This window comes from Megalops cyprinoides, chromosome 19 (genome assembly GCF_013368585.1).
Source record: "Megalops cyprinoides isolate fMegCyp1 chromosome 19, fMegCyp1.pri, whole genome shotgun sequence".
Taxonomy (NCBI): Eukaryota; Metazoa; Chordata; class Actinopteri; order Elopiformes; family Megalopidae; genus Megalops; species Megalops cyprinoides.
Genome location: NC_050601.1, coordinates 15624144 through 15734043, shown reverse-complemented (window position 1 = coordinate 15734043; position 109900 = coordinate 15624144). Strand labels below are relative to the sequence as shown.

General features: G+C 43.5%; 3 protein-coding genes across 6 annotated transcripts; 1 reads left to right on the top strand and 2 right to left on the bottom strand.

Annotated features, from left to right (window-relative positions):
• Positions 1 to 2029: 2029 nt before the first annotated feature.
• Positions 2030 to 23550, bottom strand: LOC118794760 (caveolae-associated protein 1-like). The gene is made up of 2 exons (XM_036553023.1): positions 22747 to 23550; positions 2030 to 3534 (listed from the first exon to the last, which is right to left on the bottom strand). Exons 1-2 carry the CDS (start codon positions 23245 to 23247, stop codon positions 2800 to 2802), a joined length of 1236 nt encoding a protein of 411 aa, XP_036408916.1. The 5' UTR covers positions 23248 to 23550; the 3' UTR covers positions 2030 to 2799.
• Positions 23551 to 28379: 4829 nt separating this feature from the next.
• On the top strand, positions 28380 to 55103 carry LOC118794087 (V-type proton ATPase 116 kDa subunit a1). Of its 4 annotated transcripts, none has more exons than XM_036552236.1 (22): positions 28380 to 28422; positions 30302 to 30479; positions 30876 to 30954; positions 31426 to 31523; positions 32229 to 32357; positions 34224 to 34306; positions 35337 to 35463; positions 36068 to 36150; positions 36410 to 36503; positions 38894 to 39106; positions 41444 to 41594; positions 41914 to 42053; positions 42752 to 42915; positions 43045 to 43135; positions 43448 to 43566; positions 43656 to 43872; positions 43989 to 44096; positions 44579 to 44686; positions 46805 to 46822; positions 48217 to 48334; positions 48803 to 48974; positions 54396 to 55103. In XM_036552236.1, the coding sequence occupies exons 2-22, from the start codon at positions 30363 to 30365 to the stop codon at positions 54487 to 54489; spliced, it is 2523 nt and encodes an 840-aa protein (XP_036408129.1). In that variant the 5' UTR covers positions 28380 to 28422; positions 30302 to 30362; the 3' UTR covers positions 54490 to 55103. The 4 variants fall into 4 exon arrangements, with proteins under 4 accessions (XP_036408129.1, XP_036408130.1, XP_036408128.1 ...); XM_036552234.1 differs by lacking the exon at positions 28380 to 28422 and adding an exon at positions 28830 to 28888 and having other exon boundaries at positions 34200 to 34306; XM_036552237.1 differs by lacking the exon at positions 46805 to 46822.
• A 12591-nt stretch (positions 55104 to 67694) lies between these two features.
• stk17al (serine/threonine kinase 17a like) lies at positions 67695 to 87272 on the bottom strand. Its single transcript, XM_036553036.1, has 7 exons — positions 86781 to 87272; positions 81180 to 81392; positions 73073 to 73217; positions 71747 to 71873; positions 71579 to 71627; positions 71049 to 71228; positions 67695 to 69520 (listed from the first exon to the last, which is right to left on the bottom strand). The coding sequence occupies exons 1-7, from the start codon at positions 86891 to 86893 to the stop codon at positions 69250 to 69252; spliced, it is 1098 nt and encodes a 365-aa protein (XP_036408929.1). The 5' UTR covers positions 86894 to 87272; the 3' UTR covers positions 67695 to 69249.
• Positions 87273 to 109900: the final 22628 nt, after the last annotated feature.

Sequence of the window (109900 nt, the reverse complement as noted above, 5' to 3'; positions counted from 1 at the left end):
TGTGACATATAATTGGAACACATAAATTAAAAAATGCCTGTTTTCTATACCTGATTTTCCCTACTAGATTTTGAAAACTCAAAGACGACAAAGCAGGGATATATTTATTTTTCATGGGTTTTCCCACTGATTGTTTTACAGCATTCTTTAAGAGGAGTATTGGGAGGAAAAGTCCAGTGGTAGTTAACCAACAGCTTTCAACAGGCAGCACAAAGGTAGCCCTCTTTTGAAAATACAGTTTTTCTTTTGTCTTTTTACAGAAGACATGACCAAGAACTAAACCAACAGAACTGAAAGTCAAGGCCAACATGAATTTCATGAAAGAACAAGATTTTTTAAAGTGTATAATTCTCTGAGGACATTCAGCCAATTAAAACAAAACAAAAACAATGGATGTACTGTACCCAGTAACATTTTTGTAAGGATTGGGAGACCGCTAGTCAGACACAGTGAGGGTTCAGACTTTGCACGGGTCACCTCAGACGTTGCATGTTTTCTAGTCATGCTTGAGGGTTTGGAAGTTAAAACCATCTCCAGAAGGAGCTACAGCACGAGGTAGCCAGGGGCGCTGATCTATTAAGTGTTTCAGTATAATATCTAAAAGCAGTACACTCCCTTATTTTGGTGAATGGAGGCTACCTCTGTATTTGTAATGTGTCAAATGCCAGTTGTTTACAAATATGTGCACTTCGTGTAAAACATGAAAAGAAAATTATAATTTAGGCAGTGACAGTAGTGTGCATGTTATTAACAATTTTACGGCTTCACTGACACACTAGACAATCTCTGATTCTCTTTTGAGGAGCCATCAATACTGTTTGCTTCCCTTGCCGAGTCCTTATGGTGTGCACTGCATTAGCAGTGACGCCTGCTACCCATCTGTTTCCCTGGAAAAGCACTCTCTTTAATTAGATTCAATTCCATCGATTAACTTCATGACAATCCATACAATTCCCATCAAGGACATGGACCAACACAAAGAATAGCCTGAGCAGAACTTTCCAAAGGCCCCTTTGCTTTGTAGTATATATTTACATGCATACTTTGCACATATTTACTGCAAGAAATGCATTTGCTGTGCAAAGAGGCCATGGCGTTAGTGGATGTCCACATGCTGAATTCACCTGTCAGCCTCCAAATTATATTAAAGCTGGGGATAGCAATTCTTGTCGTACATATGCTCTGATTGATGTCACTCTCTACAACTTCATCGGAAAAATGGTCCAGCCACAATAGTCTGCCCGATACAATGCTCAGAAAAAACAGAACTGCGAACTGTGTCATAAAATTTTGGTTTGTCATGCTAAATTTCTGTGAAGTTATTGCCATATTCCTGGCAGACTTAAAATACGTCAGTGTTCTTTCAATCTGAATAACTGAAAAAATGTTGTCTTGACTGATATCCTCAAAAATTAATTTAGATCATATTGCTATGAGTGGCAATTATCCTTGTGTCTATTTCAGCTCATGCACGAGAACAGAAATCAAATGGTATGTAGTCCTTTAACATTGTATGCATGTAAGCATATACATTTAAGCGCATATGAGATGCTACTGTAGTCATGCTGGCATACATTTACAATCAAGCCTGAGAAGTTTCAGCTTTTAAGCCTTCAAAATATCTTATAATTTAAAGGTAATTTTCCATCCGTTGATAAAACCTACCAGCAAATACATATTCACAGCTCAGAGGCTGACTTTGCTTGGTATACAGTATGCCCAAAGGTGTAACTAAAACACACACCTTCTGAAAATGCTGCAAAATAACACAATCTGTTCAGGGTTCTTTCAAATTGTCATTGATTCTTCATTCTGTTGTTGCTTTGCCTAGTGACTCTACACATACTTTTGTTGTAGCCTTTATAGTATGCACAAAAATTCTGTTCAAGTGCTTGATATCACTAGACATACTGAAAGCTGATCCATCATCATTATGTTTGACATTAAAAAAGTATTTTTTAGATATTGAAGGTTTTCAAAGGCACAAATTTCAGACTGTTGGATATTATTCTCAGTCTCTGACCCTCTCCCAACAATGGCAAAACAATTTTCACAATGACACAAACTTCCGAAATAAAATAGCTCAACATTTTGTAAAACACTTAGATCAGCTTGTAAACACTTTGAAATCAAGAAAAAGTCACTGTCATAGCAAATGTCTGTTTATTCACAACTTACACCGCTCTTACACTGTACATGCCAATAACCCTTATTAGTCAGTTATACAACTAACATCTGTCCATTTCCCCCTGTTTGTTCCTCCTGGCATCATTCAACTGAAACATACCACATGACATCACACCTCCAACCAGAGCCACCACATAAGGCATATTTATTAATAGCAGTTAACTGTTTGATTCCTTGCAGTATTTAAATGTGAGGCTGGTCAGAAAATACGTACAGAATTGCCTTCATAACAGGAGTAATTCCATTCCCCATACTGAAATACAAACGCAATGAAACGGTCAATATAAGCAAAGTAGTCCATAAGATGAAAGTATTTTCAAACAAAACAGATAAAAAATAAACAATAAGGTAGACAACCCTCCTTTCTCTTTCACTGGACTAGGGGAAGTGAAAGTTAGACTTTGGATTTTGAAACAGTTACAATGGTTATGGTATTAAAGATGGCGCAAAAAAAAAGAAACAACTAAAGACAGACTACAAAATAAAAACTAAACTTTAGAGATACTGAGGCCAAATGCATCCCCCATAGCCTGTGCATGTCCGTTATTCACGCAGTGTCATCTCAGTTCTGTTCTCTCTGCTCTGTTTGCACTGGTCTTCCCCGGGCCCACATTATTTACTATCCTTCTCGTGATCCAGATCCACCAGCACCAGCTCTGAGTCCTCGGACAGCTTCAGCAGGGCCTGCACCTCCGGGCCATCCTCACTCAGCTGCTCCGCCCTCTCCACAGCTTCCTCCATGGCCTCTTCCATAGCCTCTTCCACGGGCTTCTCCCCAGCCACCTCCACGGGCTCCGCGGGCTGCACCTCCTCCTCGCCCTCCCGGACCTTCTTCACGTGGAAAGTGAAGGGCGGCACCTTGTAGACGGACGTCTTGGAGCGGGCGTAGACGGTGTGGTCGGGCGTGAAGGACTTCTTCACCTTCTCCCGCGAGGACTTCATCTTCTCCTTCTGCTCGGGTTTGACGGCCATGCGGTTACCCAGCTTGCCCATCTTCTTCTCCAGGTTGTGCCTGGTCTTCTCCAGGTTCTCGCGCGTCCTCAGGCGGGTTTTCTCCAGGTTCTCCTTGGTCTTCTGCTTGGTCTTCTCCATCTTCTCCTTGGAGAAGGCCTTTTTGATGCTGTCCATCTGCTGCCGGCCGCTACGCTTGATGCGCTCAGCCCGTGACTCCTCAATGATCTCCTCGATCTCCACCTCCTCGTCGGAGGAGACGCCAGGGTGAGCCTCGTCACCCTCCCCTGCCTCCTCCTTCACCTCTGGCCCCCCCTCGCCCTCCTCACCCTCTGCCACTTTCCCTGAGCCTTTTGTCGACTTGGACACAGTTGCTTTGGGTGGCTTCCCTTCCTCCTATAAACACAGAAAGGGAGAAAGGGAAATAGCATCAGAGAAAAATACTGAAAAGGATCCATCCATGAGTCAAAAATATTTTTATGTTACATTTGTGTGTTTGTTTTTTGATTGAGCAGCACTGAAGAGGTTTTTAGCCATTAGATCTTGGTAACTCTGTATAGCAGGTCAGTCCTGCTTTTGGCAAGTGCAGTGGGAAGCCTGCTCTGAAAAAGAGTCTCAGTATCTGACCTTTCAGCAACACTGTTCACCTCTCCACCATGCCATGCCACAGAAATGATTTCATATACTCATAAAAAGTAATGCAAGTATAACACATTTGGGGAGTGTTTCTCAGACGATATATCATAGAAAGCATTGCAGTATGGTACTAAACACGCTCTGTCATAACAAGGGCTCCAGGACCTGTATATGCAAAACAACCAAAAAAACAAAGTAACCCCCCTACAGTGGCTTATTCCCTAACCTAAGTGCCACTTTTCTGTGGTGCACATGAAGCTGATTAACACTTCCAAAATGCAAAGTTTACTTATCATCTAACCATAAGATATACATCAACTCCTTATTCAAATATAGTTTGATAAATTCAAGTTTTGTCTTTGTACTTTGCTTTCAAATAAGGCTTCCTCACTGAAAGCACAAACAACAAACCCATGTCCACTGTGAAATACGGTGGGGGCTGCATCTATGGGTCCTACAGTTCTTATAGAGCAATGAGACACAATGCCTGCTTCGAAACGTTGGCAAAATAGCCGCTTTTCTCTGCCAATATGCATCAACTTGGCTGAAAATGGACATTCCAGGGATGATCCAAAGTTATTTATCAAGAGCCATCTTGTGAGTGTCATCCATGCCAGAAGAGGATTCACAGAATGCTTACTAGTGGTATGTAAATCAATTGGACCCTCACGTTTTATGGAATAAAATGTACTTTTATGGGAACAACATAATTTTGCTTATATAGCATTTTTTAAATTTCTAATTAGCTACAGGTCATATATTAGGTACTACATGTTAACATTTCGTAACATGTTGTTTTGGGCAAATGTCATGGTCAATGTAAACATGTGCAGAGGAGGATTTCTAATTTCCTGAATTTTTTGACTTCCTGACATGAAATCACCAAAACCATTCTAGTAATAGCCTAAGTGATGGTAATTTTTTTGTATTTAATAAAAATGAAAAAAAAAAAATGCAGTGGCGATCATTATAGTAATTCAGTTAATAGAATGAGGCTGGGGAAATTGAGTTTTTTTTTACAAATATAATATCTGTATTTTTTACAAATACAAATATTTGAAATATGCATGTGAGATGTATTGTATGTCAAATACCCATGTCATACTCTTGTGTTGCGCATGAGAAAAACCAAAGTAGCTGTAACAACTTCTCTTGTAGATAGTTCCCTCTAGTGGACATATCTACACATTACAGTTCATCCAAAAGCAAAATATTATAGAACTCTTTAACGTTGAGCATCAGTCTAAGCAAGACAGCACTCTGATACAATACTGTGTATGATACAAAAACTGCAAGAACAATATTTTCTAGGAAATCTGATAATGGTCTGAGAACAAACAGCGCTAATGAATCATCTAATCAGATCAGTATGAGTCAACATAAGTGTGGAGTATTTTCATGTTACGACACCCTTTCAGAACTCTTTAGTGTATCATTGTGCCAAACACTGATGATTTATGAAGTTGACAGCTAGTACCAAGAAATGTACCAAGAAATGCTAGTACCATGTAAATGTTTGTTTTATGCCTGCTTTATGCATTTGGTAGACAACTGTATCCAAGGCAACTTACAAATCTGATTGTCCAAAGCAGCATTCCCAGGTACTATACTGACTACCATACTGGTATAAAAAGACAAATTTAAACATTGTAATATTACTGCAAGTGCAGTCACTGTAATATTGCTGCATTTGTGTAAATGTGTGCATATGTCCTGCCTTTACAGTTGGATTAGAAATGTGTAGACCCTAGTACAGTTCAGAAGTGCAAAGATACCTCTATACATACCAGATATACTGTACTACTGATCTCCAACCACAGCTTGCTCTACCCCGAGAATGCAACCAAAACGTAAACCAAGAACTAAAACTCACAGTGTGATCATTACATTCAGTGAAGGTGGTTGAATCTAGACAGACAACCTTAGAAAAATATCTTTAAGAGCATCCTTGTTAGTCATATATCACCAGGCAAAGGAGGCTGTCAGTATATCAAAGTAGATTAATATGTTTTCAGATGTACTTTCAATTGGCTGTAAAACCATATACATACAAAACTGAGCCATTCACTAAAAATAATTCAATAATCTTAGCTGAACCCTCCCTCCATGGGTGAGAGAGGTAAGGCACTCTGTAAATGGATTTTACATTCATTCTGAATTCATTCATTGCTCGTATATTCATTGTATGAATTTAGTTCTCAAGACTCAGCAACTCATACGCCCGTGTTGGCAGCTATATTGAAAGGACAGAATAAGCATCAGACTGGTAAAGAGGTAAAGAGAATAGTTGTGACTTTGCTTCAGATACACTGGTCACCATGCTTCCTAGAGCTCATCGCATCACTCGAAGCATTTCCCCCCTGATGTGGAAACAGGCCAGCAAATATCTGATTCCCCCATGACCTGTGCGCTTGGCAAGAGTCAGTCTTTATATGATGGGAAAAAGTGAGCAGCCATGACAGCCATGAGAGGATTCCCGAGGTCTGTAGAACCAGACTCCTCAACCTATCGGCTGCCAGCCAACATCATACCTCCTCTTCTTTTCCCCACTCTGTAAGATTTTTTCACTTGCCATTGTAAAAGCACTCTGAAATAACATTGAATTTTCCCCCAGCCTATAGACAAATGTCCATGTGAAGGTAGGGGGAGCAGGGAAACAAGATTCTCAAGACGGTAGATCAACAACACACTGCAATGTAACAAGCAGATGGACATTATACTAAAATACCAAAAATAGAAGAAAACAAAACAAAGAAAAAATTCTACAGACATTATATTATTGGCATTTAGCAGATGCTCTCATCCAGAGTAGCTTACATTGGTTACAGTTTTTTTAAACAGTGTTATCCATCTGTACAGCTGGATATTTACTGAGGCAATTGTGGGTTAAGTACCTTGTCCGATGGTACAGCAGCAGTGTCCCAGTGGGAAATTGAATCAGCAACCTTTCCACTCCTTAGCCACTATGCTACATTATGCATACAGCTTCCATCACCATTCCCCATTTAACTTAATAAGAATACAAGCCAGATACTAGTCAGACCCTCAAGCCTGTAAGTTTTTTTACCATCCAGGCTCCTAAACAAATTTACATGAGTATGCTTAGCCTAATAACATCCATCATCCTAACTACCCCTCAACACCGTGTTTGTAGGTTAAAAGACCTCCACAGGTAGATACCAGGACCTTGTGAGAGGGCTTTAAGAGCACCTGATTGTTATTTGCACATTTGTGTCTCAGATGGTGTTTTGTTGGGGCCTGTTGGGCGTGGACATCGTAGTTAGCAGCAGACAGAATGTAAAGTCAAATCTGATGCCTTTGATGCTATAATTTTTTTTTTCTCACATTTTCTTGGAATTTTCTTGCCATTGGCATAGTTTTTGAATATGCATTATTGCATTACATTACTGGCATTTAGCAGACACTCTTATCCAGAGTGACGTACATCAGTTACAGTTTTGTTTAAAACAATGTCATCCATTTATACAGCTGGATATTTACTTGCCCAAGGGTATAGCAGCAGTGCCTTTCAGATATAAGACCTGCTCCTTAACCACTATGCTTTACTGCCGCCCCTTGGGAGTCCTCTCCCAAGTGCTGAAATACAACAGAGGAATTGTGATTTACCGTTTCTGGGTAAAAAGCTGTTTGGTGCTGATTCTGAAGAAAAGCCACTTTGGGCGTATATGGTGAGTCATTGCAGCGTTATTGTACCTGCAAGGCAAAAATAAAGGTAACTCACATGTCCTTCTCTCTTATTATCCTGTGCCTTGTCACATCACAAGTTGCAGTCTGACTAAATAGCTGCCGCGTTCTACATGCAATTGCACTCTTATTACGCCCGTGGATTCCACTTACATTCATCTCATTAGCCTGCTGTGTGAAGTCCTCTCCCTCAATTACTTAATTATGTCCAAGTGGAAGTCTGTTGAGTAAACGTCACTTGCTCGTTCTGCCTTGAACATCTCGCAGGACATCACTGCTAATGAAGCCATCGTCAGTGGTGAGGATTCATTAGGCCTCAAGGATCTGATTGGGTCTTGGTGATGAGGGAAATTTGATTACAGCAAGGAACTAGCATCACACTTACTATGGTAGTAAATGAACTTGAGCTGATGATAAAGAGGGAAAGCAAACTTATTGCACTTTAAAAGTGAGCACTGCCCTCAGACTTTCAGATATACAATAAACAAAGTTTAAAAAAATTATGCAACATTCTAGACATGGCCGCATAAGTTTAGTTACATCAATTACATGCATATGGACATTAGAAGCAAAATAGTCAAATTTGCTGATGACACTAAACTCGGAGAATATGATAACTGTTAAGAAGGTGCACAGGTGGGCAATAGCAATGTTTGATTCATGTGTAAAACATGAATAAGAGTAAGTTGAAAGACAGTTGACGCAAGTTTATCTGGAGCTAGACTTTACACTGAAGCAGTCAAAAAGGGAAATGGGATGCTAGCATACATAAAATATTTATTACAAATCAAAGGAAGATATGTTAAGGTTACATAATGTTTTGCCAGGCTACATTTGGTGTACTGTGCTCAGTTCTGAGCACCACATAATAAGAAGGACATAAAAAGTGCAGAGAATGGCAGCATACTAGATGAAACTCTCTCAGAGAGTTATAATTGCATGGAATAGTGTGCCAGGATATGCAGTGGAAGCAGAGATATGGCTTGACATAGTTCTAGATACCCTATACTATAGACAAAATGATGAACCTAGGTGGGCCGAATGGTTTAATGGTCATTAAATGTCTTCTTACAGTATGTTTTATGTATGTATTTATCTGAATCTCATCTCAAACCAGTTTTGTTCTGAACAAATGTAAAGTGATACCTCCAGCTGGCCTCATAAGCAAGCTGTATGCATTATGAAATGTTACCAAACAGAATAAGAGAGAGGGGCTGACCTATTGATGATTCTACAAAACCAAAAGCTTTATATTAGATCACAAGAGCTTTAGCTCTCTTAAGTCCTCTTATTTACAGAACAGGCAGATGATAGCAAGAGAGAGAGAGAAACAGTCTGAGCTCAAGTGATGGAAAAATAGCATTACAAAGAGTGAGAGACAGAAAGGGGGGGGGTAGAGAGAGAGAGCACTTGTCAGATTCAGAATGACACCACTGTTGCAGCAAACAACCCACCTGACAGCTTGCCACCTACATCCTAAGTGCAGGCAGATGCCATCAGCTACGATCACACACGATACTGAGAGAGACTCTTTTTCTCCATGCACAGCACTTAGCACCCAAACCTCCACCCACCACCCCTCTGTGGTCTGGCCTGGTGGTCAGACAGACATCCGTCACGTCAACCTATACACTAGTGAGATAAGAAGGGGCCAGGCCACACTCAGCACAATAACATCCTCTCTCTGGTGGGTTGCCATAGCATCCAGTCCCACTGCAGCACAGGTAATGACACAAGATGTCTCAGCATTTCAGCTGAGCTGCAGGTTGATTTGGGGGTTGTTCTGTGAAGAAATAATGCATGGTGTAAGGCTATGGACCATCAGAAAACTGGTGGGGAGCAGACTGACCCAGTATCTCTGGGAGCGAAAATAAGAAAAAAAAACATACTTTTCCTTAAACTGCTGCATTGGACACAGACCCCAGCAAACCAGGGGAGAGAAGCTTTCCTGTCTGGAATACGAAAAGTGAGGGTGGGGAACAGCAGCAGCAAAAAGACACTTCACCACATCCACAAGAAATCCCTTCTCACCATGTTACTCTGAAATTGTGGCAATGTTAGCACATATATAGCATCATCAAGGAAATGCCATGCTAGGCCCCTTGTCAGCATTTAACACGGTCGTTCTGAGGAGCTGTGGGATGAAGTGCTTAGAACACTGAAGTCTGGACCTCAGCTTGTGGTTTCAAATCTTGGATTAAACACTATTCTGTCACTGATCACCATACTATACCACAACCACTTCAGTAAAAACTGCCTGCTTTGAATGACTGTATATTATAAAATGGCTGCAGCTGTAACTTTCCTGCAACAAATCTGTCTCCTTAGAATACAGTTTACTGTTACTGACACTACACACATGATAATACACACAGACAAACTGTTTGAAAGGTCCCCGCAGAAACTGCTTGCCAAATTTGACAAGCCATGTCCTGAATTAGCCGCATAAGAATAATTATGACTGGAATCTCTGGTTTGGACAGTGCCAGTGTTAGGGTTTGTCTGACCATCACCTGTCACAGAATGTAAGAAGTCCCATGTTTGGAGTTTTCGGAGATCCTCCACCTCAGTAATTGCGGCGCCCTTTTCGCCCACACCGCGCCCATCCCAGTGCTGCCCAGTGGAACTCATCGTAAAACAGGCTGCTTTTCCTTATGTGGTGCTGCTGTGTGTCGCTGCCCAGGTTTATTTCAGGCTCACCTCCCTTTCTCAACTCCGAATTCCAGTGGGGCTCCCTGGCAACGCGCCACTGCTGCATTCTCCTCCACGGCAACAGATACACACAACGCCCCCATCGCCCAGGCAACAGCCATCGCAAAATAAGGTGCCGGTGCCGCGGTATTTGGGCCCAGCAGGGCGGGGCAACGGCCTCAAAATGAACGTGGCTCCACGTCTTGCAGCCATTTGAATGGCCGCACAACCCACCTGGCCTGGCTGCTCTCTCACAGGGTCTTCAAATACAAGAGCAGAGCAAACTGGGAAAGAGCGAGGTGGGGAGGCTGTGATTTACATGTGCTTCTTCATAAGCTATTCTTGTGCTGTCAGCCCAGTCTGTCTGTTTATTGGAACAGGTCTCAAATCAGTCGCCTCCCTCCATAGCCAAGCAACTGCACCAGCTGCTACATTATTTGCACAATATGCACAAAAATCATTGTTGCATTGTTGCAACACAACAAAACATAGTTATTCTTAAATAATCTGTCCTCTTAAAGAAAAAAATGTCATGAAATAACGTGTAAGAGCCACTAAAAGACAGTTTCCTTTGGAAAAAATGATCTTGTATGTTGTTTTTCTATTGTCAGATTTTTTTTTTATGTAAGGAAACAGGAAAATGTGTTTTGAAATAGGTGATTGCAGTCTATGATTGTCTGATTATGCATTGTTTGCACTGCACTATTCCAAAATAGTCATACAGCTACCCCATCACAACACACATTTTCCTGTGGGTATAAAACTTCTCTGTGCAGGTGGGTCACCTGACAGAGATCAGGATTCCCAGATTGCCACTCATTCCCAATTCACAATTGACACACTGTGTATCAGTGGACAAGGGAATGCTCTACAGTTGGTTTCCCGTGGGGCCACAGCATCTACATTCTGACATAACAAGGTAAAAATAGCCCCCACTGTGCCACAGCCTCGGCCTCCATAAATACCACTAAAACTGCACATGGTTCAAAAGTGACATGACAGTGGGCCAAAGATAGCTGCTCCAGAGGGTAGCTCAGTAGCCAAAGGGAAATGTAGAATGCTTCTGATTTTTAGCTAGAGCCACAGTGGTCAGTATTGGCCATAGCATTCTGTTACTACCTTCCTCTTGTTTCTCAGCGTCTGCGCTTGAGGTGTGAAAGGCTAATGGAAACACTGCACACTAGGTGAGACTGAAGTCGATCAGAGCCTAGCGGGTGTTCAAATGTGAGCCTGGAACTAGAAAAAAAAGTAGTTACTTTCCCCCTTACAAATTCTGTGACGCTTGTGAACATCAGTCTAAGATTCAACAAGGAAGGCAGTTTTGATCAAAAAAGGTTGTTTTCAGTTGAATTTTGGGCTCTGCATACAGTGCTGGAGGTGCTTCACCCTTTCCGTGTGAATCATAGAGTGAGTACTTTTTTATTTCTGCTTGTTCATTTGTATTTAAAGTACACTGTGCTCAAACCTACAGGTGTTTACGCTAAAATATGGGGAAAAGTAAACTCCATTAAGGCAGGTCCGTCTGCCAGTGGAGAGCTCCCTTGGCCGTGGAAAATGCTGCATAAGGCTCATGCAGACACAGTATCAGTGCTCCTACCTCCCTCTCTCTCTCTGTCAGGCAGAGTGTGAGTTACTGCTAATGGAACAGCTGGCAGTGGGAGACGAGTTTACAGTACAGTGCACACGAGTGCTCCAGACCACTCAACATCTGTCAGAGTCCGAGACATATGCACACTAAATAAGGGAGTGAGGAAATGCTGCGTCGAGGGGGAAACCAAGGAAAGAAAGCATCCATTATGTCTGCTGAGCTGCGTGTTCAATGTCAAATTGTTGATGGGCTTCATGAGAGAGGTTTGTAAATATGCATTAATTAACACTAAGCAAATGTAGCCTGTCGTTACTGTCAGCCCAGCCATAATAGTCCATTCTCAGTGTGCAGTAAATCTCAATCTGGTCAGAACGAAGTTGTAGTAAGGTGTGCTTTTTATGCTGTGCCTCTGACTGCATCTGTGCATCAGTGGCTTTACAAACCGCACAACACTCTCAACAGACATACACTCACATAAAATGCAACTACTGCACAACTGCTACCTCACAATACATTGTTATCGTGGAAAAATGGAGAGCTCTTAGTAAACAGTATACAGAGACGCCATGCACCTCAGCCCTTCTTATTGGTTAATCCAACGCTAGAGCTTGACTCTTTTCAAGGAGCTTAAATGCAATGTTTGATTGTAAGATAACGCTTTGGTTTCATTAACGGATTCTTGAGAAAGCTTGAATGTTCTTGCTCTGACTCACCCTTGGTGGGTTATTTTAAACAAGAGATCCGTTGCTACAACAAACTAAACATCCATCCCCCTCTCCGAGGACAGACCATGAAGACAGTGACTGTGAAGACACTCTCTTTCACCCACAAAGCCATCTGCCAGACAATGCCCCCCATCCTCTTAGGCTTCTCCTTCCTCTCTTTCTTTCTCTCTTTCACAGTTTCAAGTTATTACATTTAACAAACATGCACAGCTTTCACATTATCACTTCCTTTGTTTAAAAAAAAATCTGTGATACAGAAAGTTACATTTTCATAGTTGAAAAAATTTAGTAAATTGTCGTACCAATTGCAAATAGTAAAACTTCCAAAAAATTACATAGCTTAAACGTATGCTGAATTTAATTTGTAATAATAATATAATATACATTTAATTAAGTTTATACACTTTGACACCACTTTTAAGAGTGTGCCTCATTATGAAGGAGGGCCTTCACTTCCTCTGGAAACTGAACGTTGTCCATTGTTAGGTTGTGTTAATTATTAAATTGTTAAATGTTTGAGAGCCCTTTTGTTTTCAGTCCAGTTAAAACGTGCGCATAGCAGATTGTATATTGCAAAACCTATAAATCAATTGCATCAAAACATATAAATTCTTAATTGTTTCACGTTAATGTAATTGTCCAATGTGCATGTGAAGCCAGCCATTGGTTAATTGGCCGCACCTTCCTAATAAAAAGTGCATTTAATACAGGTGTGTGTATGTCTGCTGCAGGCACACATTTGTGAGCGGCTTGTGGTTGCTTGTGTCCAAAGCTGAGTTTCTTTGCTTGTATTCTAAAATAAATTGTTTGATTTTTTTTGTAAGTTTGTTCCTCTTGTTACGTTGTTTTGTAAGAAGCATTGGCCAGCTTCCTCACACTCCCACTTACTGTTACTGTTCATCTCCTAGCAGTTTCCGCAGTATAGTTCACAGTTGTTGAAGCTCAGATATGGAGCCACTGTGCCCCCCATCCAGCCCTGTGGGCTTCAGTGATGAAAGGAACAGTTGTGAAGAGTCACCCTAGCGGCTTGTCCAGTCAGGACGGCTTTGTTTTCACAATGGCCCTCTGCTGCCCCGGGCACTGTGCCCCAGAAGGAGGGACGCAGGACTGCCACAGACCTAGAGGCAGCTGCTGATACCAGCTGGCTTTTGCTCTCTTCAGTCATTCTTCAATGGGCTCATGGATGACCGCAGTCAGTATGTACAAAGACCACCACAATATCTGTTCATTCATGCTTTATGGAAGGGAATGTTAGCTGCCAAAACACGTCACTGGAAATATGTCAGATGTCATAAATGGAATATTTGTAACTAGCTATTCACAAGAAAACGCTGACATCCATTATTTACTATTGCAGCTCATACCTTAATGTACTAAATCATGCTTTAGCATGGAAAGGACTTTGCATATTCCATAAATCCGTCAAGTGATATCCTCATCACTCCCTGACTATAAAAATATACCAAGTTAATACTGTTTATGTTTAGCAAATATAGTAAATGTGTGCTGTAATAAATGTATTATAGCATTTGTACAATTTCCCTGCAATATATATAACATTGTATATTCTGATATCATGGGATTGACTCTAGTACACTCTTGTGGCTCATATTTCAAGATGCTTTTCCGCTTTAATCCAAGATTGAGTCTGCCCGGGAGGGAGTGGCGGGTAGAGTTACGCTATGCCAGGCCTTCCCTGGGGAGTGGCCGCCCATGAATCACGGGCTTACTGTTTTGGCCGCAGGGTGCAGACCGCAATGAACAGAGTAAGTGACTCTCATCTAAGATTAAAGAAGGTTGAAGGGATACCTTTTCCTGTGCCAAGGTGCCATATTGGAGAGCAGAGAAATTAAGACATTAAGAGGCTGCATCCAAAAAGTGCCAGATACTGTCCTACACCTGCTCAACCTCCATAATCCAGAAATTGATAACTTCTTCCCTCCTTAAGGATGGTTCCACTTACATTGACAATATATGAGGGAAGGACTGTTCCCTTGACTGTCTCCTCTAACTGAGGATGTATCCATGTATCCTCATGCAGAAGAGTTTTTCCAGGATTCATGTATACAACATACAAGCAGAGTACAAAGACGAATCACAATACAAATAAATTTAGACCACAACTGCATGCACAAAATGAATTTTTCTCTCTGAATGTTTTGTGGGGAGGTGATGTAGTATTTGAAAGCTTCCTTAAAAGCTCCATGAATTGGCTTTTAATACAAAAATTCCATTTTGTGGATGAAACATTCTGCCAGCAACATAGACAAATGAACCCATTCAAAATATTTCATGCTAAAATATACACTTGAATTGAAGAGGAAAAGGACTCCTAGTAAATGCCATCTACAGTCAATACAAGACATTACATTCCCCTCACAATGTTAAATACCTTTATTTTCTTCTCACATCTCTTCCTCCTCTCCTTGATGGGCCTCACTGAGGAAGTGAGGAAGAGATGAGAGGACACATCTCTAAAGTATTGAGATGTGCTTAGATCCTAGGCCAGCACTAGCTCCCTAGCTGTGCTGCATAGCAATGGCAGCTTTCTTTTGAATCCACTTAGCAGAGAAATCACCCCAAATGCAATATAATCTCCACCCAGTGTAGTCTTCCATTTATAACTCAGATGACTCCATTCATCAGAAGCAATGGCTGAATGTAAATGAGAGTTGGATGGCCATAGTGGGTTGCATCAAATTGTTCATATACAGATATGCCCAAATTCAACTAAATTTGTTTATCAGCAATAAAAGCTGTTATGATATCAGCCAAATGTTGTATGTGTATGTCTATTTGGGATACATCCTGAATAAAATTTACATAAATCACACAGAAATGAACCAAGCTTGGATCACACTCTGTGTTGCTATGGTGCCGCCGTGTTAGACTTTCTAAAAGGAAAGGAGGTAATATTTGCAGCCCCATGGGTGTCTGGGTTGTCTGATTTGACTTTTCAGACTCTCAAGAGCCTACTCGTGTGCAGTCATGGGTCATCTGGTATCTGCATTAAATGTCTTTTTTAACATGCACCTGTGATTAATACAGATATACATATATGTACCCTGGAGTGTATCCCCACAGGAGATTCTCGTGATCGTGGTTTGTGAAGTTCTAATGGAATTCCACCTCTTTCCTGTGTGAAGCAAGTGTATTCTTTTGCATGGGTATTAGTTAAGTAATGCATAAGTCTTTTTAACACCAATTAATTGTGCAACTGGTTCCTGTCTGACTTTGGGATTTAATCACTTGTGACAATCGATACGTTAAGTCTTATCGAAGTCTTATCAAAACAACTCAACACCCATCTTCAATAACATATTTTACATCAAAACCGTTCTGATAATCTTTTCAGTGGTACGAACCTCTTTCCCCCCTTTTTCACCTGATTTTGCCATTCCAAATGCAAATGCATCCAAATGCAAATGCATCCAAATTACGCATTAAGCCCAACTCACTGCAGCCCCCTCTACACTCGCATAGGTGAATATGGTTCCCTGATAAGCTTGCTGGCAGCATACAGATATTTACCTCACTACAAGTCCCAGAATGCACTACGGGAGAGTGAAAGTCAGTTGGACATCAGTCACCTCTCACTGAGTACCTCATAGGAGCTTGATGAGTCACTAGAGGGTGCCGAAGAGTGGTGTGGTGAGGAACCCTGACAGACATAAACTCACCCACAGCCAATTATGTCTTGCTGCTGAGGTTTCCTGGTCATTGCTGGCTAACAGCGCAGCCCAGATGTAAATGTATGCGTGATGTCTAACTCTGTAGGGCTTAGCCTGTGCGGGGAACAGGGGCCTTGAATGAATACCCAGCATTCAGTACACATTAAAGGATGTTATCATCGATGGCAACTGATCACCCACAGTGTGATCATGGACCATTGCACCGCATCAGCACCTTCACACATGAATCTAGAATGAGCCACTGCCTGTTTATATTCTATTTCACAAAAATGCTATTACAGGTGATGCATTTTCCTCTTGGATTAAAATGACCTTGGAGAGGAGGGCTTGACAAACGCAGCTGCAAAGTGTACCGTCAGCCTACGCAGACGACCACATCCTCTGAGTGCAGAGGCTCACTGCTGTCAGCCCCCTGTCTGAGTGAAGCTCACGCAGCACCTACGGTTGCCCCGTTGCACCTGGAACTGCAAGGCAGACACTTTATAAATACAAAGATATGTGCAGGCGCGCTGACTCTCGATGCACACTCAATCAATCCCTGCCACAGACGGCTAAATTCAGCCCACCTCAATGAAACACGATACGACCACCATTCCTGACCCTGTTCCAGATGTATTTATAATGAACGCGCAATTCCACTTTTTTATGCCACTAAAAGGCTTTGTGGGCTTTGCCACCCTCACTGGGTCTGCCTGCGCAGCGAGTCAGAGTCACTGAGCATAAACGTGGACGGGAGCAATTCACAATGGTATCCCCCGGCTTCCGGAGAGGACACTGTCACTGGGCATAAGGGTACATATCCATTTCACTTCAACTGAATTCTAGGATGGAAGCCTGGTTTCCACTGGTGGTTGATGGGGATTGGGTTAGCTACACCAATAGGCAAAATGGCACAAGGCAGGGCTCCCCACCGTATGCATTTCTCAAAGCAGCGTCTGCACACCACGCAGTGGAAATTTACACCAGGAGGAGCTGGAGCGTGCCATTAGTAATACAAACGGGGGGGGGGGGGGGGGGGGGTGCTATTTTAATGCCCTCTGACAGTGGAGTAAACAAGCTGCGCTGGATGCTGAAATAGCTGCACGATCCTGCTGTACGGCCACAGGACCTGACCAACCTGCCATCCACACTCCCACGCAGGGACTGGACACGGACTCTGAGCTGCGCTATCCACTGGGGATAGCCAGGTATCCGCTTTCAGCCCCGCTGGAGCAGCGACTGGCATGGCAGCGAGGGCGGAGGGTTATTTTTAGCGGCACAGCGACACGCACACACACGTGGGCGAGCGGGGAACACACTTGTGTTGACTGGCTGGTGCAAGGTCTGACGGGAACATCCACCTAATCCCACCCCAAAAATAAACAGTTAGCATGCATCAAATGCTCTAACCTGATCGGAGCCTACCCACCCCCTCACAGTATATAAGACATTCTTGTACAGTTTTCAAGTATGCAAAAATATAACTGGAGTTAAAAAGTAGTGCTGTGACCATATACAGCTTTCCTAACACACCCTGCCATCAATGTGCATGTATCAATTCTGAGTTAAACTGAGATATTTTAATCTGTATTTGCCATGTAAGACAGCTCTGGCAGCACCTTTTCAATCAGAGTTGTTGAGGAACATTATAAAAACAGACAACATCCATTTACACAGCTGGATATTTCCTGAGGCACTTCAGATTAAGAATCTGAATAGAGGGTACAACAGCAGCATTTCGCCCATATCTGCTGTTTACCCAGCAACCTTTGGGTCACAAGGTCTGGTCCTTACCACTCCACCACTACACTACCACACCATAGCGCTGCCTATATTGGTTAAAGGAATGGAACCCAAATAATACAACATGCATTCCTGACATGTGCCATGTTTTATCTATCTTGCTATGGCTGAGAATTGATTTTTTTTAATGGTATCAAAATGATTAATTGGTGCTCACAGAACCACCAGCATTCATTTCTTCAATAAAAGCCCATGAAGCAAAACTAGATGGAATTGATTGATTGCTTCAAAAAGGCAGGGTGCTGCATCACAAAGTAGTTGTGGTCTGGCCTGTGGTCTGTAAAATCAGCACGTTACAGCTCACTCCAGAACAAATATCTTGTGGTTGAAGCCGCAGGAGTGGGCCTCATTAATACGGACTATCCTAGACGTTTTCTCTTAGGCAATTTGACGATTGCCTGACGATTGACTGTCCTGCTTTATTTTCCATTTTTCCCTCCATGCCTTGGATGAACACTTTCTCACAACACAGTGTTCTGTGTCAGAGCAGAGTCTTGCATGTTTGCCATGAGAGGGACTCCGGCACACGCCCTTGATTAAGCTGGCTCTGAAAAGAATTCTTACTCTTGAGGTATTTTTGTGATTCTTCTATTTATGGTTCACAGAGAGATGACATACAGCAGAGCAAGTGACTGTACCAAGAGTTATGGAGTTTCCCATTATGTTCTGTGATCTGTAATAATTCAGGCTACTTGTGGGCATGGAAGACGGACAGTGAATAGAATAGCAAATACAACAGAAAATACAATACCTTCAACCCTACTTTTTTGCAGAAGGTGCCTGAACCTTCACACATGCATTTTAACATGTTTGCTGAATATGCTCCCTAACACACACTTTTGAAATGTTACACCGCTGAATGTAAAGCTTGTCCTAGGGTTGGTTCTGCTATTTGTATCGCATAAGTAAGTTATTTACTGATAACTCGATACCCACAGGAGAGCAACTATCATCTATGAGTGAGAGGAACAGGAGCTGAATTCCTTGGCCAGTGTGCTACAAAGATGCTGACATGCTGACATGCAACAGTGATATGTTTAATCTGTCACACAGTGGGCCTTGATCCAAGTGAGGGAAGGGGTGTGCTGGGGGGTGGGGGGGGGGCTAGCAGAGTGTGAGTGATGGGGGGTGGTGGTAGGAGGATCTAGTAGAGGAAGGGGACTGAGGTGAAGGTGGTAGGGGAGGTACTGTAGGAGAGTGCAAGAAAGAGAAGTGATAGTAAAAGTTTGTGGTAGGATGGTGGAAGTGGGGATTGTGGTGGGACAGTGGGAGTGAGGGGCTGGTGTTACACGGGTGTAGTAGGGCAGTGGGAGTTAGGGAGTGGTGTTAGGGGGGTGTAGTGGGGCAGTAAGAGTGGGGGGGTTGACAGTGGGTTGGTGTAGTGAGGCAGTGAGAGTGTGTGGGTGGGGGGGGGGGAGAGTTGACAGTGGGTGGGTGTAGTGGGGCAGTGGGAGTTAGGGGGTGGTATTAGGGGGTGTAGTGGGGCAGTGGGAGTTAGGGGGTGGTGTTAGGGGGTGTAGTGGGACAGTGGGAGTTTGGGGCCGGTGGTGAGACAGTGAAGGTGAGGGGGTGGTGAGGGGTAGTATAGCAGGACAGTGGGAGTGAGGGGGTGGTGGTAATGCCAAAGTGTTAATAAGGAGGGGAGATATGGGGAGCGATGGTAGTCGGGTGGGAGTGAGGAGAGGGGAGATGCCAAGGGTATGAATCAGAGAGCTAACTCTGTGCTGCTGTCCCTCGAAAAGCCCACACCCCTCTGCCCACAGGCCAGGGAGCCTCTGTTCCCATCAGCGAGCTGCCAAATTCCTGCCCAGGGATGGAGGCTAACGCCCTCTTAGCACTCCCTCGCAAGCAGGTCCCATGCTTCTCGCTACCACACCCCACCTGATCTTTCAGCAGATGGAGTCTGGCCAGAGAAGTACGTGGTTGAAACGACACATTTGCCCCCAGCTGGACAGCTCCCTCCCTGGCACACTCCACACAGGTACAGTAAATAGGTCAGACGCCCAGCCCTCTCTGACCAGACTGAATGCTGTAACTGAGACAGAGGTCCCAGCTGATTGAGTCAGAGGCTGTCACCGCCCCTGACACCTCGCCAGCGCGTGGCGGTGCAGTGGTCAGCAACCTCGTGGCGTGGTGGCAGACTCTGCTCGAAGTGAGGGGGGGAGGGGGAAGGGGGCTGGTGTGCCGCGCTCTTCTCAGCCCCATTGAGCAACTCGAAAACTCATTCACGCTCGCGGGTCAGGGGAAGACAGGCTGAAGCAGGCGGAAAATGGGAAAAGACCCATCTATTCCCAAAACTTTCGGGGTGACGGTCTCACACTGACAGAACACCTCGCAGAGCGCGCTGAGGCTGACTGATGGAATTCCACGCCACAATCTCATGTTTTCACTCCCGTGAGAAGCCAGCGTTTCAGCTGTCTGCAGAGGGGGCAAGGCCCCCTCCCTCAAAGCGCCTGGGCTGCCGTTTTTTTTTCGCAGAGTCGTGGCGGGATCGTGTGTTCTTAAAGTCATCCGAGCTTAATTATAAAACACCACTGTCAAAGCCTCTCCCCGCCGCACGTGATCTGAAAGCACGCGACAATTCTTAGGGCGCCTATCGTAAAACATAATGCGAAAGCACCTGTGGTAAAAGCAGGAGTCCGCACTGCCATCCTCTGCATGCGCTGTGACCCACTTCTGAGTTGAAAACCTGACGATCGCCCCGGTTTCAAAGCCAGCCCGTCCCCGTGTTTGCTGAAACGGGGCCTGTCGACGGGCCCTCCAGCACCAGCCGTGAGAACAGGGCGCCGACATGACAAAACCTGACTCAGAGCCAGCGCTGATCTGAACAGTGGCAGTCACTGGCTGGTCCTCCACCAGTGTCATTTAACCCGACACCATAGCAGTCTTTGGCAAAAAATAGAGCACCTGAACAGGCTTGACGCACCATGGCAGTCGCAGCCAGACACTCACACAGACTCTCTGGGCCTCTGTGTCATTGGAGTATTCATTCAGTCACCAAAATTCTGCTGTGGTTTCGCCCCCCTCCTCCACCCACCCTTCACTGTCACTAATACAAGACACTCAAAATGTGTCATACATCTTTTGAAAAGCTTCCAGAAAGAATCAGCTTTCAGCAGAATCATTATGTCCAACAGTACAGAGGGAATGATTACAAATTGAAGTCACTGATGGGAAAAGTCATACAGTTTAATGTCAGAGAACTAAGTGGCTCATTGACAGCAGTTTTAGCATTTTTTGAGCTTGGATTACAAGAGACAAAAAGACATATAAGTGACATTGTCCTTCGAATGAATCTTGCGACCTTGCTTCCTGAGACAATTTAACAGTTAAATCCAGATATACACAGTGAGTTCGATTCCTGCTTGAAGCCTTTAGCATAATCCATGACTTTCTTTTCCTCTGAACATGAGCTTCATAAGTGGCCACCCTTCTATAATACAAGCCAAGAATGACACCGGACTCTATTCACTTGTTTCCCATGAAGACCTCTGTAGACAGCAAATACAGACACAAAATTGCCATTGTGTTTCACATTTGAAATAAACAGTGGAAAAAGCAACCTACAAGAATGCTCAGCCAAAAAAGTGTTGGTAGCATGTTACGTAATCTGTCTTTAAACAGAGAGAGAAAGTGCGTGGTCAGTGGGGGTTGCAGAGCAACACTGGCTATGCAGCCAATCCCCACACTGTAGGGAGCGTGGCTCAGAAAGCCAGGTTGGAAATTCTGAGTATCTCGCACCATCACACAAGCCACAAGCTGTTAGACATTTCAGCATGCTGCGCTAAAAATGCTAGTGAGCTGCAACTACAAAGCTTCTTCGCAAACTTTCCACTCTGTTAGCTCCCTCTTTGATAGTTTAGGATTGTTTTCCATCTGTATCTCCCAACGGTACAATGTTAAAGATCCAAAACATTTTGGATATAGGTCTCCATGGAGATCAAAGTAATCAGAACATGGCTCCCTCATGAAGCCTTCACCATGCTTAATATGTGATCAATGCGTTTAAGATCCTTAGACTGACACATAGTCACCCAAGAGCAAGGACAGACACACACATACACACACGCAAATATTATGTGTGTAATCTGCTTTGACATTATGCATGGGTACAAGCAATGATACAGGCTGGTCCTTTCGTAATATAAACAATAATGCACAAAATCAGCAATACTATTTTCAGTTTGAGGAATTATGTTCATATCTAGTGTTTGATGGATTGGACTTGGATCAGAGATAAAAGGATGTCTCTGCTTTTTGCCTACATCCTGCGAGCCAGTTTACTGTCATTAAAATATCACTTTCAAGTTGCTGGCTTAATTACATGAGATCCGATATTATGCACCTCTCAGTAAATCAAGCGTTTTTTTTACTACTCTGTATATGCTGTATTCAAAATCATTAGCAGACATGCAAGACTGTGCTTATATAATATTTTTCACACTGCATCTGAAGAACCCATCTCTCTGGCAAAATCTGTCAACACCCCATTGAACCCTTGCCCAAAGGAGATGAACACCTAGTAGACATGATTACCACAAAGAGGACCAGCATCAGCCTAGCATTTCAGCCAGTGATTAATGGCATCCTAGGTAAAATGATTATTATTAGGTAAAGTGACAGTGCATTATTGGTCCTCACAGGAGCTGCAGTGAAAAGCCAACCACTGGAGCCCCCAGTATAAGAAACATTTTTATGATCTTGCTTAGGAACTTCATAAACATTGTGAGATTATTGGAAGGCTCAGCACCCTGATGCAGGCCCAATCCCCCATGCAGGTGTAGCTCACCTGGTAGATCATGACCCTGAAGTTGCGCCTCTTGAGTAGCTCCTGCTCGTTGCTCTCCAGCCGCTTGATCTGGCCGGCCTGCTTCTCCAGGCTGGTGCGCACCGTCTTGACGTTGACGCTGACCTTGCGCACCTTCTCCAGCATCTTGTTGACGGTGTTGGCGGTGGTGGTGTGGTTCTTGGAGAGCTTGTTGAGCTCGCCCCGGATGCCGACCACCGAGTGCTCCATGCCCTCCTGCCGCTCCTCCAGCCCGTTCTGCGTCTGCTGGATTTGGTCCACCACGCCGATGATCTTGTCCAGCAGGGCCAGCACCATCACCCCGTGCATCTGCGCCTCGCTCTTCTTCGCCGTCCCTGCCACCGCCACCTCCGCTGCCGCCTCTTCCTCCTCCTCGTCGTCCTCTGCCACTGCTGCCACCGCCGACACCAGCGCCATCTCGTCGTCGTCGTCGGACGCCTCCGTTAGGGGCACGCGATCCAGCTTCACGCTCGAATCCGCCATGGTTGTCAACACTTCAGCGAGTTCAAAATCACGCTCCGCTTGCGAGCAAAACCGAGCACTGAGGTCACCCGAATTCCACACCCAGCACTGTTCCCCTCTCAGAAGGGCTCGTCTTCTTTCTTCACCGTTCCTTCCCTCCTGTCCTTATTCCAACTCTAGTCTACTTTGCTTTTTCCTCCCCTCCTCTCTCTCTCACACCAATTCTTTCTCTGTCTTTCTGCCCTGGGACGCTGGCCAGCCGTCGGGAGCAGACACTGCTCACAGCTACAGCATGCACGCACACACTCAAATGCCACGGCTCCCTGTCAAACTACCCAGTCAATCTCGCCTGCAACTTTCCCTTTCCTACCCCCTGCTGCTCAGGACCTCCCCTTCCCCTCCCCTTCCTCCCTCCCCAGCTGTTTGGTGACCTCACCTCATGGCAGGGAGCCCTCACCCCCAGTCTCCACTGTCCCTGGGTGCAGAAACCAAGCCCCTTTGAGGAAAGGCTAGATTAGCTAATGAGAACCAGCTAAGAGCTCTTCACTTGAAGGCACAGGTGCAGTGAATAGAGGAATCTGACATCTAGAAATACTTAGATTTGTTCTATCCTTACAGGCCCTTTTCAATTAAACATTAATAATTATGGGAACTTCTCACCTGTTTCTATCGCATTGCATCTGTTTACAATATAATATTTTGGGTGAATATGTAGAAAGGATAAGTAGGCAACATGATTCAAGGGTTAGAATAACAACAGTTGTCTGGTGCTGTCTCTGTGCATAAAGAAAGCAAAAGAGCAACAGGTGGCTAAATCGGGTGGCTTTGATCTGATCAGAGCACAATGCTGGACGCTGCTCCTTCCATTGTTATTCAATTACAAGGGAAAGGATCATACACAGAAGCGTGAGGTCAATAAGGACAGATTAATAAAGGCTTATCTTGCACAGTGGAACCTGGGTGTGCCACAGTGTAACCCTGCCCACAGTCAAGCATTCAGACCAGGCAATAAATAACTGAAATAACACCCACACACATACATTACACACATATACATACATATATAAATATATAATACACATACACACGCCTACACACACACACATATATATATATATGCACATATATGCCACAAGCCACAGGCAGCTGGTAAAATAACCACCCTTTTAAAGTTGTGCTTTTTAAATTTTAATATAGTATCACCAAATATGAAGGTGTTCCAGCTAAAGTGCCAGTTAAGGTGCCACGGTAGCTTATTAATTGAGTGCTGGATGTTTTTGCGCTGGACATGCCAAACAAACCCCACCCTTGCATATGCTCTGAATGGAAATGTATGTAGCAGTGGCATGCCTGGCGTCTTTTTTGATCTTGCTGTTATTTTAACAGGCAACAGAGGCTCTTCTCTGTTGTTCCTTTCATGTCCATTAGATGGCGGACTTTCTAGTGCTGTCCTCTGTCTAGGAAGAACGCAAATCCCGGGCCTGGTAGTCACAAGTCACCACGCCTTTGTCAGTTCAATAGATTTTTGTGATAGCCACAAAAAGAGTCACTCAACCAGTGCTTTTTGCTAAAAATACATACATTTCACGACAGTATCAGTGTCGGATTCTTTACAGTTACCTCCCTGCAAATGATCTCACACCAGACAAGTTCAAGGAAGAAGCGCAGGACAAGAACATGGCCGTCAAAATTGCTGGCTGCCTCATAGATCACAGGGAAGGAGGGAGGTCTGATTCCTGCCCTACCCTTCTGCGCTGTGTTCTCACAGTATTTAGTTGGATTTCGGAGGTATCCGAAACGCCGTATCACTTGATTAATTTGGCACAGCAGACACCCTTATTTACATTTACATTTATTCATTTGGCAGACGCTTTTATCCAAAGCCACTTACATAGGTTACAGTTCTTTACAATGTTATCCATTTATACAGCTGGATATTTACTGAGGCAACTGTGGGTTAAGCACCTTGCCCAAGGGTACAGCAGCAGTGTCCCAGCGGGGATTGAACCGGCAACCTTTCGGTTACGAGTCCTGCTCCTTAACCACTATGCTACACTGCCTTATCCACGGCACTTCACAACTTAAGAACAATGAACAACGCACAATGCCCATACCCTGGAATCACAATCAGGAGTCTACTGCTACACCGCTACACGTATGACATAGCATTGAAACCCAAGCAACATGTGTGCAAATGAAAAATGCACTGACCTCTTCAGCTGCAATGGACTACGATTTTCAAATACAACACACAACATAATCAATACAACTGCAAGAGGATTATTATTGCATTGTTAATGGACAGCAATACATTTCTTGATTTTAAAACAAGGGAAGGAAAATGATTATAATATATACATATGTATAATAGACATACATACAATACATACATGTACATATAAAATATCTAGGTACCTAGCAGTGAAATCTCAGATTGAGAGCTGAGGGTGTGTAAACAGCAATGCATTGATGTACACAGGTTTGCCATTTGCAAGAGTGGCATTCCATCATCACAGCAAATCAAAGCTGTACAGAGTTTATTCAACCCCATTTACATTTTTTCTATATCTATATACCTGCACCTGTCTATAAAACATTGCGACATATTGAAGAAGCATTATTGCCTGTAAATATCATAAAGAAGCACAGCACTGTCAAATGTACACTCAGCAGAAACATTGACCAACAGCATTACAATGGCTTATGCAATTGAATTGGACTAATTTGTTGTGGGTTCAGGATGTGAAATGAATATGCTACCAATGAGTCACTTAGGATTGCTCAGTCAAATCAAGGAATGTGCCATTTGGGGAAGAATCCAGGATATGAGTCAGGAACAGAGGAACTTGTTCTGATTCACATATGCATCGAAATTTTCAGGCCCGTTTCTGCTGACAAGAAGAATACAATGTCTGAATACAATGTATGTGGCATTTTAATGTGGGCATTGGGGAAGTGGTTAAGCAATGTGGTGACTTCACTTTCAGATCTAGACTGAGAAAAAAAAAACACAAGGTGAAAAGAAACCAAGAAAACAAACAATGCTACAATGTCCATTACAGGGAGTGCAAACATACAATAGCACAGGAAGTGCACACATGTACAAGACATGTGATGCAACATCATCAATTTTTTTGGGAATGTTTATGGGGAAAAAATATGAAGCGAATATTGTTTACTCTGAAGGACAGTGTAGCGTAAAAAATCATTAAGAAGTTCTGCCAATAACTTTGGGATGTTGAGTAAAGATGTTCTGCTTTATATATCTTTGCCCACTGTTTAAAAAAACTGAATTAGCAATTGCAAAAAAAATATATATTGGTGGAAACTGGGGGCCTGTATTAGGATAATATCACACGTATTAAATTAGCATTGCATGGTGTTATCATTAGCATTATGGTGTTAAGCACTGATACAAAGCCACACTGCACAATGGTGGCTGAGGACGTATGCTGACAGAAGACTGCCAACCGGAGTTTGGCAACACTGTATGAACAACACTGTATGAAAACCATGTTATTCGCGGGGAAGCCACAAGCAGATCATTCAAGACAAAATATTCGGTAATATCCAGAGTCAATTTCAAAAAGGTTGACTTAGAAATAAAACTTCGGAGTAACTTTGTCATGTGGAACTACATGTGATTCCATTGCAATGCATGCAAACATGAATAGTTCTGAGGAAAAACCACATATGTCACAATGGTGGTCCCTCCCTCCATATTCTCATTAACTAAAAGGTACTGAGTAAATTCTCTGTATGGCATTGGAAAGTCTACAACTGCCATTTCTATGTGGGCTGCACTCCCTCAGGCTGTGGAAGTAGCCTGTGATGATATCAGCGCTGAGGTCTGCCAGGTGTGGATCCAGCGGACAAAGTGGTATTTTCCACACTGCCTGGCCAGGGAAAATATTTGTCATATAGATGAAGTTTGTGGCCAGACAAATAATGAAACACTGCCAAGCAGCCCTTTTGTTAGCTTTATTTCCGTTTTTCATGCACACACATTTAATGAAATGTTTGTCAGTTTAACCACCCTCAGAATTCAACTACGTTTTGTCAAAAATAACATTTTGAATGAAAAATGCTTGACTCTCAAAGCAAAATAATGAGACATCCAGTGAGATTCTCTTTGAGAACAAATACATAAAGGAGAGCAGATCTTTTGTTCATTTGTTTGTTTGTCAGGCCACATACTTTCATCGTAGCACCTTATATTTTCTCATGTAATTTAGCGTGGGAGGAATCTTCCCGCATGACAGAGTCAACCTCGACAATACTCCACTGTGACTGCCAGACAGATTGCGTTCATAGCATCCAGCAAAGACATGTGACCATGTGGATGGTGGTCACAGACCTTCCATGGCCAGGCGGAGAAGAATTCCTCAATGGGATTCAAGAATGGGGAGTATGGTAAAAAACCGTCTGCATATGAGGGTCATATGATGTGATGATGTCACAAACAACGCAATGAGAGCAGAGAGATGGAAACTTACATTGTCTTATATGCTGATGATCTTTGGGACCTCAGGCCTCGCCAGCTCTCCATTCCTGCAGTATTATTAGAAATGACAATACTAATAGTGTGAAGAAGCCCCACCTGCACATGCTGATACTTCATCTTTAGTCAGAATTGTTAAAAAAAATACCGTGTGCAGCTGTGTAAACCAGCTGGTTTCTCTTCAAGACCTGGCACATGGAGGGAAAAACTGACTGTATTTCTACAACGAAGTGTCATTGTTTTGAGAACATGACTCGTGTTTCAAGACATGTGCAATACATTTAGAAAACCTGCAATTTCATCATTGTACTTAAATGACCTTATTTTTATATCATAACTTGAAAGATACCATAACTTAAAAATTTATCTTAATCCAACAGATTGTTGCATGTAGCTACTTTTTCGAAAGCGCTAAACAGTTCTGCCTTTAACGCATTAAAATTTGCGAATACCGTTCCTGTTTTACAAAAACGACACTTTATGCTTTGTGCTAACCGCCTTCAAAAGCAAAAGCATTGATTTAAAAATTACTTTAAGCTAAAAAAAACATGATACGAGGCGCCGAGAGGCTATCATCACGTGACCCGAGTCCCCGTTTCATGACGTTACGTTCTTGCTGGCTGAGCCCGATCAGCTGATATTTCCTGGGGGACAGGAGAACGCGGAGGTGCGGCGGCCGGAAAGCTTCGGTAACGGTAGGATACTGACTTATTAATGTGTTTATTCTGATCGCAAAAGGTGAAAACAAATGGAAGTAGATACCTGCATAGTGCGATCTCTGATTACGCAATGTATTTTTTTTTTGCATATTTAGTTCGTCGCAAAAATGGTTTTAGTAAATTAGCTGTAGCTTCTCAGGTAACGTTAGTTTTAGTTAGTTTAGCCCAAAAAATAGCTCATTGCCGAGCTAGCTATCTTGTTGTAAACTTATGAAATGTTTCGTTGATGTAGTCAGTAACTAATTACCTAGACTCTGGCTTGCTAAGGTATCCGGTATCCAACAGTTTTCATTCTTGTGTAGCTTGCCTGATAACGATTTGCAACGATAGCATACATAGCTAACGTTAGGTGTTTATGGATAGCTAAGTGAGCTAGTGAAGAGAATTTACGTTACTTCACTTAAAAGTTACTTTAGTCTTGTGTTTGAATGCAGTCATGCAGGTACGTAGCGAACTAACAAAAGACAGCCAACTGGTTAGCTAAGCTTTGGTACGATTTATCATCTGACAAGCTTAAGATGCTAGTTAGCAACTCTTGTAGCTAGGTCAGCTAGCTTGCTACCTTTTTTCCACAGTTGGTTAGATCGGTTAGTCATCGAGTATGCGTGTGTTTTGTTTTTACATGTTGATATTTGTTGCTGGTGTAACAGGTATGTCTAGTGAATATTATTCGTACAAACGTAGCTTAACAGTGTTAACTACGTAACCCTTTAGTCTTTAAAATTTGTACAAGTGTCCTGCTCTGCGTCGCTTAGCGAGCAGGTACACGGTTTAGTTAACTAGCTAGCCATCGGACCTGTCAAAGACACATCACCTGTAACGTCGCTTTCAACTAACATGTGTCATCGCGGTTGGTTTGTATAATGAGCGCTGGATATACCTATGCTAATTAGTTTGCTATTGCTAATCATTGTAAGGCAAATGGAAAATATGGATGTACCGGAGATCGGTGATGATTAAATTTGAGAACAATCAGTGTTGGTTCAGATCTTTTTGTTCGTTAACTGGCTATGTGGATAAATAATCTGTTTCGAAAATCAGGGTATTGTTTTGTTATTGGCAGCTATTAGTTAGTGAGGGGGAGGGGGAAGGGTGGATGGATCTGATCCTTTAGTACGGTGATACGTGGAGTCACGCGATGCAGCAGTTTAATCCTTTACCCTTGGAGTTAATTACTTTGTTACTCACATCTCACATACAGAAATCTTGAATCTTAATCCACTGATTGATACCTGGATTTTGCTTGAAAGGGTTCCTGTGATATTTGTATTCAGAGTTTGTAGATTCCATTATGAAGTTATTCAAGGCAACAAAGAGGAAGAGAAGGTGCTTTTTAACCTTGAACATAATGTATAGGGGTGAACTATGATGATGAAATGAAGCGATTCACTGCAAAAAAATGTGTAAACTGAAAAAATGTGACTGTGTTGCATTTATTTCAGCCTTTAAATTTCATCTTGGATTGGCTGCTAATGTATTTGTTCCAGTTCAGTCATGTGCTCCTGCAGAGTTGTGTGACATTTCACACTTAAGTTATAGAGACTGCTTTAATAATTACTGAGTAATTAACATCAGTCTTCCACATTTGTTTGCTGAGGAGAATGTGGAATCTCCAGGAACATTAAAATGCCTCCAGTTTTATTTGACAATGTAAAGTCACTCATAAAGCTCAAAATAGCTGACAGGTGAAAATATCCCAGCAAGTAACATCAGTGTCACTCGCCTAAAGCACCATGATCCTTATAAAAGTCAGCACAATACCCCAGTAGTGATGTACCAAAAATCATGCATGCTAATACAGTAACAATGTGTTTTAGACCTGTAAGTATAGCAGTGTGGTTTCTCTTCTCCACAGGATTAGAGGACTAAGAGACAGGACTTTACTGCACAGCTGAGCGGGCATACCCATTGCGACCATGGGGGAGCTCTTCAGAAGTGAGGAGATGACCCTGGCTCAGCTCTTCCTCCAGTCAGAGGCTGCGTACTGTTGTGTCAGCGAGCTGGGAGAGCTAGGAATGGTCCAGTTTCGTGATGTGAGTTCTGGGGTTGCAAGGATGTGTGTGTGTGTGTGTGTCATCAAGTAATCCTTCTTTAAATCCTTCCTTTTATATCTGTGCTATAGCCATTTCTAATATAGCTACTGTAGATGGACTGATTTTGTAACCATAAAGAATTTAATTTACTTTTCTGCCAGACTGAATATTCAGTCATGTTTTTAGGGTCACATTGTCACTGATCATGTTTAAATAGCTGAAATTTAGGTGAGCAACAGAAAACTTTCTCATGAATCTATGAGTCTCAAAGGATGCAGAAAGCAAGGGACTCCTTGGCCATATGACCTCCTCTCACTGCTAATGCTTTAATGTCATCTGTATCTTTATCCAAGACAATTGTAATTAATGTAATGGAAATGTACTGTTTGCACACAGCTGAACCCAGACGTGAATGTATTCCAGCGAAAGTTTGTCAATGAAGTGCGCCGTTGTGAGGAGATGGACCGCAAGCTGAGTGAGTGTCTGTAACGTGCTCTGAAATCACGGGTACTGAAACGGATGCTTTCAGTCAAAATATTTTTTTGATGAGAGTGCAAAATGAAATTATTTTGATTTAGTCAAACGTGTGGTACTGAGGGGAATATTGTGATACTGTTCCAAATATGGATGCATGATCAGTTGCTGTAAAAATACCTGTACAAGGACATAAACACTAATGGCCAATTTGTTTGCAAAAAATTAGTTCTTGCATTATAAATAAACTATATGGTACAATATCAGCAAGGAGTCTTGTGTGCTCTGTGCAATCTCTTCAACACAGAATAGTAACATATGAATAAATACACTACATTTAGCAGAAACAGCGGGTCGTATTTGTGATGTTGATGTGAGCATGTGGTTTGACACAATCATCAAAGCAATGGCTTACACCCAGTGTGCTGCTTCCTGTATATGAAGCTGTGCTGCTCTTCACACACTGTCACAGGGTTTGTGGAGAAGGAGATCAAGAAAGCCAACATTCCGATCGTGGACACAGGAGAGAACCCTGAAGTCCCCTTTCCAAGGGACATGATTGATCTGGAGGTAATGCTGTCTCTTTCATCTGTAACGTTTGAGAATCCATTAGACCAGGTCAAAGCGAGCTCCTCTGATCTCCTGGAACATTTCAAAAAGGCCTCACGCCCATCAAAGCAGGGGCGGAAATAGACAGTGTCACATCACAGTTCACCAGTCAAATCACAATGCAGATGATGCAATTACAAATTTGCCTCACTGCGCATGCAAGGTGGTGCGTTTCTGTTGCAAACATTTCCACAAGTATTTGTAGCAGAAGCAGCCAGACTGAATGCATGTTGTCACTGCTGTGGCTAAAGAGTCTGCACTCTGCTGTTTCTGTAAATTAAGAAATCATAAACTGATCGTGGCTGTGGTTTCAAATTTAAAATGAGTGAAAATGGTGAAAATGAGTTAAATGTTATACTTCAGACAGGAAACAGTGAACACAGTGCTCAGCTGAAGTGTCCGTACATTAAGATGAATTGGTTAACTGTAAAAAGTTGATATTGAGAGTTTAACCTGAAATGGAGTAGATAAAAACTGTATATATGTCAGTAACCAGAATAAATTGTGCTTTGTAGTAAGTAAGTTTAAGCGTTATGCAAACACATGAATCCAGGAGATTGTGACACGTCCCAAAAACTGCTATTCAAATGACAATTTGTGTTGCTTATTTGCTATGCAAAAAAAAAAAAAAAGTCGATTGTGAAGCAATGACTTCCTGCTCCACAGGCTACCTTTGAGAAGCTGGAAAATGAGCTGAAGGAGATCAACACCAATCAGGAGGCCCTGAAGAAGAACTTCCTGGAGCTGACCGAGCTCAAACACATTCTGCGCCGCACCCAGCAGTTCTTTGACGAGGTCGGGTCCAACGTACCATCAGCTGCGCCCCTTTCCTCCTTCTCATTGGCTACCAACTAACTGCCTCACCATGGCTGCCTGATTAGCTTTGCATTCCTTCAGTATACTTTAAATGACGACCATGACGATGGTCACCACCATGTTAGCGCGAAGATGACGATTTATGTGCATGGCGTAATATGGACAGAAGTCACGCATCTCGGTGGCCCTGAAGGCCTATACATCCCCCAGTCTGATAAAAAGTTTATCTCTTGTATTTATGTGGTCCTGGATCATTTTCTCCAACTTGTGCACTGTAATTACATTGGTGAATATGCCCTTGAGACAGATTATGGATGGGGCTTTAAAATGTTTATCAGGCGCTCTCATTGCTGGCAACCTTACTCTAATGCTGTCGAGTGGCTCGCCTCCTACCTTTGACCCGAATCCGATCTGCTTCACTGCATTCTCAGGCACGGCTGTGTGAACTTTCAGTGTTAACGTCCCCTTTACCAGTCCTTACCAGGTCAAATTGAGGTAAATCATTCAGCCAAATGTGTTGCTTTTCTTACAAATCATTGACCTTTGGACTGAAGCATGAGTTTTGTTTACCACGTAATTATAAAAGAGTTGCTAGGGTTTGGCTGAGCCCTATGGCACAGTCATCTGTTGTTCATGCTTTTATGGGAGGGTATTTTGTCATTAAGGCTCTGCAGACAACAAAGCACAGGGACTGTCGACTTTGGGGGTGGGGAGCTTCTTCCTGAACTGAATTACTGTGGGGCTCTTTGCATGTCCTAAATGGAACAGATTAATTTCTGCAGTTTGTGATGTCAAATCATGTTTCCAGCATTTAAACTGGATCATAATGATTGGGTGGGTGGATTGTGGGTGGGGGTGTCTGGGCTGTCAGAAATCGAAATGGCTGCAAACTTCTAATGATGTCCTTTTCCCTCGTCCTCTATTATAAAGGTCAGGGGCCACTGAGCGCTTATGGGGTTGGTACGCGTCCTGCTGGCAGGAAATGGGCAAAGTAGCTGTTAATGGCATGCGGCTCACCCCTCCTCCTCCTCCTCCTCCTCCTCCTCCTCCTCCTCCTCGTCCTCCTTTACACAGGCCTGTTCTCCATCCCTGCATTCCCTGCCTTGCCTCTGTAGTCTTCTTTCTGGGCAAATCCCCCCAGTGTGTTTTTTTCCCTCTCCACGTAATACCGTTCCTACTCTTTCATTTGCTAAGCTTCTGTGATGTCTTAATGACGTGCTGTGTTTGCGCTCCCATTTCAGTGCAATTATTCAGATTGGTTTACCATTCATAGATAATCTGTAGAGTGTACCAAGCATTTTTATAGCTCTCTAAATCAAAATGAAAATTGGTGGTAATGCTGCCAAAGAGATGGGAACAGAGTGTTTAGAAATAATACTGTGCAGAAAAGTGCAAATTATTATATAAGGCATCATAATAGACATTGCAATTAATTGAAACGTTTCTGCAAAAAGTCATCCAGATATGCTTGGTTCAACGTACAAGGCTGTGTTATAAAAGCTTGGTGCGTGCTTTCAAACATATGAGCTGGTATTTCCTTTTTCATAGAACAAGGACAACCCTGTGTGCTGTATAAGTCTGATCTTACCTCTGAAATGGTGCCCCCTCTCCCAATTCAGTGTTGGTGTTTGTTTGAGGCAATGTACGTTGGTGTTCTTCCACCTTTGTAAACTTTGTGTCCTGTGCTGTAGTCTGTGTACAAATCCTGTTCTTTGTCATGCCACTGTCTCCCCCCATTGCCCCCTCTCTCTCCCCACACTCCCGTCCTGCCGCATGCCACTAACTGGGGTGATTAGTTGTGTGGTCGCTTTGTGAATCCAGGCTCAATTCCATCGTCATCAGCAGATGGAGGACCCACACCTGCTGGAGGAGTCGTCCACCCTGCTGGACCCCAGTGAAGTTGGACGGGCGGCACCGTTGAGACTGGGGTGAGTCCTGACCTTTACCTGTTGGCCAGAACACACCCTCGATATTCCCTTTGACCTAAGGGAGGATGACACTCCTGTGGCATGTATTAGTTTCAGTTCCTCTGACCTAGGTTACATTTTGACTTATTATCCACCTGTACAGCTAGATATTCACAAATGCAGTTTATGTAAATTTTCAGCTTTGCTCAGTGGTATAATGGCATCTATTTTCTAACCTCCTCAACCTCAACCTTTAGGAAACAAGCCCAAGCCATTAACAACTAGTTTTGCTTCAGAGAAATGCTTTGGTCTGAAGTTGGAATGGAGTTGCACATGTGGGCCTTCAGAGCAATCAGTATTCTCATGGCTGCACTGGCCACAGATAAGGGTGTTTACTGGGTAAGATTAGGTCACATTACTGTACTGTAATGGAGTGTGATATGCAGAAGCATTGGGCTGACTGTCACATGATTGTTGCACACAGTTCACTGCAATAACTGTTGCTGCGTCTATGGGAGGGACTAACGCCCAGGAAGACAACTGCATGTCGATGTGCCAGGCCTTCTATGTCACTTGATCCGTGGTCACAGGCTGTCTGTTTACTATGTGAGAGAGAGGCCTGTAATTTGAGTCTTAGAACCACAAAGGCTCCATAGCTTATTACTTATTACTTAGTTTAATTATTAGCTTATTGTTTATTACACCGGGGAGGGGAAAGGCTGAGAATCGGTGCATGGTGACGGTGCGCATTGAGTCGGCTGGAATGTGCAGGCTGTGTAGGGGCCCAACAGCTTGGCCTCTGTGGCCTTATGACAACATGACCTCAGGTTGCTTCCGGCTCTGAGCTACCGCTGTTCAAGAGAGACGGTGCCGAGTCAACTACCAACTAACTTACAGAAAAGAAGTGCTGCATGCTGTAGACGTGCTAGCGGACTCATAGCATTGTGGTTGATTTTTTTCCGTCAGAAATGCATTCATGTCAGATTATGTAGCCTGTTGCAGAGACCTTGAATGTGTAGAACCACGTTGCTTAGTGTGGTTGTCTGTGCAGGTTCGTCGCTGGGGTGATCGGCAGGGAGAGGATACCCACGTTTGAGCGGATGTTGTGGAGAGTGTGTCGCGGAAACGTCTTCCTGCGACAGGCTGACATCGAGGACCCCCTGGAGGACCCCACCACAGTCAGTGCTAGCAAGCTTTCAGACTGCTCCACATCAGTCATTTCATTACATTGTTGGCGTTTAGCAGATGCTCTTATCCAGTGACTTACATAGGTTATAAGTAGGTAATATAGGTGTTGGCCATTTATACAGCTGGATATTTACTGAAGCAATTGTGGGTTAAGTACCATGCCCAAGGGTACAACAGCATTGCCCCAGTGGGGAATCGAACTGGCAACCTTTCGGTTACAAGTGCTGCTCCTTACCACTATGCTACACTGCCTCCCAGTTATTGTCATGACTGCTGTAGTGTACCTTTTTATCCTGACACTACTTTTTTGCCAACAAAAGCAACATTCAGGCAAAAGACTTTCAGAGGGATGAGGTTGCCTGCTAAACGAGGAAGTATGTCCACAACAGGAAAAAACTAGGTAGTTAAGCTGGTGTAGCCTCACTGTGAATTATAATATCTGAATAGCAATAATAGCAACATTTCAGTTCCTCTGTCACTCTGTTTTCTCTGTGCCATGGAACTGAATGTACAGCAGAGGCTGGAGTCAGGCAACGACACTTGTGCCTCCCTCACATGATGTGATGTCATGTCCTGTTTTTTTTCCCTTTGCAGGGAGACCATGTGTACAAGTCGGTGTTCATCATCTTCTTCCAAGGTGACCAGTTGAAAAACAGGGTCAAGAAGATTTGTGAGGGGTAAGGGTCAGCCACGTGGCAAAGGGGTTGCTTGTTCATGTTAGTTGAGAAGTGGGTCTAGCGATCGGGATTTTTAAGTTGCTTTTACTGATGGACACCCAAATGTTGCAGCTTTGGAAGTTGCTTGCTAGACTGAAGCTTGGAGCCAGCAAATGCAAGGCCTGGCACTGTGCAGCTATTGTATGTGGACGGCCTTTATCCTGTATGTCCTGCAGTGTTTTCCTCACTCATTTCCCCGTCTGCTCTCTGTGTCTTTCAGGTTCCGGGCGTCGCTGTACCCCTGTCCAGAGACCCCCCAGGAGAGAAAGGAGATGGCGGCGGGGGTCAACACCCGGATTGACGATCTTCAGATGGTATGGGCTGCCGTGCATTGGAACATGGCCTCTCGCTCCTGTCTGCGTTCTCTCACTTAATGTGTCTGAGTCAGAGCGTCATGCTGCTTGGTTTATATTCATGTACTGACCCTGCCTGCTCCTCCATGAACCCTAAACCAGGACAGTGGGGAAGGTGCAAAACTCAGTGGACCGTTTGCGAGCCTAGCCCATGCCCTCAGCTTCGTTGAAGCGTCTGTTTTCTGTCATTGCATGATGTGTCTAACTTTGAAGTGATGCACTGAAGGAAGCTGTGGTGTCTAGCAGCAGATCTGTGCAGACACAAGGGCTGAACTTTGGGTTAATGTAGAAATCTGTGGCTGGGAGTGTCTAGCCAGCTGGACAGCTAATACTTTTTCACAATACCATGAAGCAGTACGCTTGTAACCTTGTACAGTGGGCTCTAAGCAGTCCATGGTAATGCTGAGTTGTATGTTCCAGTTAATATAAGTAAGCCTCTGTGGCAGGTGAGGTTATTATTATTTTCACCCCCAGTTACTTTGGCGCTCCATTGCATTACAGTCTGTCTAGCTGAAATGCAGCTGGATGATTACCCCATAAAATATGAGTTGCAGCTAAAGCACAATGGGACTGCAGATCAAATCGAGTTAGAGGGGAACATTATCATAATTAGCAGATCTATTGACTTAATCTACTTAATCAGAACAAGGAGGCCACTTGTAGATCAGTTTAGAAATGATTGAAATTAGATTATTGCTGTTTACATAGCAGTACAGTAGTCTGGAATCAGACTGGCAGTGCTGCGCCCTAAAGCATGGGCCTGGTCGGGAGATAAAAGCCTGCGAGGCATAAAGTTTGCAGTCAGCACCTGCCACTGGCCGTCAACACTGGAAGACGCATGCCTTTGCTAGCCCCTGTCAGCCGCTCAATGAAGAGCCGTGTGGAACCGCCGATAACTCTTATCTGCCACCTGCAGATGGGCCTAGTGTGGCCAGGGAGGGCGGTGTTCCTGGTCCGTGACCCATTGCAAAAGCGCCTCGGCCACAGGGATCAAGGCTGCTCCCATCACCCCCCTCCCCCTCTCGTTGTTTTCCATCTAATCTGACATTTAGTTCCCGGGCTCCTTGCACCAGTGTTGTCTGGCAGCTCTGTGTGTTTTAGAATTGGCAATGCCTGTGGGTGCTGTGTACAGCAATGCCAAGCATGGACTTCCCTTGCATGGAGCAGCCCTGAAGGAAGTGAACAGAACGCGTGAGGGAGCGAAGAAATACCCGAATGAATGATGACCGTGTGCAGCGTGCTAAGAGGATTCGGGGCTGCGGTCATTTCCTAATCTGCAGGTTTAAGCTGTGGATCACACGGTTTGCTGTGGGAGGCGAAAATATATCCCCGGCCTTATTTGGCTAGGAAACACAGAGCTCTGTTCACCCCCCTCTCCCCTCAATAAGGGGGTTGGGCATCAACCACCCACCCCCCGCATGCCCACTCCCACACTCCCACATAGTGACCATGCTCACCCACTCCTGGCCTGGCTGGTATGGCCTCTATTCCGGTGGCCCTGTAATACTCCACAGTGAGTCATTGACCCAGCAAGCCCACGCTCCAGTGGTATGTCTGCCAGGCTCCTGTCTCCCGGATCAGTTCCAGCCACCGTCGGGGGGGGGGGGGGCGGGGGGGGGGGGGGGGGCAGGGGATGCCGAATGCCAGCCTGCTTTACACTTCAGAGGGCCCCCATGCGGCGTGTGGGAGGGCTTTAATTCCGTCTCCACCATGTTTATTCGGTGCAAACAGTTGTGCATGTGTGGACACTGGGTATGACTGCGTGGGTTGGGAGAGGGTTCACTCATGACTCATCTCACGACATAGACCCCTGGTGAGTCACCCCAGGCGGGTACCCCTCCTTCCAGAGGTCACAGCTGAGTCTCAATGTCCACAACACAGTACAGTACCAGTCAAACGTTTGGACACACCTAATAACAATATTGCAAACATGCATTCAAAGGCATTTTGATCTAAAGACTTATGCCTAAATGCTAGAAATTTGTTTCTCAGACAAATATAAATAGTGAAGTTGAAGCCTACGTATGAATTTCTTTACAAAAAAATTTCAAACTTTTTTTTTGGCTACTTCAAGGAATCTAAAATATAAGATATTTTTGGTTGTTTAACACTTTTTTGGTGACTGCATAATTCTGTTTGTGTTACTTCATTGTTTTGATACCTTTATTATTATTTTAAAATGTGGGAAATGATAAAAATAAAGAAAAACACTTCTGTGAGTAGGTGTATCCAAGCTTTTGACTGGTACTCTACATTAAATCTCTCTGTTAACCTAAAAGACGCTGAGTGCATAATGTGTACTTGGCACTCCCCGTTGGTGTGGCCTGATCCCGACCTGTTGGTGTATCCAGGTGCTGAACCAGACGGAGGACCACCGCCAGCGGGTCCTGCAGGCTGCCGCCAAGACCGTCAGGGTGTGGTTCATCAAGGTGAGGAAGATGAAGGCCATCTACCACACGCTCAACTTCTGCAACATCGACGTCACCCAGAAGTGTCTGATTGCCGAGGTGTGGTGCCCCGTCTCGGACCTGGACTCCATCCAGTTTGCCCTGCGCAGAGGCACGGTAAGTGAAACGTCAACGAAATGACATTGGTTACTCCAAACAAACACTGTGTGTTCACACACTGTGGGACTTGCAGATGGGGAATATGAACCTCTTGCTTTGTCCTTTTTCCTTGACTGGCTTCATTGCAAGTGCTTCTGGAACAGACTGTTTGGACCAGTGGTTATTGTCAGTCTTGTTCACAGTTAATCTTGTTGTGGTTCCCAGAAATTATTTTCTTCAGCCTCACATTTTATTTAGCATTTTTGCTCAAGGTAATTTTACATAACAGTACCATTGCATGTAGAATTCATGGACAGAGGTGCGGTTGAGAATCATGGTAGTGCAGTGTAATCTAAGCCAGGTCTTATGACCGCTAGTGACTAATGGGGAACTCTGGATCTGACTTATCAAATGCCAGAATAACACAAACATGATCCTCACGTCCTGGGGTCTCACAGTAAACATCAGTGGTACACCTAATAGTAATGAGCATTCCTGTCCTGACCCAGGGCTTGCGTGGGTGGTGCAGGGGCAGGAACTGCAGCCTGCGTGAGTCACGCTAGGCCATGTTCCCTTGAGCTATGCCAGGTGGACAGAATTTAACTCGCTTGGGTGGAATGGCGGGGCTTGTTTGTTGACACCAGTTAGGGTCCTATCAAGTGTCAGACTTCCCCTGATACAGCTATTTTGCTTTTAGTTGTATTATATTATTATATTTTATAATTTGTATTTACTTTATAAATTGTTGGTTTAATGTTGACGGGTCACTTTCTTTACTGGGGGCTGTTGTTTTAGATGTAAAATACACAACTGTATAACTGGCCAGGCACTGCTACAGTAGATTTCATTTTGATCTGTTTACCAGTTCTGTGATGTAGCGACCTGTGGCTCTCCTGAGACAAAAAAAAAAACTCCTTTCTTCTGGTGTAGTTTTAACAAGTTCTTGTTTTGGCTGGTGCTAACACAGTTTGTGTTTGTAGTAGATATATTTGCATTCACACCCACAAGGGGTCCAGATTCCATAGTTTTATGGGAGAGTAAAGCAGGGCCGACCCTGTTGGGTCCACTGTGGAATTTCTCAAGGTCAAGGGTCAGTGTGGCCAGAGGTCACCAGAACTGTAACCCTAACCATTAACTATCTTGTGAGGAGTTTTCTGTCACCGCCCCCATCCATCCATCTGTACCCTGACGGGCACAGCCTAAAGCACGGCATGGAGAAGGTTCACATTTTTCTCAGACATGCTCAGTGCGTAGCAGTGAGAGGCAGTGCAGCAGTAGCACACTAAGAGAGGCTCTACAGCAGGGACAAGACATGGGCAGCGCATGCCAAAAGGTTTAGTGCTGTCACGCATGGCATTCACTCTCCGTTTTAATTTATCTCTCCGCTATTTTTATTGCTGTGTCCAGATTAAGATGTACCCTCCCCTCGCTGCAGCTTTCTACAGTTTTAGCAGAATTTTCCATTAGCTCTGCATCTTCATGTGAGCGGTGATGTGTAGGCTCATGGTTAGTCTAATCGTTCTTCACCATCTGGTACTGTGCATGTGGTGTTTCCTTTTTCTTTGTAATTTACATGAACTATTGCAGTCGCTTCTTAAGGAGACAGTAGATGGTTCTGGTGGTAAAAGTGGTTCTTGAGTTTGAATGCTTTACATTTTGATTCTTTTGAGGCACTCTAGCTAATCAAAAGAGCAGTGGTATTTGAGACAATGTGCTTGGCAAGGTACCATGAAGAAAATCTTGACAATGTACAATGAAGGGAACAATAACATATGGGTATGGTCAGCACAAGGAAAGTCCTTTGGTTCACATCACACATTGATATTCTGTACTGTACTTTTCTCATTTTCTCATTTAAGCTTAGACAGCATTAGAAACAGCAAAACCAGGTTTGAGTTAGGCCAAATGATTGAATTGATTCTCATAAAAATTATATCAAATGTGATTCTATCCTCTGTCAGTTCTTCCTAGTCCAGGATGGTTCTCTTCTGCTTACACTATTGCAACTTCCTGCATGCTGCCCTCACTGCATGTGCAATCACATCCCTGCAGCTCATTCAGAATGTTGCTGTTTCCTTGGTCCTCAGTGTCCCTGAATTCTCCCATATCTCACCCTTGCTGATCTCCCTTCCCTGGCTACCAGTAACAGCTGTCAACTGTTTGGAAATGCTGGTGTTAGCCTGATTTTTCAGTCTGTTTGCCCTGAATTTATGACTTGTCCTGTTGAGCAGAAACCATGGTTGAAGACTTAGGAGTCCTTCAGGTGCGTTGCTTTGTTTGAGCATGAGCATGTGTTTGTTTGAGACTGTAGTGTAGAAGACTGTGATGTGACTGTGCTTGTCTCTGTGTCCTTAGGAGCGAAGCGGCTCGACCGTGCCCTCCATCCTCAACAGGATGCAAACCAAGCAAACCCCGCCCACCTACAACAAGACCAACAAGTTCACCTCTGGCTTCCAGAACATTGTCGATGCATACGGGATCGGGACATACCGGGAAATCAATCCAGGTAATGAGGCGGCAGTGTAGCATAGTGGTAAGGAACAGGACTCGTAACCTGGTTCGAATCCCCATTGGGGCACTGCTGCTGTACCCTTGGGCACGGTATTTAACCCAGAATTGCCTCAGTAAAATATTCAGCTGTATAAATGGGTAACGTAAAAAATTGTACCCCTCTGTGAATAAGAGTATCTGCTGAATGCCAACAGTGTAATATAATGTAATGCCTTCTGAGCCTCACTCTCTCAGCTCAACGACTCAGTGAATTTCTCTGTAACGTTAGGCTTGTTCTGTTTCCGTGATCAGTGCTTGTGTGGTTTCTTTTGCAGCCCCTTACACCATCATCACTTTCCCTTTCCTGTTTGCGGTCATGTTCGGCGACCTGGGTCACGGGGTACTGATGACATGCGCTGCCCTCTACTTGGTCCTGAGGGAAAGTCGGCTTCTCTCTCAGAAGAATGACAACGAGGTACAGAAGGCCCAGATAAACCGCCTTAGTGTGAGATGGAGATGAAAGTGCTTTGAAGTTTGTTCTGGCTTGAAGCTTCAGCATTGATGAAAAAATGTGGTGGGGTGGACTCAGGTTCCATTAAAGAATTGCCAAGCACAGGGGATATGGAAGCAGAATGATAGGATCAGTTTCAAAGAAGCACTGTGGATGCCTGGAACGGTTTTGTGAGTTAAACCAGGACGTGATACAGCATGGAAGCGTGGAACACAGTTGACATTAGAGGAAAACCAACCAGTGGAAACCATAAATCTACAATCTGTCATCCACTGCCAAAATAATTAGGATTTTTCCAGCTACTCTGTTGCGATGTGCTTGGTCAGCAACTCTAGATCCTATCAATTAAATCTGAAAGTGTTAAAAAGATCAACAAATAAAGATCAGTACTTTACTGCACAATTAGTACAGAACTAACATATTTGGTTAAAGTTATAAATATAAAGAAATAAATGATACATGTATTGGAAAATGTCAACTAGGCCTACCTGTCTGAATATCCACTCGAGTCAGAGATTACTTGGACATACCAAACCTGTAACAAGTCAGTGGCTGTTAAAAGGCTGATTTATAAATGCTGGGTATGACCATCTCAGACTTTCCCAAGAGTTTATCTTGTCATAGAGAGTTCTTTAAATGCTAATTCCCCTTTCACTGTTCAGATGTTCAGCATGGTCTTCGCTGGACGTTACATCATCCTACTGATGGGGATCTTCTCTGTCTACACTGGGATCATTTACAATGACTGCTTCTCCAAGTCCCTCAACGCATTTGGCTCTGGCTGGAGTGTGAGGCCCATGTTTGGAACCAAAGGGGCAAACTGGTCGTGAGTTATCAGTGATAATACATTTCTGCTTCGGCAGCTGCTTTTTCTTATATGAACCTTCACAAACAGCACAGCAAAAAGCACATTACATTCCGCTGCTACGGGGGATAACTTGAATTCTGTCTGTAGGGAAGAACTGCTGCAGAATGCCAATGTGTTACAGTTGGATCCAGCAATAAAAGGAGTCTTCAACGGACCTTACCCTTTGGGTATCGATCCGGTAAGTTCTCAATTCTAATAAATTACATATTGAAGCCTCAGAAGGCCTTACAGGACAGAATTTATATGTATGCTTACGGAATAAAATGGCTTTCAAATTTGGAGGTAAAACCTGTGGAGCTTTAGTTAGGCACCATTAATCACTAGTCATCTGCCATCTTTTGTCATCAAGATTGTTGTCCCTTTTGCTGCAATCAGATGATGAATGTTGATCATACCCAATCCATACTGATTTGCGTTAGCTAAAAGCCTTACTTTGGAAACACTGGAACTGACATTTTTTTCACTGGACATATCTTTGTTTGTATTGTAGATCTGGAACATTGCCACCAACAAGCTGACCTTCCTGAACTCCTTCAAGATGAAGATGTCTGTCATCCTGGGGGTCATCCACATGCTGTTTGGTGTCACCCTCAGCTTGTTCAACCACATGTAGGTTCCAGGCCAGCCATGCTATCTGACCATTCTCCATCTTGCTTGTCTTCTGTGGGGCTGATCCAAAACCTCCTTGGTTTCTCCAGGTACTTCAAGAAGCCTCTCAACATCTTCCTGGGCTTTATCCCAGAGATTGTCTTCATGTCTAGTCTCTTTGGGTATCTGGTCCTCCTCATCTTCTACAAGTGGGGCGCTTACGATGCTGCCACTTCCAAGGATGCCCCCAGCCTTCTCATCGCCTTCATCAACATGTTTCTCTTCAACTACAGTGATCCTACAAATAAGCCTCTCTATAGAGGACAGGTGATGTCCCACTCCCCAAAAAAGCCAACTCCAATCCATCTGTCCAGCCAGCAGTGTTTGGTACAAAACATTCCAGATTAAAGCATAACAAAAGCTCTCCATGTTTTAATCTTTAGATGGTGATCCAGTCTTTTTTGGTGGTGATAGCCTTAGCATGCGTTCCCTGTATGCTGGTAGTGAAAACGCTGGTTCTTCGGCGGCAGTACTTATGGAAGAAGCATCTGGTATGTCCAACTGCACCATACACATGACATGATTTTTATAAAAACCACTGGGACCTTGGAAAGTTTCTTTACTGTAATGCCAAAACCTATACCTTGAGGTGTTCTACACCGATAGAAATGCATTTTTTACACATTCTTTGCATGGGGTTGTTCAGTGAAAATGACTTTTCTGAAAAATAAAATCGTAGATCTTAATTGTAAGCTATTTTAATAAATTTCATTTTTAATTCTTATTTATATACAGAATTTTAAAATCAAGCCAGAGGTTGTCTAAAGCAATCATCTACCAAGTATGAATGGCTTATGACTGAAAGGTTGGCAATAACATGGCTGAAGTTACCCTAATGCTTCAAGCGCAAGAAAGGCTTTACGGAACACAGTATTTAGTTGCAGAGGAGGGAAGGTAGCCTGACAATCTGACAGTATAGAATCTTCAGAGCTGGACTGGCATGACCTCATTATGCAATGGGCTCGCTTAACAGGGCACTCAGAACTTTGGTGGGATTCGGGTCGGTAATGGGCCCACGGAGGATGAAGCCGAGATCATCCAGCACGATCAGCTCTCTCAGCACTCTGAAGATGAGAACGAGGTAAGAGTTTGGTCGTGAGGAACCATGGCCTTTCCGCCCTAGTCACAACCTGGGCCCCCTGCTGCCCGCTTTTAGAACCACAGCCACACTGCCCCACACATGCCTGAGAAATGCCTTTACTTTGTCCGCTTAATTAATTCCCCTGCACTCTAAAGAGCTTTGTTATGTGTGACAGCAGTATTTTTTTATGGAAAGTCTTTTTCATTGTATGAGAATAGGGTCACAGAACAGTGGAGTCCAAAAATGACAAACTCCTCAACACAGCATGTTTGGGCTGCTGTCAAGCAGCTGATTTTTCCGTGCTGGACTGGATCAAAGAAACGCAACACCCCATGATCCTGGCCTGGATGGAATTACCTTGAATTATTCATTCATCACTAATTCCACTGCTTTGGAAACCCTCTGTACAAAAGAGTTCTGATTTCCACAGCATTACAAACAAAGGGATGTAACAGAACTGTGGGAGGTGCACCAGAGATGTAATTAATTTCCCATTTTACTGAGAGAAAAGTAGATCAGGGCAGATACAAGGCTCTGACGCACAGTAGTGCCTTTGCTGGGGGAAAATAAATACACAGCCTGAGTTGGGACTGCTGTTTACAACTTCTGTGGAACTGTTCTGTATTTTTTTTCCCTACCTTTGCCTAGTTTCTGAAAAATTATATGAAACAATACATCAGGTCCCCCCTCCGGCAGCCTTCAAATTGGGGGCTCTGTTTATTTTGTGCTCATTTCCCTTGACAGACAGGAAACATGCAGCTAAATTTGGGTTCCTTGTTTTGTGGTGCTGCAGGAGAGGACCCTCGTGTTGTTTTATATAGTAGCTTTCAAAGCGCCTCAGGTTATTGGTTTTAGCCATTACGTTAATTATGGCGTAGTCTTCTTGTTCATTGTACTCCCTTGCCATTATAAACTCTGGTGTCCTGCTGGCAAGGACGAGTTCTCAGGAATGGCAAGTTCCCAACTTGTTTGTTATGGCCAATGTTTTATGAACAGTTCTGCAATTAAGATTCATTGACTATTACCTCCAAAGGCTTTTAAGAAAAGAAGGGCAATTACATATTAAAATCTCAGTGAAAGTTGAGCTTCCTTGGCGCTTTAGAGCATTCTGTTCTTTTATTTAAAATATGAATAATGCGAGGGGTTGGCTAGGGAAAACCCATGCAATAAACCGAGAGAATGTCTACGCTAGGAAACTACTGCACATCCTCGGGGCTTGACTCGTACATAGCGGTTTATTGAATGGTGGAAACTTCTCCCTTCCCCTCACCTGACTGGAGTGGGTCACGGTGTGGTTGGTGTGCCGGGCTACAGGTACAGTACGTCTTGGACTGGCAGTGCAGGCATTACTCCTCCCTGAATGGCGGGTTGCCAGTGTTCCAGTCAGCAAGGGTCTGATCTCAGGAGTTGCAAATCAGACAGACTCCTTCTGATCAACCCACAGCCTACATGGTGTCCATACTACAATTCCTGCCTGGTTTTATGCAAGACTGTTGAATTGGCTTTGATTTTGTTATGTGGATTATGTACCTCCTTTTAATGTAAAAGCTGAAAAGTCTCCTCAGACTCAGTAAGTGGACCAAAGCAGTGAGTTGCAGGGAATCAAGAATGACCAACCAAGCACCATTATTGAGAACAGACAAGTCTTTATCTCCAGTGTCGACAAAATCTGCCTTTCTCAAGTCTAATTTGTGCCTGAGGCCTGAGCTGAAGGGAGCCTCACCAGCACCCTGTGAACAGCTTATCACAAACTGGGCTACAGCTTTGCTGAACACATAGCCTAGCACATGGTAACAGATTGTCAGGACTATCAAAGAACTGTCAAAAAGGAGGTGTAACTATGGACAGTTTGGACGTAAGAGGTACAAATGGAGTTGTTCGGTTTTTGAGGAAATACCAGGCACTACATTGAAAAGGGCCCATGGCTGTATGTTGTCGTTCTGCTGGCCTTCTGTGAATTGCCTGTGGTGCACACAGAATTGTACAGTTTTTACACCAACGCACACGTTGCATGTTGTCTTACATCCGTGTTGATTTCCACCATTGTAGTTGTTCTCTTGACTAATGCGTTGCTCTCTGGACTTTTCAACTAACCGAACCTCAACCTGTAATTTCAAGCCCGCTGAGGAGGAAGTGGTAAGAGACAACCGCATGTTCTCAGTGCATGTCTGGTGTGTGTGTCTGTCCCTGTCTCTGTGTTTCTACCTCCCCCCCCCTTGGTGCTTTGAACTTTGCCACCGAACAAGTGCAGCCTGTGGTGTTAACTCTCTTGGGTGGCATGTGGGTGAGATCTTCCTTCAGCAGTGGTGACTCAGACTTGTGTAAGCACTGAAGTGTCAATCAGTGGCAGTGCTGTACTGGACTTAATTATTTCATTGGGCTGTCACTGTCAAGGCTACCAAAATCAGTACCATTAGCTGTCAGTGATCTGTAGTTAGGATGGGAGGACAGACTGTGTTGAATGAACTACCAGTGTATGTAGGCTCTTTGTAATTTTGCATCTGTCTTTCACTGAAATTGGGACAAGATTAATTACTGTCTTTTTTGGTGTTTCAAGGACCTTTCTTTGCAGGTTCTTTTCAGACCAGCTCACAGCAGGCTGGCATCTCTTCCCATCACTTTACATTCCCATCAAACCCCAGCCACACCAGAGTAGTAGAACTCTCCTATATTCAAGCCTTCAGGTTGAAGCATAACAAGGATGCTGATAATGTCTTGAGACTTCTCAGATGGGTTTACAGGAATTTATACTACTCCTGTGCATGAAATACACATTACATATCTACTTAGTGTACAAACAGAGCTCCACAGCACTCTAGTCAGGGTCCTGTTCTGGCAATAAAAAATGGTTGTCAGGGAGCAAGAATTAATGGTTTTTCTTAGAACTCTTGTAGCTTGCACAGGGTGTAGAACAAAAGCACTAGATTTAAAATGGAAACTTTACCAGTGCCAGAGAACACCGTGTGAACCCGACACCAAGGGATCAGTTGCCGGGTTTGTCATTTGCACTAGCTGCTTTTAAGAAACCAGCACAGCGTCTAGCCAGCTGATGATTAGAGCCTCTTCCTGTCTCTGAGTCACTTGTGCATAGAAAGCTCATTAATAAAGGCATTACAGAAATGGGCCTCTGGCAGTTTGTATTACAGGTGTTTTTTTGTTTGTTTTGAGTTCTGTTCTAAATTACAAGAAGGCCCTCTTTTTGAAATGCCTCATATAGATGTTGTAGAGATGGAACATAAGTTAATGCTATTAAAGAAATGACATGATTAATGATTTTGAACTTAATTTCTTAAGTTAAATATTCTTAGGAGGTGCAGCTTAGAAAGAAAATGTATCAAAGAAATGGTGTTGTAGCCTGAGCTTGAGGCAGGTGCACAACAGAACCAGTGATAATCATTCTGTTTCCTTTGACCGGCCCCCTCCTTCATAGTGGAAGCTTAAGAACCTACATTTTAGACCCTGGAAGCCCCCTAGAGTAGCAGCACCTCTGCAGTATCCCAGCACTGAGTCGTTTTCTCCTCCTCCTGCAGTTCAACTTTGGAGACGTGGCGGTGCACCAGGCCATCCACACAATTGAGTACTGCTTGGGCTGCATCTCCAACACCGCCTCATACCTGCGGCTCTGGGCGCTAAGTCTGGCCCACGCCCGTGAGTGTCATCCTCCCGCAGCAACAGACTGACCCCACGCCAGTCCTATTCCTTCTGATAACTGAAGCACCTATCAGTAAACCTTGCCAACCTGGGAACCTAAACAAGGCCCCTGTCAAAATGTAGCATCTGTCCCATTAATTGTCATTTCATATGGGTGGCATTGCAGTGATTCCAGGTTTTCTTTCCGCTCTGGTCTTTTGAGGTCTACACAAGGACAGAGTTGGTGTGTCTTGTTACTCTAAAGTTACTCTTGTGCTGTCTCTGTTGTAAGCTTTCATAATCAAGAACACCAGTTGGCTGTGTGTCAGTATTTTGCCTTTCATGACAGTGGACTAGACACTAGGTCAAGGATAACAGTTAATTATGTTAGCTGTAGTTTAAATCAGTGAGATTTAGAAGAAAATCCACTGTGAGAAACCGTGATGATGTGAACTCGCGCTCTCTCTCCTCCCTCCCGGGACACAGAGCTGTCGGAGGTGCTGTGGACTATGGTGATGCACCTTGGCCTGTCGTCCCGGAGCTACGTGGGCTTCTTCGGCTTGTCCATCATCTTCTCGGTCTTTGCCACGCTTACCGTCTGCATCCTGCTGATCATGGAGGGCCTCTCGGCCTTTCTGCACGCACTCCGTTTGCACTGGTAAGTTTCACGATAGAGGGAAGACTCCCATAATTACCCTAATCCACTAGCCGCTTCTCCCAGAGCATTTTGAGCCATTTAAATCCTTTCCAGCTGCAGGTTATTGTATACGCACATGTATATATATGTTATTTGGCAGCAGTGTAGCATATTGGTAAGGAGCCGGACTCATAACGGTTGCAAGTTCAAGCACTGCTATTGTACCCTCGGGTAAGGTACTTTATCCACAACTGCCTCAGTAAATATCCACCTGTGTAGATTGGTAACATGTAAAAAATTGTAACCTATGTAAGTTGCTCTGGATAAGAGCGTGTGCTAAATGACAATAATATAATGTAGTATATATAACTACTCAGCATGTTCTGACATGTATGAAATGTATCCCATATACACTATGATTATAATGGTCAAGGGTTCAGCTTGAGAATTCTGTGTGCCTGAAATTGATACTAATCCAATTTTGGTACGTACTTAAATCTGTATTGTCAGGACCCTTACAATATTGAAGCATTACTTGGGTCTTTCATATATAAGAGTGATGCTATGATGTGGGAAAAGCTGTTTGTCTTTTGTTCTCAAATGCTCCGCTCCAAATTGCTGGATTTATTTTGCTCAAGCTTTCCTTTATCCTGAACACTCTGTTAAGGACTAATGACGTCTTGACAGCCTAGTTTGACATGCCCTTCAGAGAGCATGTTTATGTTGGACCAGGCTGAGCGGCACTTCTCTCTTGCTTGCTTGCTTGTTTCTATTAGCTCATGGGGTGTATCATTGTTTTAAATGGAACCCATTTCCGAGGGCAGTTCTTCATATCAGTCTTCTTTTAAAAAAAACTGCTAAAGTTCTTGAAGGAACTAAACTATTTACGGGAACGTATGACTGATCTCTGAAAAATGTATCAGTATTTCACCTTATGATCATCATTTTCAGTGTATGTACAGTATAACTGGAGCACGTGCTAAATCAATGGCCCTGTCAAGGCTGATGTGGGAGTATTTATATTGTCCAATCAGACACTTTCCCTGGGTTTTAATTCCTCATTTAACTGCACTTGGTGCTTAACAAAAAGCATTTGCAGTGATTAATTGCGGTTTTAAAGATATTTATAGACCTTTATAGATTGGTTATTTTACTGCTTGGTCAGTATTGGACAAATATGCTACTCCAACTTTTCAAACTGGAAGTGCTGAAATTCACGGCATTTCTGTGGTGCACCATATACCATTGAAACAGCACCATGTGTGACATTAATACGGAATGCCCTCTGTAAAGTTTACTGAATCATAAATACAGTCAAAAATACACCCCACAAAGTAGCCTTCAAAACATTAACATTAACACCGCATTAAAACATTAATACCGCATAAAGCAGTAGAACATAGTCATGCTATGGTATACAGATTCAGTGCTGGAGACACTCTGATAGGATTAATATGGAGGAATGCACACATGTTCTTAGGTTTAAGGTTTATCATGCAACTAGTATCCAATCTCCCTACCTCATACACTGGTCCCTCCTCTGCCTTTAACTCTGTTCTCTGAGACATGTTTATTTTGTATTGCTGGACAGGAGCCTTCCTCTGCCTGATTGAGATTTTACTCCTCTGTTGTCGTGTTATGAGCTGTAAGGACCCCTGCTTAGAACCACACCATCAATCATCATTGCAGCATTTGGTATAGATTGAGTTGGAAATTAGGATTTTTTTTTTTATACACTGACCTTTGTAATGTGTTGGAGCCACATTACATTTACATTGCATTCATTTAGCAAACACTCTTATCCTGAGTGACATAAGTATATGTCTCCATCCAGCAGTTTTTTGTTTCTGTGTGTTGCAGTGTGAGTGTGTGTAGCGGAAATACTACATGATAAAATTTTACTGAAATGGGTAAAAAGTACAGCCCACTGGCTCCTCCTATGGGTGACATGGTGGACTGTAAACTGACAGAGGTGCTGTACTGCAGTTTGGAGCAGGGCCTAGTCTGACCTAAAGCTGTGTCTGGGAAACCAGGGTGTGTCACTGCATGGAGCTGTTTAGCAGACTAATGCTACTGTAACTGGAATTCACCACTTTTCCTGGCAGTATGACTGAAATATTCTCAAAGTGGGTTAATAGGAAATTGGCTGTGTGTTGGGTGTAGTTCTTTTTTGTCATAAACATCTAACCAGTTGCTTTACATGAACCATTGGTAATCAATAGCTCAGTTTCAATAGCACCCATTGAAACTGAGTTGAATATTCACTCGTGTAGTTCCAATGAGTGTTGGTGACACTGCCATTTACCTGATGTACTGCCAACTTCAAAGACCCTACATTAACTAAATGCTCTTTAAAGGCCTACTGCAGCTGTCCACAGACAGATTTACCACACCGTATATATTACCTCATAATTATCATTTAACATGTATATTGGAACATGATACTAGTTTTAGAAATTCTGTTAAGGGTGATAAATATTTGAAAATGAACCTCTAGAAAGGTGTTCAAGTGCATCAAGAGCACATAAATTCAGTGTACCACAGTGTGTACAACCAGACACTTTTCCCAAGTTCACTTTTTTCAGAGTAGCCTACAGGATAAGAGGTATTTTTCTTGCTGTTTTATGATAATATTCTGTCACTGGCAAACTACAGCTAATAATGCTTTCCACTGGTTAATATCAGTAATACTGTCTTGTTGTACTTATCTTCTAAGTTGATAAGCTAAAACTTCTGCTAAAACTAAGAATTCTGAGTGTTTTGAATCTGACTTATATCCCCTTTTATTTAAACCTTTCCCAGATTGTATTAAAACAGGACAAAAAAGGGAGCTGGTAAAACTACAGCACACAACTCCAAGTCCAGTTGCCTAAACTAACCATACTGAATATACAGTTAGTGAAGTCCTAACTACAGCAGAAGCAGTACTTCTTTAAAAAGAAACAATGAGCCTGTTTCATGTTCCTTTATTTTAAGCTCTTAAATATAACATTTCAGTTTCATAACATAAAAACTCTGGCCAGTTTCTTTAACAGCAACCAAAAAAGAAGAAATGATTCATTCTTCTAAGCAAAAAGGCCAACAAACAACCAAAGTGCAAACCCTGCATCCCACGTCTCCGTGTCTGCATTCAGAAAATCATACTTTCTTTTCTTCCATACTTCACTCTTTTATTTATAAAAACACACACACACACACATATATATATCTATAAATATATTATATATATATATATATATATATTGTGTATGTGTGTGTGTGTGTGTGTGTGTGTTTCTCTGAAAGACTGAGACAGAGTTCATTTCCCAGCCTTCCAGTTTGTTGAGGATGGTAGTGACAGTTCACTGAAGTGCTTTTGCTGATCTGTTTTTGAAATACTCTGAAATAATGAAATGGATGCACTGCTGCTGGTCAACACCCTTGTGAGGATGACCCAGAAGATTTTTATCCATGTGTGCAGAAAAAGCTAAGAGCTGCTAAAAGTTCATGTTTCAGGAGAGTTAGCGCACTTAATTTCTAAATGAGCTTTTTTTGTGCTTTGTAACCATAAGCAGGGTCACAGGTTTTGAGAAGCTTTTCCCAGCTCTCGGCAGCAGGCATTATTCAGCCTGAGGCTCAGAAATGTTCCTTGTTTTTGTGTATGGAGGTGCCAGATTCCTGGCCCGGCCCAAACACAGTCTGGTGATAAATGAATATACGCCCTGTTCCCGGTACTGCTGCTGGAACCTGGCAGAGTTCACTGTCCCCCGTGTCCCTTTGGCCCCTTGTGTGTGCTGAAGCTGTGAGCCGCTCTCCTGCCTCTCTGTCCCCTGACTGAGGGTCGCCTCCATCCTGAATGCAGATGTGAAAAACAGTATCAGTGAAATTACTTTCACTGTCCTTTTAGCACAAGAAATCTTCTGCTGCCCTGACGACCGGCTTCCCGACATTTTTAACCTTCAATAAAGCCCTAAGTCATGAAACAGAGGGGTTGTCCCTTTTCCGGAAGTTTCAAAGTTTCAAAGTTTCAAAGGAACTGTGCCGTAAGGCACCGTCTTGTTCCCGAGAGCCAGACCTGTCCTGGCAGACTGTCTGTGTATCTGACACGTGCTGCCTGTGCTACTGAGCACAGTGCTGGGTGGGGTAAGATCTCAGCTGCAGACAGAGAACACAGGGGCACGTGACTCCCAGGCGATCTGTCACTTGACTCGTCACCCCTGCTGGTGGCAGACCCTGCTGTACGCGTGCTGCGCAGGTCATATTTTTCAGTTCGCGGGCTATGAATAGAAAAGACGTAGCGGAGAAGCTAAGCATGGGGGGGGGATACATTGTTGCACGTGAGCTGTATCACGAGAGCTGCCATCTTCCTTTGACAGTCGCGCGCTTTTAGCAAGGGCTTAAGGACCCTCCCGTGTCAGATCTACACGGTGCTGCAGGACCGCACGGGGCCGTGTGCATCCCCGCATGCCGTTTGTACTCCCAGACAGGCTGCAGAATGCCACCTATTTCTATTTCCTTAGCGAAAGGTCATCCAGCAGTTGGTCTGCGGCAGGGTTTAAAAATAGGGAGCGATCATCTTCCCTCCAAGCCTCGGGAACGTGACACCAGATCTGAGGAGACCCGAGGAAAGAGCGGGGGAGCGGGGTGGCGTTCGCTGAGGGAACGGGCGGCTTGTGGAAGGGAGGAATCTGGGGGTGTTTTTCAGCTCCGTCTGAACAGAATTCGCGGACAAGGTTCCAGCCGCTCTTTAAAAACCCATTAAATCCCATTAAAGGAGAGAAATTTTTGTTTAAACTGCCCAAAAAAGTGAATTCATTTTAAAGGCTTCAACCTCTTGCCTTTAAGGTTGTAAAAAATACCAATTTTTTGATCCTACTGTCCCAAACTTCATTAATTATATATTTGGTGTTACCAAAATAGTAGAAGTATTGGAGTTGTCTGTACTTGTGGGATAAAAATTGTTTGTGTTCATGTACACACTCGGTTACAGAAAAACTTCCCCTTATGTCCTGTTGTTGTTATGCCATAGTTTTGAATGGGCATCAAATATCATGAACCTGAACTGACATGTAGAAGTTAAAAATTCTGGTATCCTGACAGCTGTAATTTGCATGCTGTGGGTCTCTCACAGGAATTGAAAATGTTGTCCCATACAGCTGAAAGCAGAAATGGTCATTCTCGCTGGGGAAGGTTACCATATTCACTCCACATCAGGCAGTTTCTACAAGCCCGTTTTTGTAGCTCATAGGATATGGGGTAGTACAGTCCCTAAAGAGGAGAGCAGTAGCTTTGTAAACTGTTCCACTTGGCTGCTTACTTGTACAATTCTACACTAGTTGTCCCTTGTGGGAGATGTTGAAATAACACTTATTGTAAAACCAGTTGCTGGTAATTTGAAGCTGTGCCACTTAATGTTGAGTGAAACTTGTAGTGTAATTGTTTCTCCCCTCTTTTTTCCTCTAGGGTGGAGTTTCAGAACAAATTCTACACAGGCCAAGGATTCAAATTTGTCCCGTTCTCCTTCGACAGCATCCTGGAGGGGAAATTTGAAGACTGAAAAGTTTGTCTCCGCGTCTCCACCCACATGTTTGTTTGGCGGTGCCACAGGAACCGTGTGTCTGCCACCGTTTTTTTTTTTTTTCCTTTATTCATTTTGAGAGGGTCTTTCCCTCATTCAGCTGAGTTTCTTCTTTTTTAAAGCGTTTTAGTTTTTAGAAATTAGTGGTTCACAGAGATGCCATGAGGTGATCTGAATTAACTGTTAACGCTAATTTAAAAAAACCCACAGCTAAACAGAGAAGACAAATATGTGATATCTTCATTTCCTGAAACACTGAGCATTTTAATTGTAGGGAAAGTGGTACAAGTTGAAACTCGGGGGTTGAAAAGCAAGAAAAACTGTCATAGGTCCTCATGAAGCCAGTCTGTCACTTTCTGTTGCCACTTGAATATTTTCAGAACTTGTTTTTCTCATTTGAGCTGTCCTGCTATATAGTGGAAGAAAAGGGTATGCAGTAACCGGGGGAAACCTGCTCCTCCACATTTAATCTGATTTGCACTAATGAACATGTCAGTGAAAACCAGCTAGCCAGCTTTTAAGCTTGATCAGATGGCCAGCAAGCATCCGCCAGTGAGAAGGGATACAGGTTCATCATGGATCTCTGCAAGCACTGCTCTATTTAATTAATTAGTGAAATATCTGTTAAGAGATTTGATTTTTTTCTAGAGTAAACAACGCTCTTCATCTGTTGCTTATATATATGTAAATTGACTTGAGGCGGATCTCATCCTGCAGACCCTCCTATGGCTCAAATCACTGCGTTGGTCTTCTGTTTGTAACCATGACGTCTAGTAAAACACTCAGTAGTGCCCAGACTACCAGCTCTCATGCTTGCCTCCCTAGATGCACAGCTTCAAATGTGGCCTAGAAATCTCTCTTCTGCTGCCCCCTGCACCAACACTCACCTGCCTCTAAGCCCAGTTTTCACTGTAATGGTTAAAAGGGAAATGGTCACACTTAAATGTGTGCAGAACAGTTGCTGTGATTGACCCACCCTCTGATCTGACATGAACAAAGCACCAGAAGGCTCGATAATGGAAGAGAGCGCAGTATGTCATTTAAATTTGATGCCACTGTATGGGGAATAAACAGCTGTATTTATGGAGTATGGAGGGTATGGGTCTTAAAGTAGTTACGTTTAGCAGGTGTGTCCAGCACCTGGACTATCTCGGAACAGTCCTCTCAATCTTGAGCCTCATGTTTTTGTTTGGCAAAGTGAATGAACTTTGACTTTGAACATCCATAACCATAACTACCTACTCAGCTACCAAAAAGCTGAATTTTCCTGCAGGTTTCTGGTACCACACGGCATGAATGAAATCCCATTCAGCTGAGGCAGATGCCCACAATCAAACATTCACCATGAGATTTAAGAAGTATATTATATTTCCTAAGAGGCTGCTTTCCTTTGATTAAAAAATGACCCCTTCCAAATTCTCAAATTAACACCGTCCAGGTGTGAATAATGCACTGCTCTCTAATGAAACATATCTTTTGGGGGTGAACTTGAAAACCTGAGGAGAATGTGTATGAGTTTGTCTAATTTTCGCTTAGTGTATAATTTAATAGGCAACTGCCCTGATAATACAGGCATACATGGTTATTCTCTGTTCACTTTTAAAGAACTTTTTTTATACCGTACCAATTTTCTCTGAATGTTTACACCATGACAAAGGGGGAGCTTGCATGTTTATCTTTTGAAATCAAGGTTACTATCACTGAGGGATCACTGCAATGGCATGTCTTTTGTGTCTTTCTGTTTGACATTGTGATGTGTCTGTGTAATAAAGTCTTTAAAGATTTTGGTGTGGTGTTGTGTCACCGACCCTCAACATCTCAGATGACTCGTCAGACATTTGGTGGATTTCTGTTGCATCACACAGTAATTTCAACTCTCAGTGTAAAAACCAAAAAGCATATATACACCAAGTAATTTCTTTTGCCATTGTAAATATTACTGGTCAAGTGGCTTAAAGAACTTGTGCCCACTGCTTCTGGCAAAATATCTTATTAATAGATCAGGTTTTGGAAGTGGTGCACTTGCAGGAATACACTACAACAGTGAAATGCTAATCACTCAGACTGAAAAGACAAGAGAGCAAAAATTGAATTGTGTCTGTATTTCTCTTAATGTGTATGCTGCATTTTGTGTTAGTGTACTGTATTTGCTTTAGGAATTAATTACATTTCACACGCATTTATACTATGTTTAATTACTGCATGGGTAACTTCTGTACATGTGATCTGGCCTCCCAGTCTACACACCACAGCTCTGTCATATTACTGCAATGGTAGCGAGATACACACCCTCATGATAGGAAATATCCTACTATCGTGGTAGCCATCAAATAGTAGTCCCATAGTGGATATTTCCAACACAGTAGTAAGCATTATACGATTATACAATGTTGGCGAATGGGGTTTTATATCATGGTAATCCAGTATACCATCCAAGAATGTATTATCTAAAATAACAAGTGTACCACAGTTGAAATAGCATGGTGAATAAAATATAGCTATCATGACGAGATAAGACATGAAAGTAAATTTAATTTTAAAAATGGCTCTTTTTATTGTTGTTCATTGTAAGTGTGACTAGGTAACAGTGTTAAGTGACAGTCACCTTGGTGCTTGATCTAGCCTACTAAGTGGCTAACAGTTCACATTTTATGCCTTCTAATGGCAACAGTACCTTATCATGGTGCCAAAGAATGATCCATAAAAGTGACATTAACTTGCTACCAAACTCACAGTGCTTGACTAACCATAACCTGAACAGGCTACTTCACACTATAAGAATACAGCACATGTTTTGGGAACCAATGCCACAAAGATTTCAGTAGTGGTATGAAATGGAAGGAAATGGCTCCATCTAGTGGTCATACATATTATCACTTCCCTTAAGTTTGCCATTATGGATTTCCAAACTTCTGCATGTACCACAAGGAGGCAGGACATGACAGAAAGTGTAGAATGTTATGGCCAGCCAGTTTAACCAAATCTGTCCATGCAATGAAAATCATCTCCAGATTAAATAATTAGATTATTATGCCGAAGACATACCTGAAAACTGAACTCAGCACTCTTTACGGGATCTGATAGGGAAATCATCTGACTACATAAAACCTATCTTGTCAACAACAGGTTGAGACAATTTATTTTATGAGTCTTTTTTCAGTGAGCATACATTTCCTAATAGTTTGCTACACATTTTATATAATAGTATATAATATAATAATTATATAATAGTATAGTATAATAATTATATAATAGTCCTTTTAATATAGGTCATTAAGAAGAACTATGTAACAGTCATACTATTAACAAAGTGGGGCTACATACTATGTTATTGCACCAAATACCTCACATACTTGATTATTTGTCATCCCTTGCAAAAACAAACAAAAAAATCACTGTCCTCCCTGCTCATGCGAAACAGACTCAATCAGTGAAAGTATGGCGTTTTTTTGTTGAGCTCCAGAATTAAACTTGACCTCGTTTTTTGCAGAGGAGCAGCACGGTTCCCCTTAATTCTTGGAAAATCTCAGCGTGTCTCCTCTTTCAACACAACCCTGCCACAAGCCAATCCCGAGCCGTGCAGCCCCCAAACCCGATGTGGGGTGGGGACTAAAAATAGTCCTGATTGTGATGGGAAAGGGAACACAATGTACACACAAGTGTGTACTTTTCCTCTCGGGGCCATAACCCTGAGTCCGTCAGCCATAACAGACAGAGAGCAACAATATTTTCTCTGCTTGCTTAATTCAATACTTCCCAGCGTGTGACGGATCTGGTGTGGAGCAGTACACTTTCATAAGGGCTTCAAACCCTCAGCGTGTACAGTTCATATTTTTTAGTCAATCACGTTTCAAAGCGGAAAAATTCATTGTGTAATATTATGTTTATTACTTTGCTCCTTTACCCAGTACAGCATATTTCAAATACAGTATACAGTACAACTGGACCCACCTAATCTCAAACACAAATCTGGGCATGACACAATGACTTTAAAAGGTTAGGGTGAGGGTCTAATACCACCTGAAGAAAGTGATCTTCTTGTAGGAAATGTGATGGAATGTGACTGAGATACACAGTATTAAGTAAAGCAGACTGGATTTTGAGGTATGAAAAAATAAGTTTTTCATTACATTGCAGGGCCTTGGATTATAAATAACCACACTCAAAAGAAGCTGTTGAAGGAAAGAATTTCCTGGTAAATTAGTCTGTGATTCAAAGCATGCATTTTCAATAAAACCTGTTTCAAAAATAAATTCAGAAAAAAAATCACTGTTGGGGAAAACTTCACTAGATGCATAGCAAAAGGAACAATGTGTTCCCGGATTAAAAAGGAATAGCTTTATTTCAGATTCCCCAGAAACCACAATGTTCAGCTCTGGTGCTTGTCCATAACTGTGGCCGTAACAAGTTCAGACCAGCTCTGCAAAGGCCCAATTTTTGCCATGTCTAAAAATAAAGCCAGTTAGGTTTTAGAATTCTCTTGTGACTCGCCATGCCCTCATGATGATCTGTGAGTGTCTTTCATGTGTGTTTTTATGCTTTTACTGACGGTGAAAATCATGTGCCTCAAGACTTCTCAAATTCTTCCTTGTTAACTGCTTTTTTTTTTTTGCTGCAGTGTTTGTACCAAGCTAAACTATGAATGATAGGACTTTGCCCAAAAACAGTAAGAGAGTGAGGCAGAGACACAAATCATACCTGTAATATCCTGGATTGGATAAGGTAGACCATGCATTAACACATCAGTAGCTGGTTGAAATGCATTTGGGAAAAATATGGAAAAATTAAATGACTCCTTTATTTATGGGTGGGTGGGGTGGGGAGGCATAGCTGGAGTAGTAATTTGCATAATGCTTCAAAAGGCTCTGAAAGCATTTTCATGGCAACATTTCCACAACACGTCCGGCCCAACCACTGCCTTTCATCGACGGACAAGTAAATCAGGAAACGGCACACAATATGTTAGACCGACTCTGATCATAGCATCTCTTTGATGACACGCCTGTCTGAGTGAGTTACGTAAGAGATGCAAGGAGCGAGGGAACTTTCTGACTGTAGGGGGAGTCTCACCAATTGGCATGAAACCACCATTAATCCTTTGTTTGGATGAACCTAACTGCAGCCCAACTACCCCTTGTACTCACATTCCAAGGTAAGCTATGGTAACTAAAACCTAGTCTTAATAAATGATGCCATCACTAAGTCACATCTCACGCTGTTACAAAAGAACACTGCACATCTAATTGCACTTGCATGTAGACATGAGTACGTATTAATGGATATGTAATAGAGTCAGTAAAATGTAACCTAAATAGACACACTGCTGAAAAAACCTGAAAAGAAAGCTCTCTGCGTCCTCCAGGGTTGTAAAAAGAGGTATGCCTCCATTAATTTACTCTCTTATGAAGGAGGAACCAATACACATACGTGATAAGTACAGTAGAATTTATGGTTTATTGGTTTCTGAATCTCTGATGGAACACTTTATCTACTAAACAACCTAAACTGGCTTAAGAAATAGACATTCCCAAAGAAACACTGGCATGTCTATTCCAGTCTTATTTCAGTTTTATGAAACAAAATACAAAATACAGTACAAGCTGTAGTTTGGAGTTTGGATCATGCTGTCAAAGTGAAATGGCTGCATTCTCGCCAACAATTTCTTATCTTGATTTCACCAGAAAGGTGGATTTAAAAAGCAAAAACATGTCATATACCAGCAGCCTGAACCCACACAGAACTGTCTCAGCAAGGGCTATGCTCATGTGGAAGGAAAATCCAAACCAAAACCAGGGCAAGAGCTTTTTTTGCCCACAACAGCGGCCTAGTGAGTATGCCCGATCCACAGCCCTGGTCTGATGGAGAGAAAGTGAGAGCTCACAGGGGTCCAGACTGCCACGCCGGATCCTTCTGCACTCACAACTGGACTCTTTCCCAGGCATCCCGAGCAGCGCGGAGCCCAGAGCCACTTCACTGTGCGTTCGTTTGGCACGTTCTGCAGCCCAAAGCAAGGTTACATTGTGCATGCCGCTGCATTTTATGTCAAAGTACAGGACTCAGACCCGAAACTGCCAAGAGAAGTCCTTCTTTTCCACCCACGATCTCAAACGGAAATAAAAAGGCGCTAGCTACTTGCTGTTTTGTTAGGGGCCTTCTCGGCCGCTGCGAGTCTTGCTGCCGTTTCTTTATCCCTGCCAGATGTGCCGCCTTGCGGTGGCCGCCGCAGAGCACGGTGGGGGGAAAGCACGGCAGGAAGTGGTCGTTATGGAAACGGACAACTCCAGCTCACCCCGCATGACTTTTTGTTTAGAATGCGCTTGTTGTTCCGGTCGCTATTTCCAGGCAAAGCATAAATAGCCCCGCTCACCAGAGGCACTTGTGATCTGTACAAAAATGTGACCCATGAGACGTGTGTTATCAGCGGTTTGGATCGACTTCATTTTTTAAAAAAATAGATGGATTTGCGATCCATTTTTTGAGCATGAATGTGAAAGGCGGTTACTGTACAGTACTAGAAGAAAATAAAACTGCCCACTGAGTGCCTTTCACTGCATTTATGCTTGGTATGTCCAGCTACATACTTTCCCTTGGATTCAAATACCTACTTTCTGTTTCCAGAAAAGTTCAAACTAATTTAAAGCTCCAATTAGACGCCCGTTATGTGATGATAACTTTTCAGAAAACAGGGCCAGGCGCAGGGCAAGACAGTAAGAAGGCGCTGAAATGACATTAGAGCTGCACAGGCCAGCGTCTTGCCGATGTCTGCCCCAAGCTCCACCCCCTTGTTCACAGAGGTGACATCACCAGCCAGGCACACCTCACCTGATGAAAGTCCCTGGAATTTAGAGCGAAACAGGAAACATCAGCACAGAACGTGGCCTCAGAAACACCTCAAGATGCGTCCAAATTAAATAAGAGTCATTGTTGCCTATGAGGGGCGGGGGTGGCGTTTCTCATAGCTCCAGTGTTTTCCTGTTTCCGCCCTGTATTCAAGGTCCAAGTTCCGTCTTTCAGACTTTCATCGGATAAGGTGTTCCCCGCTGGATAAGAAACCCTGCTGGAAGAGGGGGGGCTGTGCGGTGCTCTCATTATAGCAGCCATATAAATGTTCAGGTATAGCCAGCTTGTCCTGGGAATCACGGTGCAACCATTCTCCCTCAGTATGTAGATGACACGGCTGTTGAAAATAAATACATGTTGTAATAAATAAAGGTTTCTATTGCCCTCATGGGTATTGACCTTAAATGCTGTTTGTTTGGCAAGTGAGCATGTGAGATTATCAGCATTTAAATGGCACATAAAACAGTCTGACTGTCTGACAGTCTGACATGTCTGAGTATATTCAAGGCTGAATGGATTGTAGTACTCAGAAAGGAGGGAGGAAATGTCAATCATGTGTAGTGTCCAAAGCAAATATTCAGATGTAGCCACCTAATATTTCATAACCACTGACCAATGAATGTGAAAAGTGAACTAGCTCATTACTTTGAACAGAAAATATCCAAAATATTTACAGATAATGCATGAAAGAGCCCATTGTAATAACTATTATTATGTGCGGGTTAAATTGGATGAAAAAACAACAAATGTTGAAAACTGGAAGCATATTAAGCATATTTACAATCTACATAAATCACAACTTATATGAAGAAGTTATAATGACTGTTATCATCTTTGTTTTTTATATTGATGGAAAATGTACTAGGCAGAACAAAATAATCATCTTGACTGATTTCCATGATACACTTACAGATTCACTTTGTTGAGCCTGTCAGAACTTGTGACCACACATATCTGAACTGGGTTTGACTGCTGCGATCCAGGACCTGTCACACCCTTCTTTCAAACCCGTGCCAATTTGACTGTGAAGTGCAGCTGGTGGGTGCACACATAGCTCCTTGGTGTTTTGCTGCCACAAGCTCGTTCCTGTACTCGATGCCTATGAAACAGGCCCAATTCCTGGAAGGTTGGGCTACAGACACTGAGAACAAAATTCCAAGACTGCTCCCTTCTGATGGCTCCCCTTTCTTTCAAGCTCAGCTGAGGAACACAAAGCGACTATGAGCGGATTAGCTGAGTAGGCCTTCCAAAAGGACGAGAGCCATGTCTCTCTTTGGCCCTGTGGCCTTTTGTACCCAGAAAGAACAGTTGAGACACCACAACTCACATGTATTCAGCGCTGTTGCTTCGCAAAAGGCACAAGTTTGCTTGCGTGCCAGGGTGTCTAATTCTAATTTGAGCGAGTCTGAGCATCTTCTGGTGAGACTGAAGCCAACTCATCTGTGCTTCCATCTGAAGTTACCCCAGAACAGAACTGCGCGATGAAACTCGGTTACTATAAACAGTCTCAGGAGTTCCTTTGTGGGGTACATATGCAGCACAATGTAATGCTTAACCCTATAGCTGCTCCTCAATGTACAGTTGCTTTGTGTATGTCTCCATTGCTTAGCTTTACATTCTACAGGCGCCTCCTGGTATCACACTAGCACAGTGCCCTGCACGGAAATGCCAGAAATCTTTGCTCAGATTTCACTCTGCCTCATACTGAGACTCTGGCTTCTATCAGGTTTGGAATCAAAGCACATGGTGATTGAGCAGTAAGTGAACTGTAGAACATCTACAGACTACAGATTTTTCCAAACAACACGATTCATGCATCTTTTTTCTTTCGAAACACAGTTATCGGTAGAATCTTGGTTCTGAGTATATAAAGCCCCTGATCACAGATCCTGGATCAGTTTACCCACCCATAAGATTCAACTTTGTGTAAATTATGCATTCTAATCCAGGGTCAGAATGTAAGGCAGATATACACAACTCAAGTCATGCAGTTAGTGCAGCTTATGGTAACTCATGTGGAGCCAATTCACAGATGGTCTGAAAAAAGATTAAATGTAAAAAACTAGTAAATGTAGAATAAAAAACTGACCTTTAGACTGGCATTTCTCACATTTTACATTTTTACATTTATTTATTTAGCAGACGCTTTTATCCATTTCTTGCCATCACTGGCTCCCATGTTGGTACTTCCAGAGCCAAAATGGTGTCATTTTACACAGAAGGTAAGAACTAAGCACTGAATAACTGAAGTAAAATAACTGGTGCCATTTCTGTACATGTATACATTGGCATGATAGGACTGGGTGCTCTAAAGACTGTTGTGGGGCATTCACCAGAAGGCTGAGGGGGTCTTTGGCTTATGAGCTCAATGAGTACCAAAGTCAAAGCAATGTGGAACAATGTGTCACATTTTGCTGGAATCACAGAAATGAACAGTGCACTGCACTTACAGGCGTTGGGAATAAAAATGAACACCACCTTTTGATGACTGAGCCGTGCTGCACGCCGTGTTCGTTAGCGGGGGTGTTCACCGTTTTCTGTAGGAATTCAGTGGGAGTGCTGAGGGGCGCGCTGGCATGAGGTGGGCCCTGTGTATTTGTTTGGTCTTGGGCTGCAGACGGCGGAAGCTGACCAGCACTCTGTCTGCGGCGGCCCAGAAGAGGGGAATGCCATGGGATGGGGCAGGGTGTGGTGAGGGGAAGGCAGCGCTGGCTGAACAACCTTGGCATGTTCTATAACTGATATGACCGGAAGCCAAGACTGGGGGCTGTTATATCGAGGAGAGTCACGCACAGTACAATGGGTGTATTGCCTTTCACTTATGCAACGTGCACTTGTCCCTAATTAGCCTATATTCTGGCATACCAACTGGGGGAGAGCATGTACTGTGTTTTCTCTTAGATGTAGTTCATGCTGATATGGTTTTGGCACTTGCGTCAGATCTCCCAAAGTCTTCTAACTTGCTTCTCAGTGAAGCAGAACATATTTCTTGAAGTAAGCCTACGCATGCCATTAGTCAATAAAGAAGCTTGCATATACATGTGAATCACGATCGCTCTAAAGCAAATCTGTTGGTTTATATCATTAATTCATTCATGTTAATAGTTTTCTTGTTTAATCTGTTGAGTTTTATTATGTGTTGAAACTTGGAATGTATAGTGATGCTCAGAGATACAGGTTCTACGTAATATAACAGTAATTTGATTAAGCATTTGACATCTTCTTGGATTTCTGAAATGCAATATTGTCATTGAGTAGAGGCTTTTATTCCGAGCGACTTACCTAGGTTACATTTTTTTTATCCATTTGTACAGCAGGATCTTTATTGAGCCAATTATGAGTTGCATAGCTAAGGGCACAGCAGTGTCCTGGCAGGGAACCAAACCAGCAATCTTTCAGTTACAAGCCCTACTCCTTAGCACTACACAACAGCTGCCCTGTGGTAATCTGCCTTGAGAACTTTAGTGTAATATTATGCTTATTAAAGACTTGTATGAGTTTATTGTTCATTGTTGAGGAATGACTGTTATTTTGTAGATGTTTTGCATAGGTTTTCTGATTATGATTGAAGTCCCAGATTCAGGTTGTGCAACTCTTTTACCAAAAAAATATAATAACAATAAGGACCTGTGGCACCAATGGGTATGGGTGGCACCCATAGCAGTGCTTGGCCTTAGTGTTGCAAAATTGGGTCCAAGAGGTCACGAGTGCCACTGGCAAATGGACAAGAGGAAGGTAAAAGTCCATCTTAAAGCTTTCATGTCACCTGACCTTCACTCAATATACTTTTCTCTACTTTCATTGCTGTCATTAGTTCATGTTCAGTTTCCCTCGCATGCAATGAGTGACATAAATACAAAGGCATTTGTACATTATGTAAGAGGTGAGAGAACTTCTAAGAGACCGGCAAGGAGGGGGGCAAGGAGAACATTCTGTTCCACTTTTAGACTCGCACACACGTGAGTTTTATAATTCCACCCCTCGCCTTTTTTCAGGTCACTTTGAGTCTTCAACACAAAATGACTCCTTGCTTAGCGCCCTAAGGATGATGGAGGAGAGAGGAAGACCATGTGGCCTTGGGGTGTGAGTCTGAGAGCTGGAAAAACCACAGAAACGGATCTGATATGAATCTTATACCTCGACCCCAATGAAAATGACGTCAGAAGCTCTTTCTGGGGCTATTAGTTGGGATGCCCGATTTGAATAGACAAATGAAGACTCAGTCGACACGCTCAGTTAATTAAAGAGCATGTAAAGTTTGAAACAAAAGTGCTGTCCAAAGATGAACCTGGCCGCTGAAACCTTTTTTTTCCGTTATGTAACAGATGATGGAATGTATGACTTGGAGGCTGTCTGGAGCGTGCGCTATTCCTCAGCTCTGCAGATGTGTGCGTGAGTTTTCCTCATCTCGCTGCTTCAAGGATGTGGAAAGTGGTGACAGCTCTCTGTCTTAGATTGCGTTCCCAAAGTCTCGATGAAACACCTGCTGGATCATTTTGGAGAAAGATGGGCTGTCAGACATCCAGATGTGGTACCCCTCTGGTGTCTGCTCGGCTGTGACACTCCCACCCCACCCCATCCCATGCCTCCCCCCCGATCCCCCCAACACGCACACATGAAGGTAGGAGACAGGCACCCTACAGGATCTCTATATGCAGTGTTAGATGGGAGCTCCTGACTCCCAACAGTGAGACTGACCTCCCTCTAAAACTGCACATGGATTTATTATCTGCAGGATTACACATGAATCATATATTAATATTACGACTGAGAATATATCAAAATGTGTCACATAAGCATGCTTCAAACATGGCGCTCGGCTCTTTTTAGTAGTAATAAATGTGACACAGCCAGTGTACACAGAATACATACATAATACAGACGTGTAATGTACAAGGCTGTATCATGCTGCTGTCTTAATTTAAATTGTACTCACAGATATATCATGAGGACAGTGGCCAAACTTTTCTGACGTGTACTCTGAAGCAGGCAGGAGTTAACAAACTGCCCATGTAGTAAACACACTTTGCCAGGAAAGTATTTCCATCTGGATCCTTTTGTCTGAAGGTTATTTTTGTATCTGGAAAGCTTAATTTTATTCTTCCCATTTGTGCTGATCTGGGGCTTAGATGAGTCTCTGTGAAAGTGGTTTGTGTGCAAATGTCAAGTCCTGCATAGCCTTGGTCTCAGAGAGTATGCACATGGATGTAGCTCAATTGTGCCTTGAAGCACTAACCCTGGAATGGTTGAATATTTCTGTATATAATAGTTGGGGTTAGGATTATGGTTGGGTTAGCTGTTCCCGGATAAGTGCTTCGGGTACTGTCTCTCCCCATCCACGCTTCATTCCAGATTGTTCATGCGTATGTATGTGTGTGTGTGTGTGTGTGTGCGTGTGGAGTTGGGGGGGGGCGGCAAGCGGGAGAAACTCCTCCGGAGTAAACAAACTCAGACTGACTGGGGAGAAGAAAACAACCTTGCTGCATTCCACACATAAAGCAGCAAGATATTCCTGAGGGAAACAGAGGGGCCTGGGGAGAGGGCTCTCAGTTACTGACCGCACAGGAGAGGGCTTGAGCACCGCCACACACAGGAAACTAACATTAAAGGAGGAATTCGGAACCTTGGCAGTCTGCGCTATTCTTCAACCTGCTGTGGATAAACAAGCTGGAGGGCCAGAGGTGGACACTCAGCAGAGAGCGAGGAAGGAGATCTTTTCCACGGGACACTGCCATTTCCTGTAGACGAGCCATTGTGTATTCCGGCGGTGCCCTCAAAGATGGCGCCATTACAGACGGTCAGGGGTTTTGCTCCTCAATTTTTTTGTGTCGATCTCCGAAAGCACAAATAAGAAGCTGCTAATGGAGTATATTTTACACCGACTATAAAATGGAATGTTAACTAGAGATGCTGAAAACAGCACTGAGAGTGCATGTTGTTGGCATTATTGTGGTTGTAAGAAAATAAGAGCTGACAGCGGCACTGAAATTTTCCATTGTAGCACTGAGATCCCAGGAGAAGCCCAGCATGATGAGCATTTAAAGTATGTTTCCCTCGAAAAAAAAAGCCCAATTAACCAGTAATGTGAAATAGTGCTTTTGGAACTGTACTCATAGCTAGAAGTCTGCAGGTTTGAATCCCATGAGGGAAGGTGCTGTTATTTACCTTGAAAGAGACACTTGGTGACTTGAGTAAATATCCAGCTGTGTAAATGTGAAATATCTCAATCCACACTACATACTGTGAATCACCCTGAACCACAGCCATTGCTAAGTGAATAATACAACAGGACAAGGAGGTTGAAGAGATGACACATAATTCTTTAATACAAAATGCACATTTTATTCCCTTGATACAATTTAGCAGGTCCGCCATCAATACTTATTAAAAATGGCTAATGTTCATTTGACTGAACAAGTGCAAACCTGCCTGACATTTAAAAACAGAAGAGAAAAGTGGAGACATCGTACAAACAAGGTAAAAAAAGAGAAACAATACATACAATTTTTATTTGCTCATACAATATAGACATTAAATCATAACAATAGAAAAATATTTTACAGAGAATAATTCATTTTAAAAATGAACAAAAATATACACTTCAGACCTCCTTTGATGGCTAGTATCTGGAATTCAAACTGATCTCGGAAATAAGTCCTCTCAAACTCTCAAGTTCCTTTTCAATCCCTTAACAGGCAAGACTTTCAAAAAGAACATTCCATTCATTGCTCAGTGTTTGTGCTGTTGCACAGTTAATTCCCAGTGACCTTTGTATGACAACCTGATGTGTTGATGAAGCTCAAAGAGCAGGAACACAAGAGTGCATAAATCATAATCTACCAATGACTTATTTCAAAGAATATATAAAAACATTATGTGTGTGACATTAGCAGGGGATATAAGGTACACTCAATGTTAAATAAAACGTAGGAGATGTATGATCTGGCACTTGGTGTAATGTTATCATAAAAGAAGCCGACAGTTTGACTATGAACTGAAATACCTGGATCGTGCATGCTTGATCCGATTTTTTTTGTACAAAAGTCTTTGGCGACCGACACATTCCAACATTCGAAATCTGTACAATGACAAAGTGCTAGAAGTTAGATTATCCCCCACCTAGAACAGGCAATGAGCATGCATTCATCTCATGGCTTGTGTGCCATTTGAAAACGATGCTGGGGAGGTAGACGGATCAGTCACACAGATCTGTAAGATCAGAAGGGCATTTGACACTTTTGGAACTGCAATCAGGTGGGCCTTCATATTAAAGTTCCCCCAGGAGCCACTGGTCTTCTCAGCATCCACTGTGCACCCCTCCAAAATGTCAAATGGGTGGGCAGTACCCCTGGTCCTCTGACAAGTCTTTCTAATGGCCAAACCAGTCATCAGAAACAACCTTGTCATCCAACTCATCATTGGCCTTATCTTAAGTGTTTGGCTGCAAAAGAAAGCAGAAATTTCTTTTCCTGTCCTGCCAATATTTACATTTTCATGCCTTTTCCGTGTTGTGATGCTACCAGGGGCGACAGACTGTCCTTTTGAAGGAAGCTGTCTTTGGTCCCATGTTCACTCATATTGCATGTATATAGGGGACTATACAAAGAACCAAAGAAGTGGCAACTTTGTATAATAGAAATGAATTCCGCCACCGAGTGTACAGACATACATAGACCAATCAAGTGCAAAACTCCTGTGGCCGGTGAGCACAGAGTCTCCTGGCTCCGTCATCTTTAACAGGGCGCAGGCCCATCCCACGTTCACACCCGAACCCATGTTCACGCTTTGACACACAAACACGCATAGGCAATAGCACCGCGCCGCACTGGACCACCCGGCTCCTGTTGTGCTCGTCTCTGAATAAATTAACAGCAGTTCACCGATGCGCGGCTGCGCGGCTCAGCAGATGAGCTCCTGCTGGATCTCCGGGCGGGTGGGGAAGGGATCCTCGAACGTGAACGTGCCCCGCCCCGCCTTCATCTCGCTCTGGCTGGAGCACATGGTGTAGGAGGCCACAATGAGCAGCTCTGGGGACGGCGCGGGGCTCTCGGGCTCCGACTCGAGCTGGTCAGCCTCGGGCTCGGTCAGGGATGGCAGCAGCCTGGCGTGGTGGTCGGCGTGCCCGCCCAGCCAGGGGTGCTTCAGGCAGTCCTCGGCTGTGGCCCTCTTCCTGCAGACAGAGAGAGAGAGAGAGGGAACTGCCATTAGCACAGCGCCCGCTTGCTCACTTTGGGTTTGAAGGTTTTACTTTTTTTACATTACATTAAATTATTGGCATTTAGCAGACCTTCTTATCCAGAGCACTTACATCGGTTACAGGTTTTTTAACAATGTTATCTATTTATACAGCTGAATATTTATTGAGGCAATTGCGGTTCAAGTACCTTGCCTAAAGGCTCAGCAGCAGTGCGCCAGTGGGGCTGAGTGGGGCTGAGTGGGGAATTGAACCGGCAACCTTTTGGTTACAAGTTCTGCTCTTTAACTACTACACTGCTACACTGGAACCCCTCTTAAAACAAGTAAAGGCGAGACACAGCAGCAAATTTATATGCCTACTTTTTCCCCCAACATCACAAACATAACTTGAGTTTTCCTTTTACCCTACACTCCTCTGTTCCACAAATGTGTTTCTCACATGTTCCTGTATATCCCTTGCCAATACCAATTTGTGGTTGCCACATAAAGATTCTGAATGCCTTGCTAATAAACACGTAGTGTCACACACACACACACACACACACGCACACATATTTGCATAATGATCCCTAAAACTTGCTCTATGCTGAAACCACCCTCACCGAGAACTTGAAGCCACGACTGTATTTTTCACCCCTGTAAGTGATACACTTCGACTTAACTGTGCCTGGAGCTCAGCGTTTTTCAGTTGTTTTAATTTCTGCTGAATTAACAGTGAGAGCTTTCCTTGCCAGCTCCCTCAGCGTTGGAGGTCGCTCTGGGGATTATGCTCAAAAACACGAGTAAGCTGCCCCAAGGTCTGGAGCCCAGACCACAACCGAGGGGAAGGCCTGGCACTGGCCCTCCAACCTCAGACCCTGCCAGAACACGCCAGGAGTGGGAAAGGGTAAGAGGGTCAAAAATCGTACACTCGCATGTGTACACATCCTCACCCTCTCTCACCTTTCCTCGATAGGCTCCCCTCCTGTTCTGCTTCTGTCATTTCTACACCCACCTGAATATGAAGAGTGGCTGCCTTCCAGGCCCTTTGGCCGTGGGCCACCTCATTTCCATCAAGCTCACTGTGGGCGCTGCCACCCGCTCCTCCCTTTTTTTTCCCCGTCTAACTCCTGTCAGATATCGACACCCCATCTTTACAACAGAGGCAGAAACCATGAAAGCATACTTTTCTTTCCCGGCCCGCTTTTTCCCCTCCAGAAATTACTCACTCAAAGAAGAATTTTTCCACAGCGATTATGCACCGCAGATACTCCACAGCTATTAAATTAAACTGTGTGACGTTTACGACCGAAGATCTGAGGTTTTTACAGCGCCTGTAACTACTGGTGCATCTTGCGGACAACTTACAGTGGCACCCCCGGCCTTCTGTAGTGCCAAAATGGTGCCAGAAATATATTTTGCCCTTGCTGGATTCTCTTGTGTGTTTTGGAAGCCGTGTGATGTGAGGAGTGAAGGGCTACCGCTGCCATGCGAGCCCTTAGCCACCACACCTCAGCCCTCACCTGGGGTTCTTGACAAGCAGGGACTTGATGAACTCGATGGCCAGTGACGACACCCCTTCGAAGACATCCTGAGAGTAGTCCACATTGACCTGCGAGATGTTCAGGAAGGTCTCCTGCTTGTCCTCGCCCAGGAAGGGGGACTCGCCGGTCAGCATGACGTAGATCAGCACGCCAATGCTCCTACCGAAAAGGGAGGTGAGGAGGAGGTGAGACTCTGAGACAGCTTCTCCCCTTTTCTGGTCTGCTCCCTCACTGGGCTCCTGCCATGAGCACCTCTGCTGAAGCATCCACTAACCATGACTATTCCCTGGCTATTTAGGTCTCTAGTGATTTACAGTTGGTCTGAACATCTGACCTGGAAAACTGTACAGTAAATCATTCACAAATAATCCATTTATGCAACAACTCCAAGATTTAAGCACAGCTTCCATGTAAAGCAATAAAATACCCTAAAATATCCTAACCTTATGAGAGAAAACTACACCACTAATAAATTACTCAAAAGTTAAAAACTGTTATCTCGTACTCACCACATGTCTGTTGCTGTGCTGATTGGTTCATAGTTCAGGATTTCTGGGGCTGAAACGGAATTAGAGCAACCATTAGCTTTGACTAAACTAGACTAAATTGGGGCATCAGGATGCAATTAGATGTGATTGTGTAGAGGCCAAATAAGCAAACCTCAGGGACCTACTCACCCACATACTCTGGGGTTCCCAGGATCTCCCGCACCTCCTTAACATTGTCCATGCGCCTGGACAGGCCAAAGTCCACAATGCGGATGTCCCCCAGGGGCCGGGAGCTGGTAAGCAGGATGTTCTGAGGCTGGAGAGGGCACAGTGACACATTCAATACAGAACATCAAAACCAAAATACACTAATTAATAAAGTGTTTGCTTTGGTCATGTCTGATACAGACATTAGTCTGTAGACGGATCAGTAGATGGTTAGGTTAAATAAGACAATGTTTCAATCTTAAACGGAAACCACTGCATCTCCTTTTGCTTAGTTGTTATTTAGGTGCTGCAAACCACCCCATATAAACTCCACTTTGTGAGAAGAGCATGCGATGAGCGCGCTCGCTATTTTCAGTCACCAGCAAGTTTGTTTTTTTCTGCAGCTGGCAATTTAGATTCGTCGAGACGACCAATTTAAATATGAACACGCTGCAGCAAGACTGATAAAGTAATAAGTGCGAGCAATGACTGAGAGGCATTGCTCAGTATCTGTGCTCCACCAAGGACTGAGAGCATGACAGTGACAAAGATAGCTCTGTCCCTTAAACCCCACAGCCAAACAGAGCTACAGTCTCTAACACATAAATCCACGTCGTACCTTTTGCTTTCAGGTCTGACTGATCCCTTCAGCCTATTAGCAGGGTCCTATAAACGACCTTATGACCAGGCTAGCTTAACCAGCTAACGCTCAGTAACTTTCACAGGCTGTAGCTGGCATGTTTTGATGAATGAAAAGCAATCTGCACCATCCATTGAGGAGTCTGTTCTAGGAATGATGAGTGCTATTAAAAGAGTTCCTGTAGGAAAAAAGCCTAAACCCTCGTCCCTTCAACTTATTCCTCATCCAAATCTCTGGGAACCAGAGGATCTTTCAGTCTGCTCTCTCAAATGTCAGCCAAAAACTCACTGTAGACCTTCCAACCTGTGTTTTCTTCATTAGCACACAGAGTAAAAACACCATTCGAAGCTGCGGCACAGCAAATTGGCTCTTGTCTTCCTATCATTGCATAACATTTTCTTTAGAGGCATCCCAAAAGCCTTTGAAAAAGTGAAATCAACAGCTTCAGTTTTTCATTTTGTGATATGTAGGGCCTGCTCCATAAATATACACCAAGACTAATAAAGGGAAAAAAAAGTAGTCAGCTTAAAAATAGCTGTCAATTTAGGCTCATATAAATGAACAAAATAACTAAAAAAATGGACCAGTAACCCCCCATGTCCAGAAGAAGAATTACTAGTCTGCGACATTTTGGTTTGTTCCCCCTCCAAGTCTATGATTGTACTGACCTTCAGATCCAGGTGGACCACGTTGTTGCGGTGCAGGCAGGCCACGCCCGTCAGGATTTGCCTGGCCAGCCGGATGACATCCTTCTCTGTGAAGCCTTCGTCGTTATCCGCCACACACTGGTTAAAGATCTCCCCGCCGGCGGCACTGCAAAAAAAAGCAGCTCTGAAGATTAAAAACGCTCTCCCCACACACACACCACACACACACACACACACACACACACACACACACACACAACAAGCATCTGACAAACAGGCAACCAAATAAAAGCAGCATGTTAACAGCAATTGTACTTTTCTGACTTCCTATACCATGTTTGAAACTTAGTTAAAGCACGGACTTTGAGGGCCCTCTTTCAATAAAAGGGATCCTCCGAGGATCTTATTTAAATACAACAGTTGGTGCCCTAAGCAAATGGCTGCTTTCCTTCTTACGTGTATAACAGAACTACCTTTCTCTCATCACATCTGATTAATACGTGCAAAAACCTCAAGACAAAGTTCTATTCCATTTAGACGTGCTACTCGTAAACCTTGTAATAACATTCCTTCTCCCACCCCCAGCCCCGACTCCAATGGTGTCAACCCAGGTCCCTGGATTCTTTTAAATTATGTAACAGTACTTGTATTGTGCTTTAGCGTGGGAAACCAGCCCATTTTTGTCCACAGACGGCATGTGACGCCTGCAAAGGTCCAGCAGTCACTCCCATAAATCAAGGAGAATTAGCTTCCCTGTGCTTCCACTCCCAGAGCTTTATTGCTGTGGATATCAGGAGACTGCACCTGTGTGAGCACCAACAATCCCAGAGAGTGTCCAGCATCCTTTAGATAAGAACAGTTTGAATGCAAGCAAAAACTAATGATTGCTCCACCTATCAGAGTCTGGACTCTTAATCTGGACACTTTTCCTCCGTATCTTGGATTGTGGAGCTTCTTCACCGCTAGATCTCATTCTAACAGATGGACCTGTGACCAAGTACATTTTGATCAATTTTGGAGGCTGTGCCTTCACAGTTGGGATGCTGTGACAAGTGCCAGAGGCACTTTTTCCACTGACCGGTAGCTCGGAGGGGTGCATGTCCAAAATGAACGAAGTAAGCATTAAGACTCAAAAAACACAGTCAGAAAAGTATTCTCTTCCTTTGCTGCTCTTACCCTCCTCTTCCACTATGAAAACAAGGGCAATGTTTATCTGGATGTCTCTTATCACTGGGCTGTGCAGTCTTTGCAGGGGCATTAGGAGCTGGTTTGTGTTGGTTCCAGCCACATTAAACCACAAATGACCAAAACATGTTGTGGATTCCGGTCACACCCATCCGTAGCCCAACGTCTCCACCCCCACCCCTCACTAAATTCTGAGGGCCAACAGCACTGTGCTCCGCACACAAATGGGAAAACAGGAGTGGATGCAGCTGAATAAAAACAGAACCAGTGTTCATGTTTCATCACAACCCTTAAGTCTGGTTGAGCATTTAAGATGAGCCCATTTTACTCCATTTAATTGGACAAATCTGTCTGTGGCCCCTCTGCTTTTAATCATTCCCAGTTGGAGAAGACGGCTTAGCTTTTGTTTTTGTGGAATGCATGCAGAGAGGATGAAAGTTCATTATTACAAACAAGACCCAGCTGAGTACTGTAAATTAGATATGTTGAAACATAACAAAATTTATCAAGAAATTTAAAATATCTGAAGCTGCCACATCACATTTTTGTCAGTCCCTTATTTTTGGTTATTGCATTCACGTTCATTTGGCATGTCAGCAGATGGGTGAGGGAAGCCAGGAGTGAACACAGACAGATAAAATAGATACAATAACTAGCCAGATGTTGCACTGTTTGTGCAAATGTTGGCACTTAAGGCACTTAAGCACTTGCTAACAGCACATCACTACTATTTGGTCAGATAAACTGGAATGGACATAGATAAGAAGGACTCTGAGGAGTAATGACGCATTGCCCTTATTGATGTAGACGTATTGACGACAGCTCGTCAATGAGAAGGCTGGGGATAATGTGGGTGGCAGTTACAGTGCTTGTCTGGCTGCTTCTCACAGCCTGGATTGTGTAGGCTTAAGAGCCCCTGGAATAGCAGCAAGTAGGAAGCGTAGCTCAGCAGACAGATGCCCGAGTGTAGCTAGCCGAGGTTACACTTGCGAATGCCCATTGACGTCCACTTCAATTTAGCTGCCTTTCTCAGCAAGTCCCTTGGATGGATTTGATGAGAGTCTTTAGATTCTTCCATGTCATCACTTGTAAGGACCTTGGGTCTTACATTAATATGACCTGTGACTTTTTGGAAATGTAACAGTATCGAGGGGAGGGTTGGAGGATGGGATGGGGGCATGCAGACACAAAGAACAAACAATGGGCTCTGTAAGGCAAATGTGTAACACAGTTTGTGTTTTTTTTTCCTTCAGCTGTAGCATGTGGTTGGGAATGGAGTCAAGCAATTCCTTTTTCAAATAAACCTATTCTTGAACTCCGGAACAGTCAACATAGTGAAGAGGGCTTACGACGGCTTGTTTTTAAAAGTGTTCCACCTTCCTGCACTTGAGGGAGGGAATTTTCTTTCCTTTCATGAAGAAAATCTCTGACAAGAAAATGCTTTTAACTTGACATTTTTTTTTAAGAATATCAAATTCTATCGGCAGCAGTTCAAAGACTAAACAATAATGACCTTCGACTTGCACTTCAAAGCAGTGGGCATCCACGCGTATTCAGCTTAGTTACCCTGAGCAGGAGACCAATCTAAAATAAATACAAGTTCCTAAAATGGACACGTATTCCTAAATGAAACAAACAAAGAGTACCAACACCAGCTGAATAAATGAATTCAGTTTTTTGCAGATCTAGATTCAGGCCAAACATTGCTAATAGGATGGTAAAAAATCAGTCACTGCCCTACTCAAAATCCAAGACTACAGACTGGTGAACAGAGAAAATGAAAAATGAGCAGGTGACATGAATCAAGGATGAAGGCTTCAGGTTACATAAGATGTCCCCAAATCCCCACATAAAAGATTTGATAAGGCCTGAAGAGATGAAAGAGGGCATTGGAAGGGAGGAAAAAAGAGAATTTCTGCTTTTTATTTCAATTAAACGGGGCTGGAAAAAAAAAAAAAAACAGATCAGCGTCAGTACCATTAGAACAGAGACTCTTAAACCCCAGGAATGCTTCAGTTAACCCTGAAATATCAACCAGACCTCTAGAGTTTCATAAGAAATGAATTTTCATAAACACGAGTGGCTGTTAAGGCGGCCTGCATGCAGGGATGCAATTTAACAGCCAGGGAGCAGGAGCCTGGCTTGGGGGTTCTGTCATTTCAGGCATGCCACCCCAAAGCCTCTGATCTACCCTGACCCACAAACTGATGGCAGCGAGACTTTAGCCCCTACCTTAGCATAACAGCCTCACTGGTCATGTGGTGGTCCGCTGTAATAAAAATAAACCCTCCCCCTAAGGACAAAGCATGCTGAGATATGCTGAGGTCCAAGTTTATTTAAGATGCGAATGCCAGTTTCAGAAGATGCATCTACCTATGCTGGCAGAAAACGTACAACTAGACAATTTGCCTCCATCTGCATCGGAGCAGAAAATGTGTACCTTCATAGTACCTCTAGGCTTCTGACTTACTGATGGCCACACTTGCGACACAATGGCCTCACCGAAAGGATGTTGCAACTCATGGGTATAGGCCTACACCCACAGGCTTCAAACCAACTTGCCAACACCCCAAAGCCCCCCCAAGACAATTTGACACTCAGCTGCAAGAGCTGGCCACAAGCTTCTGCAGCAGCTCCCACACAAATGCCACCTTCACTGCCCCCGTGCACAAAGCTCCAGACAAACCACACACTGTCCTGAACTCAGGAAGAAAGGGACGTTCAGCGAGTGTCCACTGGGAGTAGCCCCTGTGCCTGGGTCCTTGCCAAAGGAAAGCAGGCCAAAATATTAACTTGGAAAGTGCGGGATTGAGGTCGCTGTAGGTGCTCTATGTGTGAACAGCGCATTAAGGCAGGAATGTTCCCTCTTCTGCTTTTGGTTAATCTGATCAGCCAATGAAATCTGGGACAAAATGTTGGCCGCGACAGTAATGCGGGTGTCCAGACAAGCACATTTCTAGAAAAAATGTGGAAAAAGTTAACAGTTCGTTCTGTTGGGGCTGGGATTACAATCACAAAAAACAAAAACAAAACAAAAAAAAAAAGAGAGAAAAAATGAGAAAACAAACACAGGATCAGGAGGAGACCTGAGGCAACCAGGTACCTGAATCACATTTTTTTCAACGACGACCAAAAAAAAAAAAAACAAAAAAAGAGGAAAACTACACAGACAGAAACAATTAAGCAGGCGTTTTGACTGTGGATGGTGGTGTTTTGAAATTCCTGGGGATTGCTTTTGCGGCGGCGAGGCTTGGGTTTCTCACGACAAGCGGTGCCAGCACCTCTGTCGGCTGCGCGGCCACGTGCAGAGAGGAGAGAGAAAACAAATCCCGCGAGCTCCGTCAGCCCGGAACGCTGTGTTTTGACAAGGGGCAGTTATTGGAAGCAGGCGCCCCGGGATCGGATGTTACTGAAGATGTCTGTCATGAGCCCCGGCATTATTATCATTAAAGGGATTAACTTCATGCTTACAAACTGACTGGAGGAGCTTCACCAACCATGGCAGGCGCAGGCTTAGGTTCAGCACGATACATCGTATAGCTTCCATTACTGTTTGTGTGTGTGTGTGTACGTGCGTGTGTTTGCATGCATACATGTTTGTGTGTGTATAAACACTTACTGAATTCCTATTCATTTTCATTGACACACATTACTTCAATTGTCCAGGGTATAGGTATGTATGCCCACACGTTTGGTTAGTCCTTTAACCTCCACTGTTTTAATTACTGTACAGTGAGTCTATTGAATACCTTGACTAGAGCTGAGGTGGGTCAGCCACTTCTTACATATGCCAGGTACGTTCAACGTACTTTTTTTCCAATTTTGCATCCAGCATCTAACAGGCTTCAGCATATTCAGACAGATGGGAAAAGCCCAGATCACACCATCTTGGACCATTATCACAGTCGAGGCACTGAGCCTAAAGGGGGGTGGAAAAAAGAAAAGCACAGCCGCAAATCTGATTAAAATGTGCCGAGTCCCAAAAACACTGCAAGTTCTTTTTGTCAAAAAGGATTGTAGGTAGGCGTGTTGGCAAGCACTTGTGTCTACATACGCAGCCAGGGTTTCAACTGGAGAAAACAAATGATGAGAATTCAGCGCAGTTCTCCGCTTCTGCGTCTCATGCGTCAAAAGGGATGTGGTTGTGGCTGCTGCATGTGTATGTGCTTGTGTGTGTGTGTGTTAGTGTGCGTGTGTACATATGTAGGCGTTGTTGCCCCATTTTGGCTGCTCCAAGCCTCACGGCTTACATGTGACCCCAAAGGGAATGGAACATTATTTCTCCCTCTGAGTTACTGAGAAGTGAGCCCACTCTGAGGTCAGTAAACCAAGACAGAACCGGGTCTCTGCTGACCGCAAGGCAGAGGCTGACATTAACATGCAACGTGGCTTGCCTCACTCAAGGAATTTAAAAAAAAAGACCCAAACCAAATGAGAGCAGAGAGCTGTGCAGCTGGGCTTCACAGAGGGAGAACCCCTGAAAGCAAGCGGTTAGAAGGAGACAAGCATCTAGCACATCTCCCATGCATCCTGCTGCCATACAGGGGAAGAGTTCATTTACACACACTAGGGTTTTTATTGGCACGGGGACATTGCATGAGTGGCCCCATCACAGTGGCATCTGGTCCTCTCATGGACAAAAACCTCCACAACACTGGACTGCACCAGTCAGGCTGCAGCTGATGGAGAAGCACCTAGCTGATCTGCACTGCAGTGAGGCAAAGATAACCCCATAGCTGCTCTCCCTTTCACACCTTACTTAAAAAATACATGAGGTTAACTCCTTTGGGTCTCTGCATGCAGTCCACAGCAGGGGAATCAATGTTCGGGAGAACAAGATCATATCATGTCACTGAAAGCCCTGTTGTGTTAGGACACTGACAATCTTCATCTTCATCTTTGGCTTAGTAAAGCATTCAGCACTGGCCAAGTGTCCCTGGGGCGTTACAGCTGGACTAAACATGTATAAATACTTCCCTCAGTTATAGTTTGGTAAATAAGGCACACCCGTGCAGGGGCAGTAAAGAGACCCTACTGAAAATCCAATGGGCATTCATGTCACTGCAAATAACCACATGCAACTGCACCCCACTGATCAGCACCAACCTAATTACTGTGTTTCTCTGCTCAGGTTACCAGCTACACCAGCTATTTCAGCCCTGCCAAAAGAGAGCAGACGCAGCCACAACTACAAGCATGAGCACCCACTACGTCACAACCTAGATGTCAGGTGTTTCCCTGCATATGACCATACCCTTTCCCGAACATCCTCTCCCCGCATAACAGAGGTAAAAAAACATGCTATACGAGATATAATGGTAACGTGACACAAATCCTCTACGTAAATGTCAAAAAAATTGCTGATTGCCACAGATGAGAGATCTCATTTCCATACGATAAAAAAGACCTGTGTTTGAGCAAGCAACTGTTCACTGAGGAGAGCTGGCGGGTTCTGACGAGCAAAAGCACCTCGCAGGAAGTCAGCTTTTTTCACCACAGAGCTCTCGCTTCTCATAAGCAGAGTGTGAAGAGTATGTCAATCTACATCCTGCCTGCTCCACTGTGGTAAAAAAAAAGCCCTTACTCTCCCAAAAAGCCCCAGTAGCAAGTCTGCACCCTCTGTATCTGGGGGGATTTAAATCAGCTGAACAATCAAAACTTCCAAAGTACGCAGAAAAGACACACAGATGTGGAAAAAATTTCACAAAGTGGCACTTATTCAGATTTATTTCTCCCTCATTTAGAACCTTATCATTTCATCTGATTTTTCCTGGCAAGAGCAACATATGCGTCAGATGCTATACACGCTAGGGAAATTGAGAACGTCCTTCATGTTGTACCTTCTGTGAAACCTTTCAATTCAGCTGCCTTAATTAAGTTTACAGCTCTTTTTAAGGGAGTGCTAAATTAACTAAATGAACATATCTGCGCTGTGGTGTGGTTGTGCTGAAAACACTTTTTTCTAAAGAAAAAGACTCGTACGAAGTGGTACAGTATGACTACTTTTCTGAAGTTAACAAATTAATGAAACCAGTCAGGCCTAGCAAATCAACAGTCTTTATTTGTAATGTAATTCTGTCTGGTCATATAATGCCTAATAAATGGGAGTAGTAAATATTTTAACAGTGTTCACTCTAATAGACCATCTTCTTTTACAGGAGAGTACATCTCAGAAAACATTCCATTGAAGAAAATAAGTAATGTTAAGACTTCTGGGAACTCCACGAAGGTTATTAATCCATTTTCCTCTTATGAAATGTTTAATTACTAGAATGAAATGAGTTTGAAAAGAAAACATTAAAAATAAACAAAGGATTCACTGCTCGTTTCTTGTTTGTTATTACTTCTCTTTTACAGTTATTGAGTTGGAACACACACCAGACTCATACTGTGGCCTTTCTCCTTAAGGGACAGAGAGATGTGTGTGTTAAGATTTTTACAAACAGCCCTCCATCTGAGATCTGGGAATATGAATAACTAAATTCTCCTCTCTCTTGCTCCCTCTCCTTCACCTTCTTTTTTCCCCCTGAAGCATGCCAAAAGATAACAAGGTGACTAGCTAATCATTCAGGGGATTAGTTATTTCATCTCTGCAATTTGTGCTTTGTATTAGTTAACCATGCTCTTTATATTACCTTTTTCCATCTTTAATGAAATTACAGTCATCAGGGGACAGATTTACCAACAAACAGTTTCTCTGCTATTCCACTACTCAGTCTAAATATGATGCACTTTGTTCTTAATATTGGATGAGAAATTACATTTTGTTACATTTTTCCAATTCGTGCACAATACGTTTTGTAAATTACAATGGCTGTATCTTCTGTCCAAGATAAGAACAAAGAGCATTATAGTTAAACTAATAGGTCTGAGCTTAATTTGGTCAGGTGTGTCTCCTACTGTATGCATGTTCAGTTTGGGTCAGGGCTGGAGAGGTACTTACCACTCTAGCACCAGGATGATCTCGGTAGGGGTCTCATAGACCTCGTGGAGAGACACCACGAAAGGGTTGGCCTTGGCGGACTCCAGCACGGCGATCTCATTGAGGATGTCCATGCGGCAGTCCTCCCCCTTCCGCCGCTTGCGCAGGAACTTGGCAGCGTGCTCCTTCCCGGTCGCTTTCTCAACACACTTCTTCACCACCGCAAACTTTCCTCTGGAGAGAGAACCAGGAAAGAGCAGGCTGAGACAATTCATAAATGGCCATTCAAATTGCTGGGTTTTTATATCTCAAAAACCTTTCAACTAGCTCATATGAGAGTCCACTCAATTGGCATGGTGAACATTTAGGACATCGGCGCGTGCTCGTCTCAAGTCCAATATGCTGGTCAGCTTCAGACATTGCAGAATCATTAGACAGGATTTCTAATTTAAAAAGGCACTGGCTCTACTCAAAGCAATAATTCTGATGGCAGTGACTGAATCCAGCAGATTGTCCACGTTGTGAACTGGCCAGATGACCCTGTGTTCAACCTTGTATTTTCCTCTAAAGGAAAACACAGTGAAACAAGGCAGCTCTCCAAGGCCACTAGGCTGAAGCTGTGGTAGGAGGGACGCGCTGACAGACGTGGTGAACAGAGGGAGGACTGCAGACGAGGGAACGAAATGCTTAGAAAGAGAACATTAAGTAGGGCTGGGAGCACCGGAGAGGTCACTGTTAGGTTAGCCAAACAGCTCTTTTGCACCACTACGCCGTGCACACAGAGGGTCTCTGAACAGACTGGGAGACCGTGAGAGAGCAGCCCATTGAACAGGCTGCGCAATAAGCGGAATGGATAAGTCAGTCAGGAAGGTTCCATTTAGAGATGAGGACGACAGCTTGCTACAGGTGGCACCTCTTCATCCAATACCCTCCCTCACCTACCAGGGAGGCTGAGCTTGATTCTTTGAAGAGAAGACTGGCAGTCAGACTAGACTTTTTTTTTGTCGACCTGGTAAAAAGAAACTACAGCCTGCCTGTGGCAGCACAAATAAAGGAGGCATGCACTGCAGCTGTTATTTGAACAACCAAACCCTCACTAACTGCCAGTATAAAGCTTAGATTTTTCCCAGTTTTATTTATTTGTATATTTATAAGTTATTAATCAATTTTTTTGGAGGAACAGGGGTCAAAGCAAGGTGTGGGCAGGAAATCCGATGCACAGAATGCTTCCTCTGTGAGAGCCTGCCCTGTGCCCGGCCCGAGTCATTAAGGGGACTTGTCCGTTTCCCATTCTTGTAGTGGATGAAGGGGGACAAATGGAATTCCCAACGCCTCCACCCAGACCTTTGTCAGGGCACTGCCCCCTCAAGTCACCCAAACAATGCACTCTAACAAGCCTGCTGGGAGTCCAGGCCACTCCAACAGGCTGCTCCCTTGTCTGGGACCACCCAGTCCACTGCGTCTGACTGGGGGGTTAAACCCCCTGCTCTCCCTCAGCTGTTTGATAGCTACCCATGAGGTGTTTTCAAGTTTAAACCACCAAATTTTTGCGACTAATAAAAACAAGCCTGGAATAATAGAATCTGTGTGTGTGTGTGTGTGTGTGTGTGTGTGGGGGGGGGGGGGGGGGATAACGGTCACAAAGTCAAAGCGACTCCCTCTGGCAGTCATACCCTGGGTCCCAGCATAAGCAGCTTCCTCTCCACATAGCATCATTCAAGCATACAGCAAAGATAATATTTTAACTTTTTATTCCCCAGCAGAGCAGGAATGTCTGGTCTAGTGCCATGGGAGAAATGTGCCTCTGAATGTCACTTCTCTGGAAGCTGCTTTTGACAAAACCTGAGCGTCCATTCTGAAAGGTGCAAGCCCGGTCTTGTGGGAGAAGCCTGTTTAGCCAGCATGGGGAATCCCACTTAAGGAAGTGAAGGCACCTCCTGGTCCTGGAAACCCATGGTCCCAAAAGCTGTAGAGAGGATTTTCATTAAAGACTGATGCCTGGAATGACAGGTGATTCAATTTTCCATCCAATCAATGGCTCCTGTATTATGTATTAAGATTTGAATTGAAATAAGACTTGAAGCCCCATAACTAGTGGAAACCACTGAGAAAATACAATGATTTTGTAAACCAATTACACTTATGTGCAACGCTCATATCAATTTGTCTCAGACAGCATCAGTGGCGTCACCACCCTAGAGCTCACCACACAACCATAAAAGGCAGTCACATTCATAAAGACTCCACCAGATGATTTTGTGCTGCCCAGAAGATGACACGTCCCAAAAATGATTGCGGTGGCGATGGCGCTAATCTAATTGAGAAATTGGTTTTCCTGTGGAGTCTGCGTTTTCAGCCTTTCGCAGGGGAGTGACTCATGTCTGCAAACAGCCGTTTGGCCCCTTTCAGAACTAACTGCTCTTCCTGCTCGTTTGCGAAGCAAGTCCCTCCTGTTCTGCGAATGCCGACCATTAAATTACTGGCCAGAGGTTAGCACTGAGTGGCACGATGAAATGTGCAAACGACAGGGTATGAACTTTTGTCTGATCCTGCATCATCTCGTTTTAGGATACAGAACACGCGTCAATGCTGGCTGCTCTGTCACTGCTCCCAATGACCGGTGAATCTGAACCAACACAGACTTGGCTGCTTCATTTAGGAGGCTAAAAACAGCAAAATCACAACTGGCCACAGATTGACAGCTGAAACACATCCCCGGTTTTTACTTCTGCAACAAAGAAAGTAATGAAATAAAACAGTCATATCACTGCCACCCAGCTGATCAACCGCTGCGTTCGTAACTCTGGAAACTCCACTAGTACGACCAATCCTCCTGCATTCAGGGGTGTAATTAATTGTGACCATGAGAGAATGGGAAGAAGCCTGGATTAACCTTTTGTGTGCCAAGACTTGAAAGGGTAGAGCAAGGGACCTCAAAAACATCTGGCTGACTGTTTCAAATAATGAGGCCAGCTGGTGAACTTGAGCCTAAATACAAGCCAGAGGTCAAGACCAGGGGTGGGGGGGCAGGTCAGAGGTTAAACACATGCTTGTAGCCTCCTGGGCATATTACATGATGGCTGGAGTTCTAAAATTATATATCCATCTGAAAAAATATTAAAACTGACCATGAGTTATGAATCCCAAGGAATCAAAACCATCCTTTACTTCTTTAAGCCGTCAGTCTGCTGAATGGTGAGAATTTGCAGAGGAAGCCCCAGAAATCAAATCTTTTCCAAGTTCACTAATACAGTAATGAACACACCTTCACTTTCATTAAAATTAATAAAAAGGACCAGTTATGTGCCCGTGGATGGGGCCTGGGGAAGTGTGACAGTAACAGACAGGGAAGGGGGGGGGGGTCCACAAAGCATCTCAATTATGCAGGAAATGGACCCCGGCACAGCCAGTGAATCGACTCCCTCGCAGTACCTTCACCCCCCCCCCTCTCTCACCCCCTCCACCGTCTAATACTGGCGCTCTGATCTTGACAAGCTGCTCTCCTGGCATTGCCGCAGCTCACATTCCTGCAATTAATGAGATTTAGGCCCTGGACTGCAGGATGCTTGGACTGTGGGGAGGGGTTACAGAGACTCAATGCTGACCTCAGCCCAAGGGCCCTGGCCGTCGGCCCGGGATGTCCCACGATGTCCGACAAAGAAATCCCTGCTACCGACTGGGATGGAAATGTTGCTTTCTTAAGCCCCTTTTTTATACCCCTAAAGACTCTGAGAAAATCCTCAACTTCCCCATCACTCCAAATTGGGTTTAGGATACAGGCAGCACAGTTGTGTTAGTGATAAAGGACCAGAGAAAAGAACAATGCGCACGCTACCAGTCCAGACGGTACAGCCACCTCTCTCATCTTCAGATAAAAGGTTTCCATGTATGTATATTGGGCCTGTGGAAGCAGTGGGCGATGGACTGTTTAATTCAGTGCTAAATGTGAATTTAACAACACCCCCCCCCCTCCCTCCCCTCCCCCCCCGAGCCTGTATTTTGTACATCTGGATTCCAATACATGAGGAGGGGGCTGCACACAATCTTTAACAAACACCAGGGCATCTGGTGATAACTGCAAAAGACATTCTCTTTACAATGTGTTTGACTGGCAGCAAAATAGCTGACTGTACAAAACTAACCAAATAAACCTGGTTAAGTCTCTAGCTACCCTCTGGTCCATAGCATACCGCTATTAAATAAATAAAGCATTCTTTCCTCTGTTAATCATCTATGTATGCACTAATGCCAGACTCCTCAACACAGGAAAGAGAGAGATCTAATAGGTTTAACAAGGAATGCAGCAGGCAAACTGAAAACAGGGGCTTCATTTTCTCTTGACCGTCACTGGCCCTTTAAAAATCACTTCAGTGCTATGACACAGTCTGCAGTCTACCTTCACCAGCAGATGCCCCTACAACAGAGAGAATAAGTCCAATCAGCTACAAAAAATGGTTTGTTCACAGATCCCCATACTCAGAATAGTCTGTCTCACTTATCTTTAATCACATTCCATTGATGCCCACACCGGTTTCTTCACAATACAGTGCACGAGCCAGCATTGTTAGTCCAGGGAATAGAAGCTATCCAGGCTTGTGCAGCCTGCTTATCAAGATTCCTCCTGCTGCTTGCACCTCATAAAATGAGATTTGGAACAGACATTATTTGGGGGCATCTGTATGCCAATTTAAATCCCACCTATGCAACCAACTATGCCTTGCATGAACTTTTGCAGACAGGTCAACTTGAACTTAATCTTGTGCAAAAATAAACTTGCATATACTTTTTTGCGAGTGTCTACAGGGAAGCAATACACATATACAAAGAAAAATCCACCTGTAATTCATATACTACAATTCCAGGCATCACATAGATCATGTAGTGAATTAAATTTTGTTTAACTTTATTTGAGGGAGATAATCCATCCTCACTGATGATGTCAATGATGTTCACAAACTGACGAGTAAGTAAGTACATTTTGGTGTCTTAAATCGAGTATGACTACTAACGGAGTTCAATGAGCAAAAGAATGTCTATTAGAAGAATCATTGTAACTGTGGCTGTCAGCGGACGCTTCCACTGAGCAACACCTATTTAGACCCAAAACATTTTTAAATAAGGGTGGTAAATGAATCTAATGAATCCATGATGCTTCTGAGATGTCGAGGATCTGTGATTTCCATTAAATCCCCAGCTGGAAAGACTGTGTCAAGTTCATTTCAAAAGCACGCACCAGCCGCACCACAAAGTCAACCGCATAAATGTACAAGATACATCGATATATAGTTACAATTGACTGTTCTAATCTCTATTTGAAAAACAACAATGTATTCACACGACTGACTGACAGTTTTGGCTTCCAGCGAAATTAACAGTTTTATTCAAAAGGTCTTGAATCAGTGACATGTGCTATTATTTACATGATTCCCAATTTCACGTGTAGGGACACTTTTTTCCTTCGGTAAATGGTAAACTGCATTTCTAAACACTCGTTTATATAGGCTGGACAAAACGTATTAGTGAATTTAACAAATTGTACGTTTGGTTTGGCTTCGTGCATTAGAAAATGCGCTCTTAAGGTATGCATTATACCAACAACAATCCACGAGTGTTTGAACTTACCTGCCCAATTCTTTGCCGACCAGATCGTAATTGCTCTTGAAAGGGTCAGTCCTTATTCGCGTCTGAATTTTTGACACCATTCCGTTCTTGTTCATCATCATCGAATCTGGCATTTCAGTCCGTTAACAGGGAAAGAAGTTGAATCACTCTGTTTGTAAGAGCTCTGCTGGTCTCCCCCCTTAACGATCAACTCTGTTTCATATCAGGCACAGAATTTTGGAGGACGCGTGCGCTACAAAAATGTAATCCGATGAGTCAGATGGTAAATAAAGAACAAAGAAACAAAATGAATCAAATCTAATTAGAAACCAGATTTAATTTGCAAAATGCATTGCTGCATTGACCTAACTTTCAGACTGCATCGACAAAATGTGTCCCTGTGAGAACGCTGCCTAATTCTGAAAACACCGCTAAACAGTCACCAAACAGAAGTAAATTCCCTAGATTACAACGCAGTGGATGCCCACCGAGTATCGTCCTTGTCTGTTTCAAGTCTTGAGTATTTTTAGTCAGCGAACAGCCGGACATGCCGTACACAAAGTAACTCGGCAAGGCCATCCCCTTTTATTGACGTTGCGGCAAGTCAGCCAATGAAATGCTAAGCATTAGTAAAGGGGAAAGTTTACAGGCAATTCGTTTTATTCATTGAATATTAGGCTATAGAGCGCATGACAGACACAGCACCACTTGCACATAGTTTTCACATTTTAATGAAGCATAATTTAATAATTATACGGACACCCTTTTACAGTCATTGACCTCCTCAGTATTCATGGGTGTTATAAATTTATGCTGTCATATTAGTAAACACTGTTAGTTGTAAAGCCACATCTGTAAACCGTACCTTTTGGTCTCCCTGGGACTGAACCTCGGAATATTGGCGGGGCTGCTGCCTGCTTTCCCACTATCTCAAATCGCGAATGTCACGGAGACTGCGTGAGAGTCAGCAACCCTCGGATGCTCTTGAGGTGCAATCGTCGCAATAAGCACATTAACCACGTCTTTAGATCCTGCAGTCTAAATTTTTCATTATTGCACTTCATTTTCGTAGTAAACATATGCACCCACCGCTGTTAAGGATAAGAGTCTCACCTAAAAATAAAACAAGGCATGAAACTAAGTGTTGAACAAATAAACTGGGTGAATCCCATTGATTTTCAAGGGACCTCAAGGATAACACCATGGTAGCTCCTTAAATAACCACCTTGTAAAAAGAAAACACTATCACTTCTGATGAGAAAACATATTCAAGGCAAATGAATAATCAAAGAAAAAAAAAGCTCATCTTTTCTCCCAGTTGACACAAGTGAGGTCACCCCACACTGTCATTGAACTGATGACATGAACAGAATGTCATTCCTTCTCAGGTGTGGCAATGTGTCTGAACAATCTTTTGCACGCAGAGCCCAAAGCATGTGTTGATGCTGCCAGCTATAGAGCAACAATTCACTGTTAATCCCTTTCCTTTGAAAATAAAGAACACACCGGAGGAGCACAAGGCATTTTGAAATCATTTTTGATATGTAGACTGGGGCACATGTAATAACAAAAAAGGTCAAAATCATTTTAAAAAATCATTACTTCGGAAAAAAGACATCTTATGGCCACATCACTGTGATGTCTTTTTTGTGTGAGGTAAATCACAAGCCAAAATGTCTCTGAAGCGCAAATATTGCAAATTGAAGGGGGAGGAATTCTGGGAGGGATTCCAGCATTTAGTACGTAATTGGTGTTTACAGGGAACAAGCTGGCAATCAGACAGTCAAGCAATGGGAATACTGTCACCTAGGCACTAGGCGCCGATGAGGTCGTGGTGGAGGTGCCACATGTTGACTGGTGTCTCAGCGCTGGTGCTGATGACCCCACACAAGCAGTCCTATTTAGGCGCATTCATACACAGTTGAGAAACCATTTACAAAAAGGCAAGGGATCATGACCCTGTCTAGAAAAGGCATTTGACTGGAATGTTTGTGTATCACTGTATCTCACTGTCACTGGCAGTGCCCTGGCCAGGAATCAAACCCACAACCTTTCAGTTACTAGCGCTGCATCTTACCACTATGCTACACTTCCACCCCACAAATGTATGGATTGCATAAAGTTACCATAGCCAAGCTAATATGAGTTGCTGTGAACAAAGCCAAAACAGGCCAATTTAAAGTGCACATTCCAGAATCACGAGAAGTCATTAGGACGAATAACAGGTTACATAAGCTTGTTATGCTTTGTCAAACTGTTGCCCGAGGGCCGCAAGTATTCCAAACCCACGACCCTGCCACTGATGTCCTGTAAAAAAGGAGGTCAAGGTTCAGAGAGGCCACATTAGTCAAGGCTCAATCAGCTCCTCCAGTCTCTCCAAACAAATACCAGCAAGTCAGCCCACCAGTCGGCCACCGGGTGTGCATTAATGCGGGAAGCTCCCCCATAACCTGGGGCTCAAAACTCTGAGCTGGAGCGAAATGCCGTCAGGAGGAATCCTTCTGCTGCCTTATCAACTTGCGAGAGGCTAAACAATGAGTCCGGCTGTGAGCTTTGGATAGTTGCCGAGCAATATGCCACCGGTCTATTGTGATTACAGTGGGTGGAACTGTGTTTATGTAGCTGGCAAAACAAACATCTGTGTACTGGTCTAACTCTGCCCATCAGCTGGGGGACCCAACATAGGCAAAGGAGCAGACAGAGCCTTACTGGACAGAGCCTTACTGTTGGTGTGCGGTTGAACGAGTCATTCTACCCCCCCAGAGACCAGCTGTTCAGCAACAGCAATGGCAATGTTTAACTAAGGGATGTCTTCCATGGCTTTCCCTCTCATGTGATGTACAATCCCCACACACATATTATTCCTTGGGGGTGGGTTGCGGGGGGTGTATTTACTGCTGTTCTCTCCTACTATGTCTTTAAGAACATTAGTTTATACAATAGATCTCTTTCTGTTTGGATAGTTAAGGATGTTCCCAGGGATGTTATTCAGGCCACTTGGAATGACATGATTATGTAAGTGTTTTCTCTTAACACCCTGTGACTAACCCATCAGTAGCCACCAGTCCAGAGGGACCCAGTTAATGATGATCTGCTTTTGAGTTTCCACACTTCTCCTGTTTATTTGACAGAACTCTATGACCTGTGTTTTGCACGTCAGTAATATGATGTGACACTGATGTTATGTTGTGTCTCTCTCAGGTCCATTTGTGCCATGGCGCAAATATTCATGGCATTGCTTTTGAAATGGCAATGACAGCGAAGCCAGAAAGAGTGCTGACTGGCTTTGATTGTACTGTGCTTTTCTGCTCTGGATAGAGCATCAGAAAATGCACCCATACCAGTTATACAGGCAATATAGTTAAACGAAGCATGTGGTGAGAAAAAAATTAGAAAACAAAATCAAGTATAATTCAAAAGCAATCAACAAAATAAAAGTCTGTACTGCAGTGGTAATATTTCAAAATCTTAGCGAGAAATGACTGTCTGTCTGCCTGCCTTGTTTATGGTTCTTAAGTGCAAATGATTATTTATGCAGGCCCAGACATCTTTCTAATGAAAGGGTTATGCTCAGACAGGTTATACCATAAGCCACCCCTGTCATACTCCACGGTGCACAACACCATCTATCCTTGACAGTTTCCACTGGAAAGCAACCATACAAAATTTGTTTCATAAATCGTTTTTTTTATTTCAACATTATTATTCTTTTTTTTCCATTACCTGTTCACTGGCTATCCTCATATCCTGTACTGCTGTGTTATATTTGCTGCTGCATATATTTATCTAACTTGAATTGTCATACAGACTGGATGGTCTAATGCATTCTCTGAGATGTTGCATTGAAGACACAGGGTCTATTAGATACTTAGCTGGTGGGATACAAACAGAAAAGCTATGAAGCTCAGGGTTTCTGAGCTTATGTATTGCATAAAGATGTGTGCACAGGGACAAGTTTGGAACTTGATGATACACCGAACCAAACAAGGCCACTGTGTCTCTTTCCTGGCAGATTTCATTCAGACATGCAACACATTTCTGCAATTACAGGGTAGGACCACATTTCACATATCCTCAGTGGCCCACTCAAAAAAATGGTCTGATCCCTTCCAAAGAGCGAAGGGCATGTGAGCGAGGGAGATTGGTGGAAACACATACACAGACCCGCCAACGCACTAACATACACACACACACACACACACACTCAGGCACAACATCAATCTTGAAAACAAAAGAGAACAAACATCCTTCTGATGAAGCTGTGGGTGAGTCGTTGTGCCATGAGGATCACTTTCAGACCGCACAATGGCCTGGGCGTCACAAATGGCCCGGCGCTCAAAGGCCAGTGGCTCGGTGACGTGCTTGGTCTGACGTCTGGCACACAAAGGTATGCAAATCTGCAGCGTTACATTCGTCTCCCTCATTATCCCCTTGACAAAGTGCAGGACAAACAAACTGAGCACTGAGCTCACCTGGGCTTCAAGTATGCATGCATGGGTACACAACGTGAAAGCCACATCTGTACAAATGCTAAAACAGCTTTTGCTTCAGTCCAGGAGACTTTAAAAATATCTGCTACATTGTCTAAACTGTTAAAAAGACTATAAGACCCAAATACTGAAACAACAATAATAATAAGTGTGATGACACCTCAGCCTTGGTGAGGTATTGAGACTTGTGATAGCTATGTCACAGTCTATAACTGATGTGCTGTCTTTGGCTGATGAGAAACTGCTGCTGACTTAGTTCAGCCTCCAAGACACTAAAAAGCACAAGGATGTTGTTTTCTTGATAAGTGGGTCATATTGCTTCCCTTGGCACTTTACTTTCTGAATGTTCACCAGACTTGACATTCATGGCTTGGACCACCTCATCACATGCGCCTAACCATGCCTCTATTGACCGAGTGATACAGCGCTTATGCAACAGTCACAGGCATGGGTGATTGAGTGATTACTTGAGGAAATTGCTGCTAAAAATATATAAAAAAAACTGAAAACACTCAGCGCATGCATAGATTGATAGGTTTCTGTTGAAGACCAGTATATTTTATGTGAAATATATACTCTTACAGATAACAAACTAAAGCACCCCTGACTGGGAACAGACAGGAATTAATGCTTCACTGACTTCTCAGGAAATATACACAGTTGACTGCTATAATTTACATTCCAAAAGCAGTCCCATGGACAGCAGGTCAGATATAATGCCCTTACTGCTGACAAACACTTTTAAGCATGCTTGTGCTAGGCTGAACACACAACTACCACGTTCACAAGTATTAAAGAATTGCCACTGAGGGTTCCTCTACTTCTTTCAAGGTGTTATCCCTTTGCTATTATTTAACTTTTACTTCTAATGGTGCTTGCTCTTGCCTTTCCCCAGCCTTGTTAACTTTTCCATTGGAATTGTCCTTGTTCAAAATATACAGCGCAGGCCTGCAGTCAAGTCAGGCTACTGTTCTGTAGTTTGTACTGTCTTCCTGTCTGAGAGGGATGCAGCTGTTTTTTCTTCTTTTCCTTTCATACTTGCAAACAGGGGATCATTTGTTGAGCTGCCCCAAAGTGTATGCCCCCCAATTTCTGACATCTCTCCTTCTTGAAACCATGCCAAAGCTAACACCTCATGTTATGCATCTATGACGTGAGCAACATCTACAGTGTCTTTACTTTCAGTGCTTGAGAAATAACCGGAAAGCCTGGTAGGCCGCTTCTGTGAGAGTCAATCAAACTGATGGTTTCAGTTCATGCATCTAAACCAATTGTCACTGAGGAAAAAAGTAACTGCCAATGTCCAAATATGTACTATTCAAACATAGACAGTGAGGCAAATCAAGGCGCACTTAAGATCTGAGCATAGCTGTGTCACAGAGGTTTTATGTGAGGCAGGTTACAGGTCACTGTGTGCAGATTGTTCTGGCAGATCCACACAATAGCTGTCTGATAGCATAAGGACCTATCTTTCAGCTGGAGTTCATATATAGTGCAGACGTACCGCCGGGTCTCTTTATACATACCTGTGTCCCAAGGCAGGAGGAAGGAAGAGGAACATCTCAGACCATGAGCTGTGTGAGCTGATGCAGAGCAGGCTCAAAGGAAGGAGAGTGATGGGGAGAGAGAAAGATGACAAAAAGAGGAGCACAGATGACAGGCAGTCTCTGGTGAATGCAGCAGGCGTTGGCTTTCCACAGATAGCATTGAAAACGTTGGACACATTTGTAACATCGAGCACTACCATCAAAGCAAAACACGTATACATGCTTTCTGGTTGATTTTGTCAGAATTTGGAGTGTCACCCTCAACAGAAGCACCGGTCCTGCTGTTTGTGGAGCCTGTCTCTCCTGACAAATATCACTCTTTTCTCCAGCACTTCGTATTTTGCCTTTGTTCAAACACAGGCATTGCAGTCCATGTGGCAGATTGTCTGTCTCCTGCCCCAAGCCTCAAGAGTCATACATATTTGATATGTGTTTAAATTTAGTCAGCCTGGTTTCTCCTATACTCACAACAAAGTCTGACTAATCTTATTTAAGGTCAGGCTCAGCTTCATTTGAGTGATGTGGATGAGCAAAAGCTGCCCCCAATCTTCCCAAACTGCAGGGGCAGATTCGGGATCAGTTGGGTAATGCTGTTGTTGATGTTGGAGCAATTTAGCAAGAGTCCCTAGCAGTGGGTTGCAAAAAAAAAAAAAAAACATTGGGACTTCACAAAAAAGCTTCGCAAAAGAGCTGACATGCATGAAGCATAGCTTACAAAACCCACTGATGTGTCTCCAGAACCACTAAGGACCAATGCATGATCCTCAGATAAACTGTAGTATTTCAGCTGGTAGCGTTGGTGCTGAAGAGAGTGCACAGACACATTTGCTTGACAGATGCCCTCATCCAAGGCAAACTCTTAACCACCAATCCACACTGCCATGCCTGGAAAGGCCTGAAAAAAGGCTGGCAGCTCCCTTTTACATGCCAGGCTCTGGTTGTACCTCTGGAACAACCAGGCTCTGGTTGTACCTCTGTGACCGGAGGCACTGCAGCAGTCCTGAAGAATGTGGACTGCGCAAACACTGAACAGGAGGGCAAGAATAAGTTTTTATCCCAAAAGCGAGGATGATCCAATGCTTCTGACTCATCTGTCAGAAATGGCGAAAAATATTTGGCTTGGCTACCAGGCAGTTCCAAACGTGGCTTGGGAAGCCATGGAGACGGGAGCTCTCTCCGGCAGCGGAAATACCACAGCCTGACAGGCGGGAGAGCAGCTGTGGGCGCTCACTCACGCAGCAACCATTTCAAAGAGACCCCCTTGTAAACCGGCAAACCGTAAAACCCGCGAGGTAACTCTGCGCATTGTTCCGCCAGCCGCCCTCAGTAAAGCGCACTAATTTGCCTCTCCTTTACAGCGATCCTGCGTGTTATTATTTATTTTTTATTCTTTACTGGCTCTGCGGGGTCTGGCTTCTGCTGTGGAGGAATACATCTGCGTGGGTGGCAACTCCATGGCTCATATAATTGCTTGATAAGGTGAATTATAGTGTTGCTGAAGTCTTGTGCTGTGAGGTAGAATGAAAACACGCTGAGGACTAAAACAGAGCATGAAGAAACGTGGGAGGCTGACAGAACACAAAGCAAAACTGTGGGGGAAATCACAAGCGCCTACATAATTTATTGCGCTGTTCTCTGTTTCAGGACAATCCAACAGCCATTGCTCCCACAGAGCAGATCAATGCCTCTAACGCTATGCCTTCTGGTAGGCTAAACAATAAAAAAACAACAACAGGTAGAAGCCTGTGTTTGTGTTGTTGGTAGCAAACGTCGTATATCAGACTTAATGTAATGACAACCTGTCCAGGCGGGCTTCTTTGCTCTGTCCATGTTTGTTTGGGAAGCTGAAGGACAGGATTACAGGAGATTTGTAGATGCAGGCAAACTCATTGCCCCCCATCTGCATTTTCTTCTTGGCCGGTCTTTATTCTGCTGTTCCCTATACAGTAATCAGAGGGCAAACCGGGGCTACTTGGATTAGCACAATGCCACTTATGTCACTTGATATAGCTGAGCGCTGTTATTAAATTGTACCGTACCTTTACACCTGTTTCATGCCTTGGTGGCTTAAAAAGAGGAAGAGGCCCAATGCAGGAACTTAATTTTATATGAGAGAAACTGTCTGAATTTTAACGCTACCAAGGATATGGAATACTTGCAATGCTATGGCATTAAATAAACCAAGAGCAGCTGCTTTAAATGGCAGACAATGAAATTTTAAGGAGTTGCCACAGACTCTTCTAATCGTCTATAATGGAAGCAAAAAAACGGAGGATTGTGTGGTTTGGATCTGAGAGAATGTTTGATCTTCAGAAGTCGTAAAAAGTAATAGTGAGAATAAAATATACAATAAACAATAAAAAGTCTATGTGACAGAGGTCACATACTATGAGCCTCTTGGCAGGGGTTTGACAACACAGAAAAACTCTGTTAAAATCCCCTTGATCAATGGTTCATGCCAATTTGTATCATTTTCATCCCTTGCTACCAGAGGTTTCTGAGTTTCTTTGATGAACCACTTTCATTTACAGTTCATATCTCTGTGAACAGCTCATCGTGAAACCTTTTGACTGTGAGTCATTAAAATGGAATGAAGAATGTAGCTGCACTTGGGAACTCAGGACTTCCCCCAGTTTCTATCAGCAGCAGTTGTCTGGAATTAATATAATTAATTTTGTACAAAATCAACCAGCAAGTAAAACATATTTTTCCCAATTTAAGCATTCGAATCAACATTTTTGAGTTTTCACAACTGCACGTCCACTGCATTTTTAATCACAGGTGTACATTTGAATTAGAATTGTAATGGTAATATCACTATGAATGTCAAAATACCATAATGGAGATTAAAAGAATGAGCTCACTGACTGATAGAGTGGTTTTCAAGAGTCAACAGTAGAGCAAAAGAAATACTGGAGTGAGATTAAGGTAAAAGCCACTCCTCATCCAACGCTGTGTAGCTTTGCTTTGACCTTTCTTTTATCACTTTCTTCCTCTTGGTTCTGCATTTAATGTCCAGCTTCAGCAGCGCTTTTGTACTGTACTTTCTTTTAAAAAGATTAACAGAATATTATTATGAGTAATTATCAAAGAGACTTTAAAATTCACATCTAGAAATGTGATGAGGACACATGTTAACGTGTTTCTGTTTAATATTCATGAACACATGACGGCTAATAAAGGCTAATATATCACCTAGCACTAACAGTAGCTGCATCCTGAGTAGGAATAAGGAGTGGCGAGTTACGAAGTTGCATTGGGGACTGCTAAATGGGCTGAAGCTACCTGCCTTTAAAAGAAGCACTGAGGGCCTCTTGTTTTGGAAAGTCCCACTCCAGTCCCAGACCTGTCGCTTTGTCTCTCCAAGGCCCTGTACTTATTGAAACAGACATCCGTTCACAATCCTTTCCAATGGCCTTCTGCTTGCCTGCTACCAGTCACACAAAGGGATCATTTTGAACCCCTGTTTCCTGGCCATTGACTGCCACTCTTCCCGCTGCAGAGAGACAAAAGACCACCAGACATGTTCTAAGATTCAGGTTCTCTATCACTCAGTACAAACTTCAGTGAAAATCTCCTTACAGAGTCTCCTTTCATTTAAAGAGAGAATTAAGAAGCAGACCCCCATGCAAATGAGTGTGTTTCATGTTTTAAGAGTGGACTGTAGTAAGGATGTGTTCTTCAGCAGTAACCTGTATCTTTGGGATGAGGTATGCAGGGCAGATTGCCTAATGTATGGATTCTGTTATAGGTAAAGTTGAGAGGTGTATGAGCAGGCAAGCTGGGCTGTCCTCAGATGCACTCTCATAACAATGCGCCTGAACCCACTGCAGGAAAAACCCAACAGAAATAAAATTATTATCTGCACCGCTCCTGCTGAGGTCAGCCAGGACCTCTGATAAAGAGAGAGGGAGGGACATGAACCCACCCTGGGAGGTCCCTGCCCTCGCCGTGAAAGGCCACAGCTCCCTCCCTCTGCCTCTCCTCCTTTAATGAGTGTTAATGAGGGCTGTCGTGGACCCTCACCATTCATTAGACAGAGTGAAATCTTTTCCGCCCACTTCTGACACCTACACCATTACTATTCCTCTCTCTCTCTCTCTCTCACACAAACACACAAGAAAGGGCACATCACTTACAGACACGTATACACACTCGCAGATACACACACAGACACACGCGCACACACACACATGCAGGCAGGCACACACACACACACTCACACATGTACAAGAAAGTGCACATCACTCACAGACACACACACACACACACACACACATACACACATGCAAGGGAAAGCATACACTCCCAGGCACACACACATACATGCACAAACAATCAAGCAAGGGCAAGTGTATCCTTACAGGTGCATAAATACAGACACATGCACACATTAAGCTATTACCGTAAGAAAACAATTTTGGACATCTTCCCTTTTCAGCATCGCATATTGAGCTCTCTGGAATTTAACAGCAGTCATCTGCCGCACGCTTTCAAAGAGGCAATCACCTACAGACATCCACACCAGAAACCAACAAAATGACATTCAAATAATCAGGTGGATTTAAAATAAACTTAAACGATCAAAATGACAGATTAATGTAGAAGCATGATGGCCTGTAGCATTTCCTCATCCAAATTTCCCATGGCAGAGCCACACATTGGACCGCAGTTTCCTATGGTATTTTTCGGGAGGATCTGGCCTTTCCTGCTCTCCCTCAGAGCAGAGTGATGAAAGGGAGCTCTGGACTGCTTCCAGCCCACAGCCAGCTCTCTGTGACCTGCAGGGGGCCTCCATTGTGCTGCTCTCAATCTCCACCCAGCGGTCCATTCCTCCTGTGTGGAAACACATTCTGTAGCAAAACTCATCTGGTAAAGTCATACTCGCTCTGCGTGTAGCACTGGCAGGGGCCCAGGGAGCGAGCTTGTGTTTCCTCTGCGCTGTCCAGCGCCACGTCTGCAAAAGCCCCAATTAACCTGCAGCGGTCACATGACTGACATGCTGTCACCGGTCAATCACAGCTCATTTATTGTGAACACTCCTCATCATCTTAGCCAAACAAGGCATTTGAACCCATTCAAATTTGTGACGGGTTTGTCACGCAGGCAGAATGCTTCTTTTAGCCACTTGTTTATTACTTTCGGATGATGAACCCTTACATGATCGGAAATATTTCTAAACACCCCTGGCCTATGCCTGATCTATTGCTTTAGGCCCTATAGGGCAATGCTGCAATTCAACAATGTTTCTGCGTGTCCAGCATTCTAAGTTTAATTCATTGAATTTTAACACATGCCAGCAACCACTTATTAATGCCTCCCTGAAGGTGTGTGATAAGAGCCTCGGCTCATATAGTCCTTCTACTTCAGCAACCTTACTTCACCTCACAGCCAAGCAGCATTCCAACAAAGGCCGCTCTTTCTAGGTGTATTGCCCCTGTGTGAGAAATTTACGGCTCTGGGCTGAGAGGTTGAACATGCTTATGAGGATTAAAGTAATAGATAGGTCGGACGTGCTGTTGAACGATGGATTAGGAATGTCCTTGTTCCTTCCTTTAAGTACAAATAACCCATAGGACACATAGGTAAAACCAGATACCCCCACAGAGGAGCTGTAGGTTGAGGTCTGTGAGGTTGAGGTTTAACTGCTCTGGTCTCCGCTCTGGTCTCTGCCCCAATCAGGCGTGGGACTGTCGCAGGACTGTGGCATGGCAGCGCTATAAAACACTTGGGTAATGACTTTGCATCGCTGACAGACTGCGGTTTTCCCATGGAGTGAATATCCCGCCCATCGACATCCACCTCTGATTTACGAGTGACTTACAAGTGACCTTAAAAAAAACAACAACACATGAATAAATGGGAATCGGGCGTCAAAGTTTATCCTTGTGTTTTCGTCCTGTCGGTGCGCACCAGCACGATTCATCCCACAATTCATACGTACAGAAACAAACTGTTTTAGATGTGTGGCGTGATTTCAAAGCCCCGGCGCAGTTTTGCATTATTTTGCATTGACCACACGTCACAGAGTCTTGTATTTATAATTGTGACAAGACCCTGTGTTCCTTGAGCATGAATCCTGCCTTTGTTGGATTCCCTGGGGAAGGAATGTCCCGGCCACGGTCTGGGAATGAGATGGGACGGTCGTCACTGTGGGCTGGTGCGTTCCACCATGCTGCACGCAGGCTTCTCACCCCCAGCACTGATGTGACAAAGTGCTTTTTATGGACCCGCTTTATGTGTATCTTGTGCTGGGGCTGTAGTCTTGTGAGGGCAACGCAACATGATCGCCGCGTGAGTGTCGGTATGGTAACAAGTGGGGACAGGCAGGAATGCAGCCTGCGGACAAAGGCCTCAAGGAATGACATGAGGCCTAGCAGAGGAATCTGCTGGCTGCTGATGCCAAACTGGCAACACAGATGCACTGATGCTAAACCCAGACGCCTGCGGCCAGAGGCCCTTACAACAGTCCCACCATGTGCCCAGACACCTTTCAGATGCTATAGCAAAGCCACCAGAAGCTTTTAAGATCCTTTGTCCAAACAACCAGGCACTCCTTTGGACATTACTTCCATGTGCAGAGAGACAATTGAGCAGCTAGAGTTAGACCTGGCATTTTCATGCTCACAGCATTTTTCTCTGAACTGTTATTTAACTTCACTTTGACCCCATTTCATCCGCATATCCCCAAAAGACAGACCAATACTATGCTCGAGTGTCCTCGTGCTCTTTAGAGTACAGAGACTCAGTGCACAGTCCAGCCTTGCAATGCTGACACTACTGAGGATGTAGAAAAACAATAAAGGTATGTGATGGTAGTCACAGAGCTGTGAGGGTGTGACATTGAGTTTAAAAATACTCAGAACTGACAAGAATCAGTCCAGATAGTCAAATTCTCAACAACCCAAACAAGTTTCGTGTTACGTTTCTGCTGATCCCTGTGAATACACAGCATTACAGGTTTGACAAACAAGAGCTTCAAAGAATCACCACATACCGTGACAAAGCCCTCATGTTTGCCTGGCCGGTGCTTGAGTTTATTTCCTTAAATGGATTATCTCTAGTATCAGTATCTTAGGGCATTTTGATTTACATGAAGTATAAGCAAGATAGCCCAGTTCAAAGAGAAAAAGACATGTTGTAGAGTGTAGTTCAAATTCAAAGCTGCGTCCGTAAATGCTTGGATTGAGGTGTTTGAGAGGGGCTGACCAAATACATGAGTCATTACGATATAGCACAACGTTGAGAAACAACAAGGTCCTCTGAAAAAAGGAGGAGTGGAAAGGGAGAGCAATAAAGAGGGGCGGAGGGAGAGAAGACAGCAATGAGATCTTGAAAGTATGTGTAGGCTGGCACAGTTTTGTTCTGACAGCTCTGAAATACACAGAAACTGATGATCTCAGGTCAACTGTTCCTCTGTCGTGCATTCCTTTACTTAGGACTATGCAGAGGTGATTTTCTGGAAGGAAAGTACCATGTCCTGTACATCAAGAGTATGCAGTCCAACAAGATAGGCTATTCATGATGCAATGCACTTGACCTATTTCCAGCCAGAACATATTAGTACAGGAAAAATACAAATTTGGGTAGCAAGTTGGTAACGTTTGATGTAATTTGTCATTTTACTGTAGTAATATTTTAAACAAGTTGCTACATCAAATGTCACCAACTTGTTACTTATTAGAAGTAATTTTAGTGAAGAATGATTCTGTATTCTGTCAAATTGGGACTTTTGAAGCTTTTCCCTGTTATTACTAAAAATGATGTAATAATATCAGGATGATGCTGCCAAAACTGATTATTTGTATGTTTTAAAATGGCTACTACTGTACACCCAGATGGTAAGCCACATTTGCATATTATCAATGCTCATCAGTATGATGTCTTAATAAATTCACAATGTAGTTGTGAATTATAATAGAAAAACAGACGAGACTTCAGACAGAGTCATTGTAGTGCAGGCCATATCTGAAAGTCACCTCTCCATAGATGGGTCTTTATATCAGACCACATAAGGTCTTTTGAAATGACAGCAATGTGGACACATACAGTATGGTTCCATCAGCTTGTAAGACTCAGGCGTTTGGCCTGTGTCCTCTGTTTTTATGTGATGGAAATGATGCTGTTAAATGATAGGATATACAGATATGTTTCTGGAACATTCCCCTGGGTGTATCTATGCTTGTGCATCCCCAGTGTGGGGCTTGGGAGAACATTCCTAAAATAAACACAGGTTAATCTGGGGTACTTGGAAGAGCTAAGACACTAAAGCACTCCATCTCAGGGATTGTGCTACCGGCTCAGCCAGCAAAAGAGTCTGAAAAGAATATTAATCCTTTCTCACTATGCAGTTTCAGTTGATTTAAATCAAAACTTTATGGATATTCTTAATCATGAAGTGACTCGGAAAGAACATTTACTAAATTGCTACTCTGCCCACTACCGTGACTCAGAGAAGTAGTATGTATTTCATATTTTGTTTTCAGTCATTCATAGCAAGGCTTTTAAGTGAGGGCCATCAGATCATCAGATCCTTCCATTGCTAGGTGAAAATAACAATTACACTGAGAATGTGCTCCCAATGGCTGGAAACACTCAAAGACTAATATGTATGGGGTGGCCTTTTGGATCACTGTTTCACCATCATCATCCTTTGCTGTATCGATCAATTGATCTGTCAGTCAATAAGTCAATTAATTTTAAAAAATAGCTGGAAGTGAGAGAGTACAATAGGGCTTCTGCACTAACCATGTGTTAAGTTGCCATGTAGATACTTTCTGTTAAAAACATTTTTCATTCAGTGCACCATTGATAACACATAATAACTCACTACTTCATAGTTTCATATTTCAGTACACACCGAGCTGTTGAAGTCAACATGACGTGGACAAACCAAGCAGTTGGACTGCCAGACAGCAAGGCTTTGCAATAATTCACCCTTGCAGTGACACAGGCAGGCAGTCTTTCTACAGCTTCGAGATATAGGAAATGTCTTAATATGCAAAGGGTTTGCTTGTTTGCTCTTTCTCTTGCAGCTATTAATACCTGTCAAGTATAAATAAACTCCATGCATAGAGAAGGACATGGTGTGAATACAATGACAGACGTCACCTTAGAAACAATGAGGAAACTTTTCAGAAATGTACCCAGAGAGTACAAGAAGAACCACCGGCATGCTGAGAATGGAGTCAGTTGACATTTTATTCTTTTCAGATCATGCCTTAACCCCAGGAAGGGTTTATGTAACATCTATGATGTGTATTATCTGAATGGGAGGCTGTTTATTACCAACAACATAAGAGCAAGCGATTCATATCGTACATTCTTGAGGAGAAACTAACATGATGTAACATCCATGCCTTTATGTACCGTGAAGACAAATGTATAGAATGTTCTGCACGGAATCCCTTCCCATAAAATTTGTCTTATGTAAGTGGTTCACATGCTTATTACTTTTAATCAGATAGACACTACCTTCCAGGAAAATCTGCCTGCTGCTGGTACACTGGGGCATATAACTAATCTCGTGGTGAAATACGACACCTTTAATGATCAGTTATCAACTGCAAATACCAACGGCTACCGTGTTTCTATGTACCTGCTATCACAGACGTTGTAGCCATAATCTTCTACAACTGTTTAGAAATTCATGCATTCCAAACTCATTGTAATTTCATTTGACTGTTAGAATAGGCAGGCAAACATAAAGTAGTCATTAATATGATACACTGCCCCATGAAATCAATGAAGATCAGCAGACTCTTGGGGTGCCAGTACTCATTACTGTTACCTGCATGTTCACTTTGCCCAAGCAAAGGGTAGCTCAAGTGACATCTTGGTTTTTTGAAGGGTGGGACATCCTTGAGAGACCACCACTAGGCTCCCTCCCTGAAAGGAAATTGAGTGTGGAGAAGTGTTACTCCTACCAAAACCAGCTGTGTGTGAGAGTAGTGTCATCAAGTGGTCTATTTCGCCACAATAAGGATCCAGTCTCTTCAGAGGTGAGCGCTTGGATACTTCTGCTGCTGTCAATGAATTTCTTATGCTATTATGCTGTTCTTTGAGTGGCACAAATGTGAAGCACAGAATAGTAGGCACTTTGCTCAGCCTTATGTGGTCCACTGTCCATAGCAGCTGCGGTTTCATTTGCTTTGAAGTTGAGAAACACCTGAGGAATGAAAACAGCATCTTCTGCATGAGGCTCTTGATGTAAAGAAATTGCTTAATCATTTACTCCATTTACGCGATTGGTGTCAATTATTCTGTGAATTATTTGTTTTATTGTTAATCAAGGAGGATAAAGGGGAACAGGTTGAAAGTAATGATAGATTTAAAGGTAATGTTCAGCCTCCCCTGTTTCCAGCTCACCAGCCGCCACTGATGTACCCTGAGATAATTAGGAGAACATAATATTCTATTCTTTCTCACCACTTTCATTTGGACAATGAAACAACTTTTGCTGTCCACTGTTGTGAATCCACTGCTGATGTTATTTCCTTTTTAATTATCAAATTGCCATCAACTGGACCATAAAATCCACATCCCCAAGAGATCTCTCTGGCAAAAGTCAAAGCTAATTGGTTGATCAACTTATACAAAACAAAGTCACATGATAAGCAAGTGATAATGAATGCAAAATCTCCTTCAAGACAAGCAGTAAATGTTTGGTTTCACAATATGTCACACAGTCCTAATTTCCCAAACATTAGCTGGCTCTGTTTAGGCTTGTCTGCCTGAGGAAATGGGCTTGGGCCCCGATTCACAAGAAACAGGAAGACGGCCTGACATGGGTAGGTAATACACGTGCCAAGAAACGAACAAAGCCTGCTGGTCGAAGGAAGCCCTGGCTGAAGCTACAGTAACCTTCTGTTCACCTTCAGGATGTTATCAAGGCCCCAACAACACCCACTGATGCGTAAGCAGTGCCAATGGGTGCAGGACTGGACGACAGAGAAAGTGCCCCATCTGGTTCGCACGCCGTCAGCTGTTTACTGTCTCTGTAAATGCAGGTGTATAAACAAAAAGATGAACAAGGTAAGCCTGTACCTAACCTTAAAAGGGAGAGAGAGAGAGAGAGAGAGAGAATGATACCATGACCTGTGAAATCATGCGTAATGAGGTGGGGCAATGCATTGAGGAATTCATAATAATTAGGGACATTCCTGTGAGATTAAAGCAGTGGCTGACTCACCTGCAGTGCATGTGTTGCTTTTGTCACCTGCTGCTTCCCACAGTACCGGTCCGGCTACAGAGCTTAAGTGCAGAAATACTTACCGTACCTGAGAGAGCCGGGGGCAAGATTAACTGTGTGAACCAAAAAAGGATTACGTTAAGTGTATTTTACTGATGTTCAAGGAGCGCTGTTTGTACACAGAAAACTGCTTTGCACATCCAGGAGTGTCATTTCTCTCCCACTATGTGAAAAAGGATAAAGCTTTGCTTACATACAAACCCAATATTTAAGAAAACAAAAGAGTTGCAGGACAGAGAAGAAAGCCATAACATCTGAGAGAGTATGAAAGCTACGCCCAAGTATGCAACACATGTAAGATATGAGATGGTATGCTTTATCCAGGTATGTTACACCAAGGTATGTTATACCCAGCAATGCCACACCCAGGTACAGTATGCCAAATGTAAGCTAATGGCAGGTATGCTATTCTTCAATATGCCATACCATTGTGGCACCATCATTTGATGGACACAATCCAAGGAATTTCAAATCCAAGACATACCCTGGATTTTATTAACTGACAACACAGTAAATTAAGTGATGCTACCAAATAACAGCTGGGCAATGCACCCACCTTAGTCCTCTAGAGACCTAGTCAAGTTGGGTCGAGGCCTGGATAAGCTTCTGTTGTTTAAAAAAAAGAAGGCCACAGAAACAGGATGTCCAAAATGACGGAAAAAGAATGTTTGGCGATGTGGGGAAATTTCCCACGGCACAATTCCTGGCATTTCCTGAAGGCTTGAACTATGTATACAAACTGGACTCATGGAATTCTCAACCCCTAGCCCCTGTCATGACACGGGGGACCGGATGACGCAAATGTCTCCCAGAGGACAGGCCTCAGAACTGGACATGCATCCCCAGAAACGAGGCCTTTGGGGAAAGACAAGTGTCTACTCCAGTGCACTGGCAGGTCTTTGGTCACCACAGCTTGCACAGTGGAAGCCAACAATCCTTGCAAGGAAGCATTTTGTAGAAATGCCTGTACATTTCAGCTGGACTTGCCTTTTTCCCGATTATTAGAACCACATCACTCCAATGCTCTGGCGTATCTTTGCTCACATCTGTTTGTAGTTTACAGATATACATTTATAGCTATTGCACTGAGTTTCAGTTTTTACTGTTCTGGACTGAATTCACAAGAACAAAAAAGAGCATCTAATATCTCTCACCCCAGTCTCATTTCTCTTGAATTGCTGATGTGTTTCACAGAATAGGGAAACTCTGTCTATTTTTACCCTACATCTTCCAGCCTGGCTTTTTACTGGGAATGATTACCTTAGATAGTCATTGTTCCCAACAGCACAGATGGCCAGTCTTTTGTTCCACATTGCCAGTACAGTAGCACAATATAGTAAATAATGCATATAGATTTTATCAATCTGCTGGTAGCATTCTTTTCCAGGTTCATCTCATGTAAATTCAATGGCGTGTGTTTCTTTGTCAGCAGGTTTCAGCGTGAATGAAACAAAATGTTGGAAGACACTGCACTGCCATTTGGGGGAACATTATAACCCAGTCAAATGGTATTTAGGCATCAAAAAGTTAACAACAACAAAATGCAACAAAATCCATTCTTGATTTATTTGTGTTATAACCAATGCAGTCTATCTGCAAATCCAATCCGTAGAATTAAATTAGTATCATATGTGCCATTTGATTGATCTCTATCCAAACAGTGTTTTGCATCCATTTCTTCACCCCTTTTTGTCTTTTTCCTTCATTTGCTCTCAATCATTTTTGCAAAGTACAACATTTTAAAATCCCTAATAGACACCATTTCTGAGGAGTCGGCATGTTTTGAAGAAACTTACAGTTAGCTCATCATGGATCTGTGTTTTCCTTTAAGACACTATATTACTATAATAATAATAGCCATAGGAATACCATGTTAGATTTTTTTGGAATAATGTCAGAACTTTACATAAATCATACCGAATAAAATTACTTAAGTGTCATTAGATATTGTTTTACAGTCATTGTGATTTCAACTGCATTTCCACTGCTAAAAAATCATGTCTGACAGTAAAATTGCATGAGAGCATATTGCAAAAAATCTGTATATCTGTATACCACCTTCATTGTGAGTGACTATTATGCAGCATAGGATTGTCAATTCGAGCTGGAGTATGAATGAATGTACTTGCTTGTGCTGTGAAATGCAGCTGAGCTGATGATTATTCGGTTTGCTGTAGCAGGTGCTGAGATCTGATACTGTAGCTAACAGTCCTCCATTGTGGTGCATACCCATTGCGGAGAGCTAACTACTGTCCACATTACAAATGCAGTCAATAAACTGAACAGTTTGTTATACCTAATAACCGTTCCAAAATGGTGAAATGGTTTTCAAATACACTGAAACCAAACGGCATTTCAGGTCTCTGGAAATGGGCCCACAGACACTTGGTGCAGATCTCTTTTCAGCCTCATGCAGGGAGTCCAGCATGTTTGACATAAATGTACACTGTTCCTCTTAATCCCATGTTCTTAGTGGAGCTGAATGTGAGTGATAACCACAGGTTATTGGCCTGGTTTTGGGCCTCTGAGTCTCAGCAGAATGAGAAAAATGGTTAGGCAGCCAAATTCCACAATAAAGTATGGAAAAAAATGCTTTACCTGTATTTTCTCAAGGTTCAGTTGGACCTTGAAACATACTGTATCTTCTATTCCTCTGAACAAATCATTTATAATTTGGAAATATAGGTTTAAGGTACAGTAATCTAATGCAATTTTAAAATCATTTAAATGATTTACTGTTATTACTTATGTTAATACACCAGCATCTAGACATGGTCTGACTGCTCAAGGGTGCATAATTGTTTATATATGAACTGCATGAAATAACTTGTTTTTTAACAAGACAAACCATTGCAACTCAATATTCTGGAGCCAGGAGCTTGATTCAGGCAGACTGAATCCACTTGTCTCATGAGTGAAACAATTGATTTCTGTGGTTTATTGACAATTCAGTGTATTGAATATAGATCAGTGTCTTTCACCAAAACTACATGCAAATCACATGGCACGTTCAAAATAAAAGAAGGCGCCTCAATAAAAATTTCTTTAGTGTATTTGGCTTGATTGGTTTTGCATTGCAATTGCAACACTGCAATCTAACCTTTAAAAAATCAGTGAAAATGTTGCCAGAAGGGTGTCAGTTGATCCTCTGAACACATATGAGAAATGCCCCAAAAATTTGGAAATTGATATGAAGGGGTAGAGTGCAGAAGATTTCAGCCCCAGTGACCACATGATAACTGTTGGTGTTTCAGTTCTGCTAATCTCAGGCTCAGATGGGATGTTCTGTTTTGGAACATGTGGGTTCTGTATCTTTAGAGAATGTTGCTTTGATGACATGCTCCCCAACTCACTGTGATCTAATTGCCACATAACTTTTGTCAATACATTTTGAAAATATAGCACCCGCTTAACTATATGTCAATATTACAGATAGTGACAGAAATAATATTTTTTCTATGATCAAGGGTAACCACATACACAATGATAGATAGGGCCACAGTTAGCTCAGAGCTGTGGAAACTGTTGCTGAAATTGTTCCTCTTTTGCATGTGGTTTCAAACGAATCAATATAATTTAACAAGTAAGAGAAACTGCCACTGTTTCAAAACAGCAGGGCGAAATCTGAACCAAGCGTCTATCCTCTCCTCACCCCCATCCACTAACGACAGCTTTGGCCTGGTGCACCTAAGGTTCCCCTGCATCCAACATGCAGCCCTCACAGGGCCTCTCCATCTCCTGTGCTTCCTCCCTACACGGGGCCAACATGCTTCCAAGGGGCATCCTAAACTGCTCACTTCTCTCCCATGAAAACACATGTGGGAAACATTCTGTCAACAGCGCTGAGCTTCCAGGTGAAATGTGTTCACGGCCAACCTGTCGGGGGGAGTAGGGGGTGGGTTAGTGCATGGTTCAGAATTGAGGAAAAGACCTGAGAGCTTTTCCAGACCCAGCGATCCCTGGCCCACTCGCTTTAAATCAGCGGCCCTGGTGCTCACGTGCAGCGGAACACGAGAGCAGCGGAGGTGGGCCACTCACCGCACCAGACCTTTGAGTGGCGGGGAAACATCTCGAGAAGAGCTCACGGGATTTGGCCAGTCTGGCACTGAATGTGCCTGAGCAAACAGGGGCACATTCCACGGACATCATCTGGAGATGTAATGACTGAAGCAGATGAGGGATCCTATTCTGTCTCTGTCTCTCTCTGTCCCTGTCTCTCTCTTTCTGTCTCTGTCTCTGTCTCTCTCTCTCTCTCTTTATCACTCTCCATCTCACACACACACACACACACACACACAGTCTCACTCAGACACATGCACACACATACGAACACACAAAACCATTTTGAAACTTCAGTGTTATGAATTCACCCCCATCATTTTACTGTACTTTGTACTCATGCCTGATACCGATGTGGATTTTTCCCCCACCTTGAGTTTTGCTTTTGGTTTTTGCAATACCTCCAGTAGAAGTTTTTTTTTTTGCTCTGTTGTGCTGGTAGAATCTCACAGAAGCCTAACAATTTGTTTTATCAGCCCCGCGATCCACTGGTCTGCCGCCAAACTGATTAGATCTCAAGGGAATAAGAAATGGAGAGGAGGAACATTGCAAAATGACAGGAAATTCCACTCTAGTTGGCTCTCACCGGCATGTTCCATCAACAAGAAGAATGCTTTTAAAGTCAGGCCACTGCAACATTACATAAGGACACAACTGTCAGCAACCCTAATGGTATTCAACTGTAAAATTGTAATAGACATCGGAATGGAAATAGATGGAGAACCATGACTGACAATGTTAAAACAATTAGGGACAAAGAAATAATTGAGTTGAAAAGGCCAGTATGTTATGTTCTGTTCAAAGTTGCAACATGAAGACATCACAATGATGGCACTTCTTCCAGCAACCAATTTTGACAAACACCATAAACATTTTTCTTGACATCATTAGAACACAATGGTATTTTTTACAAGGAAGCCACTAGGACAATTGCCCATACTTTCCAGCACGTCTGCAGATCAAGAGCAAGCAAATGAAGAAACATTCACATCCGACATACAGAACTGACGTTTTAGCGCCCCCTGGTGTTCAGTTGTGAGATCCCGCAGGAGCTCTCGCCTGCCACTTTCTTTCTCACCTGCTGAGCTCTGAATTGGTGCCCCAAATCCAAAATAAGGAGGGCCATTCAGTTGCAGTTGAGTGAGCCTACTATGGATGAACGTCAGTTTGAATTTCAGGGGATTCTGAACCACCTGAAACACAGTGTCCACGTCTCATCAGTGTGTCTCCACTAGAGGTCTGACAAAACGCTCCCTAAACACACACTGCACAGTGTACGCGCGCCGTCTCCCCCCGTCACGCTCCCATGAGATCCCATGCCTCCTCACACTGGCTTATTATTTTGCCTGCATGCTCTCACTGCACACTGCCGGCCAAGAAAGTAATACTGTATATAAAGCAGGCCCCTTGTTCAAGCTGGCAAACAAAAAGCCTTTGCTGTGCTTTTTTTTTGACAGGCCAAGATTAATGGCCGCACGTGAAGATTTAATCGTGAGGGAATATCCGCACATTAAATTAAAAGCTTTTCATGGGCAGGGCTCGACGCAGCGGTGCTAGCTACAAGAGCCAGGTCCCTGGGTTGCACTCCCTTGGAACGGGCCTTACACGGGAGGAAGTGATCCGTATCGGAGGAAGCCGAGGGCTCGCCCGGACAGAGGCGGTCTTGGCAGCCGCCCCCGTCTTCCCAGGAGGGCCCGGGAATGACGGCCTCGGCGGCGTTTTAATGGATGAGGTCAGCGTGGAGCACATACTTGCATGATTAATTGAGCCAGAGGCTTATTTGTATTGAATTAT

Bases quoted from the DNA above. Each gene is read 5' to 3' on its own strand.
- LOC118794760 (XM_036553023.1), bottom strand. From the start codon at position 23,247: ATGGCGGATTCGAGCGTGAAGCTGGATCGCGTGCCCCTAACGGAGGCG. The intron at 3,535-22,746 runs GTGAGCTACACC...CTGTGTTTATAG, and splicing joins TCAGGGTCATGATCTACCAG to GAGGAAGGGAAGCCACCCAA.
- LOC118794087 (XM_036552234.1), top strand. From the start codon at position 30,363: ATGGGGGAGCTCTTCAGAAGTGAGGAGATGACCCTGGCTCAGCTCTTC. The intron at 36,151-36,409 runs GTAAGGGTCAGC...TGTGTCTTTCAG, and splicing joins GTCAAGAAGATTTGTGAGGG to GTTCCGGGCGTCGCTGTACC. The intron at 43,873-43,988 runs GTGATGTCCCAC...TTTAATCTTTAG, and splicing joins AGCCTCTCTATAGAGGACAG to ATGGTGATCCAGTCTTTTTT.
- stk17al (XM_036553036.1), bottom strand. From the start codon at position 86,893: ATGCCAGATTCGATGATGATGAACAAGAACGGAATGGTGTCAAAAATT. The intron at 73,218-81,179 runs GTAAGTACCTCT...TTTTTTTTGCAG, and splicing joins ATCATCCTGGTGCTAGAGTG to TGCCGCCGGCGGGGAGATCT. The intron at 71,628-71,746 runs GTGAGTAGGTCC...ATTCCGTTTCAG, and splicing joins GGGAACCCCAGAGTATGTGG to CCCCAGAAATCCTGAACTAT.